The sequence below is a fragment of the Sciurus vulgaris genome, assembly GCF_902686455.1.
Source record: "Sciurus vulgaris genome assembly, chromosome: 9".
Taxonomy (NCBI): Eukaryota; Metazoa; Chordata; class Mammalia; order Rodentia; family Sciuridae; genus Sciurus; species Sciurus vulgaris.
The window spans coordinates 69,412,423-69,556,601 of record NC_136469.1 but is presented as its reverse complement, the minus strand read 5'-3'; the positions used below and the strand labels follow the sequence as shown (position 1 = coordinate 69,556,601).

The 144,179-nt window shown below is 35.4% G+C and overlaps 1 protein-coding gene across 4 annotated transcripts; it reads right to left on the bottom strand.

Annotated features, from left to right (window-relative positions):
• Window positions 1-22,869: 22,869 nt before the first annotated feature.
• Window positions 22,870-134,335, bottom strand: SNCA (synuclein alpha). 4 transcript variants are annotated; one of them, XM_079153353.1, is made up of 7 exons: window positions 133,150-133,236; window positions 132,783-132,844; window positions 131,511-131,655; window positions 124,686-124,727; window positions 118,085-118,227; window positions 24,719-24,802; window positions 22,870-23,447 (listed from the first exon to the last, which is right to left on the bottom strand). In XM_079153353.1, exons 3-7 carry the CDS (start codon window positions 131,629-131,631, stop codon window positions 23,415-23,417), a joined length of 423 nt encoding a protein of 140 aa, XP_079009479.1. In that variant the 5' UTR covers window positions 131,632-131,655; window positions 132,783-132,844; window positions 133,150-133,236; the 3' UTR covers window positions 22,870-23,414. The 4 variants fall into 4 exon arrangements, with proteins under 4 accessions (XP_079009479.1, XP_079009481.1, XP_079009480.1 ...); XM_079153355.1 differs by lacking the exons at window positions 132,783-132,844; window positions 133,150-133,236 and adding an exon at window positions 134,282-134,335; XM_079153354.1 differs by lacking the exons at window positions 132,783-132,844; window positions 133,150-133,236 and adding an exon at window positions 134,119-134,208.
• Between the last annotated feature and the right edge of the window lie 9,844 nt (window positions 134,336-144,179).

Sequence of the window (144,179 nt, the reverse complement as noted above, 5' to 3'; positions counted from 1 at the left end):
CAATGCCCTAACTCCCCACTGGGCAAGACAATGAGGTCCATATACCGTTTATGCTTGCAGATGATGCACTACAGAAGAGAAATCTTAAAATTATGGAAGTCAAATTTCTATAGGGTAGCTGGTACATTTGTCCTACCACCTCTCTGAAGATTTTGCTCTGCAATGTAAGCAAGTCTTCTTCAGGAGAGGATAAGAAAGTCTCTAACTTTTCTTCACCATTTTGACTCCATGGGCAATTCATCTTCAAGGCTTCTATTCAACTCTCCTTTACTCAGAAAGCCTAGATCATGCATAAATGAAAACTGTTCTTTTTTTCACAACTTGTGGTCCAACAGGTAAGACTGCTTTCATAGAAGCTGGATTTGCTGTAGGCTACTTTTCTTCAGAGAAAAGCTGCTCAAATTTGGCTCCTACCAAGCCATGTGATAAGGGTCAAAGTACTAGGTCTAAGGATAGACTATCCTTCTTCTTAGACAAAAAGATAGTTTATTCTCAGAGGTGAGATGTGTGGAATGCAATAATTCTCCAATATTTTGGAGAAGATATTTTAGCATTGCCCATGCCATTGGTTCCTCAGAACTTTGCAATGTAGTTGTTCCTTATTCTTCATAATCTTTATCTCCCATCTTCTGGAGTTCATGTGTTAACCAAAACCATATTTGCCACTTCTTGCACATCTAGTTCCATTGCATGATATTATCTACATAATGGACTAATATGATGTCATGTAAATGTTCAGACAGTGGATCTATTTAGAGTATAATGGGAATGATGACCTTAAAGTTAACATAGCCTGTAGCAAGAACATAAAAGTGTATTGCAGTTTATTCCAAATGACTGCAAATTTATTCTGATCCTCTTTCTCAATGGTAATGGAAATTAAACATTTTCCAGATCAATGGTCACACACTGTGTATGGGAGCCCTTGCTATTTATTCCACATCCAGCACAGCAAACACAATTCATCTGGTTGACTAGTGAATTAATTTGGGACAAAATAGGACTATAATGCTTTTATCTCTTAAGTCTCTAAAGATGGTACTGATCTCTCCCATTCTCTCCAAAATGCAATATTGTATTTGATTTATAAACTTGATCAGTGGGGAGAAGTTTGTGACAGTTTCAGAGGCTTCTATGTGGCCTCTTTCATCTTAACATATTCTACCAATCAGGACAGGAACACATGAGGGAATTCTAACAACAACCTCATACATCTATGCCAATTATACTTCAGGGCCAGGACCAGAAAAGTGGCCACTGAGTAATTCTGGAGACCCAGGAAACTCACCGTGTGACAATTGGTAACAATATTGCATTTATTATATACTCCACATACTTGAGCACCAATGTCAGCTTAGACCCAGTGTTCTAGAGTACTTGAAATATTTTTTGTATTCCTCTTCCTAGTGTATGGTTTGCTTGAAGAAATATTGTGAGGATCAATTTTCTACATACTTGCCCATTTACATGATCAGGTAGGTTTCTTCCTCCTGAAGTCCCAATTTGTCCTTTGGCTCTTATGTTTCACATATGAAAAGTGACTTAGATATAGAAACTGGCAAGCAGTGAAATGTTATTTGTCCTGGTGCCACTCAGCTGCCTCATTCCTTGATTTATTTTGATTGTATGGTATTATGGTTTGAATGTAAGATGATCCCCAAAAAGTCAAGGGCAATGCAGAAATGTTCAGAGGTAAAATAATCAGATTATGAGAGTAATAAGCAAATCAGAGGTTTAATCTATTTGATGTAGTAATAATTTGAATGGATTATTAGGTAGTAACTGTAGCCAAGTGAGGCATGGCTGAAGGAAGTGGATCACTGGAGGCTTTCTCTTGGGTGTATTTCTCCCCCGCCCCCACTCTCTCTTTCTCCTCAGCTTCCTGGCGGCTTGAGCGACTTTTCTCCACTATACTTTTCTGTCATGATATTCTGGCTCACCTCAGACTCACAGCCACGAGCCAGCCAACCATGGACTGAGACCTCTGAAACCAAAAACCCCAAATAAACTTTTCCTCCTGTAAGTTGTTCTTGTCAGGTATTTTGTTCCCAGTGATGAAAAACTGAGTAACAGATGGATTAAGTAACTCTTGTTCCTAGGGAAGATATACTTTCTAAACCATTTCCTTGATACCCTGTGGTTCAGAGTTCCTGCTTTCCTTGTCAGTCTTGCTGTTCGTGGTATTAATTATAACCTCCTTGCTTTTTATATGAAGGGTCACCACCTGGCATTTTTAAATTTTGAGATTCTGGCATTCTCAACTGTATTATGAAGCCCAGTTCTATAACAGGATATTCTACTATTTTTTACTCACCTACAGAAGAAAGATCACTGAAAAAAATGATCTTTTTTTCAGTGATGCTGTGCCTCTCTCATCTGAACATAACTTAACACTTTAGTTAGAGAAGCGTCCCCTATGTATACCCACAGGATATGGTCAGTTGGTATATTTTCTAACCTTACATCAATATCCACCCTAGCATTCCACTATTTGCCATTGTAGTTATTCCATTTACAATAGGTCATTGTTGTCCCAAACTTCTAAGCACTAGCCAACCAGTGATACCGCCGTTTATGGTGACGAGTTCTGCTCCCTCTGGTGTTGAAGTTTGAACACTAGAGAAGCACACCAAGCAAGCATATTAAGCAGGTTTTATTTAAAGGTAATAATACAGACTTTTCCCAGCAGGAAGAAGGGGGCCATGGCTGATGTTCTAAAAGTCCCAAGAAGTGAGCACACCCTACATCTTTTATAGGTTCAAGTCTCTTTTGTTCTCCAGTTCTCTCCCCTCTTATCTCTCCTTCCTGCCTACATGACTAGGCCTGGTTTTGCATAAAGTGAGAAGCCATGGGCAGAGGGAGGGCCAAGGTGATTCAGGCAAGTAAGAGCCCAGGGGGCATTAATTAGCAGCTCCATGCTTGCAGTCCTGGATAAAGGCAGGTAAATTTGGTAATCAATGAGCTCTGGAGATCCTTGACATTCCATTCTTCCAGGGGCAGTCTCCAACTTCCAGAGGCAGATGGCTTCATGACTTCATTTCCTTGATTTCACCCGATCCCATATTTCTACACTAACTACCTGTCCTTAATTCTGGCTTCATCAGCACATGTGCACTACCTCCTCAAGTCTTTGCCAGGTTATTATGTTGTATAGGAGAATGTACCCTATCAATAGATTCCTCATTCTTCACACTCCTGTTCCACTCTTCCTCCAAACTCCCAATGCAGTACCAGAACCCATCCAGTCTCATACATTATTTTCTGGTACCCGCTGATATGTGTGGGCTAAAGCACAGAACTCCTTTGGGATATAGTCCTTTTCCTCTCTTCCAGTCCTAACAGTTCACTGGTCAGTTAATGTTGAGGCTTGATGTTATGAAAAGGGAGCTAAACCACGACCATGACAGGCTGCATTTAGGGCATGAAAGATTTCAGGCCTAGATAGTCGATTCCAGGAAGGCTACTAGATTAGGACTGGCCTTTGGCAAACAACCAATCGGGAGCTAACAAGCCAATGCCTAACATTCCAAACCATATATGTCAATATGTTAAGACCTGGGTACCTGTAAGGCCCCCAAAAAGGAAACCCCAACTCTGTCCCATGGATGGACGGCAACCCCAATCAACCGCAGGAGGCGTCACTTGATGCAAACCTCAAGAGGTGTTTATTCCAGTGCGCTGGGACCCAACTGGAGGAGTCGAGTCCCTAGCAGAAAATCTTGTAGGTTTATAAAGGCAGAAACCACACATCAGGAGGGGTCACACATGAAAGGGGGAAAAGGGGGAACAAAGCTGCCAGGAAATTTCAAAGGGGGTCTGGTTTTGCCGACAACATGTTTCACAATGTTTTACAACAGGTGTAGATTCTGGTCAATAGTTTCTGGTAATCCTACTGTTTGAGCACTATCTGGCTATCAGGCTCAATTTACTCTTTTACTCTCTGTTTGGGGCTGTTTCCTGGAACAGCTTTAAGGGCTTTGTTCCCATTACTGGGAGGGAAACCTTAGGGAGTTGAGATAAAACAGACAGCTTAAAAAAATGTCCATTCTTTCATACCCTAAGCCAATGGAAACATGCCAAACCTCACATGTTGGAATATCAGCCAACTGTGTACTTTGCTTTGTTCAAATTTCCCGCTCTACTGTGGAGCTCATAAAAATCCCACTGAATCGAGACTCGGGACTCTCAGCCAGTACCTGCTGTGTCAGTGAACGCTGTGAGTCCCAGCTCGAGCTTGCAATAAAGACCCTTTTGCTTTTGCATCGAAGACGGCTCCCTGGTGGTCTCTGGGGATTCCCGATCTGGGCACAACAGTTACTTACTGGTCTGGTGGTAAGGAAGTGAGGTGGAGCTAGTTATTTAGGTGGGGCCGCTGGCTGGAGACTACTGTCTTATCTTCTGGCAGAGAAAAAGGACAGTCCCTAGCAGGGAATGGGACTCTCTGAAATAGACTCAGAGGGTTCAAGAAACTCTGGGGCTTTGACATTTTCTACTTCATGGCACCATCCTGTGCCTCAGACTCTCATTTCCCATCAGAGCCTGACAAAGCCATTGAGGCATTGGCTTTCTCGGTGGTTCTACTACTGGTCCTGGTCCTCTGCTTTTCCTTTCCAAAACTGTAAGATAAAAGTTAATGCTGTCAAGGAAAACCTCTGACTTTCACAGTTTGCTCTTGATCTGTGATTAATTACCCTCAGCTTTTCAGTGTCTTTCCCCCAATGCATCAATTATGCTCAGCAAGAGCCATCTGATTCCATTGTCTTTATAATTAGTACTTCCACCAACCTCTCCAAAGCCTGATAAATTGTACCAGTCTGTGCAGTTTCATTTTCTCGTGTTTCATTCCATTTCAAGTGGGAAAGTTTAATAACGGATGCTCACATCAAAATTCATTCTATCTCCTTGTTTTATACGTTTCTTCTCCACTAGATGATATTCAAAATGAGTTGCAAGTCCTTAGTTCAATGCTTGACACAATGTAAATACTCTATTTATTGAATATGTAAATATTAGAATTCTTTTATGCTCTGTGTGATGATTTTTCACCAAGTCCAATAATTGGTTACTTGTTAAAATAATGCAAACAGAATGAGGCTAATTCTAATACACTAAAACTGGATTCTATCTCCTGGAACGAATCAGATTCACAATAAGAAATAGATAGCAGCTAACTAATTGTTATCAATTATCTTAGATTGGCTTGTCAGCTCAGTCTGATGTGTTGGGGTCTAATCTAGGTAGTTCCAGACAGTATCTAATTTTTGGGTCTTCTTGGAAGTAGACACTAGAATTCTTGACAGAGCTCTCTCCACATATAATGAAAGAAACTCCAGTTGTTGTTCTAGGTTAATTTTAAAATCAACCATGCAAACAGTTGTAGCAATCATCTTAATTGCACGGAGAAGTTATCATCTTTACACACCCACACAAACCCATACACATGTATTTTTTATTAAAATGGAGTCTATTATGCCTTACAATGGATACCTGCCAAATTTCATGGAACATATTGGGATCAGCTTCACAGCCACCCTTATCTATATTCAGCCAAAACTCTGTCTTTCATTCCCAATGCAATTTATTTCAAGGCTGTTTCAGAGGCTATCACAGAGGGAATGCCTTTGTAGCTTGTTTGCATTCTAGGAGTAAAGGTTAAGGACTCCAAGTATGTTTCCTTCTTCCAGAGAAAGAAAGGACAAGAAAGACGGAGTCTTGTGGAACAACTCTGGTGTTTCGACATATGCCATTTGACAGCATGCAAAACGGCAGGGCTTTCAGTCTCCTAAAGGACATTCATGCTTGCTTCCTGTCTCCCCTCCACCATTGGTATCTGGCCCTGAATCTAAGAGCACTGTTGAATGCACAAAGAATTCTGTTATATGTTTTTTTGTTTTTTTTTTTCCCTATCTGCTCTTGCTTCAGCTCCCCTGATGTTACTCCAGCTCAGCAGTCGGCTGCTCAGACAATGAGAGCCTGTCTCTTCATCATGCAATTTCCTACTCTCCATTCTCTACTCCCAAGATCCAACAAAAGGAATTCATTAAAGGAGTTAAGTGTTTGGTTATTATCAAAGAGGGAAAAACAAGTGTAGCTATTTTTGACCACAGTGATCTTTCACAACAGCCTCTAAAGTGACATTTTTCCTTGTTAACTGCAACCATAAAGAATCACCTACAATTTCTACTGGTCACCTCATGATACCATTATAGGACAGGCAGAAGGGTAACTGGGTTTTGTTGTTATTTAAAAATCAAGGACAGATATGTAACCTATTTGAAGAGCTCAGTGTTTTCTTTGTTCTTTGCTCATTTATGTGCCACTGTAAATTACTGAATTTCTTGGTAAGTCTTGAATGTTAAAGCAAAGAAGACTGACATATGATGATCAACTTTCCTGGAGAGCAAGTTAAAGAAACTTCTTTTACTACCTTTAAATAAAATTGAGTGCATTTTATAATATTTATCAAGTGTTGTAGGTAACAGAGTAAAATCCTTTAATCTAAGAGTAGTCAAAAACTCTAATAGCTTGTAAGGCACAGAAAAAAAAAAAAAAACGAACTTATTTTTGAAAAGGCCTCAGAGGCATCTATTTTTCACCAATGGATTGATCTATAGAAAACTTACTTTATTATTTTATAAAACTGCTTTTCAATTTTTCAACTTTTGAAAACATTCAATAGGGTTGAATGATTACATTTCTAAAAGCATAAAAAGTATTTTTAAATCTAAGTTTTTATTTATAAAAAGAAAATTGAATGCAATTTGCAGTGTTTTTCTCTGTGAATTATGAGGGAAGGTTGAGCATGTTTCTTAGTTATATTGTTGAATAGGAGATAACATGCCCATAATTAGAGAAACATAACAACACAACATATCATCAAGATCAATAACCAAAATTAAAGTTCAATTTGGGTAACGATAACACTCCATTCTTTTAGGCTGTGGCAATAGCTCTTGCTGTAGTGTCTGTCAACAGTTCCCCCATCTTGAGAACTAACTCTGATACAAGGGATGGGGCTTCACCATTCATATCCAACCTGCTTTTTCTGCTCCAGTTGATTCAGTCTGTTGGGGACACTTCAGTTAAGCTGTGGCAATCAGAGGATCCCAGGAATTTAGCAAGCTGAACTGGCAGAAACAGAGGTTGGGGATTTCTGGTAACTAAATTTCATTATGTTTACCTGAGGTCTGTGAACTCCCTCAGGTAGAACCTGCTCTGATACCTGCTTTACCTGTAGTACAAAGAGAGAAATATTATAAAATGAATTCAATTTTATTTTTATAAGCAAAAACAATTTGGTGGTTTAGCCATAATTTAGCTTTTGTGAGATTTGACAGCATGTTCCTAAAACATGTGTTTATTAGTTTAATTTAGCTTGAGTTGGTATCTTACTTGCAACCAAATACTTAAATAATGCCTGAAGACTACTTTCTCATGCATACACATTTGCTTTCACATTGTAAACATTAATGTCATTTTATACTTCTTCTGTGTACTAAAGAATGTAGAACAAATGTTTCTCTAAAATTTGTACTCAGATTAAAATGTTTGTATTAATCTTACTAAACAAAATTTCAAGGATGTCCATACTAAAAAAACACATTTAGTATTATAGTTCACCATAACAATCATTGCTAAGAGAATATGCCCTTAACATAAATGTAAAAGATATTGTCAAAATCTATTGTATTTAAATAAATTAGGTTATTATATTAAGTCAGTTTATTCTGAGAAAATCCACTTCTGCTGCTTAGTATACTCTACTATTTTTTTGATGAATCAGTGTCCTAACGAAAGAAAATATTATAAAGGACAGTTGTTAAAGTGCGCAGCATAATAAAGATCAGCTCATCATATTAAATATTGTTACTTGTCTAACTTAGGACTTTTAACAATAGATTTCCCAGAACTGTTTACAATTCATCATTCCTTTTTATATGTTCAACCTTTTGTCATTGTACAAATGAGGACTAATAACAGCTTCCATAGCAACCCTTAGGTAATGTCAAAATAGCTTCTTACAAATGATGAATCAAGTTAGTGATGCCACATCTCATTTACTACCAAAAAAAAAAAAGACATTTATTGAAAAACTTATCTTACTCTTGAATAAAATAGCAGTTACTTTTGTCCTTTGTAAAAGTAATAGCATTACTTTTGTCCTTTGCTCCCTTGCTAGATTGCCAGCTTCCCTGGATCATGGAACAAGTCTTCCCAAACACATACGTTCAGGTGCATGGTCATGGTAAGTTTTCCATAAATATTAGTTGAATGTAAATTCACCTCCCTGACAGGCTAATGAAGAACAGATGTGGGCAAAAACAAGATGGTGACGCTGAGGAAGAACAGGGGAGGTAAAAAAAATCATTAGTGGGAGCAGAGGGAATAAAAGAAAAATACCAGTTGTCAGTTTGAATGGATAGAGTGGATATAATTGAGCATCTGATAAAGTAGATGGGAAGGAAAAGGGTGACCTGCAAGCTTATTTCTTCCTTTAGGTTATAGCTGTCATTTTAGTAGAAATGAAATATGTCTCCTTTTCATTGATAAAGAACATCAATCTTACAGGTTTTTATAACAGTAAAGGCCATTACATAGGTTTTTAAGTCTGAGGAAATATTGCAATGATAATCCACTATTTTCCAAGTTGAAGTAGCAACAGTGTGTTTGTTTGCTAATAATCTCTTTCTTTTTTAACTTTGTTCTATTTGAGAAAGGCTCACACTGCTTATCACAGTTTATACAATTTTATCAATGTCTATAATTCCTGAAGCTTTCAGATAGAAACATTTTCTTATCTTCTCTTTCTATTTTTTTTCTTAACATTTTTCCTCCCTGTATATCAGCTGACTAGTTAGGGAGAAAATCGTAGGGCCCGTTGGGACAGAAAAGCCAGGCATTATGTACTTTTAAAGGTAATTTACCCTGATGATTAAAGAATATGTGTGAAGTGTTCACTCAGTGGGGACTTGTTGGCCAAGTTACCCAGCTAGGCAAAACTATGGTTATTTCTTATTGCAAACAGCATAGTGCCAAAGGCACATTCACTATTTTACTCTAAAAATTGTCATATCTGAATTGAATAATAAATTTAAATTTGAATTATAAAGTCTTCATTTAATTTTTGTCACTCAGTGTTGGTCAAGAGAGAATATAGGAACTTTAGATTATGTAGAAGGAAATGAGAGGGAGGGAGAGTATGAAAAATCGTGGAATGAGACTGATATCATTACCCTATGTACATGTATGATTACATGAATGGTCTGAATCTACATCAAGTACAACCATAGAAATGAAATGATGTATCCCATTTGTGTACAATGAATCAAAATGCAGTCTGTAAAAAATAAAAAAATAAATAATTAATTAAAAATAAAAATAAAAAAAGAATTTCATTCTTAAATCATCACTTCTCCAAGTGTTTTCCTTGGAATATTGAAACCAGTCAATGCTCCCTAGATAAGGAAGTACCTCATGAGGGTGAGCTTCTGAAGCTCTGCCTATTGCATCTTGCCCTTGAAGATGAACAATGTTCACAGAAAACATGAAAGGTTCTGAAAAATAGTGCAGTACAAAAGTTTAATTTATTCACCAAATTATTTTATATTTAATTCCCTGAGAATTAACATTTTATGGAATATATTTTTTAAAAATAAGGTTTAGTCAGCAAATCTGATAGACCTCTAATAATTATATAATATTTTTCTTTAGGTTCTTCACCTCCTCTGGGTAACATCTACTTTAGAAGTGGAAGACAGTATAAATATTTCCAGCCAGAAAAAGTTACATAGACATATGGACATTAAATTTTATATAAAATTCAAAATTTGCATATTATCTAAGGGTTATGATTAAAATCTACCATTGGGCACTATATCGACAAAGGCTGAACCTTTTGATTCACTTACAAATTAAGCTTTCTTTTGGCATTTCTGCCATGAGGTATATTTCAGTGTAATAACCTAAGTTTTACAGATTTACCTTCACCTTTTCTCAATGAATATAAGCCTTTCACCTTTCTCATAGCCCCTTTGAGTAATCTGCAAGGAAAAAGACATTATCAGAAAACTAAGAACCAGGAAACCACGGTTGCTTACTCCCTGACCCCTGTAAGTATTCTTAAATAGAGTATTTAGAATAAAAAATTGTAGGTGTATTTATTTTGTGAATACATTTTTGCTATATTAAAATTTCCTTATTCTGTTATATTACTGACATTCAAAAGCATACTATTGAATTGGTTTAACCATCTCTAAAACATTTCTTAGTGCTCTAGACAAAAATAAGAAATGCAGACTGTCCTTAGTCAGTATGCAGACTATTTCAAATACATGTTTAAGGATGGAATACTTTTAGCTTTTCTATTATTTTCCTTTCTCTTCCACGTAAGTTAGGATGATGTAAGGATATAAATAGGTGTTGCTTTCCAATTTACTTTAAATCTAAGTCTATGAAGTTCTTACTGAATAAAAAGTCTTTGGGGAAATTACCAAATTCTCTCCAAGATAATGAATAGGAAGGTATTTCTGCATTAATAATAAAACTTGAGACTTTATTTCAAACATTTTTTTTCCCCCCTTTGGTTTCTTTTGCCCTAAACTCTTATTGCTCAAGGTTGGGTTTTTGTTCTTTTCGTTTTTAAATTTCCATTCCTTTTTTATAATATTAAGCATAGTAAAATAAGAAATCAGTACATTATAAATCCAATAGATATATTTAAGTGATATTAATATCACTTTAATTTGGTTGCATCTTGACCTTAAAAATTTGACTCTAATATGATATTAGAGATGAAAAAAATAGAAATGAAGAAATGCTAGATGTTATTAGGAGTAATTAAATGTGTAACAAAAGTACTGTAAATGCCATTATTCTCAATTAAATCTAATTTTAGAGACCAAAATATTTCCTAGAATCACATAGCTAAAAGGTAATAGGGGTACCACTTGAGCCCAGGTATTCTTATTAAAAAATAGCCAATATGTTTTTATTTTTTAATACTTTCAAAATAATGGCATGATGGCCCATGCCTGTAATCCCAGTACTTGGGATGCTGAAGCAGGAGGCTGGTTTGAGCTAAGGAGTCAGAGGCTGGTCTGGGCAACTTAAAGACACCCAATCTCTACAAATATAATAATAATAGTAATAATAATAATAATTAATAATAATACAATTTCAAAGTCATTAGCACAGCAAGTATTTGGGTGAGCTTGTCAAAATAAATAAGAATTTAGCTTTAGAGAAACAAATTCCTGAGATTAAAGGCATAGCAGCTACAGCCATTCATGGTTTAAAGATGGGGTGTGTGCTAAGAAATGTGTTAGGCCATTTTATCATTGTGTACACATCCTAAGGTATACTTGCATAAACCTAGAGGTCACTTGACTGGTCTCAAGATGCACTGGTAAGTTTTAGATACATTTTACACACGCATTATAAACACTTGGCATACTTCTTGATAGTAAACATTTTTTTCTAAGTAAAAGAATATACCCTATAATAATGATTAAAAAGCATGGTATACTAAACACCTAAACTAGTAACATAGTTGTTTGGTCTCTGTAATGGTTAATTTGAATTGTCAACTTGATGGGATTAAGAGATGCCAATGATTAAGAGGCTTCTGGGTGTGCCCTTGAGGGCACATTTAGGAATGACTGGAATATGGGATAATGAACTGAAGTGGAGCTCCTTCCTAAGTATGGGCAGCACTACCCAGTAGGATGGAATAAAAGTTGAAAGAACAAGGAAGCGGATGTAGATGCCAGCTTGGCTCTTCTTGAACAGGTACTTGATTAATGCTTTGATCATCTGAGGATATTGGACTCTCGCTTCTTTACTCTTCCAAAGTGGACACTGCCAGTGATTCTCTAGATAGTTTCCAGAAGCCTTGGTCTCGGACTAGGGTAGCACTGTTGATCTTTCTTGTTCTGGGGCTTCCGCCTCTTGCACTATGCAGCTACTGGTTCTTCCAGCTCTCTAGCTGCAGACAGCCATTGTGGACTATTCAGCTTCTGGTCATGTAAGGCAATCTAATAAATCCCTTTCATAATCATACTTCCTGTTGATTCTGTTCCTCTAGAGAACCCTGACTAATACTGTCTCATTATCCAGTATTGTGTGCTCTGCATAATTTTAGGTGCTAGGTTTTCATGGCTGGCAGAGCAGTAGTGTATTCACATCAGCGTGACCACAGACATTTGAGAAAGGTGTGTCCTGTGATGCTGTGAGAGCCATACTGTCCAGACGAAAGAAATTCACGCCATTACAGTCTTCTGAACCACTGTCACATGTGTGGTCTGTTGCTGAGCAGACTGTCATTACTGTATTCAGTTTGCCCAGTATCCAGAGTTAGACTTCTGTTTACATTGGTGTCTCTTACCTGTTTTCTCTTGCTTATCATCCTTGTCTGAGAATTTTGATCCATGGCATTCCATAGAGAAAACTGCTCTCTTATTTTTAATGCCCCTCTCTCCCCCTCTTCTCTCTCTCTCTCTCTCTCTCTCTCTCTCTCTCTCTCCTCTCTTCCTCTCTCTCTCTGTCACACACACACATGCTCACACACACACATGCACGCACACACGCACGCACACACACACCTTTTTAAAAGTAAATCCATTCTCTAACCTCAAATGTGAAAGACCTTAAGTGGTTGGCCTAGTTTGGATTCTTGTTTCTAGTATAGTTGCTGAATTCACACCTGCTGCTTCTCCATCTGCTACAATTTTAGATCAGTAAGACCTTCTTGAAATATGTGGAAAATGTCAAACATACTCCCAAAAAAGTGCTGTCTTCTTTTAAGTGGATGGTGTCCTGAGATGACTGAGGCTTTCTTTTCTAAAAGCTTAACGCCCGCCTCTTTTTTTTTTTTTTTCTTTTCATTGACCTAGACTCTCTTTATTTAAAGAATCAAGACAACTTGATCATGGTTGAAAGAAACAGGATAGCATTTCAAAAGTAAATATCATTGTTCTTAATGCTAAGAACTACAAAGGTCATCTATCCAATATTTAGAAGATATCACTCATATACTTGAACAACATGACAAGTTTTATCAATGCTTTATTATTTAGTGAATGTACAAATGGGTTTCTATGTTAATATTAGCATCTAATCTAGTGCAAGAAATATTAGATTTAAGAGCAATATCTAATGGCTTGATTTACTCATTGTTTCTTCTGAGGAAGATTCTACCAAGAAGTGTACTGTGAGGGCCCCAAAAACAAGTCCATTAAGGAATTTGTTGATCTTGTATTTCATTATATAGATGGTTCTTAATATTTTCTTTATTTTTTGTGCTTAACATGTAGGCATGGAATTTTGTGTTTATTTTCTTACACACTTATTTGTTACTTTTATTGTATTTTTAAAAATTTCCTAAAAGATACAATTTCTTTTCCACAGTTGTAAGGAAGTTAAGCGGGGGTGGGGGGGTGGGGGGGGTGGGGGGGTGGATGAACATAGTGGCTCAACATAGCAAGAAGTAGTGAATCCTGAACTTGTTATAAAGGAGAGAAGCCAACATCATTCCGGAGCACTGTTATGCTTCCAGTGGATGTCAGTTTTTCATGTTAACATTTTGTATTCTTTCTACAGACATGTACTGGAATATTGTCATAACGCAGCATGGAATTTGGCAGTAATAGTTCTTGCAAGATTAATGGGCGAAAGTTTGTTTAAATTCTGTTCAAAATGTACAATACTAGCTGTTTGCCTGAATATAGAACAAAAGCGTTAGATATTATAAAGGTATGTCATTCTCTGATTCTTCACTAATCCAGTTTGTAGTCACACTGTGGTAGGGCTTCTTATCACTATGAAGGTCCAAAAGGGGGAAAAGAGTTGGATCAGTCCTCTGGGAATGCTGTCAGCAATAAATGTTTTCTGGTCCCTCATGTTGTAAACTACACAGATTGATTTTTCTTCCTACACCGATGTTAGATCCTAAATCTTGACTTGGTCTCACTCCTAACTTTTTGTACCTTTTAGCTATTTTGAGTTGTTCTGACTTTGCTCTTATTTAGGGAATGTCAGTAGAGCAATCCCTCTCACAATTACTTTCTGAACTTAACAAGATAAATCCAACACAAGGAACACTAGCTCACTGGGCAGTTAAAGCATCACCTACAAACCTGATCATTTTCAAAATGAGTGCTTTGAAAATGTTTACAATGCACTATGCCAATCAATTTGCTCCTTGGAATTTATATGTTAGATGATATTGATTTTTGCTGGAAAGAAAGAAAAACAGAGTAAACCGAAGTGTGTGTTTCATCTTAAAGAATGTGAGGCCTAAGTACATGACAAAATGGTATGTCGTTACATTTCTGTATCACCTTGGCTGAAGATATGCATGAAAACTTTTTGTTCTGAACAAAATTCTCAAAGGCAACATTAATCATTATTAATTTAAAAAAATTTCCAAAGTATCAAGAGCATAGTTAGAGATTTCCTTATTATTATTATTATTTTTTGGCCAAATGTTTGTGAGGAAAGGTTGATATTTTTGACTACCCGAGTTGATATATGATAAAGTATTTTAAGGAGAGCTAATTGGAACCATCATCTTTTTTTCTGTGTCCTGACTATGGTCTTGCCAGTTCACTGAAGGCTCCAGAATTGCACTGCTGGGCCCTGCCTTGTGAATAGTCCTTGTTCTCATGTCTGTGGTTCTGCTCATTGGCACACTTCTGGCCAGTTGGTATTGGATCCCACATGCCCTGCCCTTTGTGCATGTTTCCTCTCTATTGTCTATATCTAGAGTTCTTCCCAGCATCTCATTTTCATACGTAATTTCACAATGCTTTTCCTCCCAACATGCCTCATACTACAAGTATCTGTGTCTTCTATGCCTGAATATTATGAGATAGAGTCACAGTTTGTACGGATCACTCCAGTGGTCCCTTTTCTTAAGGAAAAGTATGGTGGTGCTTTTAATTTTGTCACTGTATAGGTAGCACTTGGGACTTGGGATAACTGCTTTTGGAAACTTAGAAGAACTGACAAACTGAAATATCCATTCCTGTGTCTTCAGGGTCTTATGTGAGCCCTGACTAAAGGGGAAGATGGTGTAGTTGGTTCAGCTCCTCCATCATTATAATGCCCAGGACTTTCATTATTCCTTCCTTAGTTGTTTTGGAAGTTGTTTTGGACCATTCTATGTTTTAAAAGATGTTGATAATAAGTTTCTATTTGATAAGAAAAGAGGAAAAATTAAATGGCTCTTCTGCATCTCTGCAAAACAATAATAATGACCACAAACAACAGTAACAAAATATGTTCTGCCTATAGAGATTGAAAACTACGTAATCTTTGTGTTTCTCATATAAATTTGACTAAAAGAAACTTAAATTTAAATGTAAGGTCAAATTATATTATTCTATAATATTTTCTTTGTAGTCTTACTTCTTTACTATGACTTCTCAATTTTAAAAAATCAGCATTATTTCACGGTCAAGTGCAATTTTTTTTCTTTATTTTGTGTTTGCTTCTGTTTTATTATAAATCAGGCTATTATTTTGGAGTCAAGTTCAAAACACCTAAAAATGTGTTCAGAACTCAAAAACATTACCCAGATATTAAGTGTTAAGATCTAGATACCAACACATTCAGCTTTAACACATTTCCTAATTAAATGCCCAAGGTGGCAGATTGGTCTGTGTTAAGCTGCTGATGGGCGTGAGTAGGAGTAGGATGGAGAAGTTTGTCAGCTAGGAAACTGCTCAAGGAATTCAAGTCAATTACAAACTGTCAATAGGAGTTATCTTCTATAAAAGGAAACTATTATGTGGAAAGCATTGTTATTCCAGAAAGAATTACTTTGAGCAAACTGCTTCTAGCACATCCAGGAAGTGCTGGCATGATATTGATAACTAAAAGCTACATTTAATGGCTTGGAACTAGGTCTGATTGTAAAAAACTGGCAGAGTGTAGCGTTTGAATGTCTTTTCTCACCATGGGCAGTGACAAAACAGCCATCATAATATTGATTTACAGAGCTGTTCTTAGATGTAACTTTGGGTTGTGCTAGAGACTCCTTCACAGAAATAGCACCAATACTTTACCTACTTTACCTGCAAACTTTACTGTGGTAATTACAGTTCAGAATAAGTTATTAACAATACATAATTAACATTTGCTTTAGCTTATGTGTCTTCACTTGGTTTAAATGAAGTATTAAAAATTATAGGATTATTTTTTAAAATCTCAGTGATTACCCATTTGCTCATCATTCTCAGGCAATGGTCTGGCTAAAAGTGTGGCATGAACTGCTCAGGTTGTCTGAGACTGGTTGGGAAGTCTGCCAAAAGGACTTGCCAGAATTCTCATTATTCAACTTGGCTCTCCATCTCCAACAGCAGGAGTCAGTGCTACTGAATTACAAATATCTGGCAGCTTCTCAAGACTTGCCTTCACCACTTCCACAGAGATCTGAGTGAGGCTTTACACAACAAATAATATGTTCTAGATGTTCATCTGTCTGTATGTGAATTTTGGTTATATTTTTTAAGAGTTAATTTTCTGCTACTCTAACTTAGTTCCCTAGCCTCTGACAAAGTGTGCAGAGAGTAAAGGGCATGTTCACACTGTCTTGCTGATCATCTTTGAACACTGATGCACAGGATGGTCTGCATTGTAGCTCACTCCTTCTTGTTGGTTATTATTCCTGGGGACTTCACTAAGGGCATAAAGAAAAAAAGAATATTTTCCCTAGAAACATAATTGCTGTTATCTGTTGTTTCTGGAGTAATGTAAAGGCTGGCATGTAGACATTACCTCTTTTTGGGTCAAACGTGAAATTTAACCAAATGAAAGGGAAATGGGGGGTAGGTAATGGGAGATGAAATGGACTTAGGAAATCAATGGACATTCAAGAGGCAGTTTTTTCCTCTTAGTTGATAGATCAATGAGTTTTAGATCAGTGAGTTTTGCTTATATATGTTTATCCTATTTTTCCCTAGTGATCTGAACCATAATCAGTGAATATATGAATATTCTATCTAATCATCTATCTCATAAAGATGAGAAGATATGTGACCCGGTAAGTATAGTTGAGTCTAAAGATACATGTGTTCCATGAACATAGTGTTTATATGTTTGGTTCATAGTCACCTCTTTGTAAGATATGGTTTTTTTTCCCACCATTTTTGTTTTTCTTTGTTGGTGCTTGGTGATATTCTGCTAAGTTCACACAAGTATTGCAACATTGGTTATCAAGCTATTAAAATGCTTCCACAACTGTTAGTTGAGAGCCTCTGCCTCCAGTGTCCAAAGTGTGTCTACCATGATCCCAATCTTAATTACTGCTTTATGTTACTAGAAGATATAAATGATAAAAATAAATGTACGTGGTCATTTTATTTCTTATTTACCTTTAAAAATACACTATACTCCATTGCTACTAGCACTGCTACTACTAACAGTATCAATTACTCATTGATCATTAACTATTAGCCAGGCACTGTCTTAAGTATTATATGCATGTTAATCATTTATTTTGTGAGGTATTGTTGCATCTGCATTTTTACAGACAGGGAAACAAGTACCCAGAGATTAAGTAACTAACCCAAACTAACACAGGTAGTAACTGACATAACTATATAGTTTAGTTTTAGAGTCCAGGCTCTTGACTACTACCTCTGCCAGTCTCATTAAGCAAACATTACTGACTATTCAAGGTAAAGAGTTTTATATTTTTTCTAAGATAAATATGTAGACTTGCTACTATATTTGTTTAGATTTGACTTTACTGGAGCCAAGCTTAGCTTCGACATTTACAGACATGGGTTAGCTTTCATCTCACTGCAAAATATAAAGCAACCTGGTATTTAGTTTACCTACAAAAGGCAGTTAGGAAGTCCTAGAGGAACCTAATTAAAATGCAGCACATTTCCAAGGCACCATATCTTGCTGTGTTGTCATAGAAACAGTGGGACTTTCTGGTCACTGACCTTTGAGGGAATCTGAGGGTACATTTTCATAAGACTCATAAGAGAAGCCAACTCAGTATATTACTCTGTAGTTGTAGGTTCAACATTTGGAAATTCCCTACGTAGTCCTACTTAATTTTAGAACTAAATTATATTAGCAAAACTTAGTAGAGTCACAAACTAGAGCTGTTTGAAGGAACATGTCTAACTGTTTCCAATTTAGGATTTAAAATAATTAAAGATACTCCAGTAGTAGCAAGAAACATTAAAGGAAATCGTAGATAATTGCATACAAAATATTGGAACTAAAGTCATATTTAAAAATAGTTTTAGTATTTTCAGCTATTTTATTGTTTTGGATTTTTCAAGCTTAGCCTTACTCAAAGAATAAAATATAGCACTAATGTATCAAAAATACATCTAGAAAATTAAAGATACTACAAAATATTAAGATGCTAATATTATTTACAAATACAAATGCTAAAGTCATGCCCTTTACTATTTAATACATTTGCAAATTTAGTTAATTCATATATTACCAACTATTATAATTGAATATCCTAGTTATACCTTAATTTATATTTTTCTTTGGTCATTTAGCAGAAGCCAAACACCCATGATTCAATATGGGAAATGACAAAGTCTGCCTTAATGTAGACTGCTTTTATCATTATATTATTATTTTAATTTATTTTTTTTTATTTATTTATTTATTTTTTTACTGAAAATAAGTAACATAGCTCTATCACCAGGGTATCCAAAGCTTAACTACAAGGAAATATATATCAGGTTCTGGTTAATTTCTCCGAGAATTACAAATATATCTCCATATATGTAAGTATTGCTTAAAACATAGACAGAAGCCTGAAGAAAAATAGAAATATAATTTTTATACTGAGAACACCAAGGCTACCACCCCACGTTAGACTTCTAAGGTCAGCATAGTTCTGACACTACACAGTTCCATGTGGTCACTCTGAGAGAGAACATGGTGCCAGGTTGATTAGGACTAGTCTCTTCTACTTAATAGCTAGGTGATCTTGAGAAAGTTCCTTAGTCTACAGGTACATTAGTTTGCTCATATATGAAATGAGAATAATAAAGGGACCTCTTGGAGTTGTTTTGAGAATTCAACAACTTAATATTCATAAATCACTTACAACTTTATTTAATTTTTTTTTTTCAAAGTAGACTGAAATCCAGGTACAGAACTAGCATAAAAATACCAGTCCTGTGCACTTCTGCTCTGCTTAAGGCTGAAAGAACAAGTGGGATGAACTCATCCATTGCGGGGGTGAGGGGTGTGGGGGATCACTGAGTGCCATCAGTGTAATGGACAGAGGCTGTCAAATTCAAGATAAGAAAAAAAATATTTTTCTTTCTCAATAGAGATTTGGACAGCATTCTCTCTGAGGATTATTGGTTGTCTTTCAGGTGTGTGTGTGTGTGCATGTGTGCACAGGTGCACATGCGTGTTTAATGCCAACTGTTTTTCCTTATACAGTTTCACTCACAACACTCACTGTTTTCAGAACACCTCACTTCTACCACTAGATATGTGAGTGTTTTTTGCTTTTTGTTTTTTGTTTTTCCAAAGAACATTTCTCCAATTCTCTAAAGATACCAGCTGATGTCCTATAATTCAAATCTGACTCTCTCTACCGAGGGTGGCATAAACACACAGGTTAAGGGCTTAGTCTCCCAGGAGTGCCTCCCCTACTTAAGATGCCATTTGCAAGTTGTGGGTTCTCAGGTTACCAATGGTTTCTTGCTTGGCTACAAATTGAAGGTTTCCAGGATCCTCTCCTAAGTTTTGACAGTTTGCTAGAGTGACTTGAATAACCCAGAAAAAAATTTACTTACTAGACTACCAGTTTATTATAGAAGGATACAACCAAGGAACAGCTGGATGGAAGAGTTTGCACAAAGAGGACATGCAAATAGAGGATTGGGTGTGGGGAGCATCCATGCTGTGTCTGAGGATTTGCCTATGCTGAAGCTCTCTGAATCCTGTCTTTTAGGATCTTTATGGAGGCTTCACCATGAAAGCATGATAGAATATTAACTCAGTTTCTAAATCCTTTTCCTTCTCCTAGATGATCAGGGGTGTGACTGAAAGTTCCAAAGTTGTAACTTTGATTTAGTCTTTCTGATGACCAACATGGAACTCAGAACACAACACCTCAACATACAGCACTTCGGTATATGGCATATTTTAAGCTGAAGGAAACTGAGAACACTGCAGAAATAAAAAGGTCATTTTGAATTTCTTCTGCTTGAATACCCTTAAGTGACAGGTATACTGCCCCCCACACAAAGGAAGGAATATTACACAGACAGGCCAAGAGGAATATGAACATAAAGGTCATACTATTTCCCACCCTGCCCCAGTTTATTACTATTAGGTCTATTAAGGTTTTGGATCTGAACTGTCTCCCCATAATCTCATGTACTGAAAGCATTCCCCTGTGCATCAAAGTTCAGAGGTGGGGCTTTTGGGCAATGATCAGATCATGAGAGCTTTCAACCTCATCAGTGGATTAATCCATTTGAAGGACTAATACTTTGAACAGACTACTGGGTGATAACTGGAGGCAGGTGGGTCATGACTGGGGGAAGCAGGTCACTGTGGTATGCCCTTGGGAACTCTGGTTTTGGTACTGTACCTTTCTCTCTCTTTCTCACCTGGCTGCCATGAGCTGAGCAGTTTTCCTAAGAATATCCTTTTACAGTGATGTTTCTGCCTTGGAGCCATGAATTGAATACTCTGAAACCATGAACCAAAATAAATTCTTCCTCCTGTAAATTGTTCTTGTCAGGTATTTTGGTCACAGCAACACAGCTGACTAATATGAGGTCATTCCCTTCTATATAACTGTCTATTTTTCATCAAACCTAATCATCTAATTACAGTTTCTTTGGATCCTTGGGTCTTCATTTCTGAAGGCTCCTGTATCACATCAAACTCTGGTTAAATAAATTTGCTACTCTTTTCCCTTATTAATCTGTCTTTGTTATACAGATGTCAGCCACTATCCTTGTGATGGGAGAGAAAGGCACTTCATAGGACAACAAATGCTGATAACACACAGGAAATTCCAAGGAAGTTCCAAGGAACTCTGTCAAGAACAGGGGTTACAGATCAACTATTGGCACAAAAAAAGTATGAAACAATTTTATGGCTCAGAACATTACAAGGGTTAGGCACTGGCAGAAACTGGGGAGAAGAAGCCAAATATATATTTTTTATTGTGTCACAAATAGCTACCTACTACATGAGCCAGAAGGATGAGGAAACATATTTGCATTTGTGGCAAGAATTTGAAAAAGATACAACTTGCAATGCCAAACTACACATTAGATTACTCTGCTGCCTTTTGTGTGCCAAAGTCTACCTTGTATAGTTTTGCTAAACCTCTTGTGGAATAATACCAGACGGAACAGTTCAGAGTTGAAGGAAGGTATATCTAGAAAATAAAGCTAGAACTTGAAAAATCCTCAGGCCATTTGTTAGTTTAAGATCTTGGGAGAGAACATAAGACAAGCCCCCTGAAAAGGCTCATAGGGCTTATAGAATTTTTTGTATAAGTGCTCAGCGCAAAATAAATTAAGATAGACAAAATAACTCATTGCCTACAAATAACTGCCAGATAAATGTTCTGAGAATAAGCACATTAAAGTAGAATTTCTACCAACATAAAGCCTTAAGTTAAAATTTACACCTTTTCTAACCTTAAATTTCTCTCAGTCATGCTGTCAAGTGAATTCTGTTCTTTATTATTTAATGCCAATTCTTCTTGTATTTTAAAACATGGTGTTTCAGGTAGATTTCAAATATACCCTAACCACCATTTTCTAAGCTGCCTTGATATATACTGCTCAGTAATGAATTTTTATGTGCTTCAGTGTAACTTAAATAAAACAAGAGACTTACCACTTCTCTCCAGTGGAAGAGGACATTTGTGTCTGCGAACTGTGTAGTAGTCTCTTTCCAATTAGGCAGACAAGGAAGTTTCTATGGTGACCGTCTTCATAGTCTCACATTCCTCCTTCCTTCCTTCCTTCCTTCCTTGCCAATGCCCAATATACATCAAATCACTCACGATTACATATAAACTGCTAGCACATCTAGAATATTCTTTCTTGAAGTTATACTTTCTATAAGCATCTTTTTAAATTGCCATTTAAAATGCCATTTTCTCTTGAATAAGTAAAAAGATAAACTGAATAATTTTTCAATTAACTTATTATAGGGTTTATTATAGGGTCAAGTTTATTGTCAGCACTCAGAGTGCATTAGTGAAACTTCCTTCAAGAGAAAAACTTTCCTTGAGGAAATTTCATAGAATTCATATATTTTGCTGAATTTAAAGAAATCTGAGAGTTTTTACAAATCTGGGGAATTGGCATGTCCTAATATCTGATAGATTCTAGGGGTTTTTATTTTTGGTTTTGGTTAGGGGGGACTGAAAACCTAGGGCATCACACACGGCAGCACCCTAGACCCAGAGATGTTTAAAGGCATTTCCTGGGGTGGGAGTAGGGATTTTAGATTTTTTTTTTTAAAGCTGCAAGGGGCAGGGGGGTGTTACTGATTTAAGCAGGTTTTCTGAGCTTTTGTGCTACCATCTCAATGAATATGGATAGGAGATGTAATCAAAATCATTTTTCACTTTGGTTCCATGGAACCCACTTTTTCAATACAGCCACCTAAGATACCAATGCACATCCAAACACCCTTGGGGCAGTGTTGTTTCAGGGAATTCTGAATGTGGAGTTAATATTTCATCTCTTCTAAGTCCTATCAAATTCCTCCTTCTTCAAGTGGTTGTGGGGAAGTTTAAATGTAAGTTCATTATGTCAGCTTTCATTTCATATTGGTTATAAGCATGATTTTATTATTAAAGTGAGATGGGATAAAATATTTTTGTAATGACATAACATTTTATTTTCATTGTCACCATTTTATATACAAACACAAGTTAATAAAACAGCACAAAACAGTAAAATTTCATAATTAATATTTATAGGTGCATAGTTTCATGCTCACATATTTTATATATTATATTTATTAATAAATTTCACAATACATCATTATTCTTAGACAGAATCATTGAAGACACCTAAAAATCTCATATGATAGTAAATCACAACTTCTCAACAACAGCAACAAAAAAATAGTGAAGATTTAGAAATAAGTGGTAGTCACTTAGGTGATTTTAATTTGCTTTAATATTTTAGATTTGAAGCCACAATGTCCACAGCACACAAGGATCCTGCTACCATATACTCACTTTAGTGAGAGGGAAGCACCGAAATGCTAAGTGGGGGCAGGTACAGATACTTCAATCACTGCTGATGGAAGACTTCAAAGTACACTGTAAAAACTGAGAAATGTCATGACTGGGCACATTGGAACTGAGCACTTGTACAGGATGGAACATCTGTCAGCAGATCTCAAGAAACTGGAAACAAGGATATTTCTTAGGCTTCAGGTTCATAGTCTTGATAGCCTTCCTAATGAGGAAAATTGAACAGTAAGCATTGTTAGTGGAAGCAACCAGTGATCAGGATTTAGAAAAGTGACAAAGGACGTGGCTTAACATTTTGAGTGAAATTTATACTCATGGAGTTTTGGAACTATTCTGCTATGAATAGATATAATCTTAATTTTAATAGTTTGATCTTACCTGTCAGGTATGAAAGTGAATTATGGTATTGTCAGAGTTAAGGTTTCTGGTTCTACTTCCAGATGTGCCATTAAACAATCATGTGACCTAGTTCTATAGGATGTATTAGTGGAACTCTCTTGCTCTCAGTTTTCTCAACTGCAAAATTTGAGAGCCAAATAAAATGGTTTAAGAAACCTCTTAAGGCCAAACTTCTCTAATTCTTAAAAGAAAATTAAGACATTTAAAGGAAAGATACATTTTGTTTCCTTTCACTCTCAATTGCAAATTTCATCTTCACCTATGGCTTCAATTATCACTTTTATCCTAAAGCCCAAGTCCTTCATAAAGTATCTAGATAGCATCTACAATAAAAATATCAATTAGCTTTAACTAAAGGGGTCATATAAGTGCTTCTAAAAACCAACTCTAATAAGATCAGGATTCTGCTTAAAAATAAACAAATCTTTAAATTCTCCAGGTGCTTTCAGAATAAAGTACAAACAAACTGAAAGGTTGTCCTGAAGTTCTACAATTTAACAATTTGTTTTTGAATCATCTCTGTAATCTTTTATTAATATTATTATTTTTAGCACTGGGCATTGAACCCAGGGACACTTAACCACTGAGTCACATCCCCAGGCACCCCCAAATCCCCGCTTTTTTTTTTTTTTCTTTTGCAACAAGACCTCTCTAAGTTGCTGAAGCTAACTTTGAACTTGTGGTCCTCCTGACTCAGCCTCCCAAGCTGCTGGGATTACCTGCATGCACCCCTGAACCCAGCATCTGTAATCCTAATCTGTTACTATTGTCTCTGATTCCTAAACTTGAATCATAATTACCATTCTTCAGACCTGTCCATATGCACAGACCTACATGTCTTTTCTTCTGAAATGTCCTTGTACTAGAATATTCTTCCCTCATTTTAACCTATTCTTTCTCCTACCCCCTCCCATCAGATCAACCTCACCTCCTAGATAAATCTTCTCCTGATGGACTTACACAAATTCTAACATAAAGGAAATCTAACAGGCACAGATTTTTGGTACTTCCTATTAGGAAGACCCAACTTATATTTCTAAACTTCAGTTTTAGCACTTTATGAATAAAAATCTTTACCTCAGAAGGCATTTCATAAGCCTCATTGTCAGGATCCACTGGCATATCTTCCAGAATTCCTTCCTGTGGGGATCCTTCTTGACTCTAATATTTGAAGTGGGAAGCACAAAAAGAATGTGATGAGGTATAATTTTTCATTTGTGAAATATATTTTGAAAAAATCTCATTTTATATGTACTTTATAAAAATATATATAAAATAAAATTTTTTCAAACTATATAAATTCCAAAATATATAAATATTGCATATTTATATATTATATATATAAAATGAGATTTTTTTCAAAATATATACATATTTTATATGATGGCAGGGATGCTGTATAAAAATTTTGGCACTCATTTACATTATTGCTGGCCTTCTAAAACACCCTTGGGAAAACATCATGGCAACATGAGTTACAAACTCTAAAAGTGTACAAAGTTTTTTCCCAAGTAATTCACAATAGTCTAAAGTGATAATTCAAAGATTTTCAGCACAAGATCTATGCCAACAGTAAAAAACAACAACAACAACAAAAACTAACTAAATGATGAGGAGTCAAGAAAATGATCATTCAACTACTCAATAGATTATTATGAAGACATGTATTATGACATGAGAATTATGTAGCAAAAATGAGAATGAATGGCATAATCTGTAGCAGGATATAAAGGGGTACATATATTGTGGACACAACCTATGTAGAATTCAGTTGCAAATGTACAATGATTGCAAGAAAATACAACAAGTATTGAAAGTATTTTGTTATACAGTCATGTACGTTTTTAAAATTTTTTTCCTGAATTTTTAACTTACACAACTATAAAAACATACATGTTTTTCAATTTATTGTAAAATGATGGCAGATAAATTATTGTCTGAAATATGAAGATTAAATGAACATATATTTGAAGGAAGAAGTGCATGATCAGACTATTTTTCAAGGTTATCTCTTCATAGAAAACTTACATCACAAAATTTGTCCTGAAATGGTCATTGCTTTATTAGTATTCTTCATTAAATACCTTTTTTCTTTGCATTTATTGTGGTAAAATAATTGTAAAATGAAAAAATTAGTCAGAAATTCAAAGAGCAGAGATGCGAGAGCCCAAATGTGCTTACTTAAAGAGTCCCTCAGCTATGTTGACAAAATATATTTGATGTAAATAATATCTCCCCGACTTCATCATGAACATGACTGACAGGTAGGCAGGAGGATAAGGAAATGACTGACAGTAAGAAAACATTAAACTAACGATCACATGGTAGTTGGACAGAGAAATTTACAGATCATGCTACCCTGCCCAACTTTCTTTTTACACACCAAAAAGTCCAAGTTATTTATAAATTAAATACAGTGCAAACCATTTCCAAACCATCTCACTTCTAAATGTGAAATAAAGATATTGTTTGCAGACCTGCAATCTACCAGCATATCGACGCCTTTTTTGAGAGCAGATTGATCACTGTCAGGCGTTTATCATCCGCCATTTGTCTGCCTCTCGCCTGTCCATCGCCTGCCTTACCCCTATCCATCACCCAATGCTCGAGGTTCACCTCCCGATTGTCCAACAGCTGCCAGCAGATTGACCGCAGACCGCCAGTGGAGCATCAGCTGCCTGCTGCTGCCTGGAAGTTCACTGTTACAGTACCTGCAGGTTTGATTACATGTGGCTGCCACCATTTTGAGACAACAGCCAGGCCCTGTAGGACCCCTGGCCGGACTGACTGAGTCCCGTCTCCAGGATCCCTCAGCCCAACCGATCACTCCCTGCCTCTGGGGCCCTCACATCAACTGACTGCTCCCTGCCACCAGGAACCCCAGACCAACTGACTGTGCCCTATCACAGGGAACCCAGACCAACTGATTGCACCTGGCCTCCTGGATCCCACAACCACACCAAACACACCTGACCTCCAGGACCACTGCCGGACCAACTGCATCCTGTCTCCAGGACCTACAGCTGACCACGTCCACCCCTGAGCTGCAGCTTCCCATTTGGAAGCCAGAGCAGCCATCTTGGATAATCCTGGAAGCCGTAACTCCGATCTTCAGGTGGGGCAAATCCCATCTTGAGACGCCTGCTGGAGGCTTGAAGCTCATTGTCAGGTACCTCTCATATATCAGACTACTGAACACTGGGAGGTTTCATTAGTCTATGACTATTATACAGTAGATTTTCTTTTTTCTCCTTTTTAAAAAAAATGTTTAAGTTTTTATTTCTTTACGTTTCTTGCTTTCTTTTCCATCTGTTTGCCTGTTACCTCAGAGTCGCTTTCTCCCTTATTTACATGATGTTATTGTCCCCATAGGGGCTATTTGGTCTAGGATTGCATAGTGTCTGATTTGGGTACTGCTAATATTGATCTCCCCTTAAAGAAAGGGTTTTGGACACCTATAGGGCCACTATAAGCCTATAGGGGGAAATCTGCAATACCCGAGATCTGCAGCGCTAGAGGGGAAGATGCATGAACAACATGAAAAAACAAGGGAAGAAAATGATCCAAAAAAATCTAGATTATATAGTAATAGAATCCAATGACAGTATGTTAGAAGAAATGTCAGAAAAGGACTTCAGATTATACATGATTAAGATGATTCGCGAAGTAAAGGATGAGATAAGAGAGCAAATGCAGGCAATGAATGATAATACCAATAAAGTGAAAGAGTACCTGTAGGAAGCAAAAGATCATTTCAACAAAGAGATAGAGATTTAAAAAAAAAAAAAAAAACAACCGGAAACAATTGAAATGAAGGAGACAATAAACCAAATAAAAAACTCAATGGAAAGCATCACGAACAGACTAGACCACTTGGAAGACAGAACCTCAGAAAATGAAGACAAAATATTTAATCTTGAAAATAAAGTCACCCAAACAGAGAAGATGGTAAGAAATCATGAACAGAATCTCCAAGAACTGTGGGACATCATGAAAAGACCAAATTTAAGAATTATTGGGATTGAAGAAGGCACAGAGATACAAACCAAAGGAATGAACAACCTATTCAATGAAATAATATCAGAAAATTTCCCTAACCTGAAGAATGAAATGTAAAATCAAATACAAGAGGCTTACAGAACACCAAATGCACAGAATCACAACAGATCCACACCAAGGCACATTATAATGAAAATACATAACATTCAAAATAAAGATAGGATTTTGAAGGCCATGAGAGAAAAGCATCAGATTACATATAGGGGGAGACCAATACGGATAGCAGCAGACTTCTCAACCCAGACTCTAAAAGCTAGAAGGGCCTGGACCAACATATTTCAAGCTCAGAAAGAACATGGTTGCCAACCAAGAATCCTATACCCAACAAAACTAACCTTCAGATTTGAAGATGAAATAAAATCCTTCCATGATAAACAAAAGTTAAAAGAATTTACAAATAGAAAGCCTGCGCTACAGAATGTTCTCAACAAAATATTCCATGAGGAGGAAATGAAAAACAACAATGTAGGTCAGCAAAGGAAGGAACAACCTTAGAGAAAAACCACTCAAAGGAGAAACCAAGCCAACTTAAAAACCAAAAATAAGCCAAATGACTGGGAATACAAATCATTTCTCAATAACAACCCTGAATGTTAATGGCCTAAACTCCTCAATCAAAAGACATAGACTGGCAGAATGGATTAAAAAGAAAGACCCAACAATATGCTGCCTGCAAGAGACTCATCTCATAGAAAAAGACATCCACAGACTAAAGGTGAAAGATTGGAAAAAATCTACCATGCACATGGACTCAGTAAAAAAGCAGGGGTTTCCATCCTTATATCAGATAAAGTGGACTTCACGCCAAAGTTAGTCAGAAGGGATAAAGAAGGACATTGCACACTGCTTAAGGGAACAATAAATCAGGAAGACATAACGATAGTAAATATTTATGCCCCAAACAATGGTGCATCCCTGTACATCAAACAAATCCTTCTCAATTTCAAGAATCACATAGATCACAACACAATAATTCTGGGTGACTTTAACGCACCACTGTCACCACTAGATAGATCTTCCAAACAAAATCCAACCAAAGAAACCATAGAACTCAATAACACAATCAATAACCTAGACTTAATAGACATATATAGAATATTCCATCCATCAACGAGTGGATTCACTTTCTTCTCAGCAGCACATGGAACCTTCTCGAAAATAGACCGTATGTTATGCCACAAAGCAGACCTTAGGAAATGCAAAAAAATAGAGATACTGCCTTGTGTTCTATAAGATCATAATGGAATGAGAGTAGAAATCAATGAGAAAGTAAAAAAAGGAAATTACTCCAACACTTGGAGACTAAATAATATGTTATTGAATGAAACATGCATAACAAAAAACATCAGGGAGGAGATTAAAAAATTCTTAGAGGTCAATGAGAATGATGATACAACATATCAAAATCTCTGGGACACTATGAAAGCAGTACTAAGAGGAAAATTCATTGCATGGAGCGCATTCCAGAAAAGAATGAAAAGTCAACAATTAAATGACCTAACATTACAGCTCAAAGCCCTAGAAAAAGAAGAACAGAATAACAGCAAAAGTAGTAGAAGACAGGAAATAATTAAAATCAGAGCTGAAATCAATGAAATTGAAACAAAAGGAACTATTCAAAAAATTGACATAACAAAAAGTTGGTTCTTTGAGAAAGTAAACAAAATAGATAAACCCTTAGTCACACTAACAAAGAGAAGGAGAGAGAAGACTCAAATTACTAAAATACATGATGCAAAAGGAAATATCACAACAGACACCACTGAGATACAGAACATAATGAGAAGCTACTTTGAAAATCTGTATTCCAACAAAATAGAAAGTACCCAAGACATTGACAAATTTCTAGAGACATATGCTCCTCCCAACTGAACCAGGAGGACATACACGATTTAAACAGATCAATATCAAGCAATGAAATAGAAGAAGCCATTAAAAATCTACCATCCAAGAAAAGCCCAGGACCAGACGGATTCTCAGCCGAATTCTACAAGACTTTCAAAGAAGAACTCATTCCAATACTTCTCAAAGTATTCCAGGAAATAGAAAAGGAGGGTACCCTACCGCACTCATTCTATGAAGCTAATATCACCCTCATACCTAAACCAGGAAAAGACACATCAAGGAAAGAAAATTTTAGACCAATATCCTTGATGAATATAGACACAAAAATCCTTAACAAAATATTGGCAAACCGTATCCAAAAACATATTAAGAAAATTGTGCACCACGATCAAGTGGGGTTCATTCCTGGAATGCAAGGATGGTTTAACATCCGTAAATCAATAAACATAATCCATCATGTCAATAGACTTAAGGATAAGAATCATATGGTTATTTCAATTGATGCAGAAAAAGCATTTGACAATATACAACACCCCTTCATGCTGAAAACACTAGAAAAAATAGGGATACTAGGAACATACCTGAATATTGTAAAGGCTATTTAGGCTAAGCACATGGCCAACATCATTCTTAATGGAGAAAAACTGAAACCATTCCCTTTAAAAATGGGAACAAGACAGGGATGTCCTCTTTCACCACTTCTATTCAACATTGTCCTCGAAACTCTAGCAAGAGCAGTTAGGCAGACTAAAGAAATTAAAGGGATAGGAAGAGGAAAAGAGGAACTTAAGCTGTCACTATTTGCGGATGACATGATTCTATATTTAGAGGATCCAAAAACCTCCTCCAGAAAACTTCTAGACCTCATCAATGAAATCAGCAAAATAGCAGGCTATAAAATCAACACACATAAATCTACAGCATTTTTATATGCAAGTGATGAAACAGGTGAAAGGGAAATGAGGAAAACAACTCCATTTGCAATAGCCTCAAAAAAAATAAAATACTTGGGTATCGATCTAAACAAAGAGGTAAAAGATCTCTACAATGAAAACTACAAAACACTGAAGAATAAAATTAAGGAAGACTTTAGAAGATGGAAAGATCTCCCATGTTCTTGGATAGGCAGAATTAATATTGTCAAAATGGCCATACTACCAAGAGTGCTATACAGATTCAATGCAATTCCAATTAAAATCCCAATGACGTACCTCACAGAAATAGAGCAAGCAATCATGAAATTCATCTGGAAGAATAAGAAACCCAGAATAGCTAAAGCAATACTTAGCAGGAAGAATGAAACAGGGGGTATCGGAATACCAGAACTTCAACTCTACTACAAAGCAATAGTAACAAAAACAGCATGATATTGACACCAAAATAGACAGGTAGATCAATGGTACAGAATAGAGGACACGGACACAAACCCAAAGGAATACAATTTTCTCATATTAGACAAAGGTGCCAAAAATATGCAATGGAGAAACGATAGCCTTTTCAACAAATGGTGCTGGGAAAACTGGAAATCCATATGCAACAGAATGAAACTAAACCCCTATCTCTCACCCTGCACAAAACTCAACTCACAATGGATCAAGGACCTTGAAATCAGACCAGAGACCCTGCATCTTATAGAAGAAAAAGTAGGTCCAAATCTTCACCTTGTTGGCTTAGGATCAAACTTCCTTAATAGGATTCCCATAGCACAAGAAATAAAAGCAAGAATCAATAACTGGGATAGATTCAAACTAAATAGCTTTCTCTCAGCAAAGGAAACTATCAGCGGTACGAAGAGAGAGCCTACAGAGTGGGAGAATATCTTTGCCTCTCATACTTCAGATAGAGCACTAATTTCCAGAATATATAAAGAACTCAAAAAACTCTACACCAAGAATACAAATAACCCAATCAACAAATGGGCTAAGGAAATGAACAGACACTTCACAGAAGAAGATGTACAAGCAATCAACAGATATATGAAAAAATGTTCAACATCTTTAGTAATAAGAGAAATGCAAATCAAAACTATAGTAAGATTCCATCTCACCCCAATTAGAATGGCGATTATCAAGAACACAAGCAACAATAGGTATTGGAGAGGATGTGGGGAAAAAGGTACACTCATACATTGCTGGTGGGACTGAAAATTAGTGCAGCCACTCTGGAAAGCAGTGTGGAGATTCCTTAGTAAACTTGGAATGGACCTACCATTTGACCCAGCTATCCCACTCCTCAGCCTATACCCAAAGGACTTAAGATCAGCACACTACAGAGATACAGGCACATCAGTGTTCATAGGGGCTCAATTCACAATAGCCAGACTATGGAACCAACCTAGATGCCCTTCAATTGATGAATGGATAAAGAAACTGTGGTATATATGTATAATGGAATATTACTCAGCTATAAAGAATAATAAAATTATGGCATTTGCAGGCAAATGGATGAAATTGGAGACTATCATGTTAAATGAGATAAGCCAATCTCAAAAATCCAAAAGAGGAATGATCTCACTGATAAGCGGATGATGACACTTAATGGGGGGTGGGAGTGGGATAAGAATGGAGGAAGGAGGGACTGTATAGAGGGAAAAGAGAGGTGGGAGGGGTGGGGGGGGAAGGAAAAAAATAATGGAATGAATCAAACATCATTACTCTATGTAAATTTATGAATATGCAAATGGTATGCTGTTACTCCATGTACAAACAGAAACAATATGTATCGCATTTGTTTACAATAAAAATAAATTTAAAAAAAATCCTAAGAACAAATAAACAAGAAGCCCACAAAATCAAATCTGATTTAAAAAAAAAAAAAAAGATATTGTTTGCAGTGTTTCATGTCTTGGTACAAGAATACAAAGTTCTGTCATGTGGTGGTTAGGCACAAGGACTGTAGTATCACAGGACTTTAGTTCATTTTCTAGCTTCTCTAGATTACTGATCTTGCGTAAGATTGGGCTATTTTATTATGTCCTCTAAACATCAACTAGACTTAGTAATAAAATGGACAGAAATACCTTCTTTGCACCTGACATCATTAACCTCTTTGTTGATATTTGGATAACTGTTAGTGACAGGCAGGAGAAAAATAAGGCAAAAATTCTGTTTTCATAGGTTTTTGTTTGATTTCAGTGTTGGGGATCAAACCCAGGGCTTCAAGCATGCCAGGCAGACACTAAGCCACATCCCCAGCCCATGTATTTTTAAACTGACAAGTAGAATATTAATCTTCTTATGTTTCATTGGAAGGTTTCAACATAGACTGGGCTAGTCAATATGGCCAATCTGATCTGCTATTGTTAACTATCACATTTGAGTTGCTCCCCTTCAACTAGAGCTGGTGAAAGTTGGTTCTGGCTGTGCATGTGTACTTGGGGGTATATCAGTGTACTTTCAACGTTCACACAGGTGACACTGGATGTTGGTTGGTGGATTCTCTGACTAGATCAATCATGTACTGGGATCAACTATAATCCATCCTTCTTCATTTAAAATACTGCTACACTCAAATTACAAGTACAAAATGATTCCTTATTTTTAAAAGCACAGTATACATACATTTCCCTAATCCATTTAGATTTATATTCCACAGATCAATAGGCTATGAAATAAATTATGTATAACTTATTGTGAACTAAATATAGGGGATTAAAATTGGACTCTCATGTGTTTTTATTTCGGTAATCACTGCATTTTACATCCTGAAAAATTAACCTAATTAAAAGTTTAACAGTTTAAAGAGTTCTAAAACCTAATTCTGGCCTAATTCGGGACAAGGGCTTCAGAGACTGTAGAAGAAATGTGAGTAAAAGTAAAGAGAGATCAAATAAGTGATAAGAAATAAAGTAAGCTATGAGAATGAAGATAAAGAAGGGAAAATAAAATAAGAAGGGTGATCAAACAAATATGATCCTAGGATGTTCAACAATTGTCAAACTCACAAGTACAAGCATATACATTCAGAAACTTTACTCAATAAATAAATACTGTTGTCCCTCAATACCTGCAGGGGTTTGTTCTCAGACCCTCCTTGGATACCAAACTCTGCAGATGTTTAATCAAGTCCTTTATATAAAATGAAGTAGTATTTGCACATAACCTATATAAAGACTCTAGTGTGCTTAAAATCATCTCTAGATTCTTTATGATACCTAATACAATGTAAACACTATATAAATAGTGCAGTACTACACAGCTTAGGGAATAAAGATACAATAGTTTAGATATGAAATGTCCCCTCCCTGTGAAGCAATTGGGAGGTAGTAGAAAATCGAAGAGTCGGGCCTAGTAGAAGGAAGTTAAGACATTAGGGACATCCTCTTGAAGGGTGTATTGGTACCCCAGTCCCTCCCTGTCTGCCTCTTTTATTTTGTGTCCTCTTGGATGTAAGCAGCTTCCTTTGTCACATGTTCCCACCATACACCTACCAGGCCACCACAGGTTCAAAGCAATAAGCTGACCAACCAAGGACTAAAACATATAGAACTGTGAGCCAAAATATATCTTTTCTCCTTCTAATTTGATTATCTCAGATGTTTTGCCACAGTGACAGAAAGTTAGCTAACACCAATGAAAAGAAAAAGTTTATACAGTACAGGTGCAATATCAGTTGTATGAAAAAAGACTGACCTGAGGGTAAAATAAGGAGGAACTAGAGAAGGTCGAGAAGCTGATGCAGGTAATGTGGCAGTGGAAAAAACAGGCCTACCTCAGCAATAATTCCTGTAATGAAAGAAGCCCACATGCTCTAAGAAGAAGTATGTCTAATATTCAACATCCTCTTTTTAATCCAGGCCTGTGTTGCAATACAACACTTCTACCTGGCCCCTCACACATAACCTTGTTGCATCTAAATCTTTATGAAGGTTGCCACCCATATTAAGTATAGGAAGCTTCTAGATGGAACAGGTAAAGCACAGGAAAGAGAAAGACTATTTCATGGAAAACAGAACTCAAGGCCAGAATTGACCGGGAAGAATGTAACCTTGGTGTTATGAATAGAATATGGAATGTGCCCCCAAAGGCACATGTGTTAGTCAATGCAGCAGCAATGTTCAGAAGTAAAATGATTGGATCATGAGGAGTGTAACCTCATCAGTGGGTTAATCACTGGATGCTATCAGCAAATTTTAGAATGTGAGGAAGTGTACAGGACAAGTAACACAACTACTTCAACAAGTAAATTGCAAGGAAAACAAGTTATTGGTAACATATATTAAAGAAAACATGAGTGAGCATCAGCAAGTTGCGACTTAAGAACTTTACTTCAGTTAATCAACTTTGTTAATCAATTTTCTGTCTCTGTGACCAAAATACCTGAGAAAATCAACTTAAGAAGAGGAAAATTTATTTTGGCTCAGTTTCAGAGGTTTCAGTTCATGGTCAGCTAGTCCTATTGTTTGAGCCTGTGGTGCTGCAGTAAAACATGGTGGGAGCACGTGGTGGAGACCTGTTCATGTCACAGTAGCAAAGAAGCAATGAGAGAGGCAGAAAAGGTCCAGAGCCACAATGTCCCTTTCAAGTGCCCACCTCCTTCAATGACCTAATTTCCTTCTACAAGGTCCCGTTTCTAAAAGTTCCTCTAGCTCCGAACAGCACCACAGGCTGGTAGGCAAGCCTTTAGCATAGGAGCTTAGGGGGGCTTTAGGTTTAAATCATAACACTTATTTTATTCTCATTTGGATCCTGTTTTAAACAAATGGCCAAACACATGTGAGACCTTTATGAAAATTTGAACACTGACTACACAATTATTTATTTTTAGGTATAATAAAATGTTAGGGTTTTGACTTGAGGATCTTTACTTTTTAGATGTTAAATAAACAGATACTCACAGATAAGATACTTAGGTATTTGCTTAAAAACTATCTGGGTTTAGGTGGGGGAATATAGATGGGATGTAGAAGAAACAGTCTTTAATTTCATTATAAAGTTTAAAAAGTGTATATAGTCACTTTAAATTATTTCTCTAACTCTAATATGTTTTCTAAATTTGATTATATGTTCTAAATTTATTGACTCAAAATATTAACAGATTTTTAATCATACTAAAATATTTGGCAGATGTTCTAAGAGAGAAGATAACAACAAATAATTTATGTGATCATTAGATACAATTTTATCTCTATACCTATGTATATATTGTAAAAACATTAAATGTTACCTATAAATAATTATTTGAATAAATTTCAATAAACTCCAATTTAGAACTGTGCCTGATCATACTTTGTTACTGCAAAGAACATTAAAATTTTACATATTATGACTATTAAGGACTTGTTTTCAAAGTGTAATTACGTCTGAAAATTTGAGATGCATCTTCTATTCATTTATACCACAAAGAAAAGAAAAAATACCAAATAACAAATATTAAACATCTTTAAGAAGAGCCATTATCTTTCCAAGTTTAGTTTTCATCAAGATATTATATGAAGCCATAATATTTTAGGGCAATAAAATACACACAAAATTCTGGATTCTGATCTATCTGTGCATGCCTGGGAAGAGAGCTTATAATTGGGAAGAGAGCTTATAATACCTTCTTTGCCTCTCTAATCAGTTCTGTCCCTGAAAAGTCTATGGTCTCCTTTTTCAAGTAGGATTGTTTTAAAAATGGTGAAATACAGGAATCTGAGGTAGGAGGATTGCAAGTTCAGGCCAGCTTGGGCAACTTAGTGAAACTCTGTCTCAAAATAAAAAATAAAAAGGCCTGAAGATATGGCTCAGTGGTAGATCACCTTTGGTTTAATTCCAGTAATGATAAATAAATAAATAAATAATTTAAAAAGTCAGAATAGATTCAGTATGCTCTCTCTGCATTCAACCCATGAAAATAAAAATTGTCATCAAAAAAATTATAGTGGAATGTCCTTCCATTTCTAATGAGGAGGGCCTTAAACACAGTAACTGAGTGGGGAACAGAAATAGTGCAACTGACCTCTCCCACCCTAAAAAAACATAAAAAATTTAAAAAAAGACTCAATTTCTTTTTAAATGAACCTATTGTGTCAAACAGCTAATACATAACCAATGACCACCTGATGTCTGTCTTAGCTGACTATTCTGTAAAACCAATCTTAAGACTAGGATAATACTTTATTGGGAAGTATAATTCCCAGAAAGTGAAAGTGAGGGAAAAGGAAAGAAGTTTCAACTGTGGGAGAGAGACACAACTGACCACTCAGTGTGCTTCAGGACCCGGGTGAGAGCCAGAGCTTGCTGTTGCCTCCTGAGCAAAGTGGAGGTGACCTCCCAGACTTTCAGGGCCTCCCTTGGTATTCTATTGGCTGTATGGGGGAATAATTCCCTGTGTTGCAAACTTCTCTATTTAGAAAACAGAGTGTAATCTCTCTTCTTGACCAAACTATGATTTAGAATGCACATCAAATTCAATAAACTTGATTTATATTTCTGCCATTAACGTTTCATATTCTTGAGCAGTTTTTGATTAGAATATTTATTTTTATGAATATAACTATATATAATATTTCATTTTATTTTATGAGTTAAATTTTATTATATTATGTCTATTAATACTTTCTGCAAAGCAGTTTTTAAGATTCAATTCCATGACATAATTCAATTTTTTTATTTGTTTTAACTAGTTATATATGACAATAGAATGCACTTTGATACGTCATATATAATAGAGTATAATTTGTCATTCTTCTGGCTATACATGATGTAGAATACCACTGGTCGTATAGTTTTATATATATATATATATGTGTGTGTGTGTATATATATATATATATATATATACACACAAATATATATATGATAATAATGTCTGATTCATTCTACTATTCTTCCTACTCCCATATCCCCCTAATCTAAAGTAATTCTATTCTTCCCTGCCATCCTCCCCATTGTGGAACTAGCATCTACATATCAGAGAATACATTTGGTTTTTGGTTTCTTGGGATTGGCTTATTTTGCTTAGCATGATATTCTCCAGTTCCATCCATTTACTGGCAAATGTCATAATTTCATTCTTCTTTAGGATATATAAAGAACTCAAAAAATTTAACACCAAAAAAAAAAAAAAACCAATCAATAAATGGACTAAGGAACAACAGACATAATTTAATTTTATTACATATTTAGTCTGGCATATAAGGAAGATAAAAATGGCTTCTCCAAACCACAGTCTCAAGTAAAACATAGAATTGTCTGGAGTCCTTGTTAAAAATATAAGTTTCTAGGGTCTTGTATATATCTTGTTAAGTACACTCCTTGGAAAACACTGCCCAATATCAGCAACCATTTGAAAACTCTGTGGTGTCATTTAGTTTAAGAGTATAGCAATGTACTGTCAGTGTGACTACATTAAGGTAAAAGATGTCTTCCATTTTGAAGTCTATGAAAAGCTGGCAAAGAGTCAGGATTTTCAAAAGACACTGCAAAACAACGTGGTCATATTTCTAATGGCAGGGCTTTGTTAATTACCTGGCATATAGCATATACACCTTGAGCATTCATAGCAACAGATGCACTTTTCGCATGACTGCTTTTACACTGCAATTCATGCTTAGTTTATAGCCGATCACTGATTACCTCTGGTGCTATATTCTGAGACCATCTTGATTCTCCTAATTAAAAAGTGAAATGATAGCACATGATTTTCATCATAAATCACATGATTATGTGGCTAGCAACACCTAGCCACAACTTTTAGTGAAGATGTTACTCCTGGGTCAACTGTGAGACAACCTTATTGGCAAAGCAATTTACCGTACCTCAGCTATGGTATACACCTATTCAGATTTTGTCACAGTAAATGACACATTACTATGTGATCAACCATTTGGGTCACTTGGAAAGAGTCAAAGTGGTAAGCACTGTAAGTTATATAGTAAACACACTGTCCACAGTTTATACCATCAGGGTACCTTTTCAGATTAAGAACGCAGATTTTAATTAAATGATGCTCTTAGAGAAGTGGTCCTACATAGAAACAGAATGTATTTAGAAGTCATTCATGCTCTACTTTGAATAATGTAGCACATCACTCATTTTCTTGCCATTTGTCCTTCTAGCTATTTCTTTAGCCTTGACAATCTCAGAGTGAGAGAAAGATAAAGGGAATCAATGAAAAGAAAACTAGCTTATCTCATTGCTTTTAAGTTTGGGGCGAGGAGGAGAAAGTAAGCTTAAGCATTCATCATACCCTCTAACAACAACCCTCTAACAACCCTAGTATAAATATCCTTATAAAGATATTTATAAGGATTATTACTGAATCCTTTTAATACATTTTGTTTCTATATAGGACAATCATGATTTGTAAAAATAATTGAATCCTCTTATTTTTAAGAAGAGCTTTTCATTGCACAGCAGAGAAATCGTGTTCCATCTTAGATTCTAATTCTCCTTGGTAAGCAGCTCAGTGCCTTCCACATTAATGGAAGAGCCATGTAATTAGCTGACTCACCTAATAAGACTTTGCTAAACAGCAAAAATTGTCAGCTTTTCTTCCTGTAACTTGGATATAGACCTGGTTGCAAATACTAATACACAATGGGAAATCTGAGAATAAACCATTTTTACTTCTATCGATAAAAATATTATTATGCATGTTTCAATGTACACTCAGATTTGTTTAGTTTATTAAGTTTATTATTTCATGGATTGGATTCCTAAAGATCAACTCCTTGGGTGTGAAATTGGGCTAAGCTGAGGAAGGTCTGCTCCCACGTTGGGCTTAGAATCAGTCAGTGATTTCATTTTTGTCAAGTGAATTGATATTTGAAAACAAGTCTTTAAACCAGCTATGGGGGAATGAAGCAGTGAAGAGTGTAGGCTTTGACAAAGTATGAGATAGCAGTTAGCATTTGTATTTTAGGGAAGCTTTAGGGAATGCTGAGATGCTATTAAGAAAGAGCAAGATCTAAGCAAGCCAAATCCCAGGTGTTTGTTTTAAAAAATATGGGGAAATGTGCCTTAATATCTGGTTGGGAGAAAAATGCTTCAGACAAAACAAGTTTATGTGCAAAAGGAGGGATAGAACTCATGGTTCTCAGAAGAGTATGAAGGCAATACCTTCAAAACCAGAGGTTATGCAATTCAGAAAAATCTTAAAAAGCAAGGAAAGGATGTGTTTTCTTTGTTTAAGAGATTAAAAGGCTTTAAGATATGCAGGCGATTAATATATATATGAAAAAATGTTCAACACCTCTAGTAATTACAGAAATGCAAATTAAAACAACTCTAAGATTTCATCTTACTCCAATTAGAATGGCTATTATCAAGATCACAAACAATAATAGATTTTGGCAAGGATGTGGGGAAAAGGCACACTTTTATATTTCTGATGGAGTTGCAATACAACTTGGTACAGCCACTTTGGAAAGCATTGTGGAGAATCCTCAGAAAACTTGGAATAGACCAACTTTTTGATCCAGTTATCCCACTCCTAGGTTTATACCCAAAGACTTAAAATTAGCATACTACAGTAACACAACCACATCAATGTTTATAGCAGCTCAATTCACAATTGCTAGATTATGGAACCAACCTAGACACCTTCAACAGATGAATGGATAAAGAAACTGTGGTATATATACAAAATGGAATATTATTCAGTCATAAAGAAGAATAATATTATGGTATTTGCAAATACATGGATGGAATTGGAGAATATTATGCTAAGTGAAATAAACCAATCCCAAAAAACCAAAGGCCGAATGTTTTCCTTGATAAGTGGATGATGATACATAATGAGGGTGGGAGAATGGGGGTGAAAGAAGAATGGAGGAACTTTAGATTACATAGAGGGAAATGAGAGGGGGGGTATGAAAAATGGTGGAGTGAGACAGACATCATTACCCTATATACATGAATGATTACACGAATGGTTATGAATCTACATCGTGCACAACCATAGAAATAAAAAGATGTACAATGTGGGGAAAAGGCACACTTTTGATTCATTGTATACAATGAATCAAAATGCAGTGTGTAAAAAATTTAAAAAATAATAAAAGTAAATAAAAAAAGAAAAAGAAAGAAGAAGAAAATCAAAGCAGGAATACCATATAGTGGTCAAGTGTATGCTGCAGCCTGAATCCTTGGGTTTCAGGGATCTCCATGCTACTGGGAACAGATACCAAACACAGTAAACTCAAGATGTCCTCAAAGGTCTGGAAGGAAAACCCAGTCAAGGGAGTCCCGGACTTCACAGTGGAATATCTTGCTTAGCATCTCTCCCAGACAGGAGGCACTGAGGAAACAATGCCCTACAACTGCAGTAATTAATTTCAAAAAGGGTAGCAATTACTCCACCCTGTAAATTCTGTCATATTTAAGCTTTGTCCCATGGGTCGTGATTGCCATTTTGTTTTGGTTACTTAGAAAAAGTTTTCTCTGAAAATCTTTATCCATACCTCAACAGGTTGGAGCTTAAAGGGAATTTTATTACATTCTACCAAGAAAGATGATGGGCTAGAGGTATCCTTAGAAGGTCCATGTAATGAAATACTTTGAAATATTTATTTTTCATCTTTCTCTGACATGGAATAACAATAGCTAATGTTTATTTACTACTTACTCTGTATTTGTACCATTCCAATAGTTTTACATGCAGTAGTTGATATTAAAAAATAACCCTCTAAAGATGTTACTACTATTATCTCTATTTCATGGGTTATCAAATACAGATGGACAGTCTGGCTCCAGAGGCACACTGTGGACTATTATGTAATAGTATTTGTCAAACTTATTGGAAAATAAATCAAGTTGTGCTGCTTAAACATGCTAAAATTAAGTTTCAAATACTAATTGTTTCAAAATATATTGTAAATATTTTATGAATAAGTTCTGAGCTCTTTATTACTTCAAGTTTTTCACTATTTTTAGCAAAAGCAAACAAAAACTCCAGAAGGTTAAGGAGTTTGTGAGTATGTATGTGTATGTGTTTGAGTGTTTTATTTTTGAAATAGCAAAAATCAGATATACATACATACATATATATATATATATACCTACATATATATATAAATTATAAGGTAATTATATCTGCAAACATTAAGTGGATCAATGTTTTTGTTACAGGGAAAACTAGCTTATTATGAATTTAATGCCTAGCATTTTCTAAGTGGCTTAGACCTTTGTATTAGAGTGGATCCTAACAAAATAAAACAAAACTGCCAGAAAAAAATCATCCATATTTCCCCTAAACATGTGGCAAAAATACTACAGTTTTTTGGAATGACTTGAAATATCATCGCTTGAGTTTCTTACTTCACTCCTTTTGATAACCAATAAAGTTTTCTTTACCTGGGTTACAGGGCTTATCTTTCAAAGCTTTACTCCAGAGATAGTAATTCCTCCCAAGGCCCTGATCACATTCATTTTGATTAGCACAATAAAACATAAAGATCCATTAAGTCCATGGGGCAGATGTTACACTTAGTCATGATGTTTATATATTTATAACTATGCCTTTTTCTACAGAGAATTGAAAGAGAGGTAAAAGATTTCCTCATCATGATAAATAAATATCCTTTGTTTAATATTGTCTTTTCTCTTTCTTTGATCAGGAGCTAAATGCGTATATGTGTTATTTTAATTACTTTTAAATCACCCATTATTTCTGGATTATGTTACTACACTCGGTAAATCAGTATACAGTTCCATATTTACTTTTTTCAGCATTATCTCCTTTCTATAATTTTGGTTCATTTATAACTTCCATTGGTGTTTATTAAACAGAAATTCATGATTTCTGTATCAGAGGGAGGAAGAACAAACATAAAGAATATTCTATATTGAAGATGCTGTGACTATTTCTATGGTTGTGAGCAATAGGTAGCAGAATGACATAGTAGCAAAGGGTACCTATATCTTAAGCAATGTAAATACCTCAACTGGAAAATGGTGTTAAGAAAATCTTTCCAGAGCATTATTGTGAATATCAAATGAGATGATATATGTAAAGTCAATAATGACCAGTGAACACTTATAACACCAAATATTTACTGAGCACCTATTGTGTGCTAGAGTGTTTGAAGCACTTTATATTGTTATTTTAAATATCCTAATAAATGTATGTCATATATTATCTCAATAAATGTTACCCTCGGGCCTTAGATTTTCAGTGTATGGCTCATTTTGTGTTTTTAAAAAGCAAACCCTACTGCTTTTGCCCTTTTCCATCAAGTTAATTCACATTTTCAGTCTCCAAAGGACCTCGGAGTTCTGTCTTTCTCACACTAGCACATGGATCCTATTGTATTTTCCTCCTCTCGCCTTCCTAGGAATACAGCTGAAGACTTCAGTATCAGTTGATACACTATATCCTACTGATGCAGGTAAGAAGCAAAAGCTACAAGTGCAGTGTTTAAATTGTTTTCCACTGAACTCTTAAAAGCAGAAACAGTGAGCTAGTGCTGCATGGTTAGACCATAGTGAGAGTGAGAAATATTCTCAGAATCAGTATCTGGAGATAAAGATGCTTTTACTGATTTTTGTTATGCTGGTAAGAAAACATCCTTTATCCTTTCAATCACTAGCTTCTCATAATAGAAACAAAACAAGACATATTAAAAATTATGACCCTTTCTTTGTTCTCTCTTGGCTCGATCGCAGAGAAGGATCAATTCTATTCTAGACTGCTTTTATCAGTCAATTCTAACCCTCATATAAGAAACAGTACATGAAAAACAAGGTAGAACAAGGAGATCTTAAAAATGATACATATCCATCATGTAATTTTAATTATGACAATACGACAATAACTAGTAGCACATTGCCTTACTTCCAAAAAATGCAATATATTTGTGTTTAAAGGGTTATCAAATCTTATCAGGCAAAGGTAGAATCAAAATAGTCTTGCACTAAAGATGACTTAGTAATAAGCATTTTTGCGACCTTATTAATCAATAAAGATCTCCAAATCACAATAAAAACAATGAAACAGAAAATGTTATTTTTCTATAGTCTAATTAAGAGATGGAAGCTATATATTTTGTTCCAAAATATGCAATCTTATTGCCAATATTAACTTACTTGGTGAATGAAAAAAAGAGCAATTAACAGTATAAGTTCAATAAAATATTCATTATGCACAGTGTATGATGGCAAGAGTTACAGAATGACTAGGAGCCGTGGCACATGCCTCAATCCCAGTGGCTCAGGAGGCTGAGGTAGGAGGATCACAACTTCAAAGCCAGCCTCAGAAACTTAGCAAGCCCTTACTTAAGAAACTTAGCAAGACCCTGGTTCAAAATAAAAAAATTAAAAGGGCTGGGGATGTGTCTCAGTGGTTGAGTGCCCATAGATTCAATTCCTGTAACAAATAAGTATACACACACACATACACGCACACACACACACACACACACACACACACACACAAATATCCATATATCTATATATATTTCAGATATATATACACAAATATAAATATCTACACACACACACACACACATATATATATATATATATATATATATAAAGAGAGAGAGAAAGTGAATGAATGAATGTATGATGATACACAGGACAGTCCACTCAACTCAAACAGCTTTAAATCTAGAAATATTAATTAAGAGATATAAAAAAGCTAATAAAACAAGGTCATAAATGTGATACAGGACATATGGAAGATAAGAATAAAATGTTTATAATGAGATCAGAATACTTTTGAAAACAACATTAAAATTAAGCCCAAATATTCTAGGCCAACTGGGTACTTCAGTTATAGGGCATTTCATGGGCAAAAACATGCTGGTCAAAAAATTAATCTTTTCTGGTTGTAGAAGAGGTGGAGGGATAAATGAGCACCCTGAACGCTAACCAGTGGAGTTCAAGCATTCACGAACCATTTTGTGTTTCAAGAGGTGGTTATATTGTCCAAATTTTGTTTTGGGAATAATATTTTGGCAATGAAGTGCAAACTAGGTGAAAAGAAAGTGAATCAGAGATGAATGAATTGCAGGGGGACTAAAGTAATAATCCAGGGAGTGGTGGTAGGAAGCTTGGGTATCAGGAGTGGAAATGGAAGAAAAAGACTGGTTTTGTGGGACACTGTCGAAATTACATGTATAGAAGTTAGCAATTATTGTTAAAGAGCTGTGATGAGTCCTCTTTTTTCCTACTTGCAAGCCAAAAAGTTTACCAAATTACAACTTTATGGATGTTGGAAAAACAAAATAGTTCTAGGTCAGAAATAAATGACTTTATTACTCCTAATAATAGCAGATGCTAGAATATAATCATTTTCTTTCACTCATTTTCCAAGCCCTAATTTCAACAGGGAAATTCTGGTGAAACCCACATGCTTAGTGGGTAGCATTAATAGAAGACCAACCCAGAACTTAGGCAACCTGAATCTTTTATAATGGAATAGCAAATATGTCCTTTTGCTCCAGAAAGAGACAAAATCTCTAATGAAGGTTGCATGCACACCTGCCTTTTTCTTCAGAGGGACAAAGTCTTTCTATCTTACAAAGCTATTTTTTATACAAAAATCTTGAAAATACAGTCCCAAAAAAATTCAGAAAGTGCCTTGCTCACAAAATAAGTACAAATATAAAATATGTGGTCTTAAACAGTGTTTGTGGGCATAAGACATGGGGATAGGGTATTAAAATGCTTCATTTTGAGCTTGAGTGACCAGGAAGATGTGACCATTTTTATTAACAGCAGAGAAAAAAGGAACAGAGTAGATTTTAGGGGCAGATAAATCATTTTGTGAATATATTGTATCTGAGATGTCTCCAGAAATATATGTTGTAAATATGAGTTGAGAGATTTCAGAAATACGGATGTATTTTGAGTACTTCCTTCACAGAGATAATTGAGAGGGTTGTCAGAGTTCAAATTAAGGAGAGAAAGGCAAGTGAAGAAAAGCAATGCAATATTACATGAAGAACTTCCTTAGGAGATGAAGCAGCAAACAGAAAATTAAAGACACAGTCAGAGATGGGAGATAAAAAACAGGAAATAACAATGTTTAAGAAGTAAAATGAAAAAAGATCTATTGTGTAGAATTGTTACCATTACTTGTCAGCATCAAACAGTGAATAAAGAAAACAAGGAAAAGAGCCACACATGTACACTCTGGGCAATAAATATTTTACATATTGGAAATACATACATGTTTAATAAATGTTTGTTTCCTTAAGTCTGTGGAATGCTCTAGAGAAAGATGGAAGAAGAAGTTAGATTTTAGGAGAAAAAGGAAGGAGCCAGACCACTGGAGTCCATAACAGGCAACAACAGTTTAAGAAGTTGTGAAAAGAGAAAAGTTGCTATGTGACAGTTCATTCTGAGGGAATCAAGATTTGGGATTTGAGTAGGGTTGTTTTTGTTATTTATTTGCTTTGTTGGCCTTTTTAAAGAAACTAAGAAACTATGAGTCTCTTTAAGGATTTGGTAGGAGTAGGGTTTCATGCGATGAGGCAAAGGGGGATTAGTTGATAGAACCAAGATCTCAAAAAAGAGGGAAAGGATGGAGTCAAGAACACAGGAGATGTTTACATTGGGAAAAGTGGGGCATGTTAACATGCAACTAGGCTCCCAGATGCAGCCCATAGAACTGAAAGGAGCCCATGACATACAGTCTATTTTCTGGACAGAATTGGCAATGAGATCATAAAGATGAGAAGGAGAAAAAAAAAGAGGAGGGAACTTATACGTATTTTATTGGATGAATTTGTAAAGCATTTAATATTCCATCTTACTTTGGATAAATTATGAATGTCAAAGATAAAATATAAGATTACATTTTTACCTAAAGTCACAAAGATGCTAATAAAGTCAGGTTTGAAATAATTTAAGTATTATATTAGAGCATACGTTTTAATTGCCATGATGGGTTGTGATCTTAGGTAAAATGGAAAAATTCTACAATGGACTCTGAAAAATAAATTAGAAAGAAATTAACAGCTGAGACACAGTAAGTGCTAAGTCTAACCTACCTATTATCACTTTTTATATAAACCAATCAGCCTAATACCTCGATTTTCATTTAACAGTCAAAGGGTTTAGTGTAAGTTTTGAAACTTCACATGGATTGAGTTCATTGTGAACTGTCATTTTATGTCAATAATGTAACAGTGTCAAATCCAGTACACAACAAGCCAAAACCCCTAGCTCTGTTGCCAGAGTTTCTCCTCCAGGGCAAATTTCCAGCTAATTTGTAAACAAATAATTCTCGTTATGTTACGTTTACTAAAAATCAAGAGGTAAGCACACATATAATAACATATTTGTATGCAAAGAAACCATTTATCAAATTTGTAAATTAAATACCTAAGTCATATAACTAGAATTTTAAAATAATTATAAATACTTACAAACAAGCAATTGGATATGATGGCCCACACCTGTAATCCCAGCAACTTGGGAGACCGAGTCAGCAGGACTAAAAGTTCAAGGTTAGCCTGGGCAACTTAGCAAGACCCTTCTCAGCAAATTAGTGAGACCCTGTCTCAAAATAAAAAGACTGGGGATGTAGTGTAGAGCACCCCTGGATTCAATTCCCGGTACTGAAAAAAACAATAATATCAACAACAACAATACACACACACACACACACACACACACACACACACACACGAAATGTCACTTTGGCATTAATCTAACAAATCTAGATTATATATAATGTATATTAAATTGTGATAAAAATGAAAACTTGATCTGATTTTAAAAACAATTGAAGGTGAGGATATTTTTATTTACTTTTTCTGAATAAATATTTTATGTGTTTTGATACTATTTCTATAGAAACATCATTTTATTATCATTCTGTTTACCTGTTTTATAGGTTCCTTCCTTCTACTTTTGTTTAATTTTGATATCTCTGAATTTTAAACCTAGACTATTCAATGTTCACTAACCCTATCTTTTTTCCAGTGCTCATATTTTTTTTTCTGGAGCTGGGGTTTTACTATCCTATTTTTCACGCCTCAGACCATAATTTATTGTGGAGTACCCATGCATCGCATCTCTATGGAAACCAAAATGTAGGGAGTGCAAAGATAATTTTATTAGAAAGTCCACTACAGTGGAAGAGCCAGTGCACATCATTTACTTTCCTAGCAGACTCAGCAAATTTAAATGGTAAGGATGTCTACCTCTCTTGCAATTTTCCTAGGCAAATGAAATTCTTGAAAGCCACCAAATGTTGCATCCCAAACCAAGCAAAACCAGGGGGTTGAATTATATTTGTATACTGCGTGCTTATGCCTAGAAAATAAGCAGGGTGGAGCTTCTCTATTACTAAATGTCATTGCAGTAGAACAGCTCCTGCCCAGATTGACAATCTAATTACCTTAAACCTTGGTATTATCATCACTGTCATCACTATCAGCATTGCCAGCATCAGAGCATGTCAGCATCATTATTAAGTACAGAAAAGTATTTCTTCAGAAGAAATTTAAAATAAAATCTCTGTGTTAATATATAAAAGTGGTTCCTGCTCATCATTCTCTTTCCCCTAGACAAAAGACAGACACATCAAAGGAATTGCTGGGGTTTATTGGAGCAAATGTGAAAAACATAGTGATGAACTATGTAAATATTTCCATCAAAAGAAAGGTACAAACACATGGAGTCAGAAAAGGCAGCACGCTATAATAAAGTATCACTGATTTTGAAACTTGGGGCCACTTTGAAGCACCCTGATAAATTACTATAATATGACAGAGTCTTGAATATCCCTGTGTGTCATCTGCATATTGTAAAATGGAAATTTTTAAAGCACATATTCCCACCAGCTACACACAGATGTTATAATACAAATATTCTGTGAGCAACCAAATGAGAAAGCTGAGAACTTCAATTTTACTTTCCTCATGGCCTAACAAGAGATATTGAATGAGTTAACAAATTGATGAGATGGCTTGACATGGGTGAGTTTTAATCATATTCAGAATAGAACTCATTTCCTTAAATACTGAAAGATGAACCTGCACATGTGCTACTCCTTAATCTCTCTGTAGCTGACACTTCACTCTCACAATTAGGTCTTCCACCCTGGGTGTGAAGAGCTGTTCTTCCCTCTAGCCATCTCTTTCAGTGTCACTGCTATTTCTGGCAGTTAAGATGACTACCTTGGTTATTGTGAACACACCCTATTCTAGAGCACAAGGCACAGGAGAGAAAAGGTTGCCCCCAAACTGAGAAATAACTTGAGGGGGAAAAATACAACAGCTATCTATCTGTTTACTTAGGATACGATGTACATCAGTCATAAAAAGAACATAAGGTGTTTTGACAACAACGTTGCCTATGGTTCTGCTTAAGGCTGTGACCACATAATACAAAGCAGTGTTCCTGCTGCTTTCATGAAGGACAATTTAGAACTGAGAGCTCAATCTCCAAGGACGTTTTTTACAAACCATCTAAAGCAATCGAGAAGATAAAGTCTACTATTTCTAGAAAGCACTACCATAATTCAAGTTAGACAGAGGGCTGATGGCAAATCTTCAAAAGATTTAAAACAATCATGAAAGCAAGGTGGCTCTTATCAAAACCAAAATATTTTCATGCAGTCTCCAACTGACAGAACATAATGCCCAAAGATTCACCTGAAGGCTAAGGTCTTCTTTGTTGCAATAGGGGAAAACTGGATCTTATTTGGACTATTAGTTGAGAAGTTGAGTCAAAAGGAAATTTTGCTAATGGATGAGCATCATAGCTCAGCAAGTTTTCACCAATACTTTCTGTCACAAGACTTCAAATTAATAGTCATCTTTACTAAAGGAATATATTGCTGACATTTTTTGACAATTGTTAATAACTTCTTATTTTGAACATATTTTACTAGTCAACACTTCTCTTGAAAGAATGGGCATTTTTTTAAGCTGTCTGTTTTATCTCAACTCCCTAAGGTTTCCCTCCCAGTAATGGGAACAAAGCCCTTAAAGCTGTTCCAGGAAACAGCCCCAAACAGAGAGTAAAAGAGTAAATTGAGCCAGATAGCCAGATAGTGCTCAAACAGTAGGATTACCAGAAACTATTGACCAGAATCTACACCTGTTGTAAAACATTGTGAAACATGTTGTCAGCAAACCCAGACCCCCTTTGAAATTTCCTGGCAGCTTTGTTCCCCCTTTTCCCCCTTTCATGTGTGACCCCTTCCGATGTGTGGTTTCTGCCTTTATAAACCTACAAGATTTTCTGCTAGGGACTCGACTCCTGGAGTTGGGTCCCAGCGCGCTGGAATAAACACCTCTTGCGGTTTGCATCAAGTGACGCCTCCTGCGGTTGATTGGGGTTGCCATCCATCCATGGGACAGAGTTGGGGTTTCCTTTTTGGGGGCCTTACACTCTAACCCTTTCCACCTGAGCATTCCTTTTTTTTCTGTTCATTCAATCCTCATATTCTCACTATTTTAAAAGCTGGTTTATTTAACATAGAAATCCCTCAACTGAGAATTTGATAATGTTTTGATTTCCAGGAATGCATCTGACATTTAGGCTTTGTTAAGCATAAACATCAACATGAAAGAAAAGATTTTAACAATAAAAGGACTGAATCAACAGGAGAGGTTAAGTTTTTCAGGATGTTAAGTATCTTGAAAATCTTTCTGCTATAATTATCTAAAACCCTTGGTTAGATAATTATTGAGGGACTCTGAAATTGTCCCTTTTCTCTACGTAGATCACCACATTAATTAAGAGAGCCTCACTGGGGACAGGTTGCTGTTCTGCATCTTTAAGTATTTTTAGTCCTTTATTTTCAAAAGGGAAAAAAATAATTAAGAAAAGGATTGCTTCTCAGCCAAATCTTCTGATTCACAGATATTCTTTTAAAAAATAAAAAAAGGAATCTTCTAGAGGGTGCCTTCACAATCTTTTTCTGCACATTTTTAAAAGAAGGTCATTAAGTAATTTGCACATCTTTTATGACCTGCAATGAACTTCTCTGATCTGACTTCATTTGAACTGGTAAAGACACACGAATCAGGTGCTTGCTGTGATCAAGATGCTAAAGTTATATTCGCACCACATCACCACCTTAAAGTGTGAAAGCTTAGTGAGAAAAGAAGTAAACTGATAATTGATCAGCTGGAGGTTGGTACAATCTACATCTCAAGGGGGAGCCTTCCTGGGTTAATGCAGTGATGGGGAAATCTGGCTCCCAGTCACAGAAATGCCAACTAAATTATAGCCACCCACAGATTTTTGGAGGATGACTTATTACATTGTACTGCACTATAATAATCATACAAGCAAAAGCAAGCAAACTAAGTGATAAGAATTGCTTATGTCCTCACCAATTTACCTAATACCTTTCCCTGAGGTCGACTTACATGCCACTAGAGAAGGCATCTGAGAAGAATAACCTAAAAATATTCTTTGTCACTTAGATCCTAGAACAAGTATGTACCTAGTAAATGCAAAGCAATAGCTAGTGAATGAATGCACCTTTTCTATGAACTCTCCCTTCATTATCTACCAAGAGAACTAATCTCTCACTCCTATGTGCTTCCTTAAATGCTCTCCCATGGATCTAGCTCATTATGAAGTGCCATGGTTGATAATTCCTGGTATAGATTAATGTCTTCAACTAGGTGGTGAGGATCCAAAGACAATATCACATTCAACTTCCCTCCTACAGTTCTTTGTCCAGTGCATGGCAAAGAAAGATGAGTAAAAGATGGAGGAAAAATAACAAAACAAGAAAGGAATGCATGTATACAGGACATCAGTGGACAAAACAAAAAATCAAGAGTCACTAAGAAATCTAACTCAATTTCTAGAGTAGGAATCACTGAATAATTAAAAGCTGATATTAGGATTTGGATCCAAAGAAGAGACTATTGTTCAGAGAAGATATCATAATGTGTTGTATTATAAGTAAAAATATATATTTGTATTACACTACAATTTTTAAACAATTTACCTACTTTTATCATACAGGTAATTATAGAACTTTAGGAATATGCATGAGTATTATCAGAGGTATTTAGTACACAAGAAATACAAATTCCTAGGCTTTAACCATTAACTACTGAATCAGAATCTTTGAGAGTAAGCTAACGAGAATCTGAATCTTAAAAATTATGTCTTAGAATGTTTCTTATGCATCATGGGATAACTTCCTTAACACACTTTAATACATGAGAAAGAAAACTAAAGAGGGACATTTGACGATTATTTTAAGCTATCTCTTCTTAGAGGTGAATAGGGACTTTTTTTAAATATACTATTCAGAATTTTATGTGTGCACTGGATGATAAGCCTCCATTTTCTGAAAAAGGACTCTTCTCTGTGGAGAAAATTAAAAGATCATCAGCTTTCTCCAAGAGCACATCTTCCAGCAAAGCCCCAATCCATGTGACTATCACTCAAGAGAGTGAGTGATCCCCATCCCCCAGCCTTTACTCCCTTGTAAATAGGGCTCTGGAATCCCATCACAGATGCTCCGTTTTCTATTCCTGATGTCTCACAACAGCTTAGGAATCTGGACAAAGGAAGAACTGAGCAAAACAGACTACCTAATTCAAAAAAGAAAAAAAGCAGTAGTTGCTCAGAAATACCAAAAAAAAAGAGTAATTATAAACAATGTTTACATGTAAAGAATCCTGACTATAAAGTGAAATTGTAGACCAGATGATAATAGTAGCTTATATATTTTTGTTAGATACTCATTAAGAACTTTACTATAACCTTAGGAGAAACATACTAGAGTTAGGCGCACTCTATAGACATAACTAATTTACCCCAACTCTTTCATTTTGTGGGAAATGAAATCAGGGAGTTTGGCTCCACTAGCAACCCTCTGAATACCAGCCACACTGCCTCTCAAGCTGTGCATGCCTGTGTGTGTGACAGGAGTGCATGCTCAGGCATGTCCAGATACTAGTATGTTATTGTGTTTTGCTGAAACTGCCTATGAATGTTTACCTTAAAGGCTGGAATTCCAGAAAAATGAGAGTCCATTTGTAACTCCTAAACCATGAAAAGTTCAGTGGAATTTATTAACCATCTATATCACTTAGTATTTCAGTAGGATATTTGAAGTATAACAACAGGTAAGAACTTTATACCTGCATGACTTGAATACAAGTACAAGAAAAGCTGAAGTTTGCATAGAAGAAACAGAATTCTCCTGCTTGACATCCACTCATAAGTCACTAGTTTCCTCTGAATTTGACTTTAAATCTTGTTACATGTCCCAGAAAGTAGTATTTTCTAGCTGAATTCCATTAAAGTTTTATGAAAAAGAAAAAAGATTGAATACAAGTGCGAACAATTACTATAATACTCTCATTTTCCAATTCTCTCTCTAGAGCATGCCAACATTTCTATAATCAGTGAATAACAGTCCAGCTCCAAATAAATATATATTTAGCTAAAAACAAACATATGCATAAATATACATGTAAATTACATGTAAATACACGCATTTATATAATGTGTTTATGGTATCTAAGTATGTACATAGTACATATAACATAATATATACATAATAGATATAGAGCATACATAACATATTTGTGTGTGTGTATATATATATATATATATATATATATATATATATACACACACTTTCTTGAATGTGGTCCTTGGGGCTTATGTGATGTCTTTATAGTTATCAAACTCTCTTAGAATTTGTCATTACAAGAAAAATTGAAAACTTGGAAAAAAAGAAATGTTAAATGTTATGTTGTAATGGATCCAGTCAATGATTATTAAATTATCTAAGAAAAACACCTGAGTTTGACTTTCTTGTTAACTGATTGGTTAGAACTCCAACACGTTAGAGTTATATGTTAACTTGTAGAGTTCTGTGCAGAAGAAAACATAATTCCAGCTCATTGCCAGGTAAAATGTTAACTAGCTTTGCAGCCATTAGTCAAATCATTTCAGAATTCGTTTGACTCACTATTTCTATAAATATTAATTCTTTTTTTAAAATATTTTATTTTATTTTATTTGTTTAATATTTATTCTTTATATATTCCTTTAAATCAGTCTTACCAGTTTACTGGTTCTAACATTCATTCATTAGTTGGGTGAGCTATTTTAAATATGTTCATCTTATTTTTGTGTAGAAGTTCTGTTCTTTATTTTTGAAAACTATGCTTTAGCACATAGAAGAGAAATCAGTGGCATTATTGAAACATTTTTCCTCTTTTTGGCTTTAACATTCTACATAATTTTAAATTATTTAGAAACTCAGAAAAGGTTTTAGGGTCATATTTATAGATGGTCTAAGTATTATAGTCTGTTACCTAAGTTAGTTAACTAAGCTTCTTTGAAAAGTTTCATAAAAAATGGTAAATACGTAAAAAAATGTAGAAGCTATTTTCCAGATCTCCAAGCCATCTCAATAAAATGACTCTTTAATAGGAGTTCAGTGAAATAGGTGGATTTAAAAAAAAAAAAAATCCCCTGGCATGTTGCTCTAAGTAATTTTTATAAATTATATTTTCTTTGTTTATTTTTTTTTATTTGCAATACATAATATAGCTTGGTTATTTCAGAGAAAGCATGTGACTTACTTTAAGAATCTCTTCTGAAGAGCACAGATAAGCATGCCAAAAGAATAAAAACAATGGCTTCCCATCCAATAAAGTAGCCTCAGAAAAACAAAAGCCAAAGCATCTCAAGGAATGATGGGAGTCTGACCACTGGAGAAGCCCTGGGAAAGTGGCTACCATTATCTTTTTAAAAAGCCTTTCACATACATCATATGTTTGCTTTCCTACAGAGATGAAGTTAACTCTCTAGATAATTACTTACCTTTCCTCAATCCCTACTTCTCTCTACATACAAACCCAAAGAGATTAATTAACACTGGTTCCAGGAAGAAACACAGACAATAGCATCCGATATTGGAATATTCCTTTGTGAATAAGTTTAAAACTTATGGGGAGGAAAAGAAATATTTTGAAAGAGAAAAAAGCATTGGACTTTATTGCTTAAAGCCAAAGGAAATAGTTACTTGTGGCAAAAGTAAGGCAATGAAGTTTTGTACTGTGGGTCTGGATATTTGTGGTGATGGTCTGGGTTTGTAATCTTAAGAGACTTCATACAAGGAATCACTGTGTTTTAAACACCTACTATTACAGAATGCTCCATAAACTGAAGGACCTTCAACAAAAACATAATTATGCTACATGCTCAGCTTTCCACCAGTGTGACCAAAACACCTGCTCTGGGCTCTGGGACTAAGATGAAGCGGAACATCATAGTAGAAAGGCTGGGTGGAAGAAAGCTTCTCAGTCCATGACAGCCACAAAAGCAGAGAGAGAGAGAGAGAGAGAGAGAGAGAGAGAGAGAGAGAGAGAGAGAGAGAGAGAGAGAGAGAGACAGAGAGAGAGAGAGAGAGAGAGAGAGAGAGAGAGAGAGAGAGAGAGAGAGAGACAGAGAGAGAGAGAGAGAGAGAGAGAGAGAGAGAGAGAGAGAGAGAGAGAGAGAGAGAAGAAGAAGAAGGAGGAGGAGGAGGAGGAGGAGGAGGAGGAGGAGGAGGAGGAGGAGGAGGAGGAGGAGGAGGAGGAGGAGGAGGAGGAGGAGGAGGAGAGAAGCCAGGTTACCAATATCTTCTGAGGCAAGCTCTTGGTTATAAGCCACAATAAAGATCAAAGGCAAGCTACATATATCCAATATACAATGGCAAAGAATAAACATTTCCACTCTAAAAGGAAAAGGGGCATAGAAAAAACTCATGGGAGGAAAACAAGACCAAAACCATGCTGGGCAAACACTAGGTACTGTAGCTCCATGTTCCACCTCTGGGGTACATGGTGGCAAGATGTGATCTTCAAAGGGCTTGTGCAGCAATCCTATGGCCTTGGTGGTTGCAAGAAGCCACATGGCCTCTCTCTTAGGCCAGCTCTACCCACAGCCTGAAGCTTTCCTCAGCAGACATTCCATGTTTCTGGCATGTCTTAACCTCTTGGGTCTCCCCTCCTGGTTTGGCTTTCTTTTTAGTCACGTGCATCACCCTCTCAGGGCCTTTTCACGGGGTTTCCAACACTGCTATACTTTGCCTTCCTTCCTACACCTTTCTCTGAAATCTTGGTGAAAATTTCCATGACACCTTAATGCCCACATCCTGCATTCCTACAGAACCACCACCACATGGTCAAAGCCAAGATCTGCCACCAGTTTGAACAGTCATTGGGTCCCCTTGGACCTTAGCTACAGTGGCCTCTGAGTACCAGAGCAACTAAGCATGATGAATCCTGGGATGCACTTTTTGACCCGAATCATCACCATATACCCATTGTAGTTGTTGCTGGCTGACTTCCTTTCTTTCTTTCTTTCTTTCTTTCTTTCTTTCTTTCTTTCTTTCTGATACATTTTTTGTTACAAATTACATGTAACTTAATAGGACAATATTAATCTCCTTATAATATTCACAAGTCTATACATAAAATGCAAACTTCTTGCTATGGCTTATAAGACCTACCTTTTAAATCCTATCTCCGGTCTTCATCTTCTCTTGCTGTATTCTAGTTTGTCTGGCCTTTTTTATGACACTAAAAACACCTAATTCTCAGATGTTCAAAGCCTTCACATGTATGCTTGTTCTGCTTTGGTTACTTCCACTTCACATTTTAATAGCTCATCCCCTAAATTCTCTCTCTCATCATTGACCAGACCCTTCTCACCCTTCTGGACTAAATTGAAGGGTGACTTTGTAAAATTTACATAACTGGGTTGTCTGAAACCAAATGGGTAATTGGTTTTCCTTTTTTATCTTATGATGATTTGCTTAGGAAAAAAAGGCAAAGGTGTTTGTGAATAAAGTATGGTGTGTAGGATAGGGGAATAGAGCCTGTTTAAAGTCTGGCTCTAGAATCTGATGTCCACAGGGAGGGAGCAATATGTCATCTGCAGACAGTGCTGATCTGATGGAAACAAGTGGAATACTCCAGACACAAGAATCAAGGTCACTAGCAAGGTTGGCAGTGGCATGAGTTCTCCCTTAGTGATTCGAAGGCCAACAAATTTCAAAAAGGAAAATCAAGCAGAAAAAGTGAGTACATTTGTTCTCGAGCACATGTGAGATACCCTTGGAGGTTCCAATAAATCACTTGGGAGACTGTGAGGGGAGGCTCTGACCTAGCAGATGGAATTTGCAATGGAAGGAAATCATGTTTATCCTCAGGCTGTCAGGCCTGAAGATGCCTGGGTTAAGTAAATGACCCCTGGGATGGTAACCGTCAGCAATTATTAGCAGTTAGAGATCCATCGCTGCACCAAAACAGATACCAGCATCCAGGAATTATCAAAAGCTACAAATCAATCTCAGAGTCTTGTCACACACCCACATAGTGTTTTTCCCTCACCTCCTTGCTACTTAATGGATATGGGCAAGCTGTCAAACAGAGAAACACAGAAGTGAAGATAAGTGGTGCTCCCCAGTTTAAGGTGAATCATTAGTCAGACTTGGTTTCGTCAGGGAATTTAGTCTGTTTTCTAACTGGCTTTATTTTAGCACAGCCATAAATCTCACTGTAATTGTTTTTAACTCCAGTGACTCAATACATTTAAGCATTTCATTTGATTCTCAATTATAAAGAATTGCAACTAATGGGACAGTATTAATATGCTCTTGCTTGCATACAGGTTATCATACGATGCTGTCAGTGTAACATATGCTTTCTGTTGTCTGTTTTTTTTTCTTGTGATGCTTATGGACTTTCATGAATCATATCTCTCCTAGTCCCCTGAGGGTACAATAGGTTGTATTTGAAGTAGGTGAATATGGCAGAGTTTCTAGTTAGTGGTTATATTTTTTTCCAAATATCAAACAAATTAGCTTGCATAGGAAATGAACGGACATTTAAAAACTGAATTTTCCTACTTGAAATATCACCTCAGACCATGAAGAAACTATACATGCTTAACTGATAATAAGGATAATTTTTAACTGAGCTATATAACAAATTGCTTTTATTCACAAGGAGTGTCTCTTGAATATCTACTTTTTAATCTGGAAGCAAGTTTGAGCCATTAATAATGTATTTTAAAATCATATTTAACATTCTATAATGAATGTTTTTAAACTTTAAAAATATATTTGATATATCTTGTGGGTATTCCTGCACACGATCAAGGTTTTCATTTTTTCAAGGATTTTTATTCACTCAGAATCATAATAGCAAGGCTTTTAAGGATTCACCAAGTGCTAATTCACCATCTATTCTTTATTAATTAACTTGTAAAGGAGATAATAATGAGATTCAAAGGAAGAGGCATCATCTGTGGCCAGCTCCACTTCCAGATTCCAAAAACACCATTAAACTATTTATGGCACCGAGACTGAGTCAGACGGCTTTTGTGTACTCTATGTGACCATATTGTGTAGCAGTGGGGGATTCAGAATAATAAGGTTCAGCCATCCATTTAGGCTCCAATTGGAGCTCAATTTGTGGTTATATATAATAAATTTCAAAACAGATGTATTACTTGTAGGCCCATGTTAAAAATTAAGCAGTGAAATTGAAAAGCCACCTATTTTGAAAATAAAAATTACAAAAATACAAATGAGAAAGAAATTAATTGAATGATTTTGAATGCTTTTTCAAACATAATTATCATAAAGTACAAATATAAAGTGACAGAAGGTATTTGTTAATATTATGCTTTCAATGCATCAATTGTACTAAGGCGAAGAGCTGGCCATTCATGTCTGGATTTAACAGCCACTATTTTAAAAAATATCTGAAAAAAAATTACAACTGTATATGCAGAGACTACTTTTTCTTGTCACGATTCCATAAATGTGCAGCATTAAAAACTGTTCACATAGCATTCACCTTGTATTTGGTATTATAAGTAATCTAGAGGTGACTTAAAGTATACAGGACGATGTGATATGCAAATATTACACTAATTTATATAAGGAACTTAAACATCAGCATGTTTGTAGAGTTCGGTATCTGTAAGTAGTTCTGGAACCCATCCTTCCCAGAGATAGAGGGATGCCATATATGAATTTTTTCGTGAGAGAGAGAGAGAGAGAGACTTCAAAAAGTGTAGTTAACATGACCACTATAAGATTTTTGATTATTAGAATGGGAAAAGCAAGAAAACTTGGATATACTAAATGTATTTGCTAGTGATTATTTTAATTAGTAAATGAGTTGTTTTAATTTAAAATTACTAAATGTATTAAGTTGAAACTGAAATTTCTTTTCTACAGTATTAGCAGTTTCAAATCTTAAATGCATATGACCCCATGACCTCACATATACAATGTTAATTTATTCTGAAAATAACAACTTTATAACATTTATGCCTAAATATTCTCCTGAATGTTTCATGCAACTTAAGATGAAATACGGCCCTTGAAGACTCCTGACAAAGTAAAGTAATAAAGAAACAAAGATTTTCATCAAGTTCAGGGAAAGGTGAAAGAAGTCTTTTTTAATATATTCCTTAGATTTCTAAGACATAAATGATAGCTTTCTTGGAAGCCTGCAAAAGTGCTGAAATTAAATGTTTGTGTATAAACGTGTGATGAAGCGGTAGCTACTCTTTAAATTTAACATTTTCAAAGAAAACTTAAAAGTAACAATGTATTTTTAAATTACGGATAAATTAATACTATCAGGAACCTAAATTTATAAATATGATCCATTTAAAAAGTCATGGATGACACAAAATATAAAATAAGTTTATTTATATATGATGCATTTCTTTTTGTCTTAAGTATTCTGGCATTTTTAATATCCCTCCCCTTCAGACTTGGTCTATCTTGACGTTTAGCTAATGGGCAAACAAAAAATTAAGTGGAACTATTGGAAATAACAGTTAAATGAATCAGGACCTGATAACCTAATAAACAGTAATGGAAAGAAGGTATTTTATGCATATTTGGACTTATAAACTGTCCAGTGTTCTAATAATAGGCCTAATGGTTTATTCAACTAATTGCTGCTGTCATGCATAGAGGCTATTAAAACTCAAAGTGTTGAACTGCACCCAAGTAAAGAATATTGTATAGACACTTGTTCTTAATGCTAGTCATTTATTCTTCAAATATCTTTTAGGCAACATATATAAAGACAACCAAATTATAAAATCTGTGTAGTACAATAGGGAGAACTGGGTAGTTATTCAATAAATTAAGTTGTATAATACCAGAAAAAGATTTTTATCTTAGGCTAAGACAATCTGAACTGAACAGTTCTGAATTGGGACAATTTCAATCTCTAGTCCTAAAAAATATCACACACATTTACACTGTTGGTTTGCTTTATTACTTATTTTTACCTCTAGTCTTTTAAGCACACACAGTAATATCCCTCCTCAAGACATTACTGATGGAATGACAAAGTTAAAAATACACGTGCTTATTTCAGAGATGCCAAAAGTTTACAAAATATTTAGTGACTATGAAGAATACATGCAGAATATGATATATTGGGAAAGAACAATGTCATTTTATTATCTTTTTTTTTTTTTTTTTTTTTTTTTTTGGTACTGGAGATTGAACTCAGGGGCACTCAACCACTGAGCCACATCCCCAGGGCTTTTTCATATTTTATTGAGAGACTAGGACTCACTGAGTTGCTTAGCTTCTCCCTAAGTTGCTGAGGTTGGCTTTGAACTCTCGATCTTCCTGTCTCGGTCTCCCAAGCCAATGGGATTAAAGGAGTGGGCTACCATTCCCTGCAAAATGTCATTTTTTAAATAAAAATAACACATGTGTTTTGAGAGGTTGGAGGTTACTCTTCTGAGGCACTTTGGCTTGAAACAGCCTTTAAAAGAACTTATGTGTATTAACGCAATGATCCCAGTAGAGTCTGTGGGAGCTGCCCCTGGTACCTTCGCAGTCAAAATGCTTATAGGAAGAATGGAAAATTTTAAATTTAAGCTCTAGGAATCGCTCTCATAAGTTATTCTAAACAAAGAGTTCAAAATCAATATGTCCATTCTATTATCAAATATTTCAAAACATGAGGTAACAGATAATATATAAATTACAATAAAACACATTTCAAAAAACTCCTAATTTCCTAATATATACATTACTTTTAATGTGTTTAAAAGTGTAAGATCTTCCAATGTGACTCATAAATGATGGGCAGGCAGTCTGTGATCAGTCAGAAATCAAAGGTTTTTTTTTTCATTTTCTTATTTTAAAAGCTTTTTTGGAAGAATGTATATGTGTGTGTAATGGGGAGCAAGAGGGGATTAACTTGTAAGCCATTATCAGATGCAAAAACAGACATTTACTAAGTCATCTATGAGGAGATGGTTCGATAATTGCTGAGCATAAGTATAAATCTTCAGGGACTTGGATTCACTCAAGTGTGACAGAACACTCATCTCAACTGCCAGCGCTCCTATTTTAAAAGATCACATTTGGCAAGTGGTTCTGGTGTTTTGAGTTCTGCTCAGTGGTGGGTTTGTTTTCAATCTGATCAACAATATCCGACAATAAAATGACCTTTCAAAAACCCTTTTAAATTGTGTCTACCTGAGCTCCCCGTGGATGGTCTTTGACTATACTTTAAGAATAATATTCAAAAGTGATTATGAAAGAGATATTTGGGGAGCCTCAGAAAACCACCTCTGTTCAATGCTATCTGTGCACCACTAGTCACATCACAGGAGAGCGTATGTACATATCCTGAAGACTATTAGCTAGACTCCAGAATCCAAAATGGAGTCAGCAACACATGAAACACACTTGTGAAAAGCAGGTGATGCTCAAGTGCAAAATTAAAGTTCTGACCCAATTTGTTTCCATCATCTAATCTGTTTGACAATCAGTCTTTTTTATAGGAAAACATAAGAAAAATGGCCCTTTTTACAGAACAGAACGTTTAGGCCTGCATCACACATTTCTTGAACTGTGCTTGTGTATTCACAAACAAGTAGGAAAATGCCCCACTGTGTACATAAACATCCCTGCCTACACTTCCACATCCTGCGGCTTTGGTTCTGTGAATTTCAGTAATTTACATTAGGAATGGTTCCTGAATATAAACAATGCTTATTTAACAGGGCACTCTTTGAAGAGTCCCATGGTATTAGAAAATCTAACCAATAGGTGTTTTGTAGAATCTTATACCATAGAAAATTACATTATTTACTTTGGCATTCTTTTTATGAGAGAAAAAGACAAAGTTTATATTCACATAGAAGAAATAATCTAAATTATTTATTTGTATATTTCCAGATCTTTGACTGAACCCATTCTTTTCAAAAATGCTTTCGTTTAGAAAGTATTTCATATATGACACAATCCTTCTCTTTTACTTCAGGATATTTTTGTACATGCATACTACTGTCACATCATTTATTGTTCCATACATTTCCCTTTTAATTTATCCTTTTGACCTGATTGTAATTATTTGCTGATGCTTTGATACAAATGTATTTATAATCATTAAAAAAATACGCAATACCATTTATCATCATTAGGCAGGAAAGAGTTAAGAGATACCAAACTCTTTAGGCCAGGGAAGACCCTGGTTTGCCAAGAAGCGTGTTTCAAACTTGATTGTGAGCTGTGTGGCTGCAGGTTCAGGTGCTCTCTTAAGTGAAGAGACGGGGAATGAATGGGTCATTTGACTGCCTGAGGGGGTCATTCTTGCTTGTGGAACTTTACCTAGAAGTTTAGCTTTTCCTCACAGAGCTGAAATAATGGACCAGCAGCATGAACCTGGATAGGCACGGCCAAGCATTATGCTAAGGTTCAGTTGTTACAAGTCACGTGAATGGAGAACTAGATGTTTTATCTGAGGAATACTATCATGGTGTCTAAGAACAAGAGTGGAAAATGGGCTGGATGTATGTCTAGGTAGGGTTTGGAACAAAAGGTCAAGTATTAAGGGCACTCCTGAAGTGACACTAATTATTTAGGAACTGGGTCAGAAAAACCTATAAATTATAGGTGTACTATGTTTACATAGCACTTATTCATAAAAACTCATCCAAATAAATGGCATGACTGGGCACAAAATTTAAGTTCCAATTTTTTCTCAACCCCAAAGTACATAAAACTTGAAATATTTTCCAGTTGAAAAGCAATTACATGTTCTAGCATCAGTTTTAATTTCTCCCACATTCATTTACTGCTACAATAAAGTAAGAAAGTCATTCATATTTCATGTACATTTGTTTCATCTAATTCTTTGTTTTTCAGGGTAAGTATGCTTTGTACTGGCAATACTACAGGAAATCCCAAAGCTCAGAACACCACTAATGAGAATGGAAGGAATTAACCATTGTGAAAGCTGAAGCATGAAGCTACTGTGCAGCACTGCTCAGAGTTTATGTAGCAGTTTAATCAGGGAGCAGCTGTTCTGTGAGCTTCACTGAAACTGGAGTCTCACATCCTAAGTCTGAAATATCTATTCTTAGAAAAGGTGGTAACTTTATGCCTTGCCAAAAAAAAAAAAAAAAAAAAAAATAGTGCTCAAATGTTATTTTTTAATGAATGTTTAAAAATGTTATTTGTTAACCCTTTGTCTTTCCTCAGAACTTTTTTCTTAGTAGCCTCAATTATATATAAAGGATAATATATAATAACTTAACCTTGCCTAGACTGAGTACAATGTCTCATACAGTATAGGCACTCAAAAAATATTTGTTGAATGAAGGAGTAAGTGATGGTTGAATGGGAAATTATATTGTTGAATTTATAATGGGTTTAGAGATCATTTATGTTGAATTATTTAGGGATACTTTTTCACTGCTAAATTTCCTTTGGTTCATCAAGGAAGGGTGGTTTTGGAAAGATACATAGATAACAGATTAATTATCTGTAACTTCTAATATAGTCATACACTGTGGGTTTTCCTAACGTAACTATTAAAATATAAATTCTATAACATGGAAGCTATAACACTTTTCACTCATCTTTAAAGGAACTGCAAATCAAAACTAGAGTTCTATTAGTATAAATCTATTATATGTACAACAATCAAATTTATTACAATACAAATCATGTGCATTGTCCTTACAAGAAATTTATGAGTACAAATGTGCTTATCAAAATCAGCAGAAGCCAGGCGCAGTGGCACACACCTGTAATCTCAGCGGCTCAGGAGGCTGAGGCAGGAGCATCTTGAGTTCAAAGCCAACCTCAGCAACAGTGAGGTGCTAAGCAACTGGGTGAGACCCTATCTCTAAAAAAATACAAAAAAGGTTGGGAGATGTGGCTCAGAGGTTGAGTGCCCGAGTTCAATCCCTGGTACCCCCCCCCCCCCAAAAAAAAAAAATCAGCAGAGCTAAATAAATGAATTCATCTTTCATCTTTCAATAAAGTTCATAGCTATCAAAGACATCAAACTTTTAAGATCCCACTGTGGAAAATCAAATGGAAAATGATACAAGGACCAAAGCTCTGATTAGTAACATAATTGCTGCCTAACTACAAACTAATTTACTTTAATAGCTTTGCTAGAACCATCTGTTACCTCTCTGAACTTTAGCTACAGAATATTTATGCAAACCTTACTATACAGAGCTATCTTTAACAGGGGTATTCCATTAAAGAAAAAAAGTGAATCAAAAGATATGACTTTTCTTTTTTTTGGTATGTGGTGTTGAGAATTAAACCCAGTACCTCACACATGCTAGGCAAGCACTCTACCGTGGAGGTCCAACCCCAGTCCTATATGACGTTGCTGCTTCTTCCTAAGCTCAATGGAATTACTTCATTGATATTCAATTTCTACATAAATGCACACACAATACGAACATTCTATGTACGTGGTTTTACTGACAATTCTCTCGTACAAATCATTTCATGGCTATGTGGTATCTAGAGAGTGTGCAGCTAATTGGCATCATTAAATAACAAGTTGAAATTATGATGAGATTAAGTATACTAGCTAAAGGCTTGATGAACACTGATAAATCACATACTTGATCTCTAAAGAGATGGATTTCATCCGTCATAGGTTTTATCCTGTTACTTTTCACATATTTGGGACATTAAGATATAAACTTTAAGTTCATATTGGAAACTTAAATTATAATTTGAATAGCTTAAAGATGATTTTAAATGGGATGCTACACATGGTTGACTCTTTTTGGGGAAGTGATTACTTAGAGATTCTTTTTTAGGGGTCAGAATTATATGGAAAACAGATATAAGTGTTCTAATTTTTAATCCAAATTTTCTCATTTCCAGTTTAGCAAAAGAGGCCAAAAACATGAAAAGTCTTTTTGAACTGCCTTTCCCCTGTATGAGTTTCCATGGGACCAGTGAGTGACTTCATTCTTCCTACTACTGCAGATTTAACTTTGACAGTCATTTTTTATTCTATCACCACTTTCAGTCATCCTGTGGTGGATTCTTTCTAGGTCATTTTACAACCTCTATTTTAAAGCTATCAGAATATGTTAAACATGGAAATAAAATCAATCATCTTCCTTTTCTAATAATAATCACCTCTGAATTGCAACTGTTAAAGGGTGAGTGCTAGGTTGAATATTTTATTTAAATTCTATGAAGTAGGGGTAATTTTTATTCTTATCTCACATGTGAAGAAATTGAGGCCCGTAAAAAATTAAGGTTTCATGTCCAAGGGCTCATGGCTGGCTAATGAGCTGTCTGACAGCAAAGACAGAACTGGCAACCACTATGCTATAAGGCCACCATAGATGGTGGTCTTTATGTTCAGGCTCTTCAGCTTTACTTTCATCTATCATAAAATCACAGCACTAAGTTTTAACTTTCATTGGAAGTCAATTTCTGGAAAAAATAGTCTGGAAAAAAAAGTGAAAGTAGACCCTAGAGAACCTGAATTTGTTAAGAGGCTCAGACCTCATTTTGCGTGGGTAGGGATATTATTAAATGGTAGTTACAGGGAATTTGCAGGATTGCATTGCGGAGAAATCTAACTGGAGACCAGGGGAAAGATGAGGAGACTCTGAACTATTTTACTGTTGGGAAGCTTGAGAGGAGAGATAGAATAAAAATATATATATTTGTAAGCAGAATAGGGGACACCTGTGACTGATGCAATGGAGGAATGGAGGAATGGAGAGAGTGGGAGCCACTGATTGATAAACCTCCCACTTTATGACTATTACTGTAGTTATTCTAGAAAAGTGTTTATTTCTGGTCCTGCTGTCAGTCCCACCCCTAGCCAGGACTAAGCCCTCCCATTGGCTGCTTCCCCAAGATTAACACTCCAATTTCCTAGTGATCCAACATTCCTGGATCTCAGAAAGGGGAAAATGATGAGAACTGAGGCTGCCAGGCTGTGACTGCACAGATAGACTGTGTGTTTGCCTATGTATCAATGTATATCAGTCATTGACAGATACTATTTGCAACATTGACAATGTTTTGTAAATGTTATTTACAAAAAAAAAAAGAAAAAAGATCTGATCAAAAATAAGATTTAATTGGGGTTCTAATATTTCCAAATAAAAACCCTCCTTGCAACACAGCAGAATTTTGGCATACTATGGGTGCTCACCAAATTCAAATGAATAATTAATAGGAAGATGATTTTACAACTTAAGGAGATCCATAACTTACACATACACATATACAAATCTATAGAATTAAAATCATGTGACTTTCAAGATAGTTCTCAGGTTGCAAAAATAAAATAGGTGTCATAATTCTTCACCTCCACCATTTTCAGCAGGAATTCTAATTTTAAAATGCACCTTTCTTAGAGCTATTTATGAAATCCCATGACAAGCCATGCTTCATAACAGAAACTTTAACCCACTAGGACTCTGGAGTCCCATAAGCCTACTGGATTAAGAAACAGCAAGAGCTCAGGTGAGAATCACAATGAATAAATATGGGCAAAATAATGCAGATGCAAAACATTATGCTTAGTATAAGAAAAATGAAAACATATGCATATTAGCATATGAGTATAGGTACACAAACCACTTCTGGAAAGGTATACCCAAAACTTTTTAGCAGTGATTTTTATTAGGATGAAATATGAGGGTTTTTTTTTCTTTTAATGATAATGAAGAGAAGACATCAAAAAGATTTTTGCTTTGTTTTTCTTCATATGATTATATTTGAAGAGTGAGAGGAACAGAAAACAGCAGAAGAAAAGGCAGAAGAGGCCAGGGACTGCAAGAGAGACCAGGCACACAGTGAATGCTTGTGTGGGTGAATAGTGAATAAAAACCAGGTAGCAGCACGGCGATTTTCTATTTCTATCAATTTCTCAAAGTGCTCCATTTAGGTTGTAGTTTTGACTCTGGTTTCCAACTCTGAAATATTTATACTTCCATGAAGTACAGGCCTATGTAATAATAACCCCACCACTCAGAACTCCCTGGGCTGAAAACTACCTCTGCATGTTCTAAGAATTCAGTCTTCACAGAAGAGACAATTTCTTCTGCTTAGTCAGATACCCCCAGCTGTCCCAGATGACTCTCAAAGCTGGAAGGAGAGGATATCTGCCTCCTTCAGGAAAGCTTCTGGAGTGTTATGAATTGGATGTGAGGCATCTCCCAAAGCTTCTGTGCTAATGGAGGAATAGTCAAAAGTGATTAGATTATGAGAGCTGTGACCTAATCAGTACATCCTAGTTTAAATGGACTAACTGGGTTGTGACTGTATGCAGGGTGGAAATGGCTAGAGGAAGTGGGTCACTGGGCGTGGGCTCTGGAAGATTTCTTCTTTCCTGAGACCTCTCTCCTTCCCACCCACCTCCCTCTGCTTTATGATTGCCATGAGCAGAGCATTGCTCCTGTACCACTGCCCTTTCACCATTATGTTCTGCCTCACCCTGGGCCCAAAATGATGGAGTAGGCAATCATGAACTGATCCTCTAAGACATGATCCCATGATCCTCCTCTAACATCTTATAGGGTATTTTGGTCGCAGCAATGGAGAATAACACATGGAGCTAGGTCAAAGGCACTGTTTGCTCCCTCAAAACTTCTTTATATGATGAATGTGAGAGGTCTGGCTCTTAGTGGTGAGTACTTAGACATACACACTCATTGAAAGCTGAAGTTGACCTGTCTGGTCCTAATACATTTGCCAAGACTCCAGCAAAGCTCTCTTAAATACACGGCTAGTATCTCCATTTCTGTCACTTAGAAGAATTTTAGGGACATACGTAATTCCACTCTCCATTTCCAAAAAGGTGATAATATCCAATACTTATCGAGTGCTCACTATATGCCAGGCAATTTTCCCAACACTGACATGTTTTAGCTGGCTTGAGGCAATTACTGTCCTCCATTTTGGAGATTTGGGAGAAAGGAAATTGAGTCCCCTGAGATAGCACAATTGGTAAGTGGAAAAGCAGAACTCTGACACTAACAATAAAAACCAGAGACTACAGTTTTAGCATGTTTATTATATACCTCATTAAATCAGAGGAAATTGAAAATATACCATGTCCTATCAACTTGACACAGATGGAGGATATTTGAAAAATTATAATTCCAATATTTGGCAAAGATTTTAAGTAGCCGTAGAACACAGATTATTTACACAAAGTAAACTTTCTATGTACTTTGCATGAAAAATTTGGCCTTTTTTGTTGTTTTTGTTTTTCTCTTGAGTTTGTGGCTGAATAAAGACCTCTGTTCACTGGAATATTTCACATTCTTTCTCTGTTGTAAGTGGGTTTATTTCTATTCAGAAACCACAGGCCTATGAGTATCTGAAAATTAACAGTTTCATTTGTTGTTATGTTCCACCATTGTGAGGTAGCACAGGAAAGTTATGTCTGTAACCACTTACTTGCATATTTACAAGAGATCTTATTATATGTTTTAGTCATTTTTTTTCACCACTATGACCAAAATATCTAAGAAGAATAATTTTAGAGGAGGAAAAGTTTATTTAGGTCACAGTTTCAGAGAACTCAGTCCATAGATGGGCAACTCTATTGCTCTGTGCGGGAAGTGAGGCCGAACATCATGGCAGATGGATTTGGTGGAGGAAAAGAGCTCGGGCCATGGTCATCAAGAAGCAAAAAAAGAAGAACCAAGATGGCGGACTAGAGGGTGACTGCATCTCCCGTCGCTCCAGAACTCAGGATTCAAGAAGGGGAGGTAGTGAGGGACTTGGACCAACATAGAGCCCCGGGTGAGTCTCTCCCACCGGGTGAAGCTGGGACCCAATGGCACGCACGGACGGGGGCAGCTTCTCGGAGCAGGGCAGGGCAATGAGAGTCTTCCCCAAGCAGCCCTGCTCTCTCCAGTGGCAGGAGTGATCCACAACCGGCTTCTAGGAGCAGGCCCACCCAGTGAGAGCTTTTCTGCACAGAGTCAACCCCAAGCCCTGAACCCAGTGGCGGGCCTGGCCCGCAGGCGGCTTCTGGGACCAAGGCAGGACAGGGAGAGGCTTTCCCCTAGCAGCCTGGCTCCCTCAGGTGAGGGCAGGCCCTGTCTATAGCCAGCTTCTAGGAGCAGGACCGCCCAGTGAGAGGATTTCCACCTAGAACCAGCACCCAGCCCAGGGACACTATAAGCCTATAGAGGAAATCTGCAATATCTCAGAGTCCCGCTGACATCTGACCAATATGAGAAAACAAGGGAAGAAAATGTCCCAAACAAACCTAGATACTATATCAATAAAACCCAATGACAGCACAGCAAAAAAATGTCAGAAAAGGAGTCCAGAATGTACATAATTAAAACAATCAGCAAACAAGGAGCTGAAAGAGCAAATGCAGGCATTAAATGATCACACCAATCAACAGTTAAAAGAGCAAATACAGAAAGGAAAAGATCATTTCAATAAAGAGTTAGAGATATTGAAAAAAGAGGAAACAAATCCTTAAAATGAAGGAAACAATAATCTGAGTTAAAAACTCCATAGAAAGCATAACCAATAGGATAGAACACCTGGAAGACAGAACCTAGACATTGAAGACAAAATATTTAATCTTGAAAACAAAATTGACCAAACAGAGAAGATGGTAAGAAATACTGAACAGAATCTACAAGAATTTATGGGATATTGTGAAAAGGCCAAATTTAAGAATTATTGGGATTGAGGAAGGCTTAGAGAAACAAACCAAAGGAATGAACAATCTATTCAATGAAATAACATCAGAAAATTCCCCAAATCTGAAGAATGAAATGGAAAACCAGGTACAAGATGCTTATAAGACTCCAAATATACAAAATTACAACAGACCCACACCAAGGCACATTTATTATGAAAATACCTAACATACAAAATAAAGACAGAATTTTAAAGGCTGCGAGAGAAAAGAATCAAATTACGTTCAGGGGGAAACCAATAAGAATATCAGCAGATTTTTCAATCAAGACCCTAAAAGCTAGAAGGGCCTGGAACAACATTTACCAAGCCCTGAAAGAAAACAGATGCCAACCAAGAATCTTATACCCAGCAAAACTTACTTTCATACTTGATGACAAAATAAAATCCATCCATGATAAACAAAAGCTTAAAGAATTTACAAAAAGAAAGCCGACATTACAGAACATTCTCAGCAAAATATTCCATGAGGAAGAGATGAAAAACAACAATGCGAATCAGCAAAGGGAGGAACTAGCCTAAAGGAATAGCCAAATAAAGGAGAAACCAAGTCATGTCAAAAAACAAAAAAGAGTCAAATGACTGGGAATACAAATCATATCACAATAATAACCCTGAATGTTAATGGCCTGAACTCATCAATCAAAAGACATAGACTGGCAGATTGGATTAAAAAGAAAAATCCAACAATATGCTGCCTGCAAGAGACTCATCTCATAGAGATACCCACAGACAAAAGGTGAAAGGATGGGTAAAAACATACCATGCACACAGACACAGCAAAAAAACTGGGGTATCCATCCTCATTTCAGATAATGTGGACTTCAAGCCAAAACTAGTCAGAAAGGATAAAGAAGGACATTACACACTGCTTAAGGGAAGCATAAATCAGCAAGACATAACAATCATAAATATCTATGCCCCGAACATTGGCTCATCCATGTACGTCAAACAAATCCTTCTCAATTCCAGAAATCAAATAGACCACAACACAATAATACTAGGTGATTTTAACACACCTCTCTCACCGCTGGATAGATCTTCCAAACAAAAATTGAACAAAGAAAACATAGATCTCAATAACACAATCAACAATTTAGAATTATCAGACATATATAGAATATACCATCCAACAAAGAACGAATACACTTTCTTCTCAGCAGCACATGGATCCTTCTCTAAAATAGACCATATTTTACATCACAAAACTACTGTTAGCAAATACAGGAAGATAGACACACTACCTTGTATTCTACCAGATCATAAGTGACAGAATAAAAAAGAAACTTCCCCAATACCTGGAGATTAAATAATATACTATTATATGATGAATGGATAACAGAAGACATCAGGAGGGAAATAAAAAATTCTTAGAAGTAAACGAGAACAAAGACACATCATATCAAAATCTCTGGGACACTATGAAAGCAGTACTTACAGGAAGATTTATTTCATGGGGTGCGTTCAACAAAAGACGAAAAAATCAACAAATAAATGACTTAACACTACAGCTCAAAGCCCTGGAAAAAGAAGAGCACACCAACACCAAAAGTAGTAGAAGACAGGAAATAGTTAAAATCAAGCTGAAATCAACGAAATTGAAACAAAAGAAACAATACAAAAAATTAACAAAATAAAGATTTGGTTCTTTGAAAAAATAAACGAAATTGATAAACCCTTAGCCACACTAACAAAGAGAAAGAGGGAGAAAACTCAAATTACTAAAATTTGGAATGAACAAGGAAATATCACTATAGACAAGAGTGAAATACAAAACATAATTAGAAGCTATTTTGAAAATCTACACTCCAACAAAACAGAAAACCTCAAAGACATCAACAAGTTTCTAGAGACATATGAATTACCTAAACTGAACCAGGAGGACATAAACAACTTAAATAAATCAATTTCAAGCAATGAAATAGAAGAGGTTATCAAAAGCGTACCAACAAAGAAAAGTCTGGGACTAGATGGGTTCTCAGTCGAGTTCTACAAAACCTTTAAAAAAGAGCTCATTCCAATACTCCTCAAAGTATTCCATGAAATAGAAGAGGAGGGAACCCTCCCAAACTCATTCTATGAAGCCAATATCACCCTGATACCTAAACCAGACAGAGACACATCGAGGAAAGAAAATTTCAGACCAATATTCTTAATGAATATTGACACAAAAATTTTCAACAAAATTTTAGCAAATCACATACAAAAATATATTAAAAAGATAGTGCACCAGGATCAAGTGGGTTTTATCCCAGGGATGCAAGGTTGGTTCAACTCCAGAAATCAATAAATGTCATTCTCCATATCAACAGACTTAAAATTAAGAATCACATGATTATTTTGGTAGATGCAGAAAAAGCATTTGATAAAATACAGCATCCCTTCATGCTTAAAACACTAGAAAAAATAGGGATAGTGGGAATATTTCTTAACATTGTAAAGGCCATCTACACTAAGCCCATGGCTAATACCATTCTGAATGGTGAAAAACTGAAAGCATTCCCCCTAAAAACTGGAATAAGGCAGGGATGCCCTCTTTCATCACTTGAATTCAAAATTGTCCTTGAAACTCTTGAGCTATTAGACAAACCAAAGAAATTAAAGGGATATGAATAGGAAAAGAAGAACTCAAACTATCCCTGTTCACTGATGACATGATTATATATTTAGAGGAACCTGGAAATTCCACCAGAAAACTTTTAGAACTCATAAGTGAATTCAGTGAAGTAGCAGGTTACAAGATCAATGCTCATAAATCCAATGCATTTTTATACATAAGTGATGAATCTTCAGAAAGAGAAATTAGGAAAACTACCCCATTCACAATAGCATCGAAAAAAACAAAATACTCTGGAATCAATCTCATAAAAGAGATGAAAGACCTCTACAATGAGAACTACAGAACACTAAAGAAAGATATTAAAGAAAATCTTAGAAGATGGAAAGATCTCCCATGTTCTTGGATAGGCAGAATTAATATTGTCAAAAGCCAAAGGACGAATGATATCGCTAATAAGTGGAGGATGACACATAATGGGGGGGAGGGAAGGGTTAGTGTTAGGGTTAGAGTTAGGGTTAGGGAGGGGGGCAAGTATGGAGGAAGGAAGTACTGTATAGAGGGTAAAGAGGGGTGGGAGGGGTGGGGGGAAGGGAAAAAATAACAGAATGAATCAAACAACATTGCTCTATGTAAATTTATGATTACACAAATGGTATGCCTTTACGCCATGTACAAACAGAGAAACAACATGTATCCCATTTGTTTACAATAAAAAAAATAAATAAAAACATAAAAAAAAGTGACCATTACTACCAAAAGTGCTATACAGATTCAATGCAATTCCAATTAAAATCCCAATGATGTACCTTACAGAAATAGAGCAAGCAATTATGAAATTCATCTGGAAGAATAAGAAACCCAGAATAGCTAAAGCAATCCTTAGCAGAAAGAGTGAAGCAGGGGGTATAACAATACCAGATCTTCAACTCTACTACAAAGCAATAGTAACAAAAACGGCATGGTATTGGTACCAAAATAGGTAGATCAATGGTACAGAATAGAGGACATAGATACAAACCCAAAAAAATACAATTTTCTCATATTAGACAAAGGTGCCAAAAATATGCAATGGAGAAAAGATAGCTTCTTCAACAAATGGTGCTGGGAAAACTCGAAATCCATATGCAACAGAATGAAATTAAACCCCTATCTCTCACCCTGCACAAAACTCAACTCAAAATGGATCAATGACCTCGGAATCAGACCAGAGACCCTGCATCTTATTGAAGAAAAAGTAGGTCCAAATCTTCAACATGTCGGCTTAGGATCAGACTTCCTTAACAGGACTCCCATAGCATAAGAAATAAAAGCAAGAATCAACAACTGGGATAGATTCAAACTAAAAAGCTTTCTCTCAGCAAAGGAAACTATCAGTAATGTGAAGAGAGAGCCTACAGAGTGGGAGAATATCTTTGCCACTCATACTTCAGATAGATCACTAATTTCCAATATATATAAAGAACTCAAAAAACTCTACACCAAGAATACAAATAACCCAATCAACAAATGGGCTAAGAAAATGAACATACCCTTCACAGAAGATCTACAAACAATCAACAGATATATGAAAAAATGTTCAACATCTCTAGTAATAAGAGAAATGCAAATCAAAACTACCCTAAGATTCCATCTCACCACAATTAGAATGGCGATTATAAAGAACACAAGCAACAACACGTGTTGGCGAGGATGTGGGGAAAAAGGTACACTCATACATTGCTGGTGGGGTTGCAAATTAGTGCAGCCACTCTGGAAAGCAGTATGGAGATTCCTCAGAAAGCTTGGAATGGAACCACCATTTGACCCAGCTATCCCACTCCTTGGCCTATACCCAAAGGACTTAAAATCCACATACTACAGAGATACAGCCACATCAATGTTCGTAGCTGCTCAATTCACAATAGCCAGATTGTGGAACCAACCAAGATGTCCTTCAATTGATGAATGGATAAAGAAACTGTGGTATATATATATACAATGGAATATTACTCAGCCATAAAGGATGATAAAATTATGGATTTGCAGGCAAATGGAAGAAATTGGGGAATATCATGCTAAGTGAGATAAGTCAATCTCAAAAAACCAAAGGACGAATGATCTGGATGATGACACATAATGGTGGGTGGGAGGGGTTAGTGTTAGGGTTAGGGTCAGGGTTCGTATTAGGGAGGGGGGCAAGAATGGAGGAAGGAAGGACTGAATAGAGGGAAAAGAGGGGTGGGAGGGGTGGGAGGGGTGGGGGGGAGGGAAAAATAACAGAATGAATCAAACCACATTACCCTCTGGAAATTTATGATTACACATATGGTATGCCTTACTGCATGTACAGAGAAACAACATGTATCCCATTTGTTTACAATAAAAAAAAAATAAAAAAAATTTAAAAAGAAACAATGAACAGAAGGGGAAAAAAAAAAGCAAAAAGAGTTCCATTCACCAGGAACCAAATATAAACCCCAAAGACATGCCCCCAATGACCCACCTCCTCCCGTCACAACCTACCTGCCTTTGGTTACCACCCAGTTATTCCCTACCAATTAATTAACACCATGATTAGGTTAAGGGTCTCATAACCCAATCATTGCACCTCTAAATTTTCTTACATTGTTTTACATATGAGCTTCTGTGGAATGTCTCATATTTAAACCATAATATTATATAATGTGAAAATCTGAATGGAAATATGTCAAGGTCATTATACTGAAACAAAACTACCATTTGAAAGTAACGTCCAGGAAGCAGATACACTAGTAATACTAAGTTTGACTTGATCTTTATATTAGGATTACAGACAAACTTCAGGGCTAATTTTGAGAGTACAATAGCAAGAAGCATGGACTTTGGAGCTGGACATATCTGTGAATCCTCAGTACACAGTCTTTGATTAGGAGCAAGTTATTCAATGTCTCAAATTGCTTACATCATAAGATCTTATAAAAATGACATGAGATAATGCATATAAAAGCCAAAATCCAGTACCTAGCACATAGAAAGTGCTCAGTATCTGTCAGTGGTGATGTGCTTCTATTGAGTCATAGTCAACATAGCAAGCTGTGTTGTATTATTTTACTAAATGATATATGTTTTTCATATTTTTGTTTCTGACATTGAGATACATATTTTAAACAGGTGTATATATTCCCTGCAGCTCCAGTCCTCTAGTTCCTTCCAAAAATATTACTAAATTCATTTCACATCTCATTATTAGATGGTAAGAGTCAAGAACATATGAGAATAGTATTATATCATATACTTGATTCAATGGCTGAAATCTAAGGGCAACTGACCCACAGAGGAAGAGACATTATTGATTGCTTTGAAGATTTACCCTCCAAAGCTTTTCTTTACCCTCTCTTGTTACTTCTTCCTCAACAAGGATAATTCTGTCCTCTGTATATCTTCTTATTCAACTCTTCAGCAAACATCTCATATATGATCAATATAATGAGAGGTGTTAGAAATTCAGGGAAGAGTAAGAAGTTATCCCTCACCTGCAGAAGTCACAAACTCATTAAAACTTTCTTGCATAATAGTTGCCACCTGCAGAAATAGGTGGGTATTCAAGGGATGAAAATTAGACAAAGGATGAAGGGATTCATCTTAAGGATTCACTTGTTTCACACATAAGTATAATTAACATGACTAGCTAGTGGTAGATGAGGATTTTACGAGTTGCAAATTGCAGGATTCCTTAGGTCTTGAGGATATTTAGGATGTTTCTTGCATGAAATTGGTGACAATGTACATTTCTTATCTGAAGAAGGTATTGCTCCAATCACAAATCCCTTGCCTCCTGGAATCTCCATGAGTCACAGATGGGAATGGGGAAAGAACAACCCACTCATCTAAGAACATCAGTTTCAGGGAGGTAGATGGCTCAGTTGTGGTTATCCTGACAACCATGTTGCCACTTCTGCTAGTGAGCACAGTGCCAAGGTGCAAATTCTTTACTTGGATTACTGTGCTCTTTCTGGATAAGAAGATTGACATTAGAAGTATTCCCTGAACTAAATTCTTGTTGTATATTTCTTTAAAAGTCTAAGGGAAAGAAAAATAACAATGGAACTATTTTTGAAAGGGAAGAGATTTATTGTACTTCATTTAATTCATTGAAGATATTCTGTTTCAGTTGTCATTGCTACTCTGTTATTCATCTTTAGGTGTATAAATTATATTAAAGATGCCTACAATTAGGAAAGAGCAATTTGAAAATATAGAAGGAAATTAGTTATTTTAAATACAAAGTAGTTTTTTTTTTTTTTTTTTTTTTTTGCATCCATGGATAACTGGTCTATTTTATCTTAGGTTGAAATATGTTTTTCTCATTACTAAAATTTTCTCAGGATAAGACTGATGTCACAGCATTTTTAGATGTTTGCCAACCAATTTAAACAGAAAAAAACTTGGTAGTGAGATTAAGAAAGAAACAAGTTAGACAAATGGCTAGCTGCAGAAGGGACATTTAAAAATCTCTCATTCTATTGAGAATGTACTTGGTATTTCAGAGAAGCAGTTGTTTTATATTATTATCTAAATAAGAAGAAAATAGATAGCTTTAAGTATATATGTGCAAAACTGAAAAAGATCAAAAGTTTAGATATCTTTAACCCTCTGTACTTCTTCAGCTCTTCATACACATAACATCTGCTCAGAGGTGCAAAAATTTATCTTCAGGATTCATTTTTGTCTGGGTGGAGTTATAAGGTTGCCTTGGTAACAGTACTGTCACCAAATTGAGTGTTCACAACAGAACATTTAAAAAATGCAGATGCCAAAGTAGGACAGGATAAGGAAAGAATATTTTAAGTTCCTATTTCATCACATCTATTTTACATTACAAGGTTTGTACTACTTTCAGAAACTACCCAGTGTTTAAAAAAACACATATGCACACATTCACATTTTGAGAGCACTTTTCACTGAAGGAATCATCTTATTAGGACATGTAATGAAAACCAGATCATTTTCTAACCATTCTAACCATTTTCTAACCATTGACTAAGAAAGCCAAGATCTTTATTCTGAGAACAAGGAGGGTCATATATAATTGCGATGCAAGCTCTTGCTTCTTCTCACTCCTGAAAAGAATTCTGTAACCAGAAGCAGAACATCCCTAGTGTTTGATCTGGAGCCATTTTGAAGGGTAGCCTGATACTTCAATGTTAAGCGCAAACAATTTGGCATTTGGATCAAAAACTATGGTAAAGATCATTACTTTTTCCCTCAGAAACTGGAATTCAGCCAAATAATTTGTAACCAAATCTCTGAGCCCAATTTTGTTGTGCTACTGAAATTCTATTTCAGTTGCTATAATGACATGGAACAGTATGAAATATTGACACTTGTGAGATATTAACACGTAAACTAAATTCTATGATTTCTGTTTATGAACTAAAAATTAAAAACCAGAGAGGAATGTGTTATGTTTCTAAACCACTTATTTGGTTTCTTCCACCTCAAATCCAAATTGTTGAAGTTTTTTGTAGTTGTAAGTTTTTTCTGTTTTAAGCTAGAATTTTCAAAATCTAAAGCATAAATATTTTAGATAAAATATTAAACTTCTAGAATGGTGATGCACTAAAAAATCAAAATTTAAGATTTTCCTTAGACTAAGCCTATTATTAGTTGGAAAAAAGAAAAAGTTGTATTTTATTTCTAAAAGGTGTAGGTTATGAGTAAAAGCACATGTTTTCCTACACTTAATACCAGTGTTAAATTATTTTAATACTACATAAAAATTCTACTTTTTTTCTTTCCTTGGTTTCCAAGTTAAAATAGAATGAAGCATTTTCCCTTGATGGAGAATTGGTACAAATTAAGCTGAATGGTGTATCTTTCTACCTCATGGCATAACTATGTGTAACACTGGATTCCAGTGTAGGGGTTTATGGTGCAATGAAGTGTGCGTTATAAGGTTTTGAAAAAAGACTAGTGTGTGTATATATATTATATATTAAATTATAAAAGCAGCATCGTGAGAAATAACAATCAAGGTTTAAGTATTTTGTAATCATACCACATTTTAATTGAAGGAGATATTTTTGATCAATGAGTTTTTAAAAAATATATAATTGCTTAATTTCAAAAGTATTTATTTTAACATTTCTGTTTTTATGTGAATAATACTTTTCCCAGTTGCAAAATTTCCAGCTTAGGGAAACAATTTGTATACTTGAAATATTTATGAAGATAATCGGTTATCTTCAAAATTTTTTTTTAAATGTAGATCCAAGTTCTTAATTTCATAGGAGGATAGTGGTCACTAGAGGCTAGTAAAGGTAGAGGACAGGAGACAGAAGGCATTCAGATAACAGGCACCAAAATGTAGTTAGATAAGAGGAGTAATTTCTAGTGTTCTCTATAGCAAAGTAGAGTATTTACAAAAATTTGTCATAAATTTTATAAAGAACTAGAAGAGTGGCAGTGGATGACTCCTAAACCAAAGAAATGATGAATGTTTGAAGAGATGGAAATGTTTAATTCCCCTGATTTGATCATTACACATTGTGTACATGTATCAAGTTATCATATCATATGCTACCCTATAAATATGTACAATTTTGTATTCATTTAAAACCTATCTCTTCCAAAAAGTTCTCCAACACACAATTAGAAAAAAAAGAAATTTTCAAATAGGGTTCTAGGGTTAAGTAACATTCACTTGTTTTCACTGGTCTAGGATTGGAATGGAATTTGGTGGCAATGAGAACAGACTCCTTTGTTGAGTCAGATATATGAAAGGGTTTGCAAAGTGAGAACTTTCATTTTTTCAGTTCATGGTTGACGTAATAAGTCACAAGCACTTTGTTTTTTCAAAAGTAAATATTAGGACTGATTAGCCCAAATACTCAAATTTTCATTCACTTCTTAAAAACACATCTACAGTGAATCATTCTTTATACTTCTTTCCCTCATCCCTCTCACCCCAAGTTGTTAACCATTTTCTCCCATCTTACATTAACAATCTGTTTCACACCCTTGGTGATCTCTTACTTACGTGTGTTTAAATTTCTGAACTGGAATTCCTATCTAATCTCTTAATTTTGTGCATGTCATTGGAGATTTCTTTCTAAAACCCACAAGCAATTTTACTGCTCCCCTATTGAAAACTGTCACTGTGTCCATATTGCTCCCTGGTTATAGAGTTCAGACCAGCAGGACATTAAGAGTCATTTACCACGTGACAAAGCAAACTTTCCAGCTTCAGCCTGGGGACTCCTCTTGCTCTCAGCATAGTGTTGAGGCTGGAATGGTGAATGGGATGGCCATTACTTTCCATGAGATCATAGTCTAAGGAGAAAGACAAGCAGATCTATATAATAACTTAGCTGATCTAAGGACAGAAATGTGCACAGGTACCATGGGAGCAAAGAGAAAGGATAAATAAGAAGCCACAGTGGGAGAAAGAAAGATTAAGGGAAATTCACTGGATGCCATGCCTACAAGGAAGTCTTGAAGGATAGGTGAGAATTGGCTAAAAGAAGCACAGTGGTGGTAAAAAGATTCACACAGGGTACCTAGATAAGGAAAGACTGGGAGAGGCTTTTTGTTTTGCTGAAGTTCAAAATGTCACTTTGGAGGCTTTCTTTAATCTCCTTCAGGGTTCATTTCTTGATACCCTGTGTTCTTGAATCACCTTAAACTTAATTCCATTATCTTTGAGATATCATGGCCTTTATTCATCTTTGAATCTCCCACCCCTGGACTATGCCCATAGTGAGACCCACACAAATGTTCTGTGAATGTCTGGGTTACAGAAGATTGGGTGTTTAAATTTCATGATTTTTTATTGTGGAATCCTAGAGAAACAGGGAGACAAAAACAAAAAATACCAACTGTTAAGAAGCATGTGCTCATAAATTCTTCTTGTAAACTGTGTTGAATATTGTAAACTATTCTTTTAAATTAGAGAAATAAAGACTAAAATTAAAAAACATAATTCCAGCAATATAATATTTGGTGTCCCAAAGTATTGTGAGATTAGTTATATGGTAAACAACAACAAACTACCCCATAGCATTTATCTGAAATTGCTATAATTGCAGGACCCACTGATTTCCCATGGAGCTTATCCTCTTTTCATATTCCAGAACCCACCTGACTTAGAGTTCTAAGTACTTAGGCAGTTCCAATGCTTATCTAAGACAGCACAGCAATGGGTCTCTGGCCATGTTTCTCTGTCCATAACAGGTCCTTAACTTACTTCACTTTGGTCATCAAGGGTGGGGCACATTAGACACCAAGTTACATTTCAGTAAGTACCTGGGAATTGATTTCTGTATACCTACCTTTAGTCCTAAGTCTTTTAGAGGATAGCGGTAGTGCCTGGCTCATGGAATCATCTCCTAGCCATTTGTGCATCCCACAACACATATATAAGTCCCTTCAAGCATATAAAGCTCTGTCCTGAAAGGATGTTTTTAAGGTTATCTTCCAGAGAAAATATTTAGGAAACTATGCCTCAATTTATACCCTAGATACCTCAATTTGTATACCCAGGATCCTGCTTTTTAAATCCTTCTTCTCAATACCCAAAACAAGTATGTACTGAGGTTGTATTTATGGCTCGTTCATGAGGAAATTGATGGTCATGTAGGATGCTAATCATACTATCATGGACCTCCCTCCCTGCCTCTCAGATGTCTTTACTGGTGTGTGTATGTGTGTGTATGTGTGTGTGTGTGTGTGTGTGTGTTACCTGGCTCCTCAGGAAGACCTTCCTTGGAACTCCATTTATGCGCTCTGCCACCTGCCCACCTGTTGTTAACCCTCAGTGAAAACCTCTAGTACCATTGACTTTCTGACATCTGCTGTGCATCTTAGATATTGGCTCTTTTTGGTCTCCTATTATGAGATATACATCCTTATGCCAAACACAAAGACAACGGATGCTAAAGATGATAAATATTTTAAAGAGTTCTCAGAATACATCTATAAGTCTGAATTATTTGTGTTCAGTACCTCAGAAGAAAGAACAAATACTGTCCAAGTTATTTACAATAGGGACTTTAAGAAACACTAACCCAACTTATAAAAGTCCTTGGATTCATAACAAGAAAATTATTTTTCAAAAGTCTTTCTAAATCCACTGCAAAATATAGAGAATACATTAATTTTAATTATTATACATGTCCTATGTTAGCAGAATATTTTATCTTTGAGAAACTACCCATTAAATATTTGACTATGAGTTGAAAATGCATAAAAATTCACTCCAAAATCTTGAGATAAACCTTGAGGTATTATGGCTTTTAAATTATCATCCCTACCTCTAACCTCTTCTCTTTTAAAAGCATTCTCCACATTGCCATCAGATTAACTATATGAAAGCTTCAATTTCATCATAATGTTATGTTTCTTTAAGTTTTCAAGGATTTGATTAAATCTCACTAATCCCTAATCGACACTTTGCTATAATTATGTATTCTCCAAAATTATCATTTGTAACATTCTTTGGTATTTATTTTAATTAGTGCATTAATTATGATGTATCTTATTATTTGAGTACAATTTTAATTTATTATATTATTTGACCATGCATTAAAGTATTAGTTTTAATATTAAGAGGCCTAGTGTTTTAATTAGTTGATTAATTAATATACCTTAACAATTACATTTTAAAGATTTAAGGTCAATTGAGTAGAAGACTAATAAGTGATTGCTGAATTGAATTACACTTATTTATATAGACAGGCCTCACATATTCCTTTATATAAAGTACAAGAATTAAGCACAAATCAGTTATTTGATTAATCAACCAGTTGCACTTTGCAAAGTTTATGTAAATAATACCTTGCTAGGAAAGTGCGATAAATATTTCACTAATCTGTTAAAATATAACTGGAAAGAATGATAAATATTTCATACTGGAAGTGGTTTCCTCGTTGGAAAGTCAAAACTTCTATAGATCTGTGCTTCACCCAGGTACAGGAGTCTTTCACATTCAAGGAGAGGATCCCTAAGCTGACTAACGGCATTGAAATAAACTGTGGCCACAAGAGAGGAAGGGTTCTCAGTACCCTTCAACAACTCATGGAAAAGAAAAATTATGAGTTTAAATGTGGAATACTGATTGCAGCTCACATTTAATCTTCAACAAGAGTCCCTCCTTTCATATTCTGTTAAACTCCTGCCCATTGGAAAAAACCTTTTATATTCTATTAAGACATAATGCCATATTTTACCTAATAGCAGTGGTACCTTACTTTACTTTAAGACTACATACTGCTCTTATATCTTTTAAACCTTTTCTGCCTTGTTTCTAAACAAGGACATAAAAGGAAAACAGTTCCTAATATTTGTTTTATAAATATAGTTCCCAAAGTAGATAACAGCAAAATACTTGGCTTTTGCCATTTTTCTTCCAGATATGTATATTTTACAAACATAACCAGAAACTATTTAGAACTAGTATTAAAACAACCCAAGATGGTGCTTGATTCTTTTCACTGTCTCAGTGGACAGTATGTCATTGGGGATTCATTAAAAATAATAATAAAAGTGTTAATTATACAGTTTTCCTGTCTTTGTTTTTCATTTATTTATTTAATTTTGCATTTCTGGGGAGTGAACCCAGGGCCTCAGGCATGCTAGGCAAGAACTCTATCACTGGGCCACAGTCTCAACCCTCTCATCTTTATGGTAAAATCATTTCAGTCATGTGAGAATGAGTGTGATCTAGCAAAGAAACCTTCTTCAGATTTGAGAACAGATGAAAAGGGAGATCAGAAAGCTTCTTTAATGCTTTCAGAAGATAGATAACAGGAAGACGACAGCACTAAGGAAAGTGGTACTTACTCGAATGCCTATCCTGTCATGTTCTAGCTCTGTGACTCTAAGTCAGCCAATTACTCTGGGTGTGGAGATGAATCTGAACAAGAAGGACTATGATGTTCCTTTCCAACACCAAGACCAGTGGTTCTGCAGCCATAATTCCATCTGGAAACTTATTGACATTTTTGAAGTTTCCCAAGAGTACTAGGAATTCAACATGCATTTATTAAAAACAAAAATTAAAATTAAATAAAAACTATGATACTCTTTCCTAAACATGACACCGCCATGTGTGTGAAGAGATACCTTATCTAAAATTTATCTTAGGCGGTTGCTTCCAAAGATAGTAGAAGTTGAGCAAATCTTAAAATTCATTTAAAAGTGAATTAATTCTATTCTACTTAACTGTAGAACCTAAGACTCTAAGCATTTTCCCTTACAAAATATATTTAAAATATGTGACTATTTACTTACTCTAACCTATAATATGCATAAATTCAATCTTTAAGTAATTCTGTTCTAGAAATATAGAATGGGACTGTCAACCAATATTTTTCAAAAAATGTTTATTCTTTTAAGACAGTGTGGGAAAAGAATGTAAAAATCTAACACAACAAAAGGGACTTATCCCATAAATCATATACATTTGGCAGATGAGGTGGTAAAATCTTAGTTTGTAAAGAAACAAGCTGTTCTTCAAGAGCAAGAACACTGAATTCTCTGGTTTTCTCTTTCTAGTCCCACTATGCCCCTGGCATCATATCACTGCTGTCAATCAACTACATCCAGAAGGTGGAATAAAATGCCAAGTGATACTTTTGGCAGGATTTCAAAGATTCTCAGATGGGTTTTTCCCCTCCCCCATCTTTAAAACTGTAACATATGAACTATATTTATTATGAAATGTCCATGAAAAACAAGTCAAATTTTTCTTGAAATTAGCCTCTCTTAGGGATGAAGTGTTTGGGGAGATATTTCATATAGGCCCATTTGTACATTTTATTACTTTTAGTGTAGTCCTGTAAAGAGCTTCACAATTGCATCATGCCTCATATTATTATAGAAATGTATCTAATACACTAAATTGAAAGATATCAGTTGATATATGTATTAGAAAAAAGGTAGCTTTTTCAATATTCTTAAGAAATATTAGAGGAAATCAATATAAACAGAAATTGAAATTAAACACCTTAAATGAAGTTGACTACTTTACCAAAAAATTAATAGTGATACTATATATATATGTATATATATATATATATATATATACATATATATATAGTATATGTATATGTAGTAGTAGTAGTGTGTGTGTGTGTGTGTGTGTGTGTGTGTGTGTATAAAATGTCTTACTCACATAAAGGAGTACTTTTACTTTTACTTTTGATTCTCACAATAACCCTGCTATTAGACATAAACATGTATATAGGTATACATGTATACATATTACATACAAAACCCCTCTTGTTATAAATAAGATTCAGACTGTAAATGCCACAAATAGGGTCACAAGTCTCTTAAATTATGTGCAATCAATTATAATTCTAAATTTTTTCTGTAAGACCAGCTGGCTTCATTGACATCAAAATATTACATACAGGTATATGATTTTGTAAAATCTAGTAACTTCTTAGTGAACTTATATGTATTTGTTCAGAAACTATTGCAAAATGAGGAAGGCGAATACATTTAAATGTGAGAAATATTTACTTTGCATAATGCATTTATTTTACATCAGGAATTCTTAATATTTTCAATGGCAGATATGCTTCTCAGACTTATTTTTATCTTTCTGTAATGAACTGGTGAAGACATAACTATTTAAATGTAAAGATGTTCATCAGAACCTTATTTATAGTATGCAAAAATTACAGACAAATTCAGTGTTCAAAATCAGGTGGATGATATTTTGTTCACCAATAAATGGAGTCAGAAAGGATACACAGCAGTAGCCAGAAGCAGATTTGAACTCAAATCCATGTTAGCAACCTCTAGATATAGAACTCTCTCTACCAGGACACTCTTGACACCATCCTGTAACTGCAGGGATAATGCTTTGCCTAGTTGTGCATATGGATTTAGGTTTTTGTATAATCATGACTAAAAGTCATTATTCTTTCACTAAAAGAAAGAAGAACGGGTGAGTGAATAGACTGTGGCAAAAGTAAACAGTAGATTGCTGTGCTGCCACTTGTACAAATGTTACCTAACACACTTCATATTAAATATCTGGCAAAGGTCTTTATCTCCTTCAGAAGCCACAATGTTGCATGACGTACTGGTCAAAACTAAAAACTGTGACTGCAGAAGGTCTCATTCACATGACAACTGAAGGACTGAGTTTAAAAGAGCTTAAAATGAAGTTTATTAAAATTTAGGATAAGCCTCAGTCAATACTTCTTTTACTTCCTCAAATAATATTTTTGGGTTCATTTTTGGGAAGACAAAGAATGGTAAAGAAATGATCACTCATACATAATATTTAAAAGAAAGTTCTGAGTTAGCATTGCCAGAGGATTCAAATGCTCTTTTGGCATTAGATACTGTTAGGAGTGAATTATATCCAAGGAGCCAAGTTCAAGCTGGTACACAAGCTGTACATTAACTACTTGAAAAAATTCCCAGTAGGGCAATGACTAAATATATTTCAATGAGAATGGCATATAGATTTGTTAGAGAGGTGATGATCTAGCCTGGAGGCTGTCTGACCTTCAAAATATATCCACTAATTAAAAAAAAAAAAACAAACCCTGTGGAGTATTTGGATAAGAGTAAGCAAGGAAATATGTAACAGAGATGGGTTTCTCCATACTTTGGCCATGACTGTAACCTCGGCTAAATCAATATGTATGGTCAATTCTGTACAAGGCCATCAACATGATCAGTTGGTTGTGAAAAATGTAGCAATTGCCTTGTAACATGTTCTATTCTTGGCACAGTTATGAACCCAATAGTCTTTACCCTCTGAATGTTGGCAATGTAGATAAGTTTAAATACAGAAAAGAAAAACTAAAAAGTTAACTATTTTGAACTATATAAACACCCCAACCAAAACAAAATGACACTTCCTTGACACAATGACACTCAACAATGACTTTTAATCATCATATTTGTGACTATTTCATTTTGCTTAAGTGGCAAAAGTCCTATGTAGATATGATTATTTACCATACTTTCAACCTTTGTGGGTTCATTTACAGAATCGACTATGTGTCCTTACAAAATTTCTGTATGATAATCACTGCACTCAATCCCAATCAAGTTAAAGGTATTCAGTATGAGCATGCTGAAGGGAAGAGAATCTTTTTGTAGTAAACATCTATCCACCCAAAGTGCTTAACAGGGGCTTGGGTTTGCAGCTCAGTGGTAGAGCCCTTGCCTAGTACGTGTGAGGCACTGGGTTCAACCCTCAGCACCACATAAAAATAAATGAATAAAAAAGGCATTGTGTCCATCTACAACTAAAAAAAAAAAATTTTTTTTTTTTTTAAAGTGCTTAACAGGTAGCACTGGAGTTTTCTAGTGGTCCACCAATGTTTTTGAGGGTATGTATCTCTGTACTGCACTTTCTGGTTTACTTTGCATTAATTATGGACAGCACCAATAGAGTCAGAAAAACAATACACGCATGCTACATCATATTATGGTGGATGCATCTCTCTATAAGATGGTGGACTGCAACATGGGAGGAGGAAATTTACTGCCTGCCATAAAAATCTATCATGGACTTGTATGAATAAGAAATTGACTTTTATTACCTTTGAGCATTTTACAGGTATTCATTCTATGCTATTTAACAAACAACTAACTGTTCAACAGATATTCACTGAATAATTATTTTTCACACTTTGATTTACTAAAAAATTTTTAAATACATTCAAAGTCACAAAAAAGTTTCAATAATAGTGACAAGGGGGTGTCTGTGTCCATTTCACTCAGAACCCCCAATAATTAGCATTTTACGTCAATTGTTTCCCTGCACAGAGTGAGTGTGTATGTGTGTGTGTGTGTGCACATGCACATGTGTGCACCCACACAGGTGTGTCTTTTACTAGCATGATGGTACCCCAGGTACTTTAGCATGGACCTCTTCAAAATAAGGAGAATATACACAGACACAACACACTCCCCAAACCAGGAAGTTGGCACTGATATAACATTACCCTCCAAGCCAGAAGATGCTGAATTGTTCTATTCTCTTTGTTCAATTACTTATTTGGTGTGAAAGGCAAATCTCAAAACCACCTAGACTTCCTCTTCCATCCCAAATCTTCGCATTCCCCGTTTCCCTCCCACTCCTCTGATCACTGGAGTTACTGCCCTTAGCCACTGCTGGGCACCCCTTCCCTCACCACCAGATTTGCTCAGACACCAGGCTCTATGTCTGCATATCTCCACACCAAAAGAGGAGGGAAATGGCAAAAGGAAGGGAAAAGAGAAAAGGTAAGGGAAAATGGATGAAAAATTCATTTTCAACATAAAACTACATGAAAGAAAATCTCAGAGTATTTTTAAAACCAGTAATAAAAACATCCCCAGAGGCTACCTAATGTGAACATTTACACGTTCTGTCTACATTTTTTAAAACTAGAGGAAAGGGCACAGAAATCAGAGCTGGCTACCAAAATTACAATTCTTTTTGCTGACCATCTTTTTGCTATGTTCCTAAATAGACAAATCAGGCATATCAAGCTGAAGTCTTCTCTCGGATTGAAATATAAATCTTCCTTCTCTCGTTCTCTTTGTTGTAAAATCTCTTCCTAGACTAGAGAGAGTCTGTCACAGTAGAATGCTGAATATTCCTTTCATTTTTTTCCAGTAGCATAATTCAAATCACCAACAAGGTCTTATTTATGGGGAATTAACATTTGTATCTTTTTGTATCTTTCACCACAAACCAAATACTGCTTACTTATAAAACACATGTGTAAGTCAACATGATTTTTTTTGTCAAAGCAAAGCTTTTCTTTCCTGAAATACAGTTATAGAGGAGTTTTATGAAAAGTATATAATACGCATTCAGAAACATTTTGTCTCATAGACGTTTCAGTCAATACTTGGTTTCTATGTAGGAGGTATAAGATTCCTGCTAAAAATACATTTTCATCATTGAATATTCACGAAAGCTTGCCAAATATTCTCACAAAACAATAAAGACAGGACTGATTATCAGTAATTTATTTAATACAATAACAATTTTGGCTTCAGATAATTTCAACGTCTATTGATTCTGATAATCCCATAAAAAATCTCATGATTAATGTACTATATATAAATGTTTATCAAGACTGATAAATTAACCAAAAGTAAAGATTTTCTTCAATATCTACAATAATTCTATTAAATTAGGCTAAAAAGAACCAATATAAATGAGAATATATAAGAAAACAAATGACTTAAAATTAAAATAGAAAGAGAATATTATTACCTAAGACATTGTCACCTCAGCTATGAATGTGTTTGTTCCAACATGTACTCTTTCAGGGGTTAGGGGGGCACAGGTACTGGGAATTTTTTTTTATCACAAATTTTGTATATATTTATTTAAATATTTTAATGTAGGTACTGGGAATTGAACACAGGAATACTTTACCACTGAGATACATCCTCAGCCCTTTTTACTTTGAGACAGCATCTCACTAAGTTGCTTAGGCTAGCCTCAAACTTGAAATCTTTATGCCTCAGCCTCCCAAATCACTGGGATTGCACCTGGTCCTGGTATAAACTTTTTAAGTTTTTTGCCTAAACAAAGAACTCTGCATCATTGAAACTGCATTTAGTATGTGTTTTGGTTCCCAAGGCAAATCCAAAGCAGTCTCTTTTATCTATTGTGTCATAAAAATATAACACTATTATTAATACTGCATCTCTAACCCAGAAATAGCAAAGTCCTTTCTTAAGGCCCTACTCTATTAGCTCTTGTACTTAGCAAAGTTAATTCCTATACTTAACTAGCACTCTACTAGTCTTGTAGCACTCTACAAGAACTAGTTTTCCCATCTGTTATAGCAAGAAGTGAAGTCCTGAGGCTCTAGGTAGGGGTAGGAGGTTCCTAGCTAGAAGTAGGGGGTGCTACAGAGAGGGAATAAGCAACTTTGGTCAGTACCTGTGGTCCAGTTTTTGGCAGGTAGTAAATACTGCATAATTCTTTGTGTCCTTGACTCTAGAAGCAATTGGAGTTAGAAAAATCACAGTTTGTGTAACTATAGTGATGGTGGAAGAAAGAGATGGAAGAGGTAAGAGAAATGACAAAAGACAATGAAACCAAGGTAGAAGAATCATTTCAGCAACAGCCTCCCTGCATAACAAAATCCTGGTTTCAAGAAATACTTGTCAGGTATCAATTCCCTATATTGTCTGGAACATTGCAAATTAGTACAAACTAATAGCTGTTATTCAACATCTTTAACTGCCAGATTTGGCATTTTATAGAATGTTCTCTGACATTAGTGGGGACTAATTGCACTGTACATACTTAACTAATATTTTGGTACATAGTTACTATTAAAGATTTGTGTGCTGTATAATCTTTGTGGTTTCTTCTCATGTATTTCAGGAGAAACCTGACCTTATTGAAAGAGCCGATCATGTAGTATTTTAAAAATTCATATAAAATAAAAGTCAAAGATTAAGTAGGGATGGTCATTGAATTAATGTTTTGCTTGGGAGTTATTTCTCAGGTAAAACCAAAGTCACTGATAGATAGGTCTCTCACACTACCCTGGGTGTGAAGATAGCAAGTTGTTGATTTCCTTTGGTGGCTTTTTTCTTGCCTCACAAAGAAAAGATTAATAAATTCTGCACAGCTGTGATTTAGTATGTGACAGAAATGAAGAAAGTGTTTCTTTGTCTGCAAGGCAAACACAATATGAATCCCCTCCCCTTGCCTTCCTTCCCCATTATCGACACTTGGCCAGGTGAAATGTTCTCAGTCCCTATGGTGATGGTACACTGCTGTCTCAAAATCATACTCAGTATAACTTTCCAGGTTTTCATAACCATAACTACTACTAAATTTCTTGCTTCTCTGCCGTATGGCAATGGTTTCTACAGGTAAAATCTGCTGAAAATAGATAATGATGACCCAGTTGCCTTCAAACATGGATAATAACCCCCTCTAAATTGTTTTTATTCAAAAAAATGAAGAGGACTTCAAAATGCAAAGGGTTTTCCAAATTCAGAAAAGCAAATCTTTCTAACTTGTATTAAGAACCTCACACAATTTTCTCACCTTTGAATGATTTGTATTGTAAACACATCTGTAAAGAAATGAAGATATGTAGAATCTAAACAATATCTGCATTTATTTCTAGAATGTTTCAATGATTACTTTTTGTATTCTGCTTTTTAAATGAGTATTTCTGATATCACATGCATTTAGAATATTTACAACAAATAGCAAATGTCCTCTGTGGAATCAATGGACAGTTAGACAATGTTAGAGCTGCAAAGACCCATTAAGAGATTCTGTAACACGGATTCTTATATTTACAACGGTACAGGGTTTGCTAGTCTAAGTGATTTTCCTAATCCTTTAGCTATCCAATTTATTTTCTCCCTGAGAAAATCCTAGAGACGCAATACCTAGAAAATTCCATCATAAGAGCCCAATGTCTGTACTGAGAAAAATTCTGTGAACATACTCCCAAATTATAACAGTCTCCTTGGGTTTCTTCTTGTAGCTGATTTCTCATAGCTAAGTCCCTGGTCAAGACTTTGTCACTAGCATATAACGAGTGTCAGTGCAGTCTCTTGATGTTTCCGTCATCTGTTATTTTTACACACACAGCTGTCAGAGTCTAAACTATTCTTTGGCTCACATTTTCCTCATGCTTCCTTGGCTTTTAAATTAAAATCAATCCAATAAAATACTGGTCTTCCCTTACCTGATTGCTGTTTCTACTGGTACATAGTCTGTTATAAATTTCACTTAAGCAAGAAAATTTTCTCAGATCTCCTTACACGTTTTGTTTGAGTCCCTAAATTTTCATGATGATGATATTCAGCATGGATTATTGCAAGTGCTTTGATTACATTATCTTTTTAGTACTTACAAAGGTTTGGTAGCTACTATTTGTCACATGTACATTTCACAGTTCTATGATACAAATCGTTTTGATATAGTATCAGTTTTCTGTTGCTGATGTTGTGAATAACTATAAATTTAGTAGCTTCAAATCACACAAATTTATTAAAGAACTGCAGGTTTAAAATCCAATCAAGGTCTGACTGGTTGACCTCAAGATTCTGGAAGGACTACATTCCTTCTGGATGCTTCAGAGGAGGGTGTTTCCATGCCTTTTCCAGCTTCTGATGACATGATTGCCCTCTTCTGGTATCCTAAATCTCATACTTATTTTCTGCTTTTTACTTGCCTAGACTCTGACAGGATGCTGATTTTTATTTGTTTTGTTCACCACTCTATCTTAGTATCTTAGAATGATGTCTGATATATAACAGATTCTCAATCAACATGGGTTAGTGAATGAGTGAGCAAAAAATTTGGTTCTGTCACTTGGTAATTGTTATCTGGAGAAAATGCCTAGACATTTCAAGTCTCATATGTAAACTGGGCATATGAATATTCAAATGCTATTTTAAGGATTAATTGAGGTTATGTTTGTAAGTACCTGGTAGCATGGTGTCTAGCACAAAGGATAAACAAATTGTATTATTATTATTATTTATTAAAATAGAATTATGCTTATTTTCATTAGCACAACTATAGTCATCCTAATTAACTTATTTATTTATTCACTCATTTTAAAATTATTCCATGAAAGTATAATCTTCCATGCTTTGCTTCTGTTTCTCTAATACCTAGAAGAGTGCCGGGTACAAAGTAGAAAGTGAAGAAACATGTGTTGAATGAATGTTGGCTATATGTAGCAAAGGAACCTTAGGGGTATTTCATTCTACCACCTGCCATGCTACTGTTCCCACTCTTATGATAGTTCTGTCCTGTGTTCATAAGGATTCAGTGTAAGAACTCAGATGGGACATAGAGTGGTAGTAGTGTTGTCAGCGGTGAAGGGAGAAACTTTGAATTCTCCCTACAGTTCTTAACCTTTCATATGTTATTTAATCCTGGAAGAACCTGATAAAAGCCAGGAACAGTGCTCCTGACACTGCAGTCCCTTCATACAAACAATGCGCCACTTCACATACACATGCCCATGTGCCACTGAGCAACTGCAGATAACTCAGTGATCTGCCAGCTGCTCTGGAGCTGCAGGTTAAGAACCTCAGGGCAGCTCTTTCCTGAGGTTATGGTGTGTAACTATTGCAATATGTTAGGTTTATGTATCAGGAAGACCTTACAGTGAAAGAAAGTAGTTAGAAAGTTCTTACTATAGTCCAGCGAGCTATCATAAAGATCAGAATTGTTGTTGTGATGGTGGAATTAAAAGACTCAGGTGAAGCCAAATAAGTTGTGTTGGTACTTTGGAGAGTAAGAGAGGATAAACCATCCATAAGGATATTTCCATCCTCTGTAGACTTTACTTTGTATATTTTTTTACTTATGATAAAAAAGTTGAAACAACATCGAATATGAAAAGAACAGATGGAGAAAGAAACAAAAGTTCAGGAGCACTTTAATGTACTTTACATCTATTTATATCTCATGTAATAACCTTAATGCTATTTTATTTCTCATTGTACTATAACCTAGAACTTGTTTAGCACATGATTATTCCTTGGGGATTTATTAACCTGTCTAGAGTGTACTTACATGTACGCCAGGAACTGCTTCCAATTACCACTGAGCAAAGATGTTAAAAAATAATCCAGTATTGTAACTATAAATATCACTAGGTCAAGCAATGAGATAATATTTCTGTTCTACTGTTAGAGTGTTAGAAAGGACAGTGAGCTACTTAAGCATCTTCACATGGAGATCAAACCAAAACAAACAACAAAAAGCACATAAAGTCATCAATAAAACTTTAAAAACTTAAAAATCAGAGGAAATCTGTTTCACTTTGGATGGAGGTTACCAAAGAGGGGTGACACACAAAATTGGTTCAAATATAGAGGGAATCCATTATAATCCTTCAGTCAATATTCCTAAAGAAGAAAATCCATTCTTCCTTTTCCCTTAAATGTCTAATTTGGGAGATTTTTTGTGTGGAAATTCCAATAAAACTAATTTATGTTAAAATAGAAAAATTTAACATCAGATCTGCCTTTATCACAATTGGATGAGGATTCAAATAATTATTAGATTAATTTATCCTAATATCACTTCATAGATATATACTCAGACTTTTAATATTTTTTTCTATTTCATATCCTATGAAAAGATATGTAGGAAAATTACTGAAAGAACTTTAAGAAGTGGCATCTTCCATTTTCCTAAAATTTACATTTATGCAGCATTATTTATTCTACGTAATAGAGTACCATAACTTTTATTCTCTGTTAAACATAGAGTTAAAAAAAAAAAAGGCAACCCACTAACTAAACAAGAATTGATTGATTTCATTTGGGAATCTTCTATGCTCAAGAACATTTAAAATGCTTAGGATTCTTTTATTTTGAGAAAGACAAATACCTGCCTTCAAGAAGTTTCTTGTTAAATTTTGGAAATAAGTTATTAAACAAAGTTATGAGGCAACATGAGTCATAATATTCATGAAAAGATATATAGAGGATATAAAAGAAATTATCAACGAAAAAAGGGAAAATGTGGGGTGGCAGAAGCAAGAGATGAGGCGGGAACAAAAACCTAAGCTGGCACGTGGAGGGTCTTATAGACCCAGGTCTGTACCTGGAAATGTATCCTGAATCTGAAGGATAGGGTGACTTTAACAGCTATGGCTCTAGGCACAGAAAGGGACAAATCATTTGGGTCAATTATCCACCTAAAAGATCCTGAAGTCCTGATGTGAATTCCAGAATTACACTATAATCAAAAGTGAAATTGCAAGACTTTGTGATTAAGTACAGGTAAGGAAGGTGAGTAAGGGAAGAGGAAGAGTTGAAGATGATGGAAAATAAATATTCCAGGAGAAGGAACAAATTTAGGAGATCATCTCATCACATGAGCAGCATGACAAGTGATAGAAAAATCACTCTTCCATAGTCCACACGCCTTTATTCCCCATGCTCTGAAAGTTAAGTATATTATTTAACCAAGAGTTCCTGCATATTTTACTTCCCTGCACCCCTTAACATATCTTTAATGTTTTATTCCTCTGGACAAGTAATATAATTCCTCTTTATATGCAACATTTTACACTAGACAAATATTATAACCTCTTCAAAATGCATACTATTAGTAGCCCTTTCATTTAATATTTTAAAGTCTGTTAACTTAGGACAAAGTCTATTTTTTCCCCTCCTTTGCCAAATGTCAAAGGCTTCATCATCTCCACCTGTATTTGTGGCTCTTGCCTAATATACTCTTTCATATTTCTCTTTGTTCACTGCACCTTTTTACATAGATACTACACCAGCACCTCAATTTCAATAGGTTTGAAAGTTTGACTTAATCTTTCCCCCAGACAGGAAGGGAGAATTATAAACAAGGAGATAAATAGTCTTGAATACATGGCTGTGCTGAGGGAAAAGGAGAAAAGCTTGGAGGATGAGCTAGGAATCTATATAGTGGATTAAAGGTTTACCTTGTGAAAATGTGGAAAACAGTGTTTGTGTAGAAGGCTCATGAAAATAAACTGGAGATGAATAAAAGAATTAAATATCAACTAAGTAGAGGCCATGCATCTTGATGTGTACAAACACATAGCTGCAAAATATCAAATTTACTATCGTACTAGCTGTATCGTTATGCAAACCACAGCCTTAAACAGCACACAAGTGAAAGCAATAGAGGATTGCCTGTGTAGTCATGAAATCCTCTGTGCACACATCACATTGTTCTATTACATTCTTGTCCATGTTTTACATAATGTGACTGGCTGTAATATGAGAATTGTGTGTGCCCTTTATTAATAAATCCTTGCATAAATCCCACAAGGATTTCTCTAAAGACAAACTTGGCCTGCTAAATATTATGCACTCTAGGTTGAATTTTAATAAATCTCATAAAACATCACTACAAGTGTTTTGAGATGTCTGCATTTTCAGTACTGTCTTTTTCCAGGTCTATTTTCACTGGTTTCTTTTATGGCTATGATGGTTTCTTCTTTTGACCCCTTCAGAAAGTCTGTACCCTACTCTTGCTCTGCCTGGGGAGGATGGGCCATCTTGACAGTATTATGGTTGTCCAATCTTAGCACTACTGACAGTTTGAACAAGTTTCTTTATCATGGGAAGATGTCTTCTGCATCATAGGATGTCTAGAAGAATCCCTAAGATATCTCCATGAAATGTTAGTAGCACTCTTCTCCCATCCTCCCCTAGAGTCCTGACAACCAAAACTGTCTCTGGCAGCAAAACTGCCCTGGTTTGAAAACTACTGCAACCTCAATGTATTCCTTTGCCTTTGGCTCCCATGTGAGTTCGGCCAATAGAAGCACCAGAGAGAGGGTACAGGGAAGGAGGAAAGTAAGGTCAGGTGATTCACTGTTTACTCCTTGCCAGACCACTTCAAGTAGGTAGTGTTACTCTAAAGTTAACAGCTCTGATCAGGAAGCCATTTTCACACAGAACTTGCTGGCTCATTTCTTTCTCTACTCTTTTACCTAGTATATGGTAACGTTCCCTGCTCACTTAGCCTGTTTTAGCCTAATGTTGTAATGGTGTCCATGGCCACCATCCTGAGGGCCTGCACTGGTTCTTCTATTTTTTTCTAACTTTGTCTAAACCTTCACAATTAGTCATTTATATAGTCTCCTAAAATTACCTCATTTGTGTACACAATCTGTTTCCTGCAGAAATTACAATTGGTACAGGGTAAGTACACACCAAAATATTGACAGAAGCAAAAAAACAAATAGTCATTGAGATGCTTTCTCTGTATCAACCCCAGTCATTGGAATGTTTTGTGCACACAGCCTTGCAATAACCACTGATTGACATCTACATTACTCCTTATACCTTAATTTGCCTAATGAAAGCTAGATATGAATAGCAAGATCGGTAAAAACACCCCTTATTCTTATTACTCTCAGGTGAAATGGGATGTGAATTTGTTCTAAGGAGTGGCAAGTCAGTGAAATTACTCATAGCATTATATTCAAAGAAGGAAGCATTGAGATTGTAAAAAAATGAGATTGTGACCTATAGGTAATGTGTATCTAACTCAATATTTGACTGTCATATCTTATAAATAAGCAGGGAAGTAGCTATAGAAGATTGCTAAGTCATTTAGTAATGCATTCATTGAGTCAATACATTCTTGGGGCCTGTTGATTTTGAAGACCTTAATTATGCTAGATACTGTGGAAGTTAACAAAGGTGTGATGCAGTTCGATCTGAGGAAGGATTGGCAATTTCCCAAGGCATGGGAAATTTCCCAAGACCATAGGTGAAAGTGAATTTTGAATGTTAAATCATCAATATCACATAAAGATCTCCACAGTACCTGTGAAGGAACCACATAATAGGCCCACAATAAAACGTTCAATGTATGAAATTTCAAGGATGGAGGCAAAAAACACAAGAATGCATCACAGTGCTATGGAAGCTAAAGGTATGCTATACCTTTTTCAGTTCCTAATGGCATTCCAGTCATATCTTATGTACATCAATATTTTGTGATTAAATGAAACATTAACTGGTCTATTCATGCTTACTTTAGAAGGACTACATTAATTAAAGATTATTTTAAAATAAAAATAATCTCCCCAGAAATCTTTTTTTTCTTGTTTTATTTTAAAACTTTTAATTTTAATTTTCATTCACACATACTACTTGTACATTTTTATAGGACACAGTGTGATAATTCAATACAAGTATACAATATGTAGTGACCAAAGCAGAATAATTGGTATTTCCACTTTCTTATCATGTCTTATCTTTGGGGCCTTTGACCTCCTCTATTCTCATTGTTCATAAAATATATAATAGGTTGCTGTGAGCCATAGTCATCCTACTGTGCTATAGAACACTAGAACCTATTCCTCCTCCCTAACTGTATTTGGTGCCTGTCCATTCAACCTGCCTCCGTCCCTTCTCCCCACTCCCTGTCCTAGCCTTCAGTAAGACTATTCCACTGTCTTCATTGAGGTCAGTCTTTCAGCTTTCACATGAGCCAGAGCATGTGGTTCCACCTGTGTTTTAGAGTCACCAAGTATTTATTTTCCGTTCCACTACTAATACAAAGCTTTGTAATGCTGATGAAATGTGTCTGGAAAAGAAGAAGCTAAGGCAGGCACCACCCTCAAATTTAGTGTGAAGCCAACCATCCCAAGGTGGATAGAACAAAAAGTTTACTTTTTCATCCTGTCACAAGGAACATTTTTTCACAATTATTTGGATATAATTCACACACCACCATAAATAAATGCTTAGGATTATCAAGAGAGTGTTGAGTTTCTATTTTCTGTTTCCTGAAGTTAATGTGGCATCAAAAACTCAGATAGTGCCTGAGAGGGAAGGAAAAAGAAACTATTTGAAAGGAAATTTCTCTTAATTCAGATATTTGTATACTGAGTTTTAGTAAAGTGAAGTTCAGTTATAAAATATTGAAAAGGTAAAATAATTTAAAATAAACTCCCCACTATTCTGATTTTGTACCTAATCTGGGCTTTACATCCTTTTTAAGACTTTATTTTCAGAAAAATTTTAGGTTTGTAGAATAATTACACAAAAAGTACAGAACATATATTCCTCCCATCCTTTAGTCCCCATATTATTATCATCTTGTGTTAGTGTGGCACATTATTAAAACTGATTAAATAAAACAGATATATTACTATAATTAACATCTATAGTTTGCATTAGGATTCCCTCTTTACATGATTCTGAGTTTTAACAAATGTACAACACCATGCATCAACAATTACTGTATTATAAAAAACAGGTCCACTGCCCTAAATATGTCATGCAGTCCACCTACTCATCCCCCACCCTTTCCCAGCCCCTGGAAACCACTAATCTCTTTACTGTCTCTATAGTTTTGTCATTTCAGAATGTCACATAGTTGGAATCATACAGTGCATAGCCTTTTAAGACTGGCTTATTTAACTTAGAAATATGTATTTAAAGTTCCTCCATGTGTTTCTGTGATTTGATAGCTCATTTCTTTTTATCACTGAATAATATTCCACTGAGTGGATGTGCCACAGTTTGTTTATGCATTCACCTATTGAAGAACATCTTGGTTGCTTCCAAGTTTGGGCAATTATGAATCAAGCTACTATAAACACCCATGTGCAGGTTTGTGTGTAGACATAAGTGTTCAACTCATTTGGGTAAATACCAAGGACTGTGATTGTTGGATCATATGTTAAGTCTAGGTTTAGCTTTCAAAGAAACTGCCAAACTGTCTTCCAAAATGACTGTATCATTTAGCATTCCCTGTAGCAGTGGAGGAGAGTTATTGCTATTGCTCTACATCCTTACCAGCATTTAGTGCTATTAACATTTTGGATTTTAGTCATTCTAATAGGTGTATAGTGAGCTTTAAAATTTGATAGCTTTGTTGAGGACTGGCAAGTGGTCAAGGAAAGAGCAGAGAATCAGAAGTTCTGTTTTTCTACGAGAGCAATGAAGAAATAAGTGTAGGCTACAGTAAACTAGTATGATAAATATAAAGAATTTTCTAACAGTAGATTGAAAAAAGTTGACTTGTGATATACACAGGATATGAATCTTCTGCTATCCATTCTTGCATTGGTATCAATGTCTCATTTATAAGATTTAAGCAATAATAACTGTCAGTATCTCTTAATTATTAGCAATTTCAAGTAACACAATACCTGTTCTTATATGTATGAAAACATGCAAGAGAATCACATGATACATTAGAAATTTTCCTGGAATAGATGATACTCTCTATAATATATTCAGTTAAGCATTGAACTTAAAGTCAGTGGATTTCAGTTTTTTTTCTAGATGGATCACAGGTCATGAGATTTTGGTTCAACTGACTTCTGCAAGCTTTGAGAATGCATTTATAAAATGAAAATCATTGTATGTATACATATACATATTCTCACACACACACACACATATATATATATAACCATACTCTGAAACTTCTGTAATAATGTTGAAAACAACAATGATAATAATAAGCACTTAGCAAGTATGCTGTGTATTTGAAGTGATGAAGAATTAGAAAATCATAGAGCACTGTATAAAGTACCATGTCATGTCACTGATGGTCCTTACCCCAAAGAGTTTACAGTTTGAGTTTGTCAGAAAAGCATGAAACTAAAAAAAAAAAAAAAAAAAAAAAAAAAAAAAAAAAAAAAAAAAAAAAAGTAAAGCATGAAACTAACCCAGTACAATTTGATTCATGTTAAAAATTAGATATGACACATTTAATGAAGAATACTAAGGAAGAACAGGACAGGATGACAAATATTAAGCTCCTTTGTGCCAAGTTCTGGGACCACATTTATCCCATGTAATTTCCATCATACTTCCAATACATGAATTTCATTATTCTTATTTCATACAGATGTGGCAACTAAACAATGAAGCAATTTGTTCATGGAAGCATAGCTAATGAAGATAGTGGAGTTTCATCCTTCATAGAAAACCAGAGAAGATTTTACATGTCCTCAACTGCACAGGCCATTTCTAGAATTCAAATGTTTAGAAATCAAACCATGCTACATACATTACCCATAACTTCGATGGTGCCTAAATGTGAAATCTTTTTGTACAAAGATCCTGCATACAAGATTCCTATTTTCTCAGTAATCAGGTTTAGACATTGGTTCTGTGCTCATAGTGCTATTTTATTTTTTCTTTTGATAAACACACACACACACAAACATGCGCACACGCACAACAACAGCCTTATTTCATTTCTGACCTTCAACGCCAAGTTAGACTGGATAGAATATCAAGATAAATTGATGACAGATTTAGTATCCTATCACAGTTGCCCAGAATTTAAGAGGCTTGGAATGATTCCAATCTGATAAGGATAAAAAGACATTGAACAAAACATCTAGAGTTTAAAACAGATCTGGGAAAAGCATTCCTTTAGTTTTTCTGAGATTTAATATGGGAAGGAGGCACAAAAGAGGAGTCAGAATACCTGTCATGCAGAGATGCCATGTTCTTGTCTGCTAAGATCTGAGAACATGTCCTATACATTCGTATCCCAGGACTTAACACAGTGTCTGGCACTGCACAGAAATTCATTAAATATTAGTCAGATAATGCTTGTGGAAAGAATTAATGATGCAAATAGAACCTAATATAATTTTGTGAACTCACTTGTGTTTTGTTTGTCCTGTGTTTTTTAGATAGTTTTGCTGTTAGAATTATTATTGGCTGCTCTGTGAGGGATTTCCTTCAATTCCCATTGAAAATACAAAGTTGAAAAAGAAAGAATACTAAAAATGTAAATGCATTTCTAGTTTATATCACATAAGGGATCTCAAATGTATAGGTAAAAGATGGCAAATTTTAATATCATGCAAATAGATCCTGAAAACGAGTATTGACTCTATCAGCTTGTGTGAAATGTTCCTGAATAAAACCAAACAATGGCATTCTCAGAAGCAATGCACATGAGAATAGTTAATGTCAGCTTTTTAATATCACTAAAGAGCATCATGATAACTCCTCTCCCAGTGAAATGCATAAAAGCAATGCATGAGTTCCAAAAGGAAAAACTGGTGATGCTATTTAAAATATTTTAAGACATTCCAAAGGTAAAAAGTTAAATTATTTAAAACCACTACTAAACCTTTCACAAATCCAAAAAGGAACATAGAGAAAAGAAATCAATAAAGGCATATTTCAAATTAAGAGAGAACTTAGGAGAACTCACCTAAAAAGGAGGCTGAAAGTCTATTTGTACAAGAGAACTACAGACATATAATCAAAAGGAACAGGGTAAATGCCTGAGAAACCAGATGAATACAAATTTTCAAAAGTATAATTTACTGAATTTTAAAAATTAACTTTAAAGGAGGAATTTACCTTGAGGCAACAAAAGCTATGACTGTGTGTCTGAATAGAGAACAAATAAAAATTGAAAGTAGAAATCATTTCATACGAAATAATATGAACAAGTCCAGCAAAATTTAGGATGTAGTTTCATATAACAAATTTCCCAATATTTTTAAGGTGGTGGAAAGTATTAATTTCAAGCAAATATCCAAATCTGTAAGAAAAGGTGAGGTATGGCTGCCTACGTCTACCTTCATGAGGCAGAAGGGGCTGGGCCATTCTGGACTGTTGTAGGTTTCTTCCAACTTTATTATTTCAGAAGAGAAGTAAGACCTGAAAGTGAAAGGACTGTGGCCCTCAAACCATTCCACTCACCATTTTCACTGGCATCTGATAGATCTGATAGACACGTTTTGGATTTAATAGTAAATATAGTAAATATATACAAATTTGCATTGGATGTGAAGTTAGCATAATTCTGCAGTAGGCTATCAATTGATTCTCTCCTGCAGAAGAGAAATTGTTAAATCAAAATGAATTGAACCAGGGAAAATATAGTAGGCAGAATTTATCTGTAGTTTTGAGTAGATTATTTATTATAATGAAGATCTGTCACAAAGTTATCTCCTGAAATTAGAATTTTCTAGATAAATCATTACAGCCTGTAGATAAAGAAAGGCACAAAACTGACAACTCCCTATCACAAATGCTAATTTAACATTTTTCTCTGCTGCTAATGAAATCTTCATTGCTTAAGTGTTCTGAAGAAATAAAGAAGCCTGGCATTTCAACCAGTACATCTCAGAGTTCCACATGGCTGATGAGTCCAGACAGTGGCAAATGACACCTATTCTTTAGTGTGCCACCTTTTTTGCCCTCTCATCTTCTTGAGACTGAACACTGCTAATCTTCCCTGCACAGGAATTTACATTTCATAACTGTCACACAGGAATGAAAGACAGAGGGAGGGGGAAGTCCTCTTTCCATCTGCCTCAACATTTCATTTTACTATTTGCATTCCAATTGCCATGAGAATGCATTGGGTACATTTGTATATAAGACAAGGAAAGTTTTTTGAAAAGCCTTCCTTTTCAAAGTGAAACACAATGGAGAGTCAAGATCATAGGATCCACATTTTCAAGAGCAATTGGACTATCCCTATCTTGATATTCCTAATCTTGTTTCTGGCATCTTGTGCTCACCAACTGCCTGATATTGGATGCATGTGGTTCTGCCCATCTGTCCAACAGACATTCTAAATAATGTGTTTACAAAGAAAATATTTCATAGGATATGAATAATGTATAGTTATAAGCCGTTTTTAAATCTTCAAAGATTTGGCTCATCTGTGAAATGGTTGCTTTGTTTTTAAGAAGAAAATTGACTTCATATATAAATGTACAACAACTAGAGTTATAAAAGCATGGAAAAGCAAGAGCTTTGGGAGTAAGTATACACATAACACAGGCATAATTAAGTTCATTGGAGCAGGCTTATATTCCATAATATGCTAAATTACTAATATGCAGTAAAATCTCATAGAAATCTAAATTACAGAATGTTGTCTTTGCCCCTTTACATATTCTTGCAGTTTTTCTTTTAAAAATTAAGATCAAGGATTCTCAGGGCTGTGACTATGGCTCAGTGGTAGAGTACTTGCCTAGCATGCATGAGGCAACTGGGTTCAATCCTCAGCACCACATAAAAATAAATAAAATAAAGGTATTGTGTCTATCTACAACTAAAAAAATTTTTTTCTAAAAAAGGAATTCTGGGCCAGGATTTTTGAAGAAGACTATGCCATTTATTTTTTAGAAAGAAATGGCCCACACTTTAGTAGTAATTCATTTTCTATGTATTTAGCAAGTATTGGAAATATAGTTACCAGGTCTGAGGAACAGTGAGAAGGGTGGTGTACCTCAGGGTCAGCTCACAGAGAAAAAGGGGCAGAACCTAAGAACTTGATGAGGGCCAGACAATGCAGGACCTTTAAACCAGAGTCAAAATTTGGATTTCATGATAAGAGGCCATTGGATAGTTCAGAGTAGGGAAGACATCATCTGCTTTTACCCTTTTAAAGAATTACTCTGCCTGATCAGGAATAGACTAGCCAGGATATAAAGTGGGGGCTGGGAGACCAGCAGAGAGCTAGGGAAGCAGCACAGGTAAGAAGTGATGGAGGCCTGGCCTACGTTGGTAGCAGTGGAGAAACAAGATGTGAAGAGATCAAAGACATAGTTTTGAAACACAGGTAAAATGTTTAGCTAAAGATGAAGGGTGTGAAAGGAAAAGAATCAAGGATATGTGTAGCATATCTTCAAATGCTATGAGATAAAAGAAAGGTCAAATTACTATGCATTTCAGTAGTCAGTGAAAGCCTTTTTGGAGTTTTGGATACTTGACCTGAATTTTTCAGCACAAATAAAATTTGGACAGTAGACATAAAAGCCTTCTCAGAGGTAAGACAGAGTTAAAAGTTGTCTATTACATTAAGAAATTGGGAGGCATTTTGAAGACACTGTGTACCTAGAATCAAGAGTTCTGGTGAGTAATTGGGATATGAACAGTTGAAAAGAGAAGTCAAGTAAATCAGGGCCTTCAATAAAAGGATTAGGCCTTAGGCCTGGATTTTATAGGTCGTGGAAAGTTACTGGATAGTTTTCAAAAACTGAATCTGCTAGTACATCCAAATTTCCAGCACACTACATTAAAGAATATACTAGCAGATGCCATTTCACGGATTCCAAAGATGAGAGTCAATCTAGATAGAGATTATCAGAGTGGACCATACTTTCAGCATAGTTTTAAGTACCTATGAAACTAAAATGACTTTTCTGAATCAGCTGAAAGAGTATAAGTGGGATCTAGGGTACTAGAAGGAAATTTAGCCTCTTAAATGTCTAGTTTTGGCTAAAGAAGCAGAACACTTGGTTATATAAATTGTAATAGTGTGGAATATTACAAAGATCACATATTATGCTTTTGTTATGAATCTAATACCTACTTATTAAAGGAAATTGGAGAAAATATAAGAAAAGAGAGACAATAAAATGACTACACTGCATGATCCACAGTCTCTGAGCTGCAGTTTCCTCAAGGACAACATGGCGGGGGGCTCTTTATGGAGTTTGCAAGTGTCTAGGGGGCACCGCTGACACTCAATGAAATAAGGCACTGAGCTCCTAAACATCTTACAGTGAATAAAACAGTTTCCCACAGCAAAAAACTTTCCAGCCAGAAATGCAAAGTATGTTTCATTGAGAAAAATTGAGTTCAGGTCTTTTTACATACATAGAAAATACCACATATGGATATTTTTAAGAATAAAAACGTTGCACTACAAAAACTTTTCCTATTGTTTTATAATCTATTATTTTTGCTTAATGCTGAAAGGGAAACCTACCACGCCATTATTTCTTTTTGTGCACCAACAGTTTAATTGTTGTTCAGCATACCCTTATATGGATAAACCATAATGCATTTAATGAAGTTCCTACAGTCAAAATTTCTAGTGTTGTTCATTGTTTTCAATTTTCCATTATAATCAGTACTATGGTATACATTCCTTTATTTAAGGTTATGATCATTCAAATTATTACACTTGACATTGTTGAATCAGAGTATGTACAAGTTCACACTTTTTAAATATACTTTTACAACATGTCTTCAAGAATGATTTGTACCCACTTATTGTCAAAAAAATATTGTTGGTACTTGAGCTCACAACAATACAGACAGGAAGTGCTAACATACCAAGTTGTAGAATGTAAGCTTCTTGATTTCTCTCACATACACCTCATTTCCTGAGAGTTGAAGTTGATAAATAGAAATTCCTAGTTTTCCCATGAGCTCAGATCAAGTCTTGGAAAGAAGTATAGGCAGGGGCTGACTGACCAAAGGGTGGAGGATACTAAGTGACAAGAGCATCAGCATGGTTTCTCCTCCTAAGATTAGGAGGCAACTAGAAAGGCATATTTAGACCATAGAAAGTATGACATAGAAGACTCACTCCAAGACATGAGTAGCCTTGCAGTAAGAAAGGGGGATGAAAATCAGACCCAATCAAGAAAAAGGATATTCCTGTTCCTCTCCTTCTTCCCTTTACCATTTGCAGATATATCATCCAACATTCAAGTGAACTTGGGAAGAGTGAACTATGAACTCCTGCCTGAGTTATTCCTCCTCTAGAACTGCTCCCATTTAGAAATTTATGCCATGGGAAATTAGTATAAGGAGAAACTCTATGATACCCTTCCCTTTATGACTTTTCTGCCTTGGGGTGTGAGGAAAAGGAGCCAAGAAGATGTGCCAGCCATTTTCTCAGCCACCATCTACTGGGATCTTCCCTAGTTTAGGTCCTCAGAGATCCTGGTCTGGTCATTTATTTGGAGTTGACTCGAGGAATTTTATAGGAAATGGCCACCAAAGAGTGGATTCTGGTATGGATTGCTGAGTTCTTATGGGAAAATTTATTTATCTTTAATCTAGAATCTAAAACCAGGCACTCTTAAGAGAAGGAAGAAAAGAGTAGAGAGGGAGAAAAGTTTCAGTTAACCTGGGGCATCTCAAACCTACGTTCCACTGATTGGTATTAAGGAGATATTAGAAAAGACAACTGTACCTCCAACAATGTAATAATAAGACTCTTGAAATTTTCCTCACTTTAAAAGAGAAGTATTTTAACTTTGTTTATTCCACTGTTTCCCAAATTATTTGGACCAGGAGTCTTTTCTAATTATACTATGTGCACAAAATTCAATGGATCTGCATGATTTTATAATCGAACTATAAACAAATTGGAAAAGATCATGTATTTACAGTACCACTTAGAGTTTGAAATTCAAGTCCTTCTTAGAAAAATGTTACAACTGCAATGAATTAAAATTTATCATTTATCTTTTGTTTGCATCATCTCATTCCATTCATACTCCAACCCTGGCTGGCCAGTTATAGACGAGCAGCTTTGGTTCAGCAAAGTTAAATGAGCTGCCAAGGGGTCTGGCAATGCATAATTGAATAAATGGGCCTAAAATTCAAGCCATTAAACAGATTAAAAACATTCTGAACTCATTTAATTCAACATTTTTATTTTATAAATGGGAAAACCCATGCTCAGAATAGTGCTACTACCTCATCCAGCATAACAAAGGATATAAGACCAACTCTGTCCCCAGTCTCATAGCCCATGCTGTCCACACCAGCCATACTTTCTCTGTGTGACCAAATCAAATGGTGCAGGTAGACCAGACTCCCCATAAGAAGCAGGGCCATCTGGCCCTAACAATAAGTCAAACAACACACCTAGAGCAGCTTTAGTCATAACACTTGTGAACTGCCTTTGTTGCAAACCAATATTAGTTCCCATTTTCAGAAAGAAAACCATGGGAGGATTGCTACTGTAAGCACTTAATAGAATGTAGTGGAGATTGCTTTTCTCAAGGTGGTTACTTTATATATGTTATAATATTAGAGATTAAAGATGAACTATTCTTAATACCATTTTATGCTTTGCGTGACAACTACGGTAATCCCAAAATCAGTGACCTAAGTAGCTTCCCCCTTAGAGCTAGCAAATACTACATAATCCACTGAGCAAAAACTGGGGACTTGAGGCTAAGTTGTATTACCTCCTCAGACACATAAAATGAAATTGCATTGTTATGATTTAGATATGAGGTGTCCCCCAAAAGCTCACATGTGAGAAAATGCAAAAAAATTTTGAGATGAAATGACTGGGTTATGAGAGCCTTAATCTAATAAGTACATTCATCTACTAAGAGGACTAACTGGGTGGTAACTGAAGGCAGGGGTGTGCCTTTGGGGTTTATACTTTGTCCCTGGTGAGCAGAGATCTCTCTGCTCCCTTGTTATCATGTCCTGAGCAGCTTTCCTCCACCACACACACATATCACGATGTTCTGCCTCAACTTGGGCTCAGAGCATGAAGGTAACCAACTACTATCTGAGACCTGAACCCAGGAGTCAAATAAACTTTTCCTTCTTGATCTTTTGGTCATAGCAGTAAAAATGCTGAATAAAATGAATAGTATACAGTAAAAGGGAAATTTTCTATCCTTGCATGGATCCCAAATAATTAAAGAGAAAAAATTATGTACACATATGAATTGGAAATGATCAGCTATTATGCAATATCAGAACTTTACTGTTTGATTTTATAAAGAGATAGTTAAAATCTATTTGATTTTTCAGTTGAAGTTTCACATTATAACTCACAATACACAAAGCTGCAACTAAATTAATTCATGTGAACTGAGTTCCAAATAGATTTATCATACTGTGTTAAAGTTAAGAATACAAATGATAAGACAGTGCCCATCTCTAAGCAAAAAGGTAAAATGTTTATACCTTCTTTTCATTTTTCCACTTTTCAATCATTTATTTACTCAATACTTATGGTCATTTTTGTATTAATATACACTATAGTCTTAAAAATTAAATACAGTTTTTGGTATTTTCACAAATACCTATTTAGTGATTCTAGAATCACTTGGGAAAGGGGGACATATATACTGAAACTTAAAAATTCAAATGCTGGTAGAAGTTTTATTAAAATTCCTTTTAAAAGAATTACCTCATATTTGAGTTGACAGACTATTAATTTTCTCTTTGTAGAAGAATAATTAGTTTGATGAACCAACTCTATCATCCAATTCTGGTATCCATAATTGTATATTTATATGCTTAATAAATGGATATCATTTATCTTATTTCTATTCCTGTGACTATCAGGATTGTATTATATACTAGATTTTTGTGTGTTTTGAACATTTAGAGAACCATTGAACCATTTTTACAAAACCCCACCATTAATGCCTCCCTCAGGTTAGAAACTGGAAGCTTATGATTGAAGGAGCAAAAAATAAATTATTTCCCACTTTTTAGAGACAAAACTGATTACCATTGAAGAGTGAGATAACACTATTTTATATTATAATATGTTAATACATCTTATTTTCTTTATGCCTCTTACCTAAACCTATAAATGCTCTCTAGGTTTACCATTTAATTATGAAAAGGAAATGTGGCTTAGGTGGGAACGGAGGCAATAAAACCTCAAACAACCTATATTGTATAGCATGAACAAGACTACGGATCTAATGTACAACATGAGGATTTTAGTTAATAACGTTGTATTGTATACTGGTAACTTGCCAAGAAGAATAAATTTTAGGTAACTGTTTTTGTTTTGTTTTGTTGCTGTTACTATTTTTGGTACTAGGGACTGAACCACTGAACCACATCCCTAGCCCTATTTTGGATTTTATTTAGAGACAGGATCTCATTGAGTTGCTTAGCGCCTCACTAAGTTGCTGAGTCTGGCTTTGAACTCACAATCCTCCTCCTTCAGCCTCTCCAACTGCTGGGATTACAGGCATGCGCCAATGCACCCTGCAAATTTTAGGTACTCTAATCACACACACACACAAACATATATGAAGTATATCAAAACAACGTATTGTAAACCTTAAATATATACAACAAAATAAATGAAATTTAAAAATCACCTAAGTTTGAAATCATCCTACATTTACTCTGATTAATGAGACACTATCAAAAATATCATGCCATATTTGCATGTGAAGGGACACTAGCAATAGGCGTTAGTACATTCACAATAAAATGGGCACATAAAAGTATAGCATTGCTCTCATGTTGCATTCAACAGAATTTTAATCTATGTTAAGCATTTATGAATAAATGGGTCAATTGCACAAATACAACTTCTACCTGTTTACTGGTGTACCTCAAAGCAATTCTATCACCTTATACATTTCTCTAACAAAAAAGACTGTCATCACAATAAGTTCCTTGAAGTCTGAAATTGTGCCTATATTCATGCATATGTTTCAGGGTTGTAGTGCTTACAAATTACTAAGGACCAATCCTAGGACTCTGGGTATTTTTATGTCTGTGTAAACAGCTAAAGTATCATCTATATGTGTGAGGTAACTTCATAGTCTACTGACAAATAATATTTATTTAATACAACTTAAAGTATAATACTATTTAATATATTTATTGAGTATGTATAATATTTATGAGAGGTTAGGTGTCTCTCATCTGTAACAACACTCTTTGACTTTCCCAGAATAAAGGCTTATTAACAAGTACATATTGTCCTCAGAAAACAGAGAGGCTTCTTTTTTCCAGGGGTAAAAACATTAGTCTCCCTGCATGGACTACATATTTCCTGAAGGCAGGACCCTCCAGTGTGATTTCCTTTTGCATTCCTGAGAGGGCCACCAGAATGTCCAGCTTATATGGCCAGTAAATGATTACATTCTATCAAACATTAATCAAAACATAAAAATAAACCTATTTTCCTTATCACTTAATTGATGTAGTATTTTTCCCATTTAAACCTTACTAGAGAAGAGTCATTAAAATCCATGGTTCATCCATATTGGACCCAGTGAAATGTTGTCAGATAAAAAGAAAGGTTATAATAGATGTGTTTCTAAGTGGGGACTATTTATGTACCATTAGTAGACTCTACATGAGTATAATATAGATGTTTATTTACCACATTGCAAAATATTACTGATTATGTATCTTTTGAAATAAACCAATTAGGTCACTGTATGCTTTAAGATTACAATGCTATTAGTACACAGTTTTCCCATAACAAATACAAATCAGGCAAGTCACTGTGTCACAAAGCTAACTTTAGTTGAGGTTTAAAAATGCCTAATAGTCATGTTGCTTATTTTCTGAGGACAAGGATCAAACTCCTATTTATTTGAGACAATGTATTGTATCAATCATTATTGAACACTTAAGAAGAAAACTTACTATAAATTAAAATATTTCACAAATTCTTATATCTCTTAGTGCAACTTTCATATTAATGATATTTAAAATTATACCTAATGATCTGTGTGCTTTTTCAAAGAAATCTCAAATGTTTCCTGTGACCTGTGGCTTCTTTGTGAAACAGTGAAACAACTCTGGGCAGCATACATCATCTGATAAATCATATAATCAGAAGGTCTATAACATTTCAAGTCTTTAAAATTAATTTGCATGGCAATCCTGATAAGTCAAAGGGAATAAGTAAAAGGATGTTATAAATGCTATAAATCATAGTGTCAATTCTGGCAGTTTCATTCTGCTTTCATTTTCTTCATTTAGCACACATTTGGTTAGTGATCTTATGAATTAAGTTTGGATTACACAGTAGACACATTTCTATCTACTGAAATCAATTGTTTTAAAAAGTGTTTATTATATATAGATTTAATTTTTGAAAACTAGCATTGCTTAAGAACTTCTTTCTGATTTTAAAAAACAATACCACTAAATCTGGAAATTTTAAGTATCTAGGCTTATAGATATTTCAAGATTATTTCCTTTAGAAAATGATTAATCATCATGTAGATAGGTCAATGCCTATGTGGGGAAAGAAAATGAAGATGAATGGTATATTATTTATCAGGCAGTGGTTTCACAGATTACTCAGGACTTTCACACTTTAAAAATTCAGGAAATTACAAACATTTAAAAATCTCACAGTTCAATTCTCCTAGAGCATTCCTGATAGCTCATTTGTTTAGCAATCAGTTAGCAGCAATGACATGCAAAATAATGTTGAGGGGTTGGGATGGATCAAATATTCCAGTGATTAGCTCTACATCATATACAGTGACACTACAAGACAACTCTGATGTCAATAACTTTTTTGTGTAAGCAAAAGCAAATCTTGCTACAAGTAAATCTATCTTTCTCAATTAAAGTGGAAAAGGTAAATTTTATCCATATAACGACTCTGTTGGTTTGGACTTGAAATTTCTACAAATGTATTTTTAGCTTGTTTCTACTGTGACAATTAAAATCAAGTCGTGGGAATTAATTATGACTGATAATATCTTATACACACCAGTAAAAATATATATTAAAAGATTTATTGTTCTAATGTATTAAGTAGAGAAGCTAATAGTGTTTGATAAAACAAAATCTTAAAGACAATCTATCATTTAATCTAGTATTTTATGATTAGAAATTATTACTAAGGGTGATTTCATTTGTATTATCAAATCTACAGTTATTCATTTTGATTTCCTTTTGACTGATTAGTTGTTCAGGAGTGTTTTCAATTACGACATATTTGCAAATTTTCCTATTTCTTCTTGTTATTGATTTCTGGTTTCACACTATTTTGATTAGAAAAAATGCTTACTATGATTACAATCTTCTTAAATTTGATTTGTTTTGTGGCTTAGCATGGTTTATGCTGAATACTATTCCTTGTCCACTTGAAAAGATGGTGTACTCATTACTGAAATGTTCTGTGCATGTTTGTTAGATCCATTTGGCCTATAATGATGTTCCAGTCTAATATCTCTGTATTAACTTTTTTCTAGTTGATCTATCCGTCGTTAAAGATGGGCTACTAAACTTGTTTACTGCCTTTAATCACCATTTCTCCCTTCAATTTTGTTAACATTTGCTTTATATGTTTAGGGGCTCCAATGTTGGCTGCATGTATGTTCACAATTTTTATATCCTCTTGATAAATTGGTCACTTCATATAATATACAGATTACATACATATCAAGTATCCCTTATCTGAAATACTTGGTACTAGAAGTAATTTAGACTTTGAGTATTTTCAGATTTTGGAATAATACTACATGTGTTCTTAAAAGCTAAAGTGAATTTCTTATATGAAGTATTTAGTTGGGCCTTGTTTTTTTTTATTCATTTGGCCATATTACACGTTTTGATGAAAAATTTAATCCACTTACATTTATAGTTATTAATAGGTAAGTACTTCTTACTATCATCATATGGATATTTCAAAAGATGCAGAAAAAGTATGTGACAAAAATCAACATTCTTTCATTATTAAAAACCCAAAAATTAAGTATGGAAAGACTGTACTTCAACATAATAAAGTTCATACATGATAAGCCTACAGTAAACATCACAGTGGTGAAAACCTGGGAGTATTCCTTGAAGATAAAGAGGGAAGAATGCCCACTCTTGCCACTTCTATTCAATATAATATTGGAACTGTTAGCAAGAGCATTTTGACAAGGAAAAGAAATAAAAGGGATCCAAACTGGAAATGAAGAAGTGAAATTGTCCCATGTCTACAGATAACATGATCTTTATATATATAGACAGAAAACCCTAAAGTGCCCACTTAAAAAAAAAAAAAGAAAACAAACATCTAGAAATAATAGACAAACTCAGTAAACTTGCAGGGTACAAAATCAACATTACAAAATTGGCAACATTGTTTTAATACTAACAACCAATTATCTAAAAAAGAAATCAATAATACCTTTTACAACAACATCCATAAAAATAAAATACTTATGAATAAATTTCACCAGTGTTTTTAAATACCAGTACTCTGAAAACTATAAAACATGGATGGAAGAAATTGAAGAAGATACAAATAATTAGAAAGATCACCTGTATTCATTGATCAGAACAATCAATATTGTTAAAATGTCCATATTACCCAAAATAATCTAGAGATTCAATGTACCTTATATCAAAATCCCAACAGCATTTTTCAAGTAGAAAAGAAATCTTAAAATTCATATGGAACCTAAAAGAGCCAGGCACAGTGGTGCCCGCCTGTAATACCAATGGTTCAAGAGGCTGAGGCAGGAGGATCTTGAGTTCAAAGCCAGCCTCAACAAAAGTGAGGTGCTAAGCACTTTAGTGAGACCCTGTCTCTAAATAAAACACAAAATAGGGGTAGGTATATGGCTCAGTGGTCGATTGCCCCTGAGTTCAATCCCCAGTACCAAAAATAAATAAATAAAAAGTAAAAATAAATAAGAAATCATAAGGAACCCAAAAGAGGAGCCAAAGCAAAATATTCTAAATAGCCAAGCTAATCTTGAGCCACAAGTAATCGCAAAACCATATGATAGCTTTGTAGGTAATTTTTAAAAATACTATAAAGATATAGTAATGAAAATGGCAGTGCACTTTCACAAACAGAGCATATATAGAACCTAGAAATAAATCTGCACATTTTGCAATCTATTGATCTTCAATAAAGATGCCAAGAACATACAATGGGAAAGAGGTAGTCTCTTCAGTATCTGGTGTTGAGAAACCTGGATGTCCACATGAAGAAGAAAAACAAATTGGACTCTTATCTCACTCCACATGAAATATCAACTCAAATGGATTAAAGACTTAAGTAAACATAATACCCCAAACTATAAAACTACTAGAATAAAATAAAGTAGAATCTTCCAAGATTGGTTTGGGCAATAATTTGGGGAGGTATAACCCCCAAAACACGAACAAAGCAAAAATAAATAAATAGAACAGTATCAAACATAAAAGCTTCTACACAGCAAAAATGATCAACAGAGTGAAGATACAACCCATGAAAAAGGAGAAAATCTTTGTAAACCATGTATCCGATGGAGATTAATATCAAAGGAACTCAAAATATAGAAGAACTCAAGCAAAGCAGTAGCAAGAAAATAAATGCCTGATTTTAAAACGGGCAAATAATCTGAATAGACATTTCTTTCAAATGAAGACATACAAATGTCCAGTAGGCATATGAAAATATGCTAAACATCACTAATCATCAGTGAAATGCAATTCAAAATCACAATGAGTTAGCACTTCATACTTGTCAGAATGTCCTTTATCAAAAAAACAAAAGATAACAGTGTCAGCAAGAATGTGGAGAAAAGGAAACCCTTTTACACTGTTGTTGAAAGTGTACAAAGGTACAGCCATTATGGCAAACAGCATGGAAGATACTAAAACATCTTAAAAACAGAACTACCATATCATGCAGCAATCACACTCCTAGGTATATATACTGAGAAAATAGAATCACTATCTTGAAAAGATATCTGTACTCCCACATTAACTGTGGCATTATTTTTTATATTCAAGATATGCAACAAACCTAAGTGTCAATTCACAGATGAGTGAATAAAGAAAATGTGGTGTACACACACACAATGTAAAATGATTCAGTCTTAAAAAAGAAGGAATCCTTCCATTTGCCACAACATGGATAAACCTTGCGGATTTTATGCAAAGTAAAATTTTCAAAGCCAGGCACAGAATGCCCAAAACTACATGATCTCTCTTCTGTGTAGAAATTTAAAAAGTCAAACCCAAAGAAACAGAGTAGAACAGTGGTTTCCAGGGACTGGTGGATAGAAAGGAATGGAGTCAAGGTATGTTAGGTAGAATAAATAAGTTCTGGAGATCTAATGTGCAGCAGGAGGTGCTGTAGTTAATACTACTATATTATATACTTGAAATGTGCTAAGGGAGTAGTTTTTAAATGTTACCACAAAAAATAAAATGGTATCATGTGAGATAATGTATATGTTAATAACCTTGACTGTCATAATCATTCAGCATGTACACATACATCAAACTCAGAGGTTGGAGTATAGCTCATGGAAGAGCCCTGTGTTTAATCCCCAAGTCCACAAATAAAAATAGAACAAAATCTTCAAAAAATTATCATATCATACTTCATGATATATATATATATATATAATTTTATTTATCAATCATACCTTAATAAAGCTGGGAAGAAAACACTTTAGGTAGCTGTGGTTTTATCTTTCTGTTAACATCAAAAGTAGGTAGAATACACCAAAGCAAGCATTTCCCAAAGAAATAAATGTAGCAAATTAAAAGAGGATAATAAAAATAAACTACTGGAGCTCTTAGGTTCAAATAAAACAAAAAAAGAAAAAAAAAAAGGGAAGGAGAGAGAGAGAGAGAGAGAGACAACTTGCTTATCAACCAGCAAGTTGTAAGCCAGATACCTTCCAGGGGCATAAAGGGGGAAACCAAAGCCATCACCCATTTCACAGCACTCCTGACCCTAAAGAAAAACACCAGCCACCAAAAGAATAGCACAGCCATTGGTCTCCTCCTGCAAGCCAGGTGTCTAGGAGCCCTAACTGTCACAACCTTCTTCCTCCAAATTTGTAGCATACTGAAACAATCATTATTTCTTGAATAACAGGCATTTACAGGAGAAAAAAGAAAGAAAAGAAGGAAGGGAGGGGGTGGCGAAGAGTGGTTGTTAGCTTTTCATTGCAATGACCAAAATACCAGACTAGGACAACTTAGAAGAGGAAAAAGTTTATTTTAAGCTCACACTCTCAAAAGTTCAGTTCACAGTTGGCCAACTCCATCACTCTAGGCCCAAGGTGAGGCAAAAGGGCATGGAAGAAGAAAGTTTTTTAGTTCATGGTAGCCAGGAAGCAAGGGGAGAGAGATCAAGGTGTCGGAGACAAATATAAACCCCAAAGACCTTCTCCCAGTGACTATTTCCTGCAGTCACAACCTGCCTGCCTATAGTCACCTGTGAACATCCCTAAATTAAACCAGGAGCCTTTGGGGGACACCTCATACCCAAAGCACAACAGAAAGATAGATAAAAAGCAAAGGGGGTGGGTAGGGGAAGGGAGAGGAGAGGAAAGGATGAGAAAAGGGAAAAAAAGAAAGGGAGACTTATTTCTGTTCACCAGGATCATTCTAATTAGAGTCTGAAAAATAAAATTAAGTCATTTCAATTTTCATATGAGGGGCTGGTTTATAGCTCAGTGGTAGAACACTTGCTTAGCAGGTGTGAGGCACTGGGTTCGAGTCTCAAGACCACATATAAATAAATACATACATACATACATAAAATAAAGGTCTCATCAACAACTAAATTTTTTTTTCAAATTTCATATTGAATAACTCAATAATTTCATTTATACTCTAGAATTTTTGGCACTCCATAGATGTGGCCACAAGTTTATTAGAATATTCCTTGGGATTCATTCATTCATTCATTGGGTGTTTATTAGAATATTCCTTGAATCATTATAGAAACTCAGAATATTATTGCTAAATTTGGCTTTAACAATTTTCCAGTAGAGCTCCCTAGTATATGAAAAAGGGTCTTAAGAGATCTGCAGAAAGGTCATCCAGGCAATTAGTGACCAAGCAGAATATGAAGATCAGGCATTTTAGCTCCCAGTACAATGTATTTTATCCAGAGACATGCTATAATTTCTAGGTTTTATGACCTCATTTCCATATTAGAAACTTGTTAGAACCTGTAGTACCCATAAGAGAAATATCTCCAAATGGTTTTTTCACATCATTTAGATTTCTGCTTTAAACTATTAAAATAAGTAGGAGTGTTTTTAAAAGGTGAAAAAAAAAAGCAATTTTGAAAATGATGAAGCACTCTCACATCCCATTTGCAATTTGCATTATATATGGAGGCAAAAAGGAGATGGTACATGTTTGCCTGATTTCTTTGTATTCTGAAGCAATGAAATTCTCCAGTTAAATCTGGTTGTCCACATTTCAATTTATAAAGACTCAGAGGAGTTTCACTATTGAGGGATTTGTTGGGGGAGTGATACAGTAGATGCATAAACACTCTGGGTACCCAGTCTACCCTGCCTGACTGTGCAACCTTGGATATTTACTTCTTCTCTGTGAATTTCAGTTTTCTCATCTGTATAATTAGGAGGTTGTATGTCTGTCAATGGATGTTCCTTTAGACCCTTTGGTGTATATCTGTGAGCATGCATTTTTCTGAAAAGATGTTCTATAGCTTTTATTAGATTGTCAAAAGAAACTGGGACACAAAGCAAGTTAATTGCCTATGTATCAGTATCTGAAATCCCTAACTTCTAAAATGTAATAAAGCTATAAATATAATTTCAAATGGGAAATAGGTATCAGTGTAACTATTAGCATGAATAAGATTATTTGAAAAACATTCTGTATGAAGGTGCAGCTATGGTGAACCATACATTTAAATGTTAGCTGAAGGAATTCTCTAGAAGCTCAGTCCAGATTTTCCATGATTACCATCAATTGCCCTGACAATGGAACTACATGTGGAAAATCTATATCACAGATTTCTAATCCTGAATCTTTATTATCAATATTTTAATGAGCTATCAAGGTAGTCTTGCTTCTTGGGATTATATAAGGAGCAGTTACACACACACACACACACACACACACACACACACACACACACACACGAGTCTATCCACTAAAAGCTCTTTTCTCACAGTTGTCAGAATGTCCATCCCCAAACCACTTTGATTATAACCTTTGAATGGATGGATGAATAACTGATGTTCTTACAGAATGTATATTTAAAAAGATTCAGAAAGTCACTCTGCTTTTTCACATATTTTCTTCCTTTCACCCTTCCTTAATTTAATAAAATTCATTAATTATCTCACATGGGTTGGAAATTCTCCTGGACCCTTGTCAAATATCCGTGAACAAAAAAAAAAAAAAAAAAAAAAAAAAAAACATATTCAGCTCTCATAATCCTTAAGGGGAAAAATGAAATAAATGACACACACAAAAAGTAAATTATTATTTTTAAAAACAGTAAATACTTGAGCAAAAAAGGGAAAATAAGAAAGAGAGTAGGAAGATTGACAATACCACAGGAGAAATTTCCAATTTTAAATAGGTCAAGGCCGGCTTCACCAAGAAGGTGTCATTTTAAAAAGACCTGAGAAGATGAGGGAGTGAGCCAAGTATGTAATTTTGAGGAAGAGCTTTCTAGGCAGAGAAGGAAACAGAGCCAAGGTATGCTTGATTTGTTCAAGGAATAGCAAGGAAGACACTGTGCCAGGGAAAAAGCAAAAACCATCCTGTTGTTGTGATTATGAAATTTGTAAAATTTCATCTTTGGTTCACACTTCATATTCTATTATTTCTGTATTTAAGATATAATCATAAGACTTCATAATCCTACTAGAGTCCCAGATTTATCAAGATATGCCAGGTTAAATTCTTCTGAAAATTTATGAATCACTCCAGAACCATAATCTGATTGGTATGCATTTTAAGTTTCTCTGTTCCCACCAACATATATTTGTAATAAGCTGTTATTTGATATGCAAATATGCCATTTAATAGGAGATGATGTCACTGTATAGTAATCAACTAAAAGATATTCATTTTGGAAACTGAGAGTTCAAGCACAAAGAAATCTGTTATTCCAACAAAGAGAAATTCCAAGATTCAGAGTTAACATGAAAGCACCCATTCTTTATGAAATGTCACTGGTCCTTTTGGCATTTACTTCATTGTTCGTTTCATTAACTTCCTTCCAGAAATTGAAACAATCATGATTACTGTACAATTTACATGGTATTTCTCTGTGCAAAAAACAAGATCCATATATAGTAATTCTTTATGAAGGAAAGGTCATGCAGCCATCCCTCCCAGCAAGCATCTTATTCCTGTCTCTTCCCTCAAGTGAAAATGAACCATGATCTCATGATAAATACAGCATAAAACGTGGGCAACCATACCTTGCCCAGCTGGTCCTTTTTGACAAAACCAGTGGCAGCGGCAATGGTCCCTGCTCCCTCCACGGTCTTCTGTGCTACTGCTGTCACACCAGTCACCACTGCCCCTCCAACATTTGTCACTTGCTCTTTGGTCTTCTCAGCCACTGGAACAAATCAAGAGCAACAACAGATTAATGCATGGTAGAATGACAGCGATGTTTCTTTGTGCTGTCAACTTCTACACATCTGTATCTACATAAGCCATAGATGATGAAGGAATCAAAATCCTTCAAAATCCACCAAGATTTCAATCTTTGAATTTTTTTGTAATTATGTATGATACTAAAAGGTGCTTCAAATTTAATTATCATGAACATACCCTCATTAGCAATATGGGTTTGGTTTATATTGAGGAAAAGTTTCCTAAAGCAATACTCTAGAGTTAGTTACAGTTAAATCAGTCTCAGCATGAAATTTATTTCTTTATTTCATTTTCAGTGCCAATTCTTTGATCTCATTCAGCAAGTTCATTTTCACCCCACTTCCAAAGTAATATAACACATACTACTTACAGGTGGAGCATTATTAATCCAATGATCTAAAATTGGAAATGCTCCAAAATTTAGAAATTTTGGGGCACCAACATGAAACCACAAGTGGAGAATTCCACACAATGAAACTTTGTTTTGTTGTTTGTATAAAATTACTTCCATGTTTCATATATAAGGTATATGAAACAAAGGAATTCTGTGTTTGCAGTTGGGTCTTGATCAGTCCCTTTCTAAGATACTGCATTATTTATAGGCAAATATTCCAAAACCAAAAAAGAAAAATTGAAATTTGAAACATAACTGGTCCTAAGCCTTTCAGGTTAAGGAAGTATACCTGTTACTCATACATGTTAGAAATAAACAATAACAGAAGGCAACTTCTATCCTTTTAGAAAACAGAAGGACTCTTAGTAATAAAATTGATTTTCCTTAAGTTTAATGGGAAAATAGGAGCTAGACTTTGAGTATAAGTTTTATTTATCACACAATATGATGATTCAAAAAATTTTTAGCATGTTAAAAACTTAAGAGAAGTGTTAATAGTGTAGATTGAATTTGTAAGTACAGATTTTAACTTCATATCAAAAATTCTCTAAGATATCAAGAAACTATATCTAATTGCTGAATAATATTTCCATATTACTTCCACAAGGTTGCAAAGAAAGCTCCAATTAAAAAGAAAGTTTGTTACAACTGAAGAAATCTATGGGGGGAAAAAAAAAGAAAGAGATTCTGCTTTTTTTTATTGTAAACAAATGGGATACATGTTGTTTCTCTGTACATGGAGTAAAGGTATACCATTTGTGTAATCATAAATTTACATAGGGTAATGTTGTTTGATTCATTCTGTTATTTTTTCCCTTCCCCCTCATCCCTCCCACCCCCAAGGTTCTGCTCTTTTAATATTTCTGAGGTCAGTAGAGAAATGAAATAGCTCCTCTTCATTTTAACCTCAGTTACATTTGTGACCACAAAGCCTGAGGTCTTACATCTCATCTACATGTATGTCATGTTTGTCTTTTCATTTTGTCTCACAAACTTATCCTCTGTTTTTTCCTCCAAAATTAAGGAATTCTTGCTTTTGAGTGCTTCCTCAGTCACTCTCCTAAACAAATAAAGACACATTTTCTGATCGTGCTTTATACTCTCCAATTAAACCTCAGTATGATGAACCCAAAGAGTTACACTATATCAGCTCTTAGGTGTTGCTCACATGATTATTGTACCATACAGAGTTGACATCATTAGTTGGAGAGGCTAATAGTTAAACACTGTGAACAATTAATTTGTTTTGAAATGGACCCCTGAGGTCATAGAAGCCAATGTGGTCTGTAGGGACTCCTTAGTTCAAGCAGTGTGGGGAAGCCTGACGTGGTCACAAAGCTTAAAGCCAAGAGTCCACAGCCAGTGCTGCTCTGTATCTTCCTTTCAGGCTAGAACTTTGTAGGTTACCTACTGCCCCTTTTGGGACATGGCCGATACCTCCTGAAGAGGAACAGCTAACTGTAATTCAAGTTCTATTCAAATGCCAGTGAAAAGCTGTTCCTGGCAATTTTATATTCTTTAACATTCCTGGAATGTCGATCCTTTAAAAATAGTGAATTATATGTTTTAAGTTGTAATTTTTTTTCTTTTCCAAGAACACGAATAGAAAGTTTTGCTCAAGAAGAACATTTTCTTGTCATAAAATCTCAAAGCAAGACAAAAATAGGTTTTGCTTTTTCTACAGACTCATAGTTTTTCTGCCAGCCATGAATTTTACAGTATCTAGATAATCCTTTATGTATGTATAAACTTTAATGTATTGTTTTAACACAAATAAATTTCACAGTAAAATGAACCTTGTATGTTATTATAATTGCACAAGGCTTTATTATTGTACCAGTAAATAAATTAATTACACTACAAATGACATAATGTTCAGATAGCAATTACAGACACATCTGAAGAGATTTTTGTAGGAATGATTTCTCCAGTAGGTTCTGCCCTGATGTTGACCTTATTATTCCCCCATTAAGGTCTTTTAGACTGTTTCTCCACTCACTGAGATCCCAAAACAAAAGGAACAGGGAGAAAAGCAAATTAGAAAATTTGGATTTAATAAATGGTATTTATAAGGGAAAAGAACTTATAACCAGGACCAGGAAGGATTATTTTCTTCCCAACCAAAAGATACTGTAATATTTTGAATTTACTTATGTTCTTCCCAACGTGCCAGTCTTTCCCATTTTTTACGTATAGCTCCATCTGGCCTGAAGCCTTTATCCCACTTCTGTTCACACAGCAAACTCAATTGCTTTTGCTGAAACTCAGCTCAAATGTCATATTTCATTAAAAAATTCTCTTTTCCTAAAAAGGGTCTCTTTTCCTCGCCATGTGACCTCAAAAAGTTTTAGACATCCTCTACTACTGAACTTCCGCCTTGCACCATAATTATTCACTAACTATGTCTGTTCCTCTTCACCCTCCCTATTATGAGATCTTTAAAATCAGGGCTCCTGCTTTGTCATTTCCTATATTATCCAATGGTAGACAGTCAATAAGTAATTTGGAGTGCACTAAAAGAAATCTTGTGTCATCTTAAATGTTTACATTAACTTCAATCAATTGATTTACATTTTATTTAGTTAATTTAAAGGTAAAATTCTAAATTGGCAATGTGGAACCAAGTTTTAAAGTAAATCTAATCTCTGACAAAAAGAAAACTATAAAGTAAGAAGTTCTTGTTTGAATTGGTACACAAATTCTAGATTACAGAAAAATAAATGTAAAACAATTTACTAAGGAATATTAAATCATAACATGTTGAAAATTAGTTGTGGTATGTTTTATTATAATGTAATAAATTTTCATTCATAAGAATCAAAACCTTCAGAAAATCTCCAGTGTTAGACATTTCTTTATACCATACTTATATGAAAAAAAAATCTATATGTAAGTGAAGAGGTGCATGTGTGAGTATAAATCTCTGTGTGTGTAATGTGCGTTTGTGCACATGTGTGTGTGTTGCTATTTTGTCTTGTTTTGATGCTAGGGCTTGAACCCAGGGGTGTTTTATTTACCACTGAGCTACAACCCAGCCCTTTATGTTATTCACTGTGAGACAGTTGCTTAGGGCCTCACTAAATTACTGAAGCTGGCTGGCTTCAAGTTTGCAATCCTCTTGCCTCAGCCTTCTAAATCACTGGGATTACAGGCATGTGCCACTGCACACTTGGCCTATCCTAATTTATTTTTAAAGCATCTCTCCAAAGATATGTCTTTCAGTTAGTACAATTTGAACATTCTCATATATTCTTTTAATATGATATATTAGTTGACAACTTAATAATTTTCTGAGGTCTGAAAGCCAGGATTAAAGGTGAAGCTTTCTTTTTTTATTTTTTTACCTTGAAATTATCTACTGGGAGAAATTATTTCATTTAGATTTTATTGACAGAAAATCCTTGGCATAAGTTGACCGAAATCTGTATTTCTGCACAAGCAGCTGATGAGATGAATCTTAGAGAAATTGTCTTTTAACATTTGTGGATAATGTTCTGTACTATAAAATATTTTCTTGCTTCCCTAAATAAAGACCAATAACAATAATGAACATTTATTTAACAGTTATGATGTGACTATATAAACATTTTAGACCAAGCATAATAAGCAATCAGCTCTCTCTCCCTATACATTGAGGTAATTATCACAAACTTATGTATTCTCATAATTGGAATTTGGGTTTTATAGTAAATACAACAAATTAATTAATGTGTTTATCTCATGTGGAAAAGGAATAGCACTTATTGCAGCTGGTTACTTGAAATGCCTTCTGAGAGTCAGACTAATTATGACATCATTTTTGATATTCTGCTACTTCCAGGGTCCTTAATGGGTACAGTGACTCTACTAATGCCAAGCCCAAACCACCATATCCTTGCTGCCCAACAGCCTTTCCCATAGTCTTCTGTGAAACACTGGTCTCTTTTGACCCTATAATTATTGAAAGAAAATTTCAAGAGTCAAATGAGGTTGAAAATCCCTGGGTTAAACTATGTTATGAAAATTTTTTTACTGAAGAACAATTCAGATTCTTCAATATGCTAGTGAATGGATTACATTATATAAGTTTCCAACACTACAAAACCAGAGAAACATAAGCTTGTGGGCAATTGTACTTCAGAGAATATTTTGTAAAATGTTGAGACTCTCTCTCTCTCACACACACACACATATACAAACACACACTCATAATTACATTCTGGAAAAGACTGAAAATTTCCAAACTTGTCAACAGTTATCCTTGCAGCTCATCTTCATAGTTTCCTTTAGAAATCAGTATTAGTAAGCTTCTGTGATTTTCACCAGACTGAAATCTTGGTACATGCTGTCTTCTTTCTAAACTACATGATTTATCCTCGACTGTCATAATGGAACAACATTAATCTAGGTTGGCTCTCTTCAGATAGTATTGCCTCTTCCTGCCTGCTATACAATAGTTATAAAAATCATGGTTAATAATATTTATAGAAGGTCCATGCAAGGCAATCAATGCAGTGCCTTTACTTGCCTAGTTCTCTGCATATATATAGTCTCAGTTCTATAAAAAATGTAAATTAAAAAGACATATGTGCTGGGAGTAGTGAACCACACCTGTAATTCCAGTGGCCAGGGAGGCTGAAGCAGGAGGATCCTATGTTAAAGGCCAACCTCAGCAATTTGTCAAAGCCCTAAGAAATTTACTGATGGACTAGGGTTGTGGCTCAGAGGTAGAGCACTCGCCTAGCATGCATGAGGCCCTGGGTTCAATCCTCAGCACCACAGAAAAACAAAATATAAAAAAGAAAAGAAATTTACTGAGAACCTGTCTCAAAATTAAAAAATAAAAAGGGCTAGGGATGTATGTAACTCAGTGGTAAGTTCCTCTGGGTTCAATCCCCAGTAGCACCTCACAAAAAAAAAAAAAAAAAAAAAAAAAAAAAGACATGAAATGCTTTTCTTCACATGCTATAAAATTGTTGTTCAAGAAAGGTCCAGTAGAAAGAAATGATACCTGTAGTACATACTACTTACTTTCAGTTTTCTAGAGCCTTTGTGTATATCAATTCACTTAATTATTTTACAGATGAGTAAATTAAATCACACAGAGATTAAGAATTATGCAGAACATCACACAGCTGGTGAGGTACAAACAGAAATTTGAACCAAAGAGGGCTCATTCTAGTGTTTACAGTTTTAACCACAAACTCTGTTAAGATTCTTGTTTCATTTTCCTCATTTTCATTTTATAATTTAGTGACACAAAACATGTTATTTTTGTGAGGTATTATTATATTTAATGCTTTCTGATTATATGAGGGATGTTTCTGATTGTACCTCATTTCACCACACTTATCAGGAAAGAAAGCCCTCATAACATGGAACAATGGCAGTGAATCTACGGGATAATGTGTTAAATTTTCATTCTCTTTTGATTTTTCTATTTCTATCATTCTTATATGCATTTTCCTCATCCTTATCATGACCATAATTTCCACTCTTTTTTCTATTTTTTAATTGTAAATTTTATAGATCTGTTCAAACCATTGACAAAATTAAGCCAAGTAGAGATAAGTACAATAAGCCATTTATAATCACCTCAAGAGCATTTTCTACTGTACTACTGCACTCTGAATCATAAAAAAATATATAATCAGTATAATTTATGGTCAGAGTATTTTATTGGACTTTTAAAAATTTTATGCTAATGTTTTGGTAAACAATAACCTTCCCATTTGATTAATGCTAGCAGTTTGCCAATTTTTGGTTGTAATACTCAAATGCCCAATGAGTATAAATTAACCATAGCTGGTCAATTCAAAGTCTTAGCAATTCTTGGCAATTAAGTATATGTCTTACATGCTTTTCATAAACATAGATAATTAAAATACTTCATAAATGAGTTTAAATTAGATTGATGCTCCCTTAGAATGCTCCTCTACCGGCACAATAGTTGTTTACAATTACATTCTGAATGATCCATGCTTGTGCCCTACTGGTTACCCTATATTTTGAATGTCATCCCTGGATATAAGCCTCTGAGAGCTTACCTGTTGTCACACCATGAACCACTCCCTCCTTGGTTTTGGAGCCTATAAAACAAATAAATTCAAAACATAAGTCTCAAACCATCCTTACATTACTAGTTAGTCAGTTTTAAATATAAACAATTTAAAAATCTCAATGTTTGGATGCCTATGTGTAAAGATATCCCTGGGAATACCAAAACTAAAAACTAAACTAAACTGGAGGAAATTGAACAATCACTACAACAAACAGAAGAAAACAAAGCTAACAGGAGGACCTTTCCAATTAAGATTTTAATTGGAAAATTAAATGTGGGGTAGGGAGAAGTTGATCAGTGGGCATTAAGTTGCAGTTAGACTGCAGTAAGAAGTTCTAATATGGTCCTACAGGTGGAGTGATTATAGATAACTATTGTGCATTATATATCTCAAAATGCTAGAGGAAGGGATTTTTGAAAGTTTTCACCATAAAGAAACAGTAAATATTTGAGATAGTTATGTTTAAGCTGATTATACAATGTATATCAAAACATCACATGGTACCCTATTAATATATACCATGCTGTGTTTTACATATAAATTAATAAAATACATTCAATTAAAAGATGAAAGAAAAGACTTGGACATGAAATGACATTTTTCCCCCTTGCTTTCCACTTCATAAGTCCACATACCAAAAAAGACAAAAAGTGAGATAACATTGGAGTTAGTGAGAAAAAAGATTTTAGATCCAGAACTGTTGAAGCTACAAAAGCACAGCACAATAGATTGGATATTCCAGGAAGCCCAGATGGAAGGTGAAAGAAGGCAGTAACATTTGTCGAGCAGCTATTATGTAAAAGGCTTATTAGATCTCATTTAATCTTTATAATATTCATGTAATAGAAGTACATTTTGCCCATTTTATATTATGAGGAAATTAAAAACCACAGTGCTTTTCCCAGTGTTATAAGTGCAGACTTATAAGCACATTGAAACTTGGTCCCTATGTAAGATAAGAATTTCCTCCAAACCTTGACCATTACTGAATTTACAAAGTTTTTACATATGCATTATTGAAACTATGTTTCTTAATTATTTCATTCATAACCTCTCTGATGTTGTATTTTTCAGTATAGTTCACACCAGTTTTTTTAACTAAAAGGTTTTTGAAGAAAATAGCTATGATAGATTTGAGATTCATTTAAAAGCTATTCTAAATCTCAAATAATGTCACTCTATCAAGATCTAGAATATAAAGAAATGAGGACATAAAAGCTGACAAGGATTAAACCTTATATGTGAATAATAAGGTAATTATTAGTCTTCATTTTGTAAAAATGCACTAAATTTTGTAAAACCCTTACTGCGCATACAAGAAATAACTATCAATACTTTTTAAAAGAAACAGGAAAAAAATGCAAGGGAGCCTCAGTTTCCTTTTCAGAAAAATTAAGAGATAAAGTTAATCAACTACTCGCAAAATAAAAAGGCTCTTAAAATTATAGAGGGCGGAATATGATTATTTAGTGGGAGTGCTGGTTTTAAAATGATGACCATCAGGCCAGAGCAAAGAGTGAGAAAACATAAAGTACAGATATTTAAATTTTTAATAATTCTCATGAGCTCATGAAGGTAATTCATGAATCAAATTTTGAGAAATGTTTATCTGAGGTTATTTCTAGCTCCAAATTTATTTGAAATTTAGAAGACTTTTATGATTTAAAAAACATGATCAATAAGATAATCTAAATAAATACACAAGATCATACTGAAAATACTTATTGAAGATGTTTGAAATATATAAATATGGCATTAAGTGAATCTTGCATGCTTCATATTTGCACCTATATTTTACAAAATAACCAAGTGAACTTTTTACATTTAATAAAACAAATATATTTAAGAATTTTCAATTTTAATATAAAAACACCCCAACACAAATGAAACATGAAGCTTTATAGTTAAGAATGTGGGTTCTGGATTCAGTATGTCTGGGTTTGAATCTTCATTTCACCACAAAATAGGCAAATATACATCATTGGGTCTACATGATGATAAAGGGAGATAATTCATATGAAGTTCTTAAGGCATGTTTAATACATAGCAAATACATGGTAGTGATAACTATTATTCTTCATATATAATGTTTGCAAAGGGACTGGCAGTTTAAAGCAGAGGACAAAGCACCCAATTGTAAATGTCATAAAAATGAAAATGTATGATTGCTAAATATGTCGAAGTATGTGTTAAAGCATATTATATAATATAATATTCTAGGCAAGGTTCACTTTGAATGGTACTGTGACATTGTGAGATGCACAAGTTGAACCAAAGCTGTGTAAGTTATCTTAATAATTAATGAGGGGAAAATTACAAGTAGTCAATGGAAAAATATATGATTGTTTTATGACCTTTGTGGTTGAAATATTTTAAATTCTCTTATTTATAAACAGAAATGAAAAATGTTAAAATTTATTTAATTTACTCTTAAAATTTTATTTAGTATACCATAATTTAAAATATTAAGAATGAAAGTGTTTTATTTCTTCATAAAAAAAATTATCAAAAGTAGTTTAAGTTGGGCATGTTGGCACATTCCTATAATTCCAGCAACTGGGGAGGCTGGGGCAGGAGGATCACAAGTTTGAGGCCAGCCTCAGCAATTTAGTGAGGCCCTAAGTAACTTAGCAAGACCCTGTCTCATAAATAAAAAATAAAAAGGGTCAGAGATGTAACTGAGGGATATAACACCCCTGGGTTCAATCCCCAGTTTTGAAAAAAAGGAGTTTAAAACGTTGCTTCCCTTTTCATTGCATAACTTTCCATTTGGGCATCTTTACATATCTTCCGAAAGAATCATCATAGTCTTTCTAAGTTTAGATCAGTTTCCATGATGTTATCCTTTGCACTTTTGATATCATAATATATCCCAGATAGTTTCTTTAACATTAGGTGTTTCTGTGGCATCACCTCCTCCGATAACACCTCAACCCACCGATCCCCTTTCCCACGTACTTGATATGCTTCACTTTCACAGAGTGTTTAGACAGCATATCTAGAGTCTCTTGAACTACACTAGTGACCACATTCCTGTGGTCAGCTATTTCTTCTATAAATCAATGTGAATTTGATTCAAATTTTACTTCCAGCATTTTCCACTTCATTTATTTGCTGTACTTTCATCTTTGTTGGCCTGTTTGCTGTGCCTTTATGCATTTCTGTGAAATATCACATGGATTGATCACTAGGAGACAAGGAGGCTACATAACTACAAGTGTTGCTTATGCATGAACAGAATGACAAATACAAAGTGACAAATCACCGACAAACTTTAAAAGTGACGTGATTTAGTTGTCGACTATAATGCATTTCTGTTATTTACGTAACAATAGGGGGGTCGAAGAGCTAGCAGTAAAGTTTATGCCTTATGCAATTACTCTCAATTTATGTACTGTGGTAAATAAAAGAAATTTAAATTGTGCTGTTAGGGGACAGGTGTGACTTTGTGTTAACCGGAATCCATGTACACTGGAACAATGCACAGTGAGAACTGCTTGTATTTAAGAGAATATTTCTCATCTCTATCCCTCACCCTTACTCCCTGCGCTCCACATTTTTAAAAGTATATTTACTTTTTAAATAAATACTTGTGGAAAATTTTAATAGCTGGTCTGGTTTTCCCTCTCTGCCTCCAAAGTACCTGAGAATTTGACCCTTGATTAAATCATGGACTGTGCCTAGAATCAAAGACAAACCAGAGTCCTTATGAAATATATATATATCTCAAACCAATGATCTAATTGTTCATTAGTAATCTATAATTGATTACTAACCTTAACTCATAAGCAATCTCTAATTGATAAAAGATACTACAAAATAAGTACCAAGAAGCTACATTACAGCAAGATTCCAAAGCTGAAGGGCTACCAGAGCTGATGGACTCTCTGAGCTAAGGCAGCCCACAGCTCCTCTATCTTGCCTCTTACCACCTCACAAGGGTGCAGAGTGGATGAGGTCACAAGTAACACCTGGGATTTGCAAGCACTCAGCTGTACAACTTTTACACATGCTGTGTTGAGTTTCTCAACCTGCGAGGTGAAAGCATACTGTGACTTGAGCATTTGAAATCAGTCACACAGTGACCACATTACTGATTGAACACAACAACACTAGCAGAGTTGTGAAGATCATTATTTTCTTGCATTTATTTTTATAACACTTTACATTATATAAAGAAAATCAAAGTTTTCTGCTTTTGAATTTGAATCCCAATTTTTATAATTTGTGAGTCATGTGATTGAGATTTGTGTCTATTAAACTGAAGTATGTTGATTGAAAGTTTCTGTACACAGATATCACCAAAGGAGGGGAAAAAAAGTATAAAAATAAAACTGATCGTTATGGCCAATCTTCAATTATAAAAAAGGTAGATTTTTACAAAAAAAGGTAGATTTTTATGCAAAAGTGTATTTTATAAAGGAATGATATTACTTTTCTTATGAGGTTTCTGCCAAACTTCTTCAGCCGAAAGTGAAATTATACATCTTCCTTTGATCACTTCTAGTCTTTCAAACTTGTTATTAATAATGGTTTTTTTGATGAAGGATGAAGAGATAAAAATAAATCATGTTGGCAAAGCAACTGCTCTCTTGGAGAATTAATTTGATTGTAATAACAACGATGGTTCCTATCACTGAGAGTATGCTCAATTACTCTTATGTCCTGTTTTATTATGCCATTCTCACAAAGACTCTGCAAGGTAGTTGTATTTTTCTAGATCATATTTCTACAAATGAAGGAAGTAATACTCAGAAAAATGAAGTAACTTCACCAAGATACTAAAGGTAAGAAGTGATATATTTGAACTAAAACTTAGATCTGTATAACATCAAGTCCATGTTCTTTCCACTTTCAACCACAGCCTCTGGGTCAATTCCAGTCTGCTATCGGTTTAGGTAAAGTTTTTTGAAACGCAGACACACTAATAATCACCTATGGTTGCTTTCACTTCAACAGCACAGTTGAGTAGTTGAGACTGGGATCTTAGGGCCAAAGCTATTACTATATTATCTTTTACCAAAAATGTTCACCAACCCCTGGACTGTGTTTTTATGTCTTCACTTGGTCACTTTTTATCCTAAGTCCTATGTACATGTTCAACTTTTAACTGGACTTCAGAATATAACCAATACATAATTTATAAGATACACTATGTATTAAATATCACAATAGATATTGAACATTATCAAAATATTTGACACATAAACATATTACAACATTATATAATCACCTAATAGCAAATAACAGAATTAATCTCTGAAAAATCAAAACATTTTATTTGCCCAAACTCATAGCAATGAAAACAAATAAGTGTTCTAAATGACAAGATCTATTCATTACCTGAAAAAGAGCAATACATTACATCAATATTCAATAGTTTCTGTGTTCATTACAAACTAATGGAGTAAATATTAGCATCCTGAAAAAGTAACATTAAAGAACAAAATTACTAAGTAATTGATGTCAAAGAACAGTTGCCAGCCTGAAATTGCAAAACATCAAAAACAGAGGATATATAGAAAGATAGCAATTACCTGTATGTCACTGATTCTGTATTTCAATTTTCATTTAAAATACATAATTCACACTTCACAAAAAATACCTTGAAATTAACTCATCAATCTATTCCCTCTTGTTCACACTCATTTCAAAGATTTTCTGAAAATATCTTTGAGGCAAAGAAAGAAATTTTAAAAAAGATTTGTGGAAAGATTCAGTCAATTTACAAAGGGTCTATGAAGAATAAGTAGAAGTGATCTGCTATAAACTTTAATGAGAAGCATTCATAAAGTGGTTTCAGGTTATAAGGGTTTCCTCTGCTCATCTATGTTGGATTGACACCATAGATTTCTTTAACTCCATAAGCCTGGAAGTAGCATCCATGCCATCTATGCCACCCCAGAGACTCATCCTCCACCTTAATTGGTCATCCTGTAACTCCTGCCATGATAGTTGTCACCAGAAAACACAGAGGAGCTTAGAAGAGCAGAGTAGAAAGAGGAGAGGAAGAAGTGTGTGTGTGTGTGTGTGTGTGTGTGTGTGTGTATACATGTGTTTACATGCATGTCTATTCTTAAAGAATTTGAAGTGTTTTGTAAAATAACATCAACTAAACACAGTTTCAGATAGAGGAAAGAGAGTCTTGGTGTATACTCTAAAGATGCCAGATATTAATCTCCTTATTTGTTATGTATCATTCGATAAAAGAAGTATGTAAACATTTTGATGATAATAATAGCACCCTCAAACACTTTCTTGAGCAGTTAGTCCCCAGTGTTCACAGTGACCAATGATGACTAGGAATAACTAGGAAAACTGAACTGTCCTTTCCCTTCTAGTGCCATGGTAGGTCCTTTTTTATACATCAGAGGACCATATTAAACTCTTATTATAAAATCAGAATATATTAAAATTAGCAGATATCATTCATGATAAAAGAAACAAAGGCCCCATAAATGATTCTTATTCCTAAGAATAATGTTTGATTTTGGGAAGATTTTAAGTTTTAAAAACTACCCTCTGAAAAAGTCATTTATGCACAGAAACATTCATTGAGGAAGAAATAAAAATCCTAATATTTATAGAGAAATGATTCTAGGATAACAAAAGATTTGCCTTATTTTTTACTATTTGCTAAAATACACACATTCACATTCACCTACCTATGTACAGCTATGACTCACACCATCCTCTTGAGAAGTGATCACGAGAAAATGAATCAAGCAAGAGATACCAGCATTTAGAGTATCAATCATCCCGAGCCTTCAGTGATGAATAAATATGAAATGACATTTGGGGTTTACATACCTACATAGAGAACACCCTCTTTTGTCTTTCCTGCTGCTTCTGCCACACCCTGTTTGGTTTTTTCAGCTGCAGCCACAACTCCCTCCTTGGCCTTTGAAAGTCCTTTCTTGAATACATCCATGGCTAATGATTCCTTCACACCACACTGGAGAACACAAAATACACTTCCAATGAGAACATTTGGGCAAAAACAATCCAGATTAAAACATCCAAGAAAAAAAAAAAAAAAAAAAAAAAACACTAAAAAAAGAGTAGAAACTCCCAAGCATGTGAGACTTTTAAGTATACCCTCATTTCAATTATAGGACAGAGCAGTGTTTTCAGCTTTTGTATTAAACATTAACATCTCCCATCCATGTTGGCTAGTAAAAGTCTAGTCACCTAAACATAGATTAGGATGAATCATCTGAGGGGTTCTTATGGCATTTCAGAAGTGGAATTGCCTGAAAACATGGACCCCTCTTTTTCAACTTCCCAGGGTCCCCAAAAGGTAATAGTAAAGTTAGGAGCATGCTTAGAAGAAAGAAGACAGAAAAAGAAAGGGAGGCGGAGGCTTAGTAGGGTCAGGGGCATCCTCAAAATGAATCCAAGCAGAGGACTCATAGGTTGATCCAGGAGAGCAGAGAGAAGAGAACTACCCACTCTGGATGTGGCTGAACTTCAAGGTAACAGCTAACCAAAAAGCGCTGGTTCTCATCCTGCAGACCACCTTCCTGCGCTCTGGGCTACCCACTCAGAGCAGGTCCTCTCCACCCCAAGCGCAGACTCCACGCCAACGCCAACCAACCGAGGGAGCGTGCTCAGCTAGAACGTGGCATCTGACCTTGAGCCCTGCACTTGTTAACCCCTCACCACCTGTTGACTTCCCTTCTCTGCACTTCCATTTAATTATTTGCCAAATGCAGTTCCTCACTTTCCAGAGAAAACTGAGAAAGCGGGCAGCAGGCGGGGGAGCGGGATGTGCTAAGAAAAATAAAGTTGCACGTTCACGCATCCATCATTCTAGTGTTTCCGCCAGCAAAAGCGTGTTCCCGAGGAGCAGCCTGACCTCTCAACCTTTGGGAAGGAGAAGCGGAGAGTGCAGGAAACAGGAGGAAACACGGGTCAATTTACTTTCCAATCAAGTAAAAGATCCCGACGCAGCGGGTCCCCAACGCTGCACCGAACCACCTCCCAGGAGTCCACGGAGACTCCCCTCCCACCAGGTTGCCCCCCTACACACACGCCAGGATTTCCACAGCTGGGTATAGGGGTAGATCTACAGGTACTTACCTGTGTCCCTCTGCGTCTCCAGAACTCCAATTCCTCCTCCTTCTCTGTTTTTCTTTTTAAATCTAAACAATTTCCAAATATTATTTAAATAGGTAAGAGGGAGGAAAAGGAGCACGTAGGAAGGGCGGAGGCGGTACCAGGAGAGGGACGGTCCTCGGAGGAGGCTGCTATCAGCACAACACAGGGACAGGAGCCCGGGGGCGTGGGAGGCAAACCCGGGAACCTGTAGTCGAATTGCCACTCCCTGTCCCCCACACAGAAGGATCCGAGAAAAAGATACAGAGGGTCGGAAGGGAAGGCGGCAGAGAGCGCAAAGGATGGAAAGGCGGGGCTGGGTCCCCGAGTGCTCTCTAAAGCCAGCACGCACCTCACTCCACGTCGCCGCGCTGGGTCGCTAGCCCCCTGGCTCCGGGCCCCTTCTCGTGGTCTCGGTCTTCCTCCCCCAGTCCTCTCCCTCCTCCTTCCCAGCGGCTCACCGCCTCCACAGCTGATTTGTCAGCGCCTCTCTCCGCCCCTCTCCCCGCGCTCTCTGCTTTCGCTGCCGCGTGCGCTTCGCTCCTTTTCTTGGATGGAGATGGGGATGGGGGTGGGGGAGCAGGTTGTACCTCCAACTGCGGCCCCCCTTAAGGTCCCGGGCGGCCGGCAGGTGGGATGTCCCGCGCTTCACCTCCAGTTCAGGGTCATGGGGGTTTGGGGGGCTATCGGGTACCCTAGGCTTGGACTCCAGTCTCCCCCGCGTCCCCACCCCCTCCTACCCTGTCTTCGCCTTTCCTTTGGTTCCTTTTGGGGACCCTCTCGTCAGAGTCACCACTAAAGGCTCTTGGGAAGATGCTGAAGGAGACAGGCAGCTTCAGCAAGGGGGCTCACAACCGCACCGTCAGGAGCAGGTTTCCTCGCATCATTGAAATTTGATAAACAGTCGTAAGACACAACGTTAAGGGTAGCTTTTGTTCAAATATCCTTAAGATTTTCATTTGCTCTTAATCTTGCATGAGCCCGAAAGGGTCCCGCGGGTGGAGAGAAGACGACTAGGGAAGAGTTACAGGTCGAGGAGGCAGGAGGAGGCTGGGCAAATCCTCTACCCACCCCACTATCACCATTTTCTTTTCCACCAATCAGCGAATGCCAGACGCTGATTTTTTTTTCCCCCCATCTGTGGAGCAAGAAATAAATATTCCCCAGCCGTCGAAAACAAGCGATCATAAGACATTTCCTACTCGAAAAGGGACCTTCTTTCTGACCCAAGTACATGGTCTAGGAGGTAAATCCGGTGTGGTTTTACCCTCCTGGAGCATCTTATCCAATTTCCGAAAGGCAGATTCTGTACACCACTCACCTTTCTGACTTCTGGTTCTGGTTGCACTCGGAGCTGACAGCCCCCGCTCCAGTACCCGGCACGCGCGCGCGCGCGCACACACACTCACATACACACACACACACACACAGACGTACAAGCGCGAGCTTCAAGACAATCTTTGCATCGGTTAACACATTTTCACCTCTTTCAGAGCTGAGTGGAGAACAGCTGTTCCCGGATCCCACCGGAATGGAGAACCAAGCTCCTCCCTCCAGCAGAAAGGCTTTGCTTCCTTTGCCTGGATTCTGAACATGTGTTGAGTACTGGAAGGAAAAACAAGTTTTTGCTGTATTTTAAAATTTTGTTTCGTCTTTATTTTTGTAGAAAAAAAAGGTTTTCTCTGATTCTTTTATTCTCATTTAGTCTCTAAATTTTGTGTAAAATGAAGTTTAAGTTTTATTTAAAATTTAAGTCAAACGAAGATATTTTAGATTGCATTAGACCAATACAACCTTTTGAAACCACAAGGGAATAGAAGTAAATGATCATGTATTAAATATATAGAAAAGATACATATACACACACACATATGTTTGTAAAAAAAAGACATTTATTGCTCAAATTCTTTCACTCAGTATGCCTTAAAAAAAAAAAAAAAAAAAAAAAGTAGCCTTTCTAATGCAGTGGTTCATATTTTGTTTCCCGAGGATCACAGAAAGAAGGCTGGGCTTGGGAACTGGTTGACTCTCTAGCTTTGAGGACTTGTTATGTTCTCCTTTCTCCACTTTCCCCTCAGATAATTCCTCTTTTCAACATTTTATTGTGGAAAATGTTCAAACACCTACCAAAGTATAGAGAATAAAGGACTCCCACATGAATATCATACAACTTCCACAGTTTCTCAATGCCTGGTCAAACTTGCCCCATCTGTATGCCTATCTACTTTATCACTACCAACCCCTCCCTTTTTTAGCAAATTCTAAACTTTACATATATCTTTTCAACTGTGAACATTTCAGCATATATTCATAAAATATAACCATTTTAAATGACAATAGCATTAGACAATATTTTAAATTAAAGTATGACTTATTTAGTGAAATACTCATTCTTAAGTGCCTTTAAATCAGTTTTGAAAAATCTTTCACATTAGTGTAACATATCACTTTAGAGACATAGAACATTTTCACCAGTCCAGAAAATTCCTTCGTACCCTTTCAAGATGTGCATCTTCTAGTTGTGCATATTCCATAATAACAAAATCTCATACTATGACCTTTGTTTTGTACCTCTTTGATGTTTTTTCACACCACATATTCGTGAATTTCATTTATGATGTTGCATGGATCACTAGTTTATTCTTTTTTTTTTTTATTTGTTCTTTATATATATATGAACAGTAGAGTGTATTTTGACATACTATACACACATGGAGTATAACTTATTCTAATTAGGATCCCATTCTTGTGGTTGTACATGATGTGGAGTTTCTCTGGTCATTTATTCGTATATGAACATAAGAAAGTTATGTCAGATTCATTCTGTTGTCTCTTTTATTGCTTTTTATTGTTTCATTTTATTATTGACAATAACACATGCTTTCCCCTATGACACATCACATCCAGGTACTTTGATAAATTATGATGTCAATTATTTAATATATTAATTAATATGACATATTTATACTTGAACAGGAACATCCTCAAGACCTGGTGCATTAAGTTAAAGAGGCAAATGAAAGTATGATATTTTAGATCTCATTAGCAGACCAAAAAACAAATTATTTTGGGACAGTTGTACTTCTTATAACACAGCAAGATTCCACACCTTTCTATGGTATTTTATGTTTGGTAAAGAACTAATATGCTGTGTCATTTAATAATAACAAATGGGTAAGTTAGATTTTATGTAACTTTTGTAGATAGGTGATCTGAAACTCTGAGTTAACTCTTAAGAAGCAGAGCTGAAGCAGAATACAGTGGCACACTCTGTAATCCCAGTAGGAAGTTGAGACAGGAAGATCTCAAGTTTGAGGCCAGACTGGATAACTTAGTGAGACTCTGTCTTAAAATATAAAATAGCTGGACCCAGTGGCAAACACCTGTAATCCTGTGCAGCTCAGGAAGCTAAGGTACAAGGATCACATCCTCAACTTGAAGAGGCCCTGAGCAACTTAGCAGATCCTGTCTCAAAATATAAAATAAAAAGTGTTGGGGCTACAGCTTAGGGGTTAAGTGCCCCTGGGTTCAATCCCTGGTATCAAAAAAAAAAAAAAAAAGTAAATAAAAATAAAAAATAAAAAGGACTGTGTACATAGCTTAGTTGCAGAGCCCTCCTGGGCTCAACCCCTAATACTGAAGGGGAAAAAATGAGGCAGAGTTGAGATAATCTAGGAAGAGTTATGATCTTCTCTTCAATTGGCTGTCATTCTCTGAAACCCACAGACTGGGTATGGTGTCGGGTGGGTGGGAACAAGGGGAGACTCATCTGTGTTAGAAATAGATTTTAAACTTGACTGTGATAATGGAAATCAAGAATTTATGTTCTTACAACACAGTACATTCATATTTGAAAATTTGCCTTGTCTCTATTAATACTCCCCAGTGGGGAGAAATGATTTCTCACTACCTACTCAAAAGAAGAAAAATTTTAAACAGATTTTGTTATTTTGAATTAATTATAGTTCTTTTCATTCCTCAAAGCACCTTGAACATGGTAAGTGTTCAAGAAACCTAATTACAGATAATATCAACAGTGATGTTATTTAAGTTCTACCTAAAGCCAGAATACAAAAAGAAGAGGCAGAGCTACTCATGGCCAAAGAAGGCAACTGGAAGTTAATAAAGTTCTTATCTTTCTGTCTTCATCATGTGTAAATTGTGAGCCTCTCTGACTATAACTTTAAAACCTTAAAGAAATTAAAGCACCTGTACCTCAGAAGGAACATGGAAGAATAACCTAAAGGAAGCATTAACCACCACATTCATGGTGTTTTTTCTCTTTTGTGAATGAAATTTAAATACTTCACTTTTTGTCTATAGGATTGTTTTATCTGGGTTTAATTCAGTAATTTAGCTGTGGGTTAACTGTATCACTCTGTTTTTCATCTCTGTGACCAAAATACATGACAAGAAAAACTTCAAAGAAGAAAAACTCATTTAGGTTCATGGTTTCAGAGGTCTTAGTTAGTGGTGGACCAATGCCATTGTGAAGCAGAACATCAGGGCAGAAGGGCATGGTGGAGGAAAGCTCAGATCATGGCAGCAAAGAAGTCGAGAGAGAGCAGAGCCAGGAACTAGTCCCCAGGCCTATGCCCCAGTGACCTACTTCCTCTAGCCACATTCCTCCTGCATGCAGTTATCACCCTGTAGTCCATTCAAATTATTAATCTATCAAATAGATTAATCCCACCAGTAAGATTACAGCTCTGATAATAGCCTAAAAACCCCACCTCTGAACTGTATTGCTGCAATGTAGATCCTGCTTTCAAAACACAAGATTTCCAAGAGACATTTTTAGATCTAAAGCAAAACATTAACATTCTATGAAATGTATCCTTAACTTAGACTTCCTTTATTGTCCCCATAAAACAACTGAATTTTTAGTACATGATTAAAAAGAGGAAAAAATTGATTTAGTGGTCTAAATGAGGAAAATACAATCTTTAGCTTTGGATAATATTCCATATTTGTTGTGAATACAGAACCAATGTAGTGTTGAACATTGGACTATCTGCTTCTTATTCTTTATTTGCAACTTCCGTCATCTTCTGAAATTACATGAGAGACATGAGCTAGTGAGATCCAATAGTCTTCTCTTATTATCTCCTGTTTTGGATGATGCAGGAGAGAAAAGCTATTGCAGAATTTTGGGATGGCATTGTGTGTGATTTGGGGAAAGGGATGAACTTAAGACAGAGGATAAGTTTATTCCAAATAAGAATAAAAAGTGATGAAGAGGGAGGGAGTACAGTGTCCAAAGTATCTTATCTGACCCCATGGACTGCTTCACATTGTTTCTATGATAGCACAGGCAGCGAAAATAATAAACAATATTGCAGAGTGACTAGAAATTATGACTATGGGAAAACACAATGTGAACTATGTGATATGCAATTGGAATCATTTTAGATATTCCTAGAGTTCTTGTGGTCCTTAAAACATCAAGATGTGCAAGATTAAGACTTTAAAAAACAGAAAAGATATTTAAATATTTTAGAATCTGAATTTTCAAATGACTTTAAAATTACAAGGGAAAAGCATCGATAAGCACAACAAACACACTTAGCTCTGGTGAGTATGGTAGGTTTCAGCTTTAGTAGAGGTATAGGTACAACTCAAATGACACTCAGCTTTCTGCTCCTCATTAAAATGACTCAGAGCAAGCGTCCCAAAAAAGCTAGAAAGATTTTTCTTCCACATAATGTTAATATCTTAGTTGTGCAATGCTTGTGAGGAATAAATGGTATGGTTTTTAGCAGGAAGCCAGACATAGTGGAATCTCAGCATGAGTAGGTGATTTTGTTACCTCACCCCCATGTTTTGGGGTTCCAGAAGAAGCACTTTTTCTCAATGAAGTCATTTTCAATCCTTTACCCTGCCCTCCACAATCTCTCAGTCCATCAGCAGCACACCTGAGATATCTGGTATTACCATCCTTAACTTTGTTTGACTATGGTGAGTAAAATATTTCCAACCAGGGATGGAATTTGTAGAAAGATGGAATAAGGGAAGTTAAGGAACAATGTTAGGGATCATTAGTTAAAAATCTGCCAAATTTGGTTTTTTGTTTCCCTTATATGTGGGCTACGACAGCAACATTTGTAGCAGTTTGCATTAGTAGCCTCAAGAACTATAGTAACAGTGACAGAATTAATATCCTCTATCTTTACTGACATTTTACATCCTTGAATTTGACTTCTTAAAGGAGTAGTAGCAAAATTCTGTATACTGTTGATTTGCTAAGGGAGAAAAATAAAATAAGGCAACAATTTCTGTTCCAAGTTTACCAGACTATTCATGCCAGTGACTCTGAAAGATTTCAGAATAAAGAAAAACTCAACTTCTAGCCTCCCAGGTGAGTGAAGAATGGGCAGATTGATAAGACACAGCTACTTTTCAATAGTATTCGTGTTCTGAAAAGCAGAATGCAATCGATGAAAAAATGCTCAGAAGAATTTATAATGTATTGTGTATTGTTGTTTGTTTGGGTTTTTTTTTTTTTTTTTGCGGGGGAGTACTGAACATTGAACTCAGGGATGCTTACCACTGAGCCACATCCCCAGTCCATTTTAATATTTTATTTAGAGACAAGGTCAGCATCTTGCTAAGTTGCTGAGGCTGCTTTGAACTCATCATCCTCCTGCCTCAGCCTCCCAGCAGCTGGGATTATAGGCATGTGCCACTCTGCCTGGCAACGTTTTGTGTATTGTTTTGAACTGAAGTCATAATACCACTGTAAAAAGAGAAATCATAGCAAAGTAATGAAATGAACATGTTTCTTATATAGCAAATATATCTATACATTTAGTATTGTTTTCTATGTATATTACTCCAGAGTACAAAATGATATTTAAAAAATTTTCCTCAACACTATGGAAAAAATACTTCATTAATGTTTTGAAGGCTTATTATTCCACATAAAACTTGAAATTTATGTTACTTAGACATTTAAGAAAGAAAATTAACAAAAATTACTTCTTAGTAACTATATGTAAATACTTTAATTTCAAAATGTGTTAACAAATGCAGATTTTTTACATTGCTTTCATTGTAAAATGTATTATTATATTATTGTATCATGTATTTAATCAATCATCCATTTTGTCTTTCATATCTCATATACATCCAATTTCTTTTGTTTTCACAAGAATAGTAAAACATCTTATTTAATCAGTGTAATGATTCTTTAAGTCAATAATTTTCTCTTAAATCAGCTCTCTTAAATCAACTTTCTGTGATTCTTTTCTAAGTCTTTTTTCTTTTGAGTCCTTTCTATACAAATTATTTTTTAATTTTTTTTATTTTTACAGACTGCATTTTGATAAGTTGTATACAAATGGGGTACATCATTTCGTTTCCATGGTTGTACATGATGTAGATTCATACCATTCGTTTAATCATACATGGGGTAATGATGTCTGTCTCATTCCACCATTTTTCATACTCCCTCTCCCTCTCATTTCCCTCTACATAATCTAAAGTTCCTCCATTCTTCTCTCACCCCCCATGCCCTCACCCCCATTATATATCATCATTCACTTATCAGGGAAAACAATTGGCCTTTGGTTTTTTAGGATTGATTTATTTCACTTAGCATGATATTCTCCAATTTCATCCATTTATCAGCAAATACCATAATATTATTATTCTTTATGGCTGAATAATATTCCATTGTGTATATATACCACAGTTTCTTTATCCATTCATCTGTTGAAGGGCATCTAGGTTGGTTCCACAAACTAGCTAATGTGAGTTGGAGAAGATATACAGGTGTTTAATAAGTATATGAAAAAGTGTTCAACAACTCTAGTAATTAGAGAAATTCAAATTAAAACAACTGTAAGATTTCATCTTACTCCAATTAGAATGGCTATTATGAAGAACACAAACAATAATAGATGTTGGTGTGGATGTGGGGAAAAAGGCACACTTTTACATTGTTGTGGAGTTGTGAATTGGTGCATCTACTCTGGAAAGCAGTGTGGAGGATCCTCAGAAAACTTGGAATGGACCCACCTTTTGACCCAGTTATCCCACTCCTTGGTTTATACCCCAAGCACTTAAAATTAGCATACTACAGTAACGCAGCCACATCAATGTTTACAAATTCTTTTTTAACTTTCCTAACAAAAATGCTAGTTGTTGGTGGTGTGTGTACATTTGGATAAGAATATAAAGAAACTCCAGGTAATCAGATTAATAAGTGCCAAGAGATTTTTTTCATTGTAGTGGGTATTAAGCACCTAAGAAAAGTTAAAAAAATAAAGTTATGAATCTTTATTTTATTTATTAAAATTTACACTAAATAAATTGATGTGTTTATATACAGCTAGAAGTTTCATAAATATATTTTAAATGCATAAATAACACAAATTATATGTAAACATCTTCACATTTTTTATGAAGCAATGAGTTCACTCAAAGTAAAATCATTGATTCATAAAAAAAGTCACTGATTTCACTCAAATATATGTAGCTAATTTTCAATTAATGAAGTTTTAGTTTGGATCTGGAATGTCTCCCAGTCTCCTGTGCTTGGACATGGAATTTTGGGGAAGCAATTAGGTCAAAAGAGTTCTGATCTCTTCACTGGATTAATCCATTGATAGCTGAATGAATTACTTGAAGGTAGTAATTAATTGGAGGAAGTAGATCATTGGACACGTGGCCTGTAAGAGTATCTTCTCTCTGGTCCTTTCCTCTCACTTATCTCTCCTGCTGTTAGCTGAGTAGATTTCCTCCACCACACACTTCCATCATGCTGTTCTGCCTCATCTCACACCCAAAGCAATAGAATCACCTGACTATGAACTGAATTGTATGAGTACAAGAGCCAAAAGAAATATTTCCTCCTCTAAGTCGTTCTCATCAGATATTTGTGTACAACAGGAAAAGCTGCCTAACACACAAATTGGTATCAAGATTCAGGTATGATGCTATCTATGATTATACCTGACCATATGGTTCAGAGACTTTGGAACTGGTATGCAGAGGAGTTTGGAAAGATTTGAACAGGCATGCTAGATAAGCCTTAGAATGTTGTGAGCAGAGATTAATGAATGATTCTGTTGTGATCTTAGGAGACCAGGATGTGGACAGGGATACAGAAGTAAAGATCATGTTCACGAGGATTCATATGGGAATGAGAACTCTGTTGGGAATCAAACTAGAATCCACGTGTGTTACATTCTGGCAAAGAACTTGTCTACATTTTTGTGGATGTCCTGAGACTATCTGAGGCTGATGCTAATGGTGACAGGCTAATTAATCTGTTGGAGGGAATTTGAAGGCAGAACAGCACTCAGGCAGCAGCATGGGTATTGTTGATGGCTTTTAGCCAATTTTACTATGACAATGGGGTGAAGAAAATAGTAGAAAGATTTTTAAAACTTGCAGTTGGACCAGAAAAATGCATGTAAAATTTAGGTCAAGAAAGGTACAGTTATTGAAGAGTTTAGGGGACACTAAAGAGATGGTAGGACAGCAAGAACTTTTCAGAGACAATAAGAAAGATGCCTTGAGGGTATCTCAGGAATCAACAGGACCCCTCCCATTGCAGACTCAAGGGTATAAAATTGAAATTTTTGAAAGGAAGCCTGGGCACCCAGCCTCCATAGGGCCTCCTAGGAAACTGCTCCCCAGCATTCCTTTCACCACCTCAGCTGCATAGTCACTCAGAGGCTGTTATAGCCGTGGTCCAAGCGGACCTGATTACTGTTCCTGCTGGCAGCAGGCCTTGGCATCATTTATGTGGTTCTGGTTTTGCAGGAATTTTAAAAGGGGGAGTTACAGGGTCATGATGTCAAAGGATGAACTGTGAGATCAGGTATTGTGTAGCAGAGTCTGAATCCTGTAGGCAGCCCCTGAGAGGGTGACTGTGAAGTTGTGAGAGTTGAAGTCAAATCTTCTGTGGAGACCCCAGGAATTAGGAGATGCCAGGAATATGGAACATCTGCTGAGTAAAGCTGTAGGCAGAGAGCAGAATATAGCCCAAGAGAGAGGCCATGTGGGTCATAACCAGCAGGACCTTAGGGATAGGGCTGCCCCAGCCCTTTGGGTTCCCCAACTCACCACCATGTGCCATGGATGCTGGACATGAAGCTGCAAAATCTGTTTGCCCAACTCGATCTCTGTCTTGCTGTGGTCTCATCCCTCCTTTCTGGGTCCCCATTCCTGTCTTTTGAAATGGAAATATTTTTTTCTATTCCATTGTAAATTGGATCTATGTAACTTGATTTTGATCTTCAAGGGTTCACAAACAAGAGTTTACCTTGAGTTCAGATGAGACTTTGGACTTGGACTTTTGAGCAATGTTGGAACTATTAAGACTATGGAGACTTTTGGAGATGAACTGAATACGTTTTGCACTGTGAGGTGGGTATGGCCTTTATTATTGAAAAAGTTCTAAAGGATCATTTAAAAATATATATTAATCATCCAATATAAATTTTGACTTAGAAATTGTAGTTCTTGAAAAGTATCCTAATAACATAACATCATATATCAAATAAATGTATTTTCTGCCTGCATTTTCCATAAAACATTCTTACCAATACAATTGTCCAATTACATTTCTGTTTAAGTAGTGGTCCAAGGCCACTTCCTCTTTATGTGACAGAATGTCATGTAACTAGTATGTGAAGAGGCATGCAGACTCTATATTCTTTTTAAGCAACTCACAGTACAACTGCAAATACTTGCAGTTTACCTTTTTGTTCACTTACTCTCTGTTCTTTAATAGATAATGATTGGGGCTGGGGAGATAGCTCAGTCGGTAGAGTGCTTGCCTTGTACACACAAGGCCTTGGGTTCAATCCCAGCACGCAAAAAAAAAAAAAAAAAAAAAAAAAAGAGATAATGATTGTATATGCCATCTATGTTTGTGAAAATGGAGTGAGCTAATGCACATAAATAATTACTATGATGGTATGTGAAAGCTCTGACCCCAATTAGCTGATAAAGGATATTGTAGGGGGAGAAAAAAACAAGAATAATCATCTTGCAGCTCTTTTCTATTTTTTTCTAAATTTTTAAAATTTTATTTGTTCTAATTAGTTGTACATGACAGTAGAATGCATTTATACATTTTGATAGATCATACAGAGTATAATCTCTCATTTTTCTGAATTGTACATATTGCAGGATTATATCAGTCATAGAGTCATACATGTACGTGAGGTAATAATGTCTGTTTCACTCTACTATCATTCCTTTCCCCATACCCCTTCCCCTCCCTTCACTCCCCTCTAATTAATATAAAGTAACTCTATTTTTCTTTATCCCCCCACCCCGCTTATTGTGAATTAGTTTCTGCATATCACAGAAAACATTCAGCCTTTGGTTTTTTGAGTTTGGCTTATTTCACTTAGCATGATATTC

Coding starts and splice junctions, on each gene's coding strand:
- SNCA (XM_079153355.1), bottom strand. CDS start 131,631: ATGGATGTATTCAAGAAAGGACTTTCAAAGGCCAAGGAGGGAGTTGTG. Junction 124,728..131,510: donor AGAGGGTGTTCTCTATGTAG/GTATGTAAACCC, acceptor TTTGTTTTATAG/GCTCCAAAACCAAGGAGGGA. Junction 23,448..24,718: donor CTTATGAAATGCCTTCTGAG/GTAAAGATTTTT, acceptor TTTCCTCATTAG/GAAGGCTATCAAGACTATGA.